The sequence below is a fragment of the Felis catus genome, chromosome F1, assembly GCF_018350175.1.
Source record: "Felis catus isolate Fca126 chromosome F1, F.catus_Fca126_mat1.0, whole genome shotgun sequence".
NCBI lineage: Eukaryota > Metazoa > Chordata > Mammalia > Carnivora > Felidae > Felis > Felis catus.
The window spans coordinates 30,784,006-30,894,778 of record NC_058384.1 but is presented as its reverse complement, the minus strand read 5'-3'; the positions used below and the strand labels follow the sequence as shown (position 1 = coordinate 30,894,778).

Sequence of the window (110,773 nt, the reverse complement as noted above, 5' to 3'; positions counted from 1 at the left end):
AGCCCAGAGGATTAAGCTCCCCTCAAGAACTTCTATTTTTGGTTCCCAATATTTCCATAATGAAACGCTAACGGGAGCAGCCAGAGGCTTCTCAAAGGACCCGGAAGCTGTACTGCCGAACTCCTGCGTTCTGGTATGGGTTCTCCAGGGGTCAGCTCTGCTCTTTGCTCTCGGGTGCAAGTCTCTTCCATGTGGGCTGATTAAAGGGTCCCAGGGCAGCGACCATACGTTCGCTTTGTTGAGCCTGGCCTCAGAGGGAATGCTGTGTGCACGTTCAGAGTGACGTGTTGGAAAGAACACTGGATCCAGGATCAGGAGGCTTGGACGCTCGCCCCACGCGCCACGTCAGCCGCTAACCAGTGGTGAGATACTTGTTACAATAATAGCTACATTTTATTCAGTATTTACTGAATTGCAACAGGAGCTTTAGGTACACGACATTGATCCTCACAACAAACCTCCCATGTTGGGATTATTATGAGTTCCATTTTACAGGTGAAGAAATCAAGGCACAGAGAGGTTGAGTAATTTTCCCAAGCTTACAGTGTGTGGCAGTCAGGACTTAGGCTCGTGTTTCTGGAGACCCAGTGGGCTACACTGAATTATGGACCTAAAAGAATCGGAAACTAGTGGCAGGGTCCGCAGAGTGGTGTTTTTAGATGTCCCCAGGTGATCGTGACGTGGAGCCATCTTCAGAATCCATAGAATCGTGCCTCACAGCAGCTCTAGCATTCAATGAGCCCAATGCCATCTACGGTCCAGGAGGTGAAGTTATGACAAGGGAGAAGCCTGGCTTAGGCTCCAATCCCCCTGCGTGGACAGCTGCCCACAAGCACAGCAGACTGATCCTCCTGCCTGCCATGCTCTCAATCTGGAAATGGAGAGCGACCGCCTTCTACAACTTTGTTCTCAGAGTGTTAAGCCTCCATACCCCTCATTCATAGATCCACCACCCATCAGTTCATCACAGCTCATCTAGAACGTTTTATACTTCTAAGTCGGTGCATTTGACAAACCCTTATTGAGACCTACTATGTGCCAGGCGCTGGGCTAGATCCTGAGTGCGGTGGTATAGGAAGCCAGCACGGCCCCGCCCTTGTGAGTTGCTACCTAGAGGAGATTGGCAATAAACACACCATGAAAACACAGAATTGCACGCTGACATGTGCTGTGCAGGAAAAGACTACACGCAGTGATGGAGAAAAACAGGGTGGCAGGGGCCCTAATTAGACACAGTGGGCTGGGATGATCTCTCTGAGGAGGTGACAGTTAAACCGAGACAGTTAAACCAGTTTTAGCTTGTACCTTCCATTGGCACCGGGGTTCCACTGTGTTTACTACGTGCTGAGCAATGTAGCACAGACCTTGCTTTTCTCTGAGCTCCTGAGCTCCTCCTCCAGGACGGTGAGGCGGCCCCTGTGATGTCTCCTCTGCCAGATGTCCCTCCGGAGATGAAGAATTTTGAGCTTCCTTTTGACAGAAGATCTCAAACCAGGGGCTGTTTGGCGGTGGGATGGAAACAGGGCGCAGGCGCTGGCAGTTGAGAATCCGAGAAGTCTCTGCCCATCAGAGCCATGAAGTTCCCCGACAGCTCTGATACCCACGGGGCAGGACTCACAACCCAGCTTGCAGGGAGGGAGCTTGTGGTCTGTGTGGATGCACACACACACACGTGTGCAAGAGGGGAGACTCCAGCTCATGGGTGTGCTGGTCTCCTCACCCCCCTTCTGCTTTGCTGGGGCTGACCCCGGGGCAATCCACTCCCGGCTTTGCCAGCGGCGGCCTTTTGGACTGTGCCAGTAGGAGGCGCTCTAGGGGGCTGGGAAGCCCGAGGGGAGGCCCGCCCCTCCCTGTTTACCTCCTGTTCCTGCCACGGCCCCTCAAGTGTTGCTTCACCCCAGCAGCAACCGAATCCAATTTGCAGTATTCCAACACTTGGGAAATTTTGTCGCCCCTCCCCTGCCCTGAGAACGTCAACACCAGCTGGCAGGCGCCCCCACCTCTGACCTCTGGGTCTCAACCCATGCAGGGATCACCCCTGTTTCTGAGTTTTAACAATTCCAAATGCTTCCCGTTGGTGCCGGGCCCTGGGCTGGCGGTGCCTCCAGCAGCTGCCACCTCCGTGACACATTTTTAGCATTCTCTGACATTAGTATCAGGTGGCCCAAACCATTTTCTGGTCTCTGGGGGATTTTGCGCCTGGGGTGGGCTCCGGGAAGAGTAAAAACAGTTTTTTGACCCCCCGCAGGTGGTTAGTAACTGATGTCCTCTGAGAAAGAAGTTTGTCCTGGGAGAGGTCAGTCTGTTCTCAGCTCCTCCCCGTGCAGACCTCAGCACCTCCGGGAGAAGGGACAGTGAGGGAAGAGGGGCCAAGCGCCATCTCCGGTCCAGCTGTCTCTGGCACACCTCACTTCACCCCACCAATGCTGAACTGCTCCTTATCCCTGGCCTGGCCCGGCCTGCCCACAGAGCGCCCCCTGGAGGTGAGGCCGCGGGCTTCTCTATGGCTCACGGTGTGCCTGTGAAGATTCTGAAGAAGGGGTGGTCGTTCTGGAACGTTCCTCCTTGAGTGTGGTATGGCCATGCCTCAAGCCCAGGCCAGAGCAGACGCTCCGGAAGATCTGCTGCACGACTAAGGCACAGGGTGGCTGCCCTGTCACCTACCCACAAGGTCACCTGCCCCTGCGGCAGCCCCACAGGACTGGCCAGCCAGCAGCCGTGCCCTGAGAAGGTGGACCACTCAGTTCCGGTGTTGGAAAATTCCAATGGATCATAGCAGCGGAGGGAGCTGAGGGCACTGAGGTGCAACTCTTGAGCTGGGTGGCCAATGCAAGCGGAACTGAGGGGGCAGCTGGGCAGAGGGGAGAGACATGACAGGAGACTCTGGGGCCTTTGGGGGAAGAACAAGGATGTGCTGCCTCAGATTCTCAAGAGTTTCTGTTTCCTTTCCCATTCGTGTCCTTCTTGCCAATAAAATCTCTTCCTGAAGTGACTTGACTCTTTGTATCCTTGCTACCAGAATAGCCCAGGATGTGGAACCTAAGGGGGAGTCTGGCAGCAAGGGAAGGAGAAAGGAAAGGAAGGGGAAGGGGAAGGGGAAGGGAAAGGGGAAGGGGAAGGGGAGGGGAGGAAGACGGGGATGGGGAGGGGGAGGGGAAGGGAAGAGGAAGGGAAGGGAAAAAAGGAACCAGCATTTACTGAAGACCTGCTATGTGACAGGCACTGCTCGGAGAGCAGCTCTGGTGGATGGGGGGTGGGCGGGGAGCAGGGGGAGGGTTGGAAGGACAGTCTCAGAAGAAGGGGTGGGTAGTGGAAGGCTAGATGACAGAACCTGCACAAAGCAGGCGGGACAGGTGGCAGGAAGCTGGGCCACCAGGCAGGACCAGCTCTCTACCCTGACATACTTTCCTGCTGTCTAGCTCTTCTGGGTTTTGGTGGTGAGGGCGGAGAGTGAGGGGAAGATACAATTTCTCAACCAAAAGCAAACAAAGAAACACTGTGCAAAACATAGCCCTGCTGACAGAGACACCGGGCCAGCTGTGTGGGTCCACACGGCTGGCATGTGTCGCAGGCTTTTGAGAGATGTGCAGATGTTCAGATGCGCCCGAAGAGTCCACCCGGTTCCAGTTCACGAAGGGTGCCCCCTACCATGGGGTGTTTCTGAAGGGACCGATATCAAAAGCCCTCGTGTCCATCCAGTTCCTTTTTGCACCTCTCCAAATCTTTCACGGCTACCGGCTCAGTTGATGTTCAAACATCTGGGACCCCCATCTCCCCAGCCATGTAAGTCTGGGGTGAAAAAATGGTCACATGAACATGCACTAACAGTCTTTCTTGGGCTTGGTGCCTCCCTCAGCCCCCATGCGGGACCTCCAGGTTTCGCCCTTGGGGTTATCCCAAGGAAGTATCATGGCTGAGCTCAGGAGCTGGGTCCTTCCTACTTCAGCTCCAGTTTTCTGAGGTGACATTTGCAGGAACTGCCTCAGTGCCTCCAAAGCTCGAGAAGGTGCAACATCAAGGGGTTGGGGGAAGGATGGGATGGGTGGAATACTGCCCATGCAGGTAGCGGCTCCCATGGGTTGAGCCAGACAGCCACATCCTGCCTCTCTGCCCAGGGCCATATGGGCAGTTCCAATACTGGTGGCCTTGGGTCCCTGGATTTCACAAGGTTCTTAGGCAAGCAGCCTTGCCTGTGGTCTCCCCGGATGCAAACCCTTAAGGGCCAGGTTAGAAGCAGAACTGAGTGACCAACACTGAGTAGTTCCCCAAGTTGTCCTTCCTCCTTTCCCCAGGAATGTGCCCTTCCTCCCCAGGAATGTGCTCACCACTCTGGGCCAAGACCATCTGCCTTTTCTCTTAGAATGAATTCTTTCTCAAAAGACACCAGTGGACTCCTGGAGTTCGAGCTCACAAGACGCATCTGAATTTCAGAGCAAATCCCACCATGCATAGGTTTTATTATCTTCATGTCATGAGTGGGGAAACGGAGGCCCTGAACATTACATGACTTGCTGAGGTCACACAGAGTCTTCAGAGCCCTAATGCCTCATCAGTCCTATGTTCCTGTCCCCACATCACGCTATATATCACCTCCCAGTTGGACAGAAGTTTGTTTCAAGATGGCCACCATGACTGTCTGAACCCAGCAGGTCTAACACGGGTACTTTGAGGAATCACTGCAATGGCTCCCACCCAGACCCTGCATTGGAATCACCTTTGGTGCTTTGAAAAACACAGATTCGGGGCGCCTGGGTGGCTCAGTCTGTTAAGCATCTGACTTCAGCTCAGGTCATGATCTCACAGTTTGTGAGTTTGAACCCTCCATTGGACTCTGTGCTGACAGCTCAAAGCCTGGAGCCTGCTTTAGATTCTGTGTCTCCCTCTCTCTCTCTGCCTCTCTCTCTCTCTCTCAAAAATAAACATTAAAAAAAATGTATATATAAAAAGAAAAACACATATGCCAGGAGATCCTGATATGCTAAATCCGGGTGAGCCCAGGCAACTATATGGTCGATTCTCATTATTCGAGGTAGTTATATTCTATAGAGTCTCTGGCAACAGTGAATTAGCAAACTCTGAACCTTTGCCCTTGGGGAAAATACAGGGTTAGGTTCTTGTGAGCCTCTGAACACAAACTTTTCATCAACTGAAACAATCGATAACCTTCTGTTTAAAGACTCTATTTGATACTTATTGCGGATCCATTAATGTTGAACTTGGCCATCAGCGCTGTAACTCAACGCCCGAACGAAGCTTGCCTAACACTGATCTTTTCTCTACAGGGCCCATCTCTCGTGCTCGGGAACACCAGACGGCCTGGCAGCGCTACCCTGGCGAAATCACCAACAAAACCACAAAAATCCAAAAAAGCACGGCACTACTCAGACTGAGAACAGGACACTTGGTTCCAGTGTGGGAGCAGACATGAGAAGGCAGAGCATCGTCTCGTGGCCTCAGCTGGGAATGTCCAGGCAGGCAACTCAGATTTTTACCACCCTGCATGTTGTTCCCAAAGGACCACAAAACAGCCCTGAGTATTGCTTTGGGGGTAACGCATTTTAGTAGGTAGATAAACTGGCAAATGAAATCCATGAATGCTGCGGATCCATTGCATGTTCAAGGCTCTGTTTGCCCAGCAACGTGCCGCGTCTTACGGCAACTGGCAGCGGGAGTTGTAAGGAGGTGGCAGAAGGTCCAGAGGACAGGCTGAGGGGTGAGCGGGCTGCTAGGGAGGGTCTGCTGAGCAGGGCAGCCGCGGTGGCTTCTGGGCGATGACTCTGCCCTTGTCTCTGCACCCGAATCACTAGAAATCCTGGATGTCCTTGCCTCTGCAAGCTGGTGGCTCAGGATTCAGAATGCGGCTTCTCTACCGAAATCCCGTTTGGTAGGCTGGTCCTCAGCCTGGGTCACAGAGGTCCACTCCATGCCTAGTTAGGTAAAGTGATGGCATCATGGGGCACAGGTCCAAGCCCTCACTGCAGCTTTCCACTCCCACCCCAGGGCTCAGGGCTTCAGGCAGTGCTGGGCGGGGGTCCCTCAAGGGTGGTCTCAGGTGGAGACTGAGGACAGGTGAGCTGGGCAGGCAGTGGGGGAGGTCTGTCTTTTGTAAGGTAGGGTGACAACCGGGGTCTATGTTTTCAGTAGGGAAGGGGCACAGGCATCTGGGGGTGGGGAAATGGAGAGGAGGTCTGTGAGGACAAGCCGGGGAAGGGACATTCTGCAGCCACAAGCCTCCCTGCACTTGCTGCCCACTGGGTCACAGACATCCTCTGAGGTCATGGGCATGGGTCCGAGGGGCCTCCAGCGGCTCAGCAGGCATTTCCAGGTGGGGGGTGTCCAGCCAGGCCTGTGTCAGACCTGAGGCCGAGGCCAAGCCTTGTGCTGCCTTGCTAGCTCTCCCCTCCGGCACAGGAGCCCGGGTGAGTTGGGACACCCTCCTCCCGCCTCGAGCTGACACCTGAACACCCCACCCCTGCCTCAGACACTCTTGTTTGCCCTTTCCCCCACCCCCTCCCAGGTCCAGCTGAAGTGGGGGTGGGTGTGGGCGGAAGGAGTAGCAGGACAAGGGACAGGGCGGGCCCCAGGAGATATAAACCATGATAAACACACAACCTTGCTTTATGTGAGAACTGCGGCTTATCTTGTGTGCATACTTCTTCTCCAAGGCACCCGTCACAGCTTTCTTAGGCTCAGGGATACCCCTGGTTTGACCCGATCCCTTGTTTGCCACAAGACGGAAAAGGGTGGAGGCCTGATCCAGTCTGTTCCAAAGCAGGTAAACAGAATTCACAGTTCAACCTTCTTCAGGAAGCTCTGAGCCCAGGGCTCAGAGGAGGACTTGGGTCCTGGCCAGGGAGCCCTGGGGAGTGGCCTCAGGTGACTAATGGCCGATGTCTGTCTGCTCTTAGGGGGATGAGCATTTCCTGGCATTGGGGAGGAATGAGGTGTGAGGGTAGAAGGCTCCAGGGCTGAGCTGGGGAAGGGGATTTGAGACCGAGCGTGTACCAGGCCTTAGAATCAGTGCCTGTCTTACCTGCGCCGGGCCTAGGAGCTCAGGGTCCTGCCCACCCTCTAGCTCACTGGGCTGCCAGCTGTGTGTGTGGGAGGGGAGATGACCCTTCTGGGAAGCTCCTGTCCTGGGGTTATTGCAGCTTCCAGAAGGACTGGGGTCGAGGGGATGAGGTTCGTGCTCAGAACCTGTGAGGAACCATGACAGGACAGCAAGCTCCTTGAACTTGTATCTCCAGAATTTTTCTTTTTTTTTTAATGTTTATTTATTTTTGAGAGAGAGAGAGAGACAGAGTGTGAGTGGGGGAGGAACAGAGAGAGAGGGAGATGCAGAGTCCAAAGCAGGCTCCAGGCTCTGAGCTGTTAGCACAGAGCCCGACACAGGCCTCAAACCCATGAACCATGAGATCATGACCTGAGCCAAAGTCAGACACTTACCCTCTCACTGTCTCTTTTTAAAGGGTTTAATGTTTATAAGCTTGAAAAAAAAAATCCTGGGGTGCCTGGCTGGCTCAGTCAATCATCCAACTCTTGGTTTTGGCTCAGGTCACGATCGGGTTTGTGGGTTCGAGCCCTGCATCAGGCTCTGCACTGACACTGCTTGGGATTCTCTCTCTCTCCCTCTCTCTCTGCCCCTCCCCAGCTTGCATGCTCTCTCTCTTTCAAAATAAATAAATAAACTTAAAAAAAAATCCTAATTGATGACTGTCTTACTTCTTTTCCTCCCTAAACGGGTCCCTTCTCTCCCTCTCCCCTTTCCTCCGTTTTTCCTTCCTCATTCAAACATTTATTTAACATTTGCTACAGACCAGGGGCTGGGGACAAGCTGGTTTCTCCCTAAACTGATGCCTTTGCTTGTGGGCCCCCTCCGGCTGCCCAGCCCCCACTGCGCCCTTCACCCACCTCGACGGAAACCACCACCTCACGGGGCAGCCGGGAGGGCGGTAGAATGTGCCCCACTCCACCCAGGTGCCATGCACAGCCTGCCGGGCATCTGGCATTCCTTTCGGCCCCTGCTGGCCCTGGCTGAGGTTTGTGACCTGCCCTGGTAGCAGGGGCCTCTTCCTGGAGGACGTCATCAGTTTGCCCCTCCTGGGCTCCGCCCCTGCCTTCATTCATAGCCCACTCACCCAGGTGCCTCACTCTGCGCAGCTGCAGGGCTCTGGGCTCCTATATGGGGCTCTCTTTGGGACTGGCTTGCACGCCTGTGTGCGCGCGCGTGTGTGTGTGTGCATGTTTGCACCTCCACACTCTCCCCATCAGCCTGGGAACTCCCCAAGGGCAGGAATTATTTTTCTTCTTCCCTCTGGACACTTGGTCTATGGTCCTGACCAACTGTCCTGATGTCCTAAGGGAAGGAACACTGGAGCCCCAGGCAGGATTTCGAGGGGAGAAGAATCAGAAAGCTGTCCCTTGCTGCTTCTTCCCTGTCCCCCCCGCCCCCAACCTCAGCCTGGCATGCGCAGGGCGGTCACCTCAAATGGGCTTTCTGGGACTCTGGCTGGCGGAGAGGGGGTGCTGAGCCAGGACAGGCAAGGCCCCCCACAAGACAGGGAGAGCCCAACCAGGAGTACTCTGGGATGGCTTTTAAACGCGGCTCCATGAGGTGAACCTAGGAGCTTTTGCAGGTGGCCCCAGGACCTGGGGCATGGGGGGGCCTCATGGGGTGGTGGAGGAGGCAGGGCCCCCCGCCCCTCGACCCTTGCATCGGTCAGTGTAGCTCCTCCATTTTTATCCGGCTGCTGTCTGCTTGCATTTGAAGAATGTGCTTCTGCAGCCTCAAAGGTTAGCAAACCTGCAGCCTACCCTAAGCCTACAGCTTTCCCCTGTTCAAATGATCCTCTAGCCCCCAGTCAGGGGTTGTGGCCCTGTGGCTGTAGGACTCCAGCCCCCAGTCCCCCACACGCTGTTGGAGAAGGCAGGCCCAGGGCTAGCCGTGTGGATGAGAATCAGATCGGGAGGGTGGGGGAGACAGGGACGGGGTGCTTCTGTGGCCCTAGGACTCAGGGGTGCTGGGATCCCAGATGAGGGGAAAAGCCCTTGCCTAGGAGTCCGAAGACATGGCTCTGCTTCTGGCTACCATTCACCAGCATGGGGCCCCAGGGACCCTAAGGAGTTGGCTCTACTTTCTTACCTGTGCAAAGGGAGGTGACACCGTCTGCCTGTACCTATGGGTTATACTGTGGAGCTCAGTGTGCTTTAAAGACTGCCAAGTTTGGGGGCACCTGGGTGGCTCAGTTGGTTGCGTGTCCAACTTTGGCTCAGGTCATGATCTCGTGGTTCGTGAGTTCAAGCCCCACATCGGGATCTGTGCTGACAGCTCAGAGCCTGGAGTCTTCTTCAAGTTCTGTCTCCCTCTCTCTCTGCTCCTCCCCCACTCATGCATGCTGTCTCTCTCTCTCTCAAAAATGAATAAACATTAAAAAATAAGTTTAAAAGCCTGTCAAGTTTTGCTGTTTATATGCAAGGTGCTGCTATGGCTATGGGCACTGTCACCAGGGGGCAATGAGGGTCAGGGCTGTCCTGGGGACTCAGAGCAGCTCCTGGGCTGGTGCTTCTGAGCTGAGCTTTACAGGAACGAGAGCGAGTCACCAGCTCAGTCGTGAGCAGGGGATCGTTTGGGAGGTCACGGCCAGAACCCCCCATCCTTGGTACTGTGTGGGCTTTTAGAGGTTTTGCCAAAAATGGAGTGGGTGTCCCTAGGCACCCTCAGAGGGCTCCAGAGCCTTTGGGGACAGCAGGGCATTTCTGTTAGGCATAACACTGGGACTTTCAGAGTCAGCCCCAGGACACAAATCTTTATTTCCACCCTTCAACAGCTAACCTAACCTGCCTGCCCCAATCCGCGTGGTACAAGACCCCACCTTCACCCCAGAGAAGCTGGGCAGGGTGTGGCCTGCCATGTCTGGACTGGTGGCTGAGTGGGGTGGGGCGGGGAGGGGGGCCGGAAGAGGGGGAGCTTGGATGGGGAGAAGCTCACATCAGTGGTGGGGTGGAGACTGCCTCCTGAGAGAGGGAAGCAAGCAGGCGGCGCCTCAGGAGTGGCTCACGGCAGGGAGAGTTGACCTGCCAAAGGACGGTGAAGTAACAGGTCTGCAGGTCCCAGGAGGGGAGCCGGCCCACCCAGAGAAAGCCTGTCAGCATTGCAAACAACCCGGGGCCAGGAGGACAGTGAGTCCCAGGCTGCACGTGCACCCAGGGCTGCCCTGACCACGGGCATCTTGGGACCATCTCTGTGTTCCAGAAGTCATTCATGCTCACAGGGAAGAACAATGCGAGTGAGAAATATACGATGAGAAGGAAGATTCTCCTCCCTCCCCACCACTGGCCTCTGGCACCTTTGAAGCCAGGCCCAATAAAACAATCCCTAACTTGGGAAGACCAAGGATGTGAATTTACATGGCCTTACACCTGTGGGTATGTCTGCATTTCTGTGTGACAGCCCCAGCTCTCAACCCCACTGCTCATGGGCAATCTGCTCCTACAGCTAGAGCACACACCAGATTCTGGAAACCGAACCTCTTCCTTGTCCCATCAGGCCTACGGCGGCCACAGCTTTGCTGTCTCTGAATGCCCAGCAGCCTTGCTGGCCCCTGACCTTGCCAACGCTTCCGTCTAGAGTCTTTTCTTGAACCCCGTCAACCTGTTTTGCATGTACCTTCTGTTCTGCCAGAACTGTCAGAGACAAGGCCGGAGCTCTGAGCCTCAGTTTCCCCATCCTTATGTTGGGAATGATAATGACATCTGACTTACCTTTGTAACGTTGGAGCTGGTGTTTTAGGACATGCTTCCCTTTGGGAGGAGCTGGGAAGGTGTACGGCCGAGGGTCACAGGGGAGACAGGCAGGAGGGGTCCCGTCAACGTTTTGCAGGCAGGGAGAGAGATTGCTCATGGGGTGCAAAGCTCATATGTATGCCGCCTAGGTCTCTACTCAGATGACCAACAGGGTGGGTGTTTGTGTCCTGGGATTAGGATGGATGGGATCACCCTGTGGTCCAGCCAGGCTGGGACAGCTCAGAATACCCACCCTCCAAGAGCCCTGCTCTTGCTGCGCTCTGAACATGATTCCCAGCCCTCCTGTACGGGGGGGGGGGGGGGTTGGTGGAAGACAGAATAATGACCCCACAGAGATGTCCCTACCCTGATCCCTGGAATCTGTGAATATGGCAAAAGGGACTTGGCAGGTGTGATTAAGTGAAGGATCTTGAGATGGGGGAGTATTCTGGATTTTCTGCATGGGCCCTAAATATAATCACAGGGTCCTTGTACAAGAGATGCAGGAGGGTCAGACAGTAACACTAGTGTCAGAAGCCGAGGTAGGAATGATAATGTGAGCCTCCGGAAGGAACTCAGACCTGCAGACACCTTGCGTTTAGCCCCGTGAGACTGATTCTGGAGATCTGGCCTCCAAAACCATAAGATGATGAACTGGCATTGTTTTAAGCCACCAAGTGATAGGTTTTTTTTTTTTTTAATATTTATTAATTTTGGGGGGAGAGTGCAAGCGGGGGAGGGGCAGAGAGAGGAGGGCAGAGGATCTGAAGCAAGCCCCGCGCTGACGACAGCGAGCCTGACGTGAGGCTCGAACTCTACGAGCTTCAAGATCACGACCTGAGCTGAGGTCGGATGCTCAACCAACTGAGCCACCCAGGTGTCCCCGTGATAGTTTTGTTACAGCAGCAACAGGAAGCTAATACACAGGGTCAGGGCCAGGCCCAGAGGGAGACAATGGTAAATGCTGGGCTCTGATCTGTTCCAGAAGCAGCTGCCCACCAGAGACCTGACTGTAACTTCACAGGGCCTCAGTGTCCTCACTTTGGTCCAGGAGGCACAAGTACTTCTTTTTCCAGGTGAAATGCTGGTACTAATCACTTTATATCTGAAGGGTCTCAAACTCCAGTGTCATCACCAGCCGCAGTAATGTTGTAACTTGCTCGAGAGAGTGGGAGGGTATGAGGCAATGGGAAATAGGGGGGCCCGTGGCAAACTGGAGAAAACACGCCTTGCTTAAAGACATCGACTTTAAGTAACAAGGAAAGCAATAAATCCAGCCAAATGCAATCTATATATAATACATCTTTGTGGCTGGTCGATGGGAGTTTCAGATCCCACATTAACCTGTGGTTCCGGCTGACCCCAAAGAGAGGTGGTCCATGGGGTAAAGAGCGGCAGTAGATGTGATGAGCGCCTCTCAGCCCTAGCTACCGCTTGGAGTTACCCCCATACCCCAACCAAGATCTCTACCACTCGTAGCCTATGTTTTATAAAAGGGGGTTTTGAGACGGAGCCAGGGGAGACCCATTGGACCTGTTGGCCAGCCAGCTCTGCCTCGCTTCCCTCATCCTTCCCAACCTGCACAAATCCCTCAAAGTCTACCCTGGGGACATTGTCCCTTCAGCTCTGGGGCATAACCTCTCTCCTTCCTCTCCAGCAAGGGAGGCCCTTGTGTGGAACAACCAAGAGGTTACCATTGTTGAGTCAAGATTTAACCAATGCAAACCATGGGTGGGCATGCTGCGGACTCAGAAAAGAGGGACGCTGTCTCAAAAGAGGAGGGGAACACAGATGTCATGGGACAGGTCGTGGGCATCGGACTCAGGCAGACATGGGTGAGTCCCACTTCATCACTTACCAGCTTTGTGACTTTGGGTAACATACTTAGCCTCTCTGAGCCTCGTTTTTTCCCATTTTTTAAAAATAATTTAAAAAATTTTAATGTTTGTTTATTTTTGAGAGCGAGCGAGCGCAGAGAGGGGCAGAGAGAGGAGGACAGAGGATCCGAAGCAGGCTCTGCGCTGACAGCAGCGAGCCTGATGCGGGGCTTGAATTCCCAAACTGTGAGATCATGACCTGAGCCGAAGCTGGATGCTCAACTGACTGAGCCACCCAGGAGCCCCGTCAGTTTTCCCACTTCTAAAATGGGAACAATACTTTACTGTATTGTTGTTGTGCAGATTAAATCAGATAATGTACACGAAAGGCAGTATCTGGCCTAGAAGAGGAGCTCTGCACACAGACTCTGGACAAGGGTGCCTTGGGTTAGAATTCTCTTTAGTGGCTGCGTGGCCTCGAGCAAGCTATTTCGTGTTTCTGTGCAGAATTTCCTCACCTGCAAAATGGGTTCACTGACGTTCTAGAGGGCTGTTGGGAGGATGTGATGGGATACCACATGTCAAGGACCTAGACCAGGCCTGGACTCCATAAAGACTCCATGAGCATGTTAATTATTTATTAGGCCCATCCTGGCGTTGGTGAGCTCATGTCTTCTGTGCCTGCTGGGCCCTGGGCTGTGTTTCTGGGATGGGGAATGGAGAAGCCAGAACTGTTCCCTGGTTTTATTCTCCCCACACCTGTCTGCCTAGTTCTTTTCTCTGGTTCCCCTAACCTGGATACTCCACCATCGTCACCTCTGCCCTATCGTCTGTGACCTCCCCAGGAAGGGGAGCAGCCCCTGGCAGCCCCAGACCGCGGGGAGCAGGGCCACTGGGCTTCGTGGTCTGTGGGGGGGAGGCGCCTGGGGCTGCCCTCTGTCTGAGAAACTCCATTCGTCACCACAGAGGACGAGCACTGAGCTGCACCCCCTCTGCTGGCCAGCACACGTGCTAGGCGGTCTGGGATGAATCACTTCCCACGCTGTGTTGTCATCCAGGCTTGAAACAGAGGCCCTGTGTGCAGCTTTTGTGTGTACGGTTTCTTTCCATTCCATGATTCAGAAAATGCCACTCACTCAGCCATGTGATCCCCTAATCTTCTGCCAAGGAACTGAGTGAGTGCAAAGGTTTGCTGGAAAACCCTTGAAGGACGGGGGAGGGCAGCTGTGTTTGCCAGAAAGTGGACTGAGCCAAGAAAGCTGCAAGTTGGAATTCATGAAACCATCATTGGGAAAAGAGCACGGGGGGGGGTGGGTGGGGGTGGGGGGGGTGGGTTAGGTATTATGAGACCAGAGTCCCGCCCACAACGGCAGCTGTTGGTGTGCAAAGGGCCCTAATGTGGTTGTGCACAGATTTCCACCTGCGCCAGCCCCAGAAAGATAATGAGATTATTTTGTCTGATTATGAAGGTCAAACTTGATCGTGCAAAAATTCCAATCAATACGGAAAAGTATAAAAAGGAAAAGACGTATCCCCTGTGTGCTATGACCAGACGCTGTTTTCATCCACTGAGACACTGTCCATGCGTCTTCAGGCCCAGAACTGCCAGCTTCTTGTCCCTTGAGCTACTGGCCGTAGCCCAGGTCTGATCCTGGCTCCTGCTCCTGTCCTGGGACACGGTGGCTCCAAACACATGGGGAGGTTTGCCAGATCTGGACCCCAGCATCTGGGTTCTAGGCCCAACTTGGCCATTAGCTTGCGGTGTGCCCTTAGGCAAATCACTCCGAGGCCCGCTTTTCTATTCAGTGAAACATGGGATAATAAGTGGACTGATTTGTTGGGAGGATGAACGGCATGAGTGGGTATGAAGACTGCAAACCCAATAATCTCTTCAAATACAAGGGAGTGCTGGCTTGATGCCCGTTCCCCCGCCGTGGCTTCGTTAACCCCAGGGCGGTGCGGAACCAGCCACCTTCTCCACAAGGTCTTCTCCAGACACCCTCACGATTGGCTCAGAGCAGGGAGGGGGCCCAGGCTGGGGCCCCCGGTCACGGCAGCACCACACCTGAACACCGGCCCGGCACGGGGGCCAGCAGTCACCCAGTTCGGAAGAATTCAAAGCCCTGTCTTGTCACCAGTTTTGAACCAAGATAACTCTCCTCCCTCACCTCCCACACAGGTGGATACCCATTCTCGCCAAGGCTGGGCTAACCCTCAGGGTCATTCCTGCTCAGAAGCACTCTCTGATTTCAGGGAACCTTTGTGAATCCCCCAATTTGTGGTATCATTTGTATGTTGTAAATGAGTTTTAGTAAAGTCCTTAGCTTGAAAAGAGGTTGTGTACTTACAGCAGGGACGGTAATGACACTATAAGGATATTAGTTTAGCTATTCAAACGACCACTTTTTTTTTTAATGGTTATTTATTTTGAAAGAGAGAGAGCGCGAGTGCATACGTGAGTGGGAGAGGGGAAGAGAGGGAGGGACAGGGAGAGAGACGATCCCAAGTAGGCTCCTTGCCATCAGTGCAGAGCCTGACTCTGGGCTCAATCCCATGAACAGTGAGATCATGAGCTAAGCTGAAATCGAGTCAGATGCTTACCCGACTGAGCCACTCAGGTGTCCCAAACTATCTCTTATATTCATCTCACTAACACACCTAAACTTGCACGTTGGGGACCATCACCTTTGCCATGTTATGGCAGAGTTAAAGAAGGCTCAGGGGCACCTGAGTGGCTCAGTCTGTTAAATGTCTGACTCTGGATCTCGGCTCAGGTCACGATCTCACGGTTTGTGAGTTCAGGTCCACATCGGACTCTGTGCTGATGGTGTGGAGCTTGCTTGGGGCTCTCTCTCTCTCTCTCTCTCCCCCTCTCTCTGTGTCCCTCCCTGCTTGTGTGTGCTGTCTCTCTCTCTCTCCCCCAAAATAAGTAAATAAATAATCTTAATTAAAAAAAAAGAAGGCTCAGGGGACACGTCTCTAAGTAGCACCATATTTCCTCGTGACCCCAGACCCCGTTTCCTGTGCCTCTGCCTCCCCGGCTTCCCTCTAGCAGAGCCAGCTCTGACTTTGTTCCTACCGGGTCTGTGCAGTCTGGAGGCAGGAAGCCCCAGGCGGATAGCGCAGCTCCTGTGGGAGAGCGAGGCCAGGCTGACCACTGTAACCAGTCATTCCTGCACCCTATCAATCGGCTCTGTGCTCACAGACCGTCCCCATGTGGATGCCGGTGACGGCAGCCCTTCAGTCACCTGGGCGAGCGTCCAACCTTTTCCCACAAAAAACAAGACCTGCCTGTTCCTGTGTCTGGGTACTGACCTCCGGTCCCCTGATCCGAGGCCCTGCTCCCACTGTCTGTCCCCTGGCCCCTCGAGGTTCCCTTAAGCCCCAGGCAGGAGACAGGCAGGGGTTCCACCCGCCCCCCACCCCCCTGTCCAAGTGCCTTCTGTCTGCGGTGAGAAGCCACAGACACACAGCGTGGGCCCTGGGCCTTGCCTAACTGGCAGGGCCCTCCCTCCAGCCCATCCTAATTCACTTGGAGCAAACAGCCATGCCTCCTGACAGGAAGCAGCAAAGCGAGGACTCGAACCCGGGTCTTCTCATGCTGCACCACACGCTACCTTGTTCAGACTGTGGCGAGGCCTGAGAATCCAGCATCCCTAAAAGCCAGCCTTGGGATGGAGGAAGTGAAGCTGGGAGGCAGGTGGTGGCCATGAGGAGGTGGGGCAGTGCAGTGATGCAGGCTTGACCGGGAGGGGCCTGTGTGGCTCTCAGCCCTACGGCCGCGCTGAGGCTGCCAGAGTGTTGTAATGATAAATAAATGTGTCGTAATAATCATAATTGCTCTGACCGTGGCAGGTAGTACATAGTGAGCACTTACTGTATGCTAAGTGTGGGGCTAAAATGCCGTACCTGTAGTACTTCGTTTTCTCCTCACGGTCACCTGCTGACATAGCTGCCATTGTCACCCTCCATTTTATAGATGAGGCGGCTGAAGGTTGCAGTGGTTCCACAACTTGCCCAAAGGCGTCGTCTCACAGGTGGAAGATGTGAGATGAGAATCCAGGCTCTCCGATCTCGTGTTCCACTCTCTCTAACTGCTGTAAAATCTGCTCCTCAAAAACAACAAAAACAAAGGTATAATCCACCCTGCCCAGAAGGTGGGTCAGGAGTATCAGGTCTGCTGAGGAAAGTTGAATGTGTTACTGATGTGTGAGTATTCATCTGGCTTCAGCACCAGGAGTCCCTGTCGCCCCAGGATCTGGGAGGCCCTCAGGGTCTTGCCAATGGTGTGGGGGCGGCGGGAGGGGCCTCCTGGAAGCAAACCAGGTCTCCTGATCCAGGGCTGGCGAACCGTGGCCAGACCACCCTCCCCTCCACACATCCCTGCATTTGTTCCTGGCATACGAGGAGGAAGTTCAGTAAATTATGCCAGGACTGGCTGGTGAGAAGCAGGGAAGAATAAATGGCAAATTCCTAAAATGGATTTTTAAAGTATGTATTGCTTTTTTAAAGTTTATTTATCCATTTTGAGAGAGAGACAGAGACAGCACAAGCGGGAGAGGGGCAGAAAGAGGTGGGGCTTGAACGCACGAACCTCAAGGTCATGACCTGAGCCACAGTCAGTTGCTCAACTGACTGAGCCACCCAGGTGTCCCTGAAGTATGTAACTGATGGTAGGATTTCAATGATAAACATCCACCAGAAAAATACGGCTTAGTTTGGCTTCAAACAAGGTATGTTAATTCAAACAATTTAATTTACTCACAGTCCTCACGGTTTACAGGTCACCTATGTGGCCTCTCTGCTCATTAGTGGAAGAGTAGACAAGCTGACTGAAAGTGACTTTCATGTGACCTTGTGCAAAACATAGGTTGTAATACCACTGTATATGAGTGTTGCAAAAGCAGACGGGGAAACATTTAGACCAGTTGCTCTATAATTTTTCTGCCTGTGATAAGAAACATATTTTATATCATAGCCAAGTGCATACACACACACACACACCCAGGTGCACCCAACTAAAAAAAATATCCCTAAAACAATTTTTAACCATATTACATGAAATGCATCTGGTATTTTTTATTTTATGCCATTTCATTTAAGTCAAATGTGATTTGAGATGCACTAATTTTTTTTTTTTTCATGATCCATAATGTGTGGCAACCCACAGTTTAAAAAACCTAGCTACCATACTGACAGCAAGAAAAAGGAACAGACTGGATACTTTGTCTGTCTTGATTCCCCCTTGGATATAAACTCCCCCAGATCAGAGGCTGTGCCCTCCCACCAGTCCAAGGGGGGACTCTGCATAATGGATCTCTGGAAAACACAGACACTGTGTGGCAAACACCGGGACTCTGAGCAGACAGGGGACTAGGTTCCAGGGGAGAAGGCAGGGGTGCCCCTCCAGAGTCAACATTTAAGTGGGATTCACTTAGCCATAGAATGATCTTCAGGGAGGGGGAAATAGGCTGAATGAGGGTGGTGAACGGGATAGAGGGCGGGTAATGGCAAAGTGCTCCCCAAAGTAGTCTTGGGCATTGCCCTGTGATCGGCACAAAGTAGGGGGGATAGCAAATCGTTCAGAATAGAGACTAGGGAGCCAGCCTTCAAATTCTGGCTGCATCACCTCATCTGTGTGACTGTGGGTGGGCCATTGCCTCTATGCCTCAATTTCCTCATCTATCAAATGAGGACATAATAATATTTAACCCTTTAGGCTGTGACGTATCAAGATGCCAGTTGATGCTAAACAAGAAGTTGGCTAACCTGCCCACACAAATCGGGCTCCACCTCTTGCTGGCGAGGGTCACTTTATATAAAGCATAAAACAGCTCATGTTATGGGGCGCCTGGGTGGCTCAGTCGTTTGAGCATCTTTTTAAAAAAATTTTTTTTAAGTGTATTTATGTATTTTGAGAGAGAGCTTGTACACCAGCAGGGGAGGGGCAGAGAGAAGGAGAGACAGAATCCCAAGCGGGCTCTGTGCCATCAGCACAGAGCCCCACGTGGGGCTCAAACTCACGAACTGTCTGCGCTTAACCGACTGCGTCACCCAGGTGCCCTTGCGCCTCCGACTCTTGATTTTGGCTCAGGTCATCATGATCTTACAGTTCGTGGGATTGAGCCCCGAGTCGGGGTCGTGCCGACAGCGTGGATCCTGCTAGGGACTCTCTCTCTGACCCTCCCCTGCTGGTGCACGCACGTGCCTGCGTGCATGTGCTCTTTCAAAATAAACAAATACTTAAAAAGAAAAACCAAAACAGCTCGTGTGAAGTGGTGCATAAGGGGTGGCAAGGGTTCCAACCCCAGAGATGCTACACAGCAACAGAGACAGCTGCTCCATGAGAGGTCAAAGGTGGGATTCAAAACACTCCCACCCAAAGTTGGAGGAGGGGAGGTTGGTCTTCGGGCTCAATAGCACTCAATAAATTAATATTAAGACCCATCATTACGTAAATCATACTTCTTTCCGGTTACCTGTTTCCTGTGCCTATCTGCACAATGCGAGGTAACTGCCTTCCAGCCCTCACCACCGCTCTCCGAGGGTGAGGACCATTGAGCCACTTCTCCCAGTTCTGGGAACAAGCTGGAACGAGCACGGGGGTGGAGTCAGTCCGCAGCAAAGGCCTCTGGGTGCACAGTTCTCAACCTCAGGGTGCATCCCGTCTTCCCACATAATCTTTGCACAGCCCAGAGTTAAAGATCCCTTGAGTGTTGTTGTATATTTCTTTTGTCTGGGTTCTCAGGCTCAAAATGTGTGGGCAGGTCGGTGGCTTTCTTCCACTCTGCATAAGTGGGAGGGAGGTGCCTGAGGACTCAGGTGTGGCTTAGTAACTCCAAAATCACACACTGTCCCTGGCACATGTCTGGAATGCACCAGTAAAGGAAAGGACGGATGAGTTTTGTTCTCCCCATCCCCAATTGCTCAGTCAGGGCACTGGCTTCTCTTGCCTGCAGGAACTCCCTCCCACCAGCCCTATCCATATTCATAGTCCACACTTTTGCTAGAAAGATCTTTTTCAAATGCAAACGTGATCCTGTTACTCTTTCTCCCTATATTACAGCCCCTGCTTAAGCCCTTGGCAGGCGTCCCACTGCTTACGGTGCATTTCAGAGTCCCTTCACCGCAGAGCCTCAGCTCAGTTCTTCAGCCTCGCCTTTCCCCACCCCTAGGAACCCTATGGCCTCACCAAACACCTTGCCTCCCCTGAATGTGCAACACAGTCTCAAACTTACACGCTTTTGTCCCTGCCATTCCCTGTCCCTTGCCTGTTGTGGCTGTGCCGGCGGGCTAGCCCCATTGTAGAGAATTGCCATGCTCCGTGGAAACACCATGTTCTCTGGGAACCTTTTCCACTCTGCAGTCCCAGGAGCAAATTCTTCAGGCTCCCACAGTTGTCTTACCTTGACTGTTCCTGCCAAGCTGCCCCAAAGGCTCTGCTGGCTTCCAGCTCTGGCCACTAGAGGGCAGTGCAGTGTAGCTGAGCGTCCGGCCTGGCAGCCCCAGGAGGCCATGAACAAGGGGCTCACCAGAGGCTGACTCTGCCCTCCCTCTTTCCTTAACACACACCAATGTTTGGGCCTTGCCACACCTCTTGGAATGTTGCACAGCCCCCCTCTCGGGCCTCCTGGCCTCTGCCACTCCCCCTTCACTCTTTTATGCACAGGGCTGCCCCAATTTCCTCCCTTAACTGTTATTTTATCACCTTTCCCTCTTCTCCACCCCACCCCACCCTTCCTCAAGAACATTCAGTAGCTCCTTGTTGTTTCCATATTAACCCCAAACATCTCACTTTTGGGTTTCTTTTGTTTATGAAAGTGTTGCCGCTTCAATAACAATGAAAAGTTAAAGAAAAATATTTCATAAGTCCATTCCTTGATTTTCTTATGTTTTACTTTCTCTTTTTCTGTGTGTGTGTGTGTGTGTGTGTGTGTGTGTGTGTGTGCACATGTGCGCACACATACGTGTATTTGTGGTTGTGGTCAGAGCATTGATACAATCTTAAATTAACAGTTTTGGCCTGTTTTGAAATTGTAGGCAATTTTTCAAGTTACCATTTGTCTTTATAATGTGACTCAATATGTCAATATGAAGGAATTTCAGCTTGGGTCTCAAGGGTATGCGGTCCAGTCCTCAGAATTTGTGTGGAATGAACTGGGGGGCTCCCAAACCTGGTTGATCACCAAAATCACAAGTGTGTCAATGGGACTTGGGAAATGCCTCAGTTCAGGCTCCCCTGGTGATTCAGATCCAGGAGGACCCGGACAGTGTCTGCATGTCAGTCAGGACTGGACAGGTTCTGCTATGGTAACAAACAACCCTCACCTCTCAGTGACTTGACATGAGGAAAGTTTCTTGTTTGCTTGCTCATTCCAAATGATCACCTTGGATTGGTTGGGAGCTCTCCTGTAACTCGTCACTCCAGGTTCCAGGCTGACAGACTGACCACCATCCGGAGTGTGTCTGACCCCTGTGATGGGGGTGGGGAGGGGGAACGTGGTGAATTACAAACTGGCTTTGCACACCAGCTCCGCCTGGAAGTGCCACTCATCCCTTCTGCTCACATTTCTTTGGCCCGTCGCGTCTACCAAGAACTATGGGGAGCTCAGCCCTGTTTCAGGTACTTGGAAGGAGAACGGGTACCCGGTGTCTATATTTTTTTGAAAGCCCTACGGTTTGGGGAAGCATGGCACCAGATAGCTCCGGAGGAAGATCCCGGTGACATGCTTTAGCACAGTCATCCCATCTCTGATCGGGTCTCACACTCGCCAGGGCCTCAAGGAAAGGGGGCGGGGAGTGTGAGGGTGAGGCCTGGTGACCGGCTGGTCTTACTTGTGAGTGCTCTTGTGCAAACAGCCTGGTTAATGAGCGGATGGGAAAGGATACTGGATGATTCAGAGAACCGACTAGAAGCCTGGCAAACCAAGTTCGGGGAAATGGGCAGGGCACACCCAAGGGAGGTCGGGCAGCCCAGTGACAGACACCCAGTGCAGGTGCTGCGGCCAGTGCCATTGACTGCTGACTCTTGACCTTACCGTCACGGCTGCACGTCACCTCCACCCACCTGCTGTCCTTTGAGGGTCAAAGCCCAGAGCATGAACATCCCAGGGGCTAAGACTGGGTCATACACAATCTAGAGGATTGTCTGGCTCCCCCCCCCCCACAATACTACACACTGGTGGGCACCCCAACTGGTAAGGGAGCTCTAATGTGGGCAGACGTTTCCCACTGAGATTCACCAATTCCCTCTTCAAAATGAACTCATCTGGAAGGCATTCAAGAGTTTACCTGATTCTCTAAGGAGCTTCTCCACTGCTTTTACACAGGGGAGTAAAGAGAGAGAGGTGTGCATTTGCTTATCATGTCTGCATTGGTTCCACAGAGGCCGCCAGTCTCCACCCAGCAGAACCAAGCTGACTGGCTGGGATGCGGTTACTCCTCTGTTCACCCCAGAAGGACGGGGCTGAGGAGCAGGAAGGCGGCTTCTTCACACACCTGCCTTCACAGAACAGACAGAACAGTCTGTCAGCGGGGGTCAAGGTTTCAGTGAAAACAAGGTGTGAAGTAACCTTCATTGGACTCGAAACGGTTGAGTAAACGGGCATTGTTGTTTGTCATAAATGTTGGCTGCTGATCAAGTTATTTTGACCCACTTTTAGCAACAGCCTTTCCTCACAGCCTGGGGCCCACACGGACACCTATGATCCAGGCACAGTTGCTGGGGGAGGAGGCCTCGGCCCTTCTTAGAACAGCTCCAGCGGTGGGAGGAGGAGAGCAAGATGGGTGTCACAAGCTTTCCCTAAAACAGTGATTTACAAACAGGACCTCCGGGGTCCTGTGTTTGTACAGGCCTGGGTAGAGAGCCACCAGTTAAAATATAGGACACTCAGTTAAATTTGAATATCAGGTAAACAAAAAAATATATATAATTTTTTTTAGTATAAGTATATCCCATGCAGTTTGGGGCTATACTTACACTCCAATTTTTTTTTTTTTTTTTTACTCTTCTGAAATTCAAACGTAACTAGATGTCCCGTATTTTTACTTGCTAAACCTGACAACTTTACCTGCATGTGCTGCTTTGCTTTTATTTGCTTTGGGGCTTAGGTTAGATTTTTTTTTTTTTTTTTAAATCGAACATCTCACTGCCAAACACATAAAAATTTTGAAAGTCATGGCTAGGTCTTCGTGGTTTTTTTTTTTTTTCCACATTGAAAATCTTAGCTACAGCGAACATTTCATTCATTCTTTCACCCCATGCACATTTTACGGAGCCCCTCTGACCACCCAGGTACTGTTGCAGACGAAGGGGCTAGAATGAGGCAAATGAGGCCGAACCACTGCCCTCCAAGAGGTCTCCTGAGTCTCTGAGGGAGACAGATAGCCAATCACACACCTCACGTGGGCAGAAGTGCAAGGTGCAGGGAGGTGGCTAACACCAGGCAGGTCTCGGCAGAACAGGGAAGCGCCAGGCAGGGCAGTAAAGGGATGCCAGCCAGGCGCTGCCGCTGGCCCTCGGGGAGGTTGATGAGCACAGAATTGGGGAAGGCACTGACTCTCCTGGACTCTCCTTTTCCTCTTACAGTTTCATCATGACTTGGTTGAGACTGATTAAATAGTAAAGCATCCACTTTGTGTGTGGTTGACTTATAAAACAATATGACACTGGCAAGACATTTCCTAGGGGCATCTTTAGGATTGAACACTGGGGTCCAGCCCAAGGTCTGCTGGTTTGGGCTAGAGAGGATATTGTCCAGAAGCTACTTTTTTTTTTAATTTTTTTTAATGTTTAGGTTTTGAGAGAGAGAGAATGAGTGGGGAGGGGCAGAGAGAGAGGGAGACATAGAATCGGAAGCAGGCTCCAGGCCCTGAGCTGTCAGCACAGAGCCCGATGTGGGGCTCGAACCCACGGACGGCGAGATCATGACCTGAGCCCAAGTCGGATGCTCAGCCAACCCAGGCGCCCCTCCAGAAGGCACCTTTAACCGTGTCCTCGAGACTCTGTCCCGACCCTTAGCAGTAACAATCGTGCGGCCGAGAGAAATTAAGAGATTCTGAAGAAAAAGACATGTTCAAAGGGCAAAAACACTCTTCACCTTATTAACTCCTAAGTAAACACGTCAGCCGGAGTGTCAGGTGAGTAAGCTAGCAGGAACCCAAGTGTGTGAAGGGCGGAGCTGTTCCCTATCGCTCAAGGAAATAGCAAGAGTAAAAGGAGAGTTCTCTTATTATGAACACTAATCGTCTGCTTTGTGTGGTTTTTTTTTTTTTTTTTTTTACCATTAGAGAAAACTATTTCCTTTCTGGAAGAGACTCTTTTCTGGGAACCGGGCCTGGTTTTCAGTGAGTGTCGCAGCCTTTCCACACGTAGCTCGGGACTGTGCACCTGAAGGTGGGTGTCACAGGGGCTGATGGCAGATGGGGGAGAAGCAGCCTGGGAGCCTGGACACTCTTGCTGGGAAGGCATGAGTTCTTCAGCATGTGACTGAGCCAGCATGGGCTCAGCAGCAGCGTGGGCTGTGGAGACGAGGCCCAGAGAGAGTGTGGTGCGAACAGCCACGCGTAGCCCGAGCATTCGTGGGCCAACCGCAGGCCTGTGGAAAGAATGTCATTTTCTCCTGCTCCCACAGGGAACTAGAAATAGAACTCTGCCCTTTGTCCCTGAGCAGCTGAAGCAACTGCCCGGCGTGGGTGTCACCGACCACAGGCCCCTTTGTTCCTCTCTCCCACACTCTCCCTCTCCATCCCTTCCTCCCTGACCTCAGCCCACAGCCCGTGGACACTGCGGGCTGCGCCCAGGCCTGCCGTCTGGCATCTGGGCAAAGGTGGTTTCTCCTGCCTGGCACCGACGGCCCGTCTGGAATGTGCCGTGCTCCCGGCTGCTAATGAAAGCGCACGACTGCTTCCTCACCGCCGTTGGCGTTGCCACCACAGCCTTCCTCAGGCGCTGACCCTGACCCGGGGCCATTCAGAAACGTACGGCTTCTTCCCAGCAGCCACCCCAGTGTCACACACAGGCGTCTGGGGTTTTCAAAACTTCACCGCCTGAGACCCACGGTAAGAGACACTGTGCCTTTTACATCGCATCCCCCGCATGTGTGAGGTAGGTTCCAGGTGATCTCCACACACGGGCCCCGTCCGTTCTTCCCGCTTCCAGGCTTTCCCAGGGTTTGGTGAGTGGGAAGGAGGGGGAGGAGTGAGGGTTAGTACTTGTTCCCCACGGAGGTCAGCTCAGGCTGGCCGGCAACTCCCCTGGCTGACGGTCACAGCTCCTGCCTGCGCCCTCTCTACATCCCTCTGCCTCCAAGTTCTGGAAGTGCCTTCCTCCTTTAAGCCTCGAGCCTAAGGCTGCTAATGAAGCCCCGGTGCCTAGACCTGGCTCTGCACTACCCCTTCTGATTTCCAAACAGCCTGCATACAACTTTGTAAATAGTCCCTCTTACTAAATGCCCTTTAAATGACCCAGTCAGAATGTGCTGTCTTTCTATTGCTGTTTTCATGTAGCGTGTGTGGGTACGTTCATGTAACACACACACGCACGGATGCAAGACTTCTGAACATTCACCTGTACTGTGATTCTGCTCTAACTGTTAAAAATGCTCATCCCACCCACTGAACTAATCCCATGACCCACTTCCGGGTTTCTATCCCCCCCTCCCCGTCTGAAAAGCACTGCTTAGGACCAGCCCGGTGGAGACAGCTCTTCTCTGGCCTCGAGGTAGCCGCTATTAGAGGTCAGCAGAGAACAGGCCATGGAGGCCATCAGATGACTGCAGAATGGGTGTCATGTGGGACTCCCCTTGGCACAGTCTAGACTCCTCTTTGGGGGACAGTTCCCTTCTGTGGTCATTACATTCCAGGCAGCGGGTTTCCACTTTGCAGGCGAGAAAACCTGAGTTGGTCAGAGGCCCGCGAGATGGCCATGTTTGGGGGTGACTCACTACAACATGAGTGTAAATACCGGTGCTGACTCAGCCACTCACAGTGAGGATACAGCCATCGAGTGGGCTGATGAACCACATTCTCCCATCAGCACCCTTTCTCTAGTGGAAATTCTGTCCGGAAAGCTGGGCTGTCACAAGGGCCTTGGCCGGCTCGGCTCCAGAGCAAGGGGGGGGGGCGGTCTCAGGAGCCTGGAGCACACCCGGGGTGGCCTGAGCACCTTCCTTCTAGGATATCTGCCTCACAGCCTCTCCTGTGTCCTCATACCCTTGCTGACCCACCCCCTCAGGCTGACCCACTGACTTTCTTGTTCTGTTCCCATCTATGTCTGCAATTGAAGCTACTTAAAAACTTTTTTTTTTCATGTTTATTTTGAGAGAGAGAGAGATAGGGACACAGACAGAGTGCAAGCAGGGGAGGGGTAGAGAGAGAGGAAGGGACAGAATCCAAAGCAGGCTCCAGGCTCTGAGCTGTCAGCACAGAGCCTGATGTGGGGCTTGAACTCAGTGAGATCATGACCTGAGCTGAAGTCAGATGCTCAACCAACTGAGCCACCCGGGTGCCCCTGAAGCTTCTTACTTTAATTTTTGGTAGCAGTGGGTGGGGGTGGCTGTGTCCCCTGTGGCCTCCCATGGCTGCTCAACAAGGAGCCAGCACGTGTGTTTTGGGGGCGGGGGCAACAGAAATTCTTCATCTGCCAGGTGGTCCAGAGATGTATGGTCGGTCGGGGTCTTGACCCCATTCTGTAAGGAACTGATGGCATAGCACCGGTTTCCCCAGTTTGGACAAAAGGAGACTGAGGCTCAGATAGGTCAGGTGACTTGGTTGAGGTCATAGCATAAGCCAGTTGCCGGGTGGCCCTAGAAGCTGTCCACGAATACACATGTGTAGTCTGAAAGGATGGAGAATGCTCCCTTCCCCATAAACTCTCACTCTCTGAAGGCAGGAGTGTGCCCTTTTCAGTAACTTCCCTCCCCACCCTGCTGGCCACTTGCAATGCCGAGGGAGGGGTGCCCTGTTATCTGCACTTGCTGACAGACACAGTCCAAGGACCAGCTTCTTGTCACAGGGAAGGCCAGTGGGAGCCTCAGACCACAGGGAAGTGACTCCATGAACACACCAGACCGTGGCCAGTGACTCAGCTGCCTGGCTGATGGACGTCAGTCCCTCACTCTGTGGCCCTTCCCTTTTCTCCCCAGAACAATAACAAATCCTGGCTCTGTGATCTGGTCACCATGGGAACTGGAAAACATTTGATGATGTGGGGCCTCTGGGACAGGTGGGCCGAGTAGGTCCAGATACAAACAACCCTTTCCTGCCCCTTCACCCCCAATCCGGGCATCTCACCTACTTGGAGCAGATCAGGTAAACAGTCAGGGGCAGTTATACCATCATCTGAATTGAATGACCTTGCCTGAACCAGGAAGTCTGGGGGGGTCACAAGTCTTTGTGCCCATGGGATCTGGCCCAAAGTCCTGTTGGGACGAAATGGGACTTCAAGCCCCCCTGTCTTCTTTGGAGACTGAGGATCACACAGTGTGCCCCCACCCTGCATGCATGGGCCCTGTCCCGGACTGTTGGGAACATGAAGAAGGGAGATACCACCCCCATGCTCAGAGAGCTCCTGGTCTGCTGGGCACGGGACACATTCCTGGACGGAGTTTAGGTCCCAAGGGACATCAGGAGTCACCAGGGAACACTGAGGAAGGGGGCTGGGAGGGGGTTTCTGGTACGGGATGGGGTCCCGTGGAATGGACCAGAACTTTCCATTTCCAACAAACCCCGGTTGAGTGTGGGGTGTACTCAGCCACTCGCGTGCGACGGGTCACGGAGGACCACTGGGGCCAGGGGACTGGATTCCTGTACAGGCTCAGCCACCTGTACCTTCTCTGCCAGCCGCTTTTCAGACCTCCCATCCTCCCCATCGCTCGTTCAAGACTCACGGGCGCCCTCTGTGTAGGGCGCTCAGCTCAGATGGCTCCACAACGACATCCCACCCTCCCTTAAGATTAAACAGGTTCACACCCAGACTCATCTCCCCCCACTCCCCACCCGACGTTGCCTCTTCCCTAAAGCGCCAACGTTATTCCGTTAGTCCAGCCATTCTCCTTATCCAGACAGCTGCCAATGTCTGATGAACCTCCTTCCACGTGAGTCTCTCCCATGGGGCCCTCCCTTTCCTCCCCCACAGCTGCCACGCCGGGCCACCTTGCACGTGACCACCGTAGCCACCTCCTAGATGTTCTCTCGGTTCCATCCGTGCTTTCTTCCCCGGTTTTTAAACCTATTCTTCAAGTATCGGTATCCCTGGGGGTCTTGGCCTCTGCCCTCATTTCCAGTATTTTCCACTTTTTGTTGGGCATCACCTCAAGCATTTCAGATCCAAAATGTCTGGGACAGGGCTCGCATCCCGCCCCCACGGACCAACTTATCGTCTTCTATTTCCTCTCTCGGTTCACGGCCCAGCCCAGCCAGAGAACCAGGGAGCCCTGCTGCTGTCCTCCGCTCCTCCCTCTTCACGGCTCCCGCCCCACTGGTGAGCAAGGCCTACTGACTGCGGCCCAGGAGTGGCTTCTGCTGGCATCGCTCTTCTTGCCTGCCAACTCCCCTGCTGCTGTTGTGGACCCGTGTGCCAACCTCCTGGCTCGTCCCTGCCTCGTGGCTTCGTCCCCTCCATCCTCCTCCATGCAGGGGTCAGAATTCACTTTCTAACACGCGGCTCTGGTTATGGGACTCCTGCTCAGAAACGCTGGATCTCCTCACTGCATGAGAGTGACATCCAGGCCCCTTCAGGAGGGCAGGTGAAAGCCTCCCAGTCTGGGCCCCAATCTTCCTTTCCAGCCTCATCTCCCAATGTGCACTCACATTCATTCTCTCTCTCTCTCTCTCTCTCTCTCTCTCTCTCTCTTTCTCACACACACACACACACACACACACACACACACACACGCACGCACACACTGGTCACACCAACCTGCTGGTCTCTGTTCCTTGCCCTTTAGTAGTGTTGCCTCCTTCTTTGCGGTGACTCCTCCGCCTGAAACCCCTTCTCTTCCCAACCCAGGGAACCTCCTCCCTCCCCAAGGCCCCAAGCCCAGCTCAAATGTCTTCCCAGCCCCACCCCACACGCCAGGTCCAGAGCAGAGTGCATCATTCCCTCCTCTGTGTGCCCACAGGACTCGAGCATTTTCCATACTGAGCAGTTCTTGCTTCTGGCCTCCTCCCCTGCCCTGCGACCAAGGTGCTGGTGCTGTCTTATTCCTCTTGGCTGCTCTGTCCCTTCTAGCTCTAGCCACGTGCTCCGGGGATGCCGCCCAAACCCAGGACCCATGCTCCCAGGCCTTCTTCCTCCTGACCTCTCCCTCCCTGGCTCTTAGCATCTGCCTCAACCTCCCCACCTCTACCCACAGTCTCCCTCACACGCTGGGACCAGCATGGCCCTGTGTCCCTCACGAAGGTCACCTGACCCTTCCGTGGGCAGGACATGGGCTCTGTAGCCTGTGCACCTGAGCTCGTGCTGCTCTCCCACGGGACCTCCTCCTTCCCTCTGCCCTTCCTCTTGCCCAGGTTTTCTGCCTGCGCATCCTTATTCGTTTTCCGAGGGGGTGCAAACCCCACACCCTGCTGGGAGCTGCCTTCAATCCTCTCAGTCAGGATTAATAACCCACACCCCTCCCCCAGTGCTGTTCCATCCTTCCGTCAGGGCTCTTAACCACGTGCTTTCTTCTCCTGACTGTGGGTCCCGGTGTCACTTATTTCCATTTCCCCATGGTGCTTTGCACCTAGTAGCTACCCCCCGCCCCCGCCCCGCCAAATGTCTATCAAAGTGTTGGATCCTGCCATTCCCTGTGCAAGGCCCCGCAGTGGCTCCCTGGGGCCTATGACAGGCTGGGACTGCAGGCACACAGGGGAGCACTGGCCTGTGTGCTCATTCTCTGATGGTGCGGTTCATGAAGCTTCTGCTGCTGCAGTGGGGCACAGAACCCTGGGGTCGGGGGAAGAGTGGTGCCCTCAGCTCTCAAGTCAGCCACCCACAAGGAAACCTCCCAGCCTCCCATGCCTGCTGGGGACCAGCAATTGCTGGAGACTTCCTCAGCTCCTTCCTCGCCAGCCCTGGGATGCTTCCTCCCCTCTCACCATCCCTTCCTTCCATCATCTCCATCATCCCCAATTCCTGGAGTTGGGCATGCAGAGACTTCTTAACTGCCCCCGCCTCCCCCTCCTGACACCCTCCTCCCTCTCTCCAATCCTATCTTCCTGCATTTAACATAGAATCTGGTTCATCCAGCCCCTCCCGTCTGGCACACGCTACAGGCAATTACTCTTGCAATTCCCCTTCCCTGGAACCCCTCCCTTCTTTTCTCCGCTGATCCACATCTGTGGTTCTGGTCTCCCCCTTCTCGCGAATTCTCTGACGCAGAACTGACTCCCTGAGCCACATTACAGTCCTGTTGCAACCAGCAAGCACCACACCATTTAATATTTAATTATTCTCCGCACTTAAAAAAAAATGCACATTTTCTTTCCCCACCTCGATTATAAACTTCTTAGGGGTGAAGCTATTTTTTTTTTTCTTGCTGGGGAAGGCAGGAGAATGTAGGCTTTCTCCAAACTCTCTTAGCTTCTTGTTTGTGCACACAATTTTCATAGGATCATCTATTAAAGTCATCTATTAGATGTCTGATAAAATCTTCCTTGGACAACCCCGAAAATATATTACAGGTTACAAGGAGGCCTCACACCATAGACTTCCTGGAATGAAAATATATGAACCAGAAGCCCAACCTCCTCCTTCTGTCTAGCTTGTTGGGAGGGCTCTCTGAAGGTCAGGACCTCCACACCATGGCAAAAACTGCAGCCCTACCACGTGGTAACCGAGGAATGACATGCATGGTATCACTGGAGCAGCGCTGTGATGCTTTCATGATCTTGACCCTGTGCCCAAGGGCGGGGATCCACTTGTTCCTCCCCTTGGCCCTACAGAGCAACTTGTCTGGAGATGGGGGGCGAGGGGGGTGTGAATCCGAGGCCCTTATGCCGTCCCACAGGCAAGCCCATGAGCACCTGGGGCCCCCGTGCCTCCTGGGAACATGCGTGGCATGACCTGGGGTCCAGGAAAGGCTCAGGGGTCAGTGCCCAGGGCTCATTTTTCTCCTTCTCTTCCTTACTTCCCTCCAGATTCTGCGCCTTCATCCCGTACACCTCACTTTACCTCTTTCCTGCCCAGCTCACTGTTCCTTCCACCCACACTTCACTTCCACTGAGCTCCCTATCCAGTCGCCCAGGCACAAACTCTCAATAATCTCTACCTGACCCACCTGGGGACTCCCTTCCCCCTTCCTCTCCCTTTCCTCCCTCTAGAAAACGACTTCCCACAGGGCACCGTGGACAGTGGCTGTGGCCCCTGGAGTTGGCAAGCACCGGGGTCTTCTGCAGCCCACTTTCCTCGGGCCACAACACGTATGGAACCACTCACCGAGCACTTACATTGTGGGCTCTGGGGAAACAAGGGGGGACGGGCCTCGGGATCTGGTGGTGAGGCAGGGGGTGTGCTAAACAGGTAGGCCAAGTGATGCGCCGTGGTGTGGAGATGTACCGCCTGCCCGGCACAGAGGGGCAGCCAGCGCTGTGGTGGGGAAGGCGGCCCAGGGGAAACAACGTCCGGGGGAAGCCTGCAGAAAGGTTGGTGGTTGGCTACAGGCTTAGGGCAACCCTGTTCTACACAGAAGCCAGATGGAAGGGAGCATCTTGGGGGAACTGCCGGCAGGTCTATTCGGCTCAGAAATGAGTGAACGAGAAGGGGAGAGATGTAAACGGGAGACTCAGGCAGCAACCCCAGTCCACAAAAGGAGACTGGACTCTGTCCAGGAGCAACGGGGAGTCGCTGAAGGGCCTCACGCAGGGACTGATGATGCTGAGTAGCTTAATGTCGAGATACTCATTTCTATACAAATAATGGGGAAAATTCAGAGGGAGGCTTGCTCCTGCCCAAGTTCACATTCAATGAGTATTCTAAAGAGGAGAGGCCTAGAGAACTGCCCCAAATCCATGGTGAGCAGGACCAAGCTGGCCCCGGGATCTGTGTCTGCACTGGGAGAAGCAAGGCATCGGGCAAAGAGGGCAGTGAGTGGAGAAGCTGAGCCTCTTTGCTTCTAACAGAAGTAGCCAACTTGATCTGACTTAAGCCGAAGGAGACACTGGCTGTGAGGATGTAGGTCCAGGGCAGGACAGCAAGAGACCTTTAAGAGGAGTCCTGATTCAGAGGCGGGGTCTTCTCGAGACCTCCCCTCCCATGCCCGCCTGCAAGTGTCTATGTCGTCTCTTCTCTCTGCAGCCCTTCCTTGGTCCCTCTGGCTGCTGGCAGGGCCTGTTTGCCTCACCGACCTGACCTGCAGGTGGTGACTGATAGGCTGGCTCCGGGTTTTAGGTCCAGGTTCTCAGGTGAGAGACTCTGTGAGCCCAGGAGTATCTGGTTGGCTGCTGTGGCCAATGGTGTCACATGTACAAATCCAGGGGCTGGGGCTCATGATGGGTGCCGGGGGTAGCTCCCAGAAAACTGTGTACCCCAAGGCTGTCAAGCTCAGTATGGCATGCTGTCCCCCCCACCTGGGTATACAGTTCTATAAAACTTTATAAGCTTAGAGGAAGAAAATATGCCGGTCTCTATAATCCAAAGGATTTTAATGACAATAGTTAATACCTTTGAGCACTTACTCTACGCTGGTTACTTTGCTAAATGATCACACGTAGTCTCTTAATTCTTGCGGCCCCGTGAGGTAGATGCTATTATTGTTTCCAATTTATAGATAAGACAATGGAAGTACAGAGAATTCTGGCTGAGCCTTCCTGTTCAGTTTGTGAGGCACAACACCTGCCTTAGAGTGCAGACGAAGAGAAAGGCTGCCTTCGTATCCAGGGGTATGCTAGTAAATGTTTAACAGCCGGCAATCTGGGGAAAAGTTCCAATTTGTAGCATTTGCTGACTTCCGAGGTGTAAATACTCACATGGCTGATTTCAAGCTACCAACTTCCCAGGGCCAGTTTGAGCCGGTTTCTGTACACACGGACTCTCACCCATTTTGGGTGACGGTCAGGGGGGGGCAATGTCCAGGAGTTACGTGGTTCAGAGCAGTGTTCTCCAAGGGTGGTCCCGGGGACCAGCCCATCAGCAACACCTGAAAACTTGAAATGCAAATTCTCTGATCCCACTCCAGGCCGAATGAATGGGAAGCCCTGGGGGTTGGGAGCAGGAGGACTCAAAGACACTCTGTGTCTTCACAGCCTCCCCCCTCCCCACCCTGCCCCCCTGCCCCGGGGCTTCTGATGCATGCTCACTCAAGTCTGTGGACTGCTGGAGCCATGGGGCCCTGGGCCCTTTTGCAAACCCAGCTTGTCCAAGTCTTGTTTTTAAAACATATTTCTTTATGTTTTTATTTATTTTTGAGAGAGAGAGAGAGAGAGAGAGAAACAGAAACAGAGTACAAGCTGGGGAGGCGCAGAGAGAGAGGGAGACACAGAATCAGAAGCAGGCTCCGGGCTCCGAGAGAGAGCCTGACATGGGGGACAGAGCCTGACAGAGCCTGACATGGGGGTCTCGAACGCATGAACCGTAAGATCATAACCTGAGCTGAAGTCAGATGCTTAACCGACTGAGCCACCCAGGCGCCCCCAGCTTGTTCAAGTCTTTATTCTGCGGTTGGAAGAATGGGGCTCATTTCCTACGCCTTGGCAGATGGGCAAACTGAGGCCAGAGAGATGAAGTTGTGCTGGAAAGTGGTGGCTGAGTGAAGTGGGTTAAGACATCACCCTGCCACCTTGGTTTGGTGGGGCAGATCTTGGCAGAGTCCCTCAGCCCTGACCCTCCGCCGGTCTGTGAAGCAATGAGTCCTAGACCCCCGGGGCGGGAAGGCTGAGCTCTGATGGCCAGAGCAGAAGGAAGGAGGGGGAATCCAGGGGCCTCTAGCACTGGTTTTTCTGAAGAGAGAGAGAAATGAGGAAAGAGGCACATAGATGCCTAAGGTTCAGTAGCACCTGGCCCTGGCCCTGGCCCTTTGAGGGGGCTCCAAATCTGCAACAAGTCCTGGGACTGAAGCAGGAGGGGCTAGACCAGCAATCTCCAGCCTCAGGTCCCAGCCAGGAAGACCTGACAAGGTTCCTGGGGCAGAGATGGGCTGGGAGCCCCAGGTCCAAGGCCCAGCAAGACGCGTCCGCTGTCTGGCTGTCTCAACAACTTCCCTCAACCCCACTCCAGATTTACTATTAACCAAAGGCAAACAAATCGAGAGCCAAGTATCCGAAATGATGCAAATACCGTGTCAGCCCCGGGAGGCCGTGCAACACCTGGGCAGTCAGCGAGGGTGTGATATCACCCGAGGAGAAGTGCTTGGCGCGGGCCGCGGGTCACGTGAGGTCGCCCGTGTGCTCCGGTCACACGGACAGAGGGGGTTCCCCACTGAGCTCGGTGTTTCTGATGGAGAACCAACACACAAACAGAAACTGTCCTGTCACGATGAGATCCGTAAGTCGCGTCAGTTTTTCTCCCCAGAGTTTTAGTCACAGAGCAAAGATTCAGGGCAGGCATTACTCAGCAGAACCAGACCCCACTGGGATGCTGGCCTGCTTTTGCTTTGGCCGGAAAGTCAGAACTCCAGTTATGCTACTTGGAGGAACAAAGTTCTGTATAAAAGGTTCCTCAAAGGCATCTGCTCTAGAATTTCTTTAGCAAAGATCCCGGACCCAACACCAGCCTTCCCCTCCCTACTGGGCCACTATGCCTCTGTGGTGTCTCCTCTGGGCTTGGCCTCGATGTCTCCCCAGTGGGAGGCAGGCTGCTGGAGCCCACACTCCTTTCTTCCAACCCAGAGTGGCCCATGTGCGGATGCTTCAGAAATTGCTGTTAGGCTGAGGGAAGATTTGAGCTTTAAGGAGACAAAGCATCCTGCTCAGCAAATGCTGAGCAAATGCCTGGTTGTAAGCTGAAAGTTGTAGGCAGCAGGGAGGTATGAGGTGTCCGGAAGGAGGGGGGCAGTGGTCCACCTCCATTCTCCTGCCCTTAATCTTCTAGGCTCTCACTCTTTGCAAAGCACCTGTTGATCACCTGGAATCCTGACACTGGGTGATGGTGTGGGCAACACATAATAAGCTGGCAGCTAGGTCACTGCCCTCAAGAGGCTTACATTCCATTTAGGAAGATAAAACTATCACAGGCTAGCACAGTAAGAAGCAATAGGGAAGAGCATGTGATTTCCCACAAACTCAGAGCACTGAAAAGCATGGATGGTCCCTGTGCTGGACACACTGCATCTGAATTCTAACCCTGCCACTAACTAGCAGCTGGGTGACCTTCGGCAAGTTGCTTAAATTCTCTGAGCCCCAGTCTACACATCTATAAAGTGGAGACAAAATTCCCAACTCCGAGGGCTGTTGTGAAAAAAAAAAAAGGTTGCAAAACAGTTGGCAAAATGCGCAGCACACAGTAGGTCCTTGATAAATTTTAACCGTCCCCTTAATTCCATTTTGGGCCAAGATGGGTTATAAAAGATGAATCTGTCCGGTTTCCAAACTTGGGAGATTAGAAGCAATGAAGTGAAAGGAGGCTTAAAAAGAACAGGGAAAACTAACACTTAAAGCCTGACAATGAGGGAATATTTAGAAAAAGTATAAAAGCAGATGACTAAACCAAATAGTGCCTGGGGACCACATAGTGTGGAAGCAGTCATCCCCACCCCACAGCCTCCAGGGCTATCATATCATAGGACAGCAGAGTCAATGATGTTCACAGTCAAACCATGTTCAATAGCCTCTAAGGAAGCCAGGGATGAGCATAATGCGTTTTAAAAACATTTTCATCCAAAATATTTAACATTTTTAAAAAAGTGCTTGACGTGTGCGGGGCTGGTAAATTTTCAGGTGTCCAGAAAAGACACGATTTCCCAGTGGTTGGATGAGCTGGCTTTTCGTATATTTGTCAGAGATTTTAGAATCATGCTGAGCACGTGATGGGGGCTTCACAGACTCCTGCTGACTGATAAATCCATGAAGTGTTGGAGTACCAGTTGCTCTGTTTTCCATTTTCAACCACTTTAGGCATTAACTGATTGAGGTCAGGGACAGGCTCCATCTTCTCTTTGAATAAGACAATAACCATCTCCAGCCTCTACTGACACCCCCACCAACCTGTCCCTCCGCCTATATTCCGGATTTTAGTTGACCGCACCATCACCTGCCAGACAACAGCAATAACTCCCTTAATGTAATTAGCAGGTAACTGCAGTCCCAGATGCTGCCTAAAGGGGGCGCTCAGCCACAGGCGCTGCATGGGCATCTTGCGTGCACTCTAACCCCGGAGCTTCCAAGTCTGAGGTGAAACCTGAGGCCCTAGGATTTCCTTGGTTTTGGGACATCCCTGTGGGAGTGGGGGATTCGAGTTCCTTTCCACTTGAGGCACACAGAAGACCCGGAGGGCAGGAAGGTAGCCCCAAGCACAGGGTACCCAGAGCTTCACTGCTGGTCACCTCGCCCAAGGCGAGAATGTTCCCAGGACACTGAGCTGCCTGGCTTGCTCCTCACATGTCCTGCCTCCACCCAGCTCTTGACTGGGTGGGGGCGGGGGTGGGGGTGGGGGTGGGGTGGGGGGGGCAGACTCTGCTGGCTGCTGTCCAGAGCAGGAGTGACTTGGTCTCCAGCAGAGACCCACTTGCTTCTCTGCCTGCTGGTCCTCCCAGCCTGGAGTGGGCCTCCCACTCTGTCCCTTGCCTTGCCTCTGGAGTCCCCCACCAAAGGTGCTCTCATCCTAGTTTTCCATTTGATTTCTGGCTTTTATTTCATGTTGATGCTTTTTTTAAAGTGTCAAACAGTTTACAGTTTAAATCTTTCTGGGAATTAGCTGTAATAAGACATCTTTATGTTCAAAAATGGCCACTTGGAGCACTCTAGGAATCTTTATTTCCTATTCCTCCCGAGCCCTGTCCAGGTCCTGGTACGGATACACGCTGTCTGGACCTTTCTTCTTTCTTTCTCTACAGAAGCTCCCTGGGGAGGTGAGCCTGGAGGGGTGAAGGGAGCACGGTAGATTCTGGAGTTTGAATCTGGATGCCATTTACTAGCTGTGTGACCCTGAGTGAGGTATTGAACAGCTTTAGGTTTCATTTGCCTTGTCTCTAAAACGGGTGCTGGAACTACTCCATCATGTGTGAGGGTAACAGGAGAGGCCTCCCTTCCCTCACTTACTTAGTGAACTGCCTGGGTGCATGGTGCATCTTATCTGATCCCCCTGGGGCCCATTTCTTCCATGAATCTTCCTTCATGAAAGTCCTGCCCCAAGTGGGGCAGAGACCACGAATTACCCACTCCAACCCTACTCCCCCCTTTTCTGTACCAACAGAATCCCAATTTCTATGTATGGGTAGCAATGTGACAAGCTAAAAAACTACATTTCCCAGACTGCTTTGCAGTTAGGATGTGCATGGATCACAGGATCAATGAGGTGTAAAGGACAGTCATTGGGAGGGGCTTCTGAGAAAGTGCTTTAAAATAGACTTGGGGTCCCTGGGTGGCTCAGTTGGTTAAGCATCCGACTTCAGCTCAGTTCACCATCTCATGGTTCATGAGTTCAAGCCCTGCATCAGGCTCTCTGCTATCAGCATGGAGCCTGCTTTGGATCCTCTGTCTCCCTATCTCTCTTCCCCTCCCCTGCTTATGCTCTTTCTCTCTCAAAAATAAACATTAAAAAATAAATAGAATAGGCTAACTCAACTGTGCTCTTCTGTCCCTTACTGTTTCCCCTTTTTCTTGCCTGAAATGTGATGTCACGTGATGTGGCCTTGTCACATGACCACACAGCAGCACTGAGGATGGTAGTCATACCCTAAGTATGGCAGAGCAAAAGGGTAGAAGGAGCCTGGGACCCTTGAAGGCACGGTCTGCCAGACCTCTGGATTATGTCGCAGTTAGTTAAGATTTCTCCTACACGAAGCTACTGGGTCCCTATGGATATGTGGGCTGACAGCCTTGCCCTCTTTTCTGAGCTCCAGTCACACACATGGTCACAACCGTATTCTGGGAGATTTGAGTCAAAAGCAAAGTAGCCTAACAATCTAGACTTTTGGGGAACAGAAAGTTTGAGATTCCCCAAGGATGTCTGCACCCACGGCTGATGAGGCCATGCACTCAAGTTCTCCATCACTTGGTACTTAGGCAAGGTTCTTACGCAAGGCAGGTGAATGCGGGTGGCAAAGCAAACGCCGTTTGCAGTTCTGTGGGATTTGTTACCTCATCGGCAGCGTGATGGGGAATGCACTCGTAGAGGCCAGCAGACCTCCAGCCCGCCTCTGAGGTTTGGGAAAACAGTCCGTTTTGTTTATACATGCATGGGTTCTAGACCATGGAGAAGTACTGAGTCCCACCTTGGGCGGTGTTCATTATTTCTTCCCATGTCCACATTCTGTATCCCCAAAGAGCTTGTTTGCAGTTGAATCTAAAGGCATTTGCTGTGCACTTTCCACATGCAAGTTTCTGTGCGAAGTGCTGGGGGGGGGGGGGGACTCAGAGATGGAAAAGACCCAGGCCTTACCCTCAGGCAGGGAGCTGACAATCTAGCTGGGGGACATAAGCATATATAATTCTCATGAGTGCAGGAGGTGTGGAAGGGCAACCACAGAAGTAAAGGGGGAGGGGGAGGTACAAAGAGGTGGAGGCCCAGAAGGGGAGCTGCATCTGAGCTGGGCTTTGGAAACCGAGTGGCATTTCAACAGGGGGTCATGTTGTGTGTATGTGTGTGTGTGTGTGTGGGGGGATCTTGCCCAGGCTGACGAAGCACAGGGTCCAGGAGACAGCAAGGTCACTGGCATGGAGTGATTTCAAAATGGTCACAGTCTAGTGAGGCTACAGTGTTGGGAGCCAGCAGCAGTGAACCTTGGGTGCTGGGCGTGGGAGATAAGGCTATGACTGAGTTTGAAAATAAAAATAATGGTGGCCAGCATGCACTGGGCATGTAATATGTGCCAGCCACCCTTTTAGGTACTTTCTGTGAATTAACCCACAATAACCCTATACGGTGAGGACCACTGTTCTTCCCATTTTGCGAGTCAGGAAACTAAGCTCTCACCAAGCAAAGGTTGGTTTGCCCAGTGGCAAACCTCTGAGAGGCGCGAAGGATTCAGCCCATTTTGGCTCCAGGGTCCTACTCTTAGTGACTAAGCTGTAGTTGGAAGGGTGGGGATGGGGATCTTAAACACCACCCTGAGGGGTGTGGTTCTGCCTGCACAGATCTGTGAAATGCACAGGCGGCCTTCAGAGTTGCACTTGTGATTTTGATGCATCCCTCTGGGGGGAGGTGGGGGGCGGTTCTGTGAGGAAGGGCTGGTGCACGGGGAGAGTCAAGGCAGAGGACCCATTAGGAGGCTGGAGTCGAAGAAACACTTGAGGGGTGGCCTGGGGCAGGGCCGAGGGGACAGCCAGGGATGGTTCTTGTGAAGTACTCAGTGCATCTGATACTGACTGCTGCTGAGAGAACACGAAGAAGACGTTTAAAGAGATGACAAGGGAGGCGGAGGAACCTGGGAGGAGAAGGGCTGTTCAGATATGATCAGACTTGTCCCCAAATATATCCTGCAGATACGCCGCCTGTACATGACATGATGTATGAGCAAGCATATTCTCTGAGCTATTTTATGTGATCACAAAGGACCAGAGCCAGCGTAAAAGTCCATCAATGGGCCACTGTTTAAATACATTATGATTTATCCATACATCAAAACGCTAAGTTTTTGTACAGCCTGTGGGTAAGCATGGTTTCCACATTTTTTTAATGTCTGGAAAAACACGAAAAATATTATTTTGTAATAGGTGAAAATTACATGAAATCCAAATTTCAGTGTCCATACACAAAATTTTGCTGGGACACAGCCACGTTTCTTCACATATGTATCATCTGTGCCTGCTTCCCCATTACGAGGGCAGCTGAGCAACGTGAAACAGGACGCGGGACCTGCAAAGCCAAACAATTTACTATCTGGTCCTGCACAGAGCAGGTCTGCTGGCCCGATGTAGACTGTCTGGAAAGCTCCGTGAGAAACGAACCACGGCAACTGCCTCTGGGGACAGATGTCCAACAGACAGAGTTGGAAAGGAGACTTCCTACAGCGCAACGTTTACACTTTTTGAATTTTGAATCCTGTGAATATTTAACTATCTTTAAGCTTAATTTGAAATGTAAGAGAAAAAGAGTGGACCCTGTTTCTCATCCTGAACTGAAGGAAGAGGAATGAGAGAGGGCAGAAATGGCAGCCGATGCCAGCTTCAGTGCCAGGTCTGGGAGAGGTCACAGGCATCCAGCCAGAAGAGGTCGCAAGGTGAGCCTGGGCTTGACCTCAGCCTTGCACTTGCTGAAAGACCCAGGACAGCTCTCCTTCCCTGTGGGGGAGGGGCCCGTGCTGCTCAGGTGCTGAGACGCCCTGCCCCAGAGGGGGCCCAGAACACGGGCCTCTGTCTCTCTGCCTGCTGGGGAGGATGGAGGGAAATGGACACATAAACCCAGACTGTGACCTCATCAGCGGTTGAGAAACAAGAAGGAGCACAGACTGGGAACGTGCAGTGGTGAGAAGGACACGAGGGGTCCGAACACTGGGTCTTCCCTAGCCACCAACTGTCTCTGTCATTCTGCCTTTGGGGCAGAGCTCCATCCCTGTTGCCAGGGGCTTGGACCAGACTGACAGTCATCCAGCTGCCACTTTCCTGCCCTCTGCCCACTAGGTACACACTATTGGGCATTCCTCAAGACTTCACAGGGGACCTGGATTGAAAATATGACAACAGGGGTGCCTGGTTGGCTCAGTCAGTTGAGCATCTGACCTGGGCTCAGGTCATGATCTTGCAGTTCGTGGGTTCGAGCCCTGCGCTGGGCTTTGTGCTGACAGCTCAGAGTCTGGAGCCTGCTTCAGATGCTGTGTCTCCCTCTCTCTCTCTGCCCCTTCTCCACTCACACTCTGTCTCTGTCTCTCTCTCAAAATAATAAACATTCAAAATTAAAAAAAAAAAAGAGAGAGAAGATGACAACAAACCAAACAATAGCCAGTCTCACCCAGATGAGACTCTAGGACATGTCTCTACATGTGGTTCTGTCACTCCATAGCTCCAAGAGCCTCACTACTTCCCCTGATATAAGCCCTTCAGGCTGAAGGGAACACCCTTCAGTCATTGGCCAACCAGTGGGGACATCACAGCCCTGAGTGATGGCCAATCTGGCAGAGCAGTGGCAGGCAGGAAGTGGCTGGAGGGGTCTATGGGCTTGGTGGAGGGCCCCTCTTGAGCAAATCCAGGCAGATGCATGAATAGCCCAAATGCTGGGAACAGCTGTAGCAACCGCATCCCCAGAGAATTTGTCCCTAGGGAAGTCCTGTGTGTGTGTGTGGGGGGGGGGGGGGGCATCATCAGTGGAGGTCTCTCCCCCTGAGCAAGGCATGTGGCTGCATGCTCCTGGCCCTCACGGTCAGAAATAGCAAGCCCAGAGGCCGGCCAGCATCCTCAGAGAGCACTGGGTGTCATGCCCATAGTTGTCCTCAGGCCCTCAAGCCTGGAACCTCTGTTCTCTGTCTTCCTGTAAGTCCCTATGCCTCATTCATGACCCAGCTCAAAACTTTCCTTTTGAACACAGGGGCCAACTTGAAGGGGTTCAAGATGACCAAATCTGAGGTAATCTCATCAACAAAATAAATAATAATCAAAATAGATTATAACATAAATTAAAGGCAAAATAAGAAATAATGGGTCTATCCGATATACACAAGTATTTGAATACATACATAAGGGAGAGGGGACAGCTCTTTCTCACAGCAAAATTCCAATGAATAGATGTTAGAAGACACAATGGAAATAGAAAGCCACCGTTTGGCAAACACTCACAATAATGATTGTTTAAAGCAGGAATCATCAGTGGAAACAAACATTCGTGGGTGAAAATGTGGTAAGAAACAGGATGTTTACATAATCTCAAAGTATTTCCCCACAAGATGCTTGTTAATTGCAAAGTGGAAAATGGTATCTTTGTGGCGGAAAAACCTAGCAGACACTGCCTTAGGCAGGTGATCAAAGTCAACATAACAAGAAACCCAACAGATTGGCCTCATGTACGTACTGCCCAATACAATGCCCTGAGAAGGGCACAGCATCACTTCTGTGGTGTTCTTGTCAAAACACACGTGCTGAGGAAACACCAGCCAAACCCAAGTTGAGGGACATTCTACAGAATAACTGGCTGGTACTCTTCAAAAGCATGAAGGTCACGAATGAGTAAGATGAAGGAACTGTCCCAGGAGCCTAAGGAAACATGACAACTAAATACTATGTGGGGTCCCTGCACTGGCTCCCAGACCCGATGAAGTACATGAGTGAGACAGCTGATGAAATCTGAAGGAGGTCTGTGGCTGATGTTGATTTCCGTCTTGAGGACTGAACTGTACGTCTGTAGGATGTCAACACTTGGGGAAACTAGGTGAAAGATATTCGGGAATTCTTTGTACTATTTTTGCAACATTTTATGTAAGTCTGAAATTATTTTGAAAAAACAAAACAAAAACCTTTCCTCTTTTGTCCAACTTCCCCAGAGTTAATTCCCTTAGCTGTGTGTAGCCGGCCACTTGGCACATGGTGTTTCTGTCATTTGCTAACATGTCTGTCTCCCTCAGGCTGTGAGTCTTAGCACAGGGACTAGGTCTCTCTAACTTGCCTTTTGGCCTCATCTTATAAATCTTATCTGGATGGAAGCTGGCTGTCAGTCTTCCTCTTCAAGAAACCCCCTTCCCCACCCCCTTCCTTTTCCCACTGTAAAAAGCACTGCTGTTCTTTTAGTGGCTCAGACTAAAATCCCAGGGGTCATCCTCGATGCCTCTCTTTCCCTCTCATCCCAGGACGGGCAAGTCTTGTTGGGGGGTTCTCCAGTAACTGGGGTTCTCCAGAGTTTATCACCACACAGACCATCCCCCACCCCTCTCCAGCGCCCTCGGCTGAGGGCACTCATTTCTCAGCAGAACATGAGCCCCATTTGCTAACCGGTCTCCACCGACCTGACCCTCAAGGGCCTTTTCCATGAAGCAGCCAAGGAGATCTTTAGAAGGGGAAAATCGCTTCACATCACTCCCTCCACTGGCTTCCCATTGCTGTTAGTGTGAAATCCAAATTCCCAGCATGTCCCATGAGGCCCTACCTGCTTTGGCCTCTGCCTTCCATCTGACCTTCCCTTGACCCTCTCTGCCCTCACTCCCCCTGCTCCAGCCACCTGGCCCTGCCATCTCTCCGTAGATATGCCAAGTCTGCTTCCATCTCTGGGGTGTGGATCTTCCACAGCTCTCCGCAGGACTGTCTCCTTCTCAATGTTCAGGCTCAGCCCAAATGTCCCATCTTCAGACATCGCCCAGTGTGTTAGCTCAAGTAATCCTGTTCTTCCCCAGACACTCTTGGTCCCTGTATCGGTTTGTCAGGGCTTGCGTAACAAAGCACCACAGATTGGGTGGCTTAAGAAACAAAGATTTATTTTCTCATAGTCCCTGAGGCTAGGAGCCCAAGATAAAGACGTCAGAGAGGCTGGATCCTTCTGAGGAGAATCTGTTCCAGGCCTCTCTCCCAGCTTCCAGCTGTTTGTGGAAATCTGGTGTTCCTTGTCGATGCATCACCCTGGTCTCTTCATCTTCACGTGGCCTTGTGCCCATGTACCTCTGTCCAGATTTCCCTTTTTTTATATGGACACCAGTCATAATGGGTGGGAGCCCACCATAATCTCATTTTAACTCGATTACCTTGATAAATAAAGCCACATTCTAGGGGACAGCACCAACATATAACTTCTTGGGGAACACAGTTCAACCTAGGGCCGTCCCACCACCCTGTTTTCTTTAGGGCCTTTGTAACCATCCTAATTATCTCATTTATTTGTGGTCATTGTCTGTGTCTCCCCAACTATAACATAATCTGTACCAGGGCAGGGATCTGCCCCAACTCCAGGGCTTGGTCCTTCTCCTGCTGCACAGAGGGACACCAGCCCCTGTTTCTACGGCTCGAATCAGGATACCTCCCTCAGGCTGCCCCAGGTGAGAGGAAAGACCTGCCCTCATTCACTTTCCACAAGCAACCAATGTGCTTGCTCTACATTCATCACTTAGCTCACTGTCCAGCCAGAGATTTGTGGCCTCCAGCCCTGGAGCCAGCCACACATCCCAGAGCCCAGAGGTACCATGCACATAGTAAATACTCAGTAAACACTTGCTGAATGAATGAAGGCCACACAGTTTGGGCGTTGACCCAGGTTTCCCGCCCTCTAGCCAGTGTGGCTCGTGGTTAAGGGCCTGGACGGTGAGGCTAGACTGCTTGGGTCTGCCACCTAAGAGGAGACCTGCGTACACTACTTATCCAGTCTTTGCCTCAGTTTCTCCAACTGTGAAATGGAGATGATTATAAAAGTACCTCCCTAGTAAGGTGTTGTATGAAATGAGATCAAATGTAGTGAACAGTGTCTGGCTAATAAGAAGTGCTCCGTGCTGACCCAGGCCTCATCCTTTAGCCTGGCCTGAGGTCTGGGAAAGTTCCCGATGGCCAAAGGCAGGTGTCTCTGGTCGGCTGGGTGCAGGGGCTCCAGGTTTCCCCTCAGCATCCATCTTCAGAATCGCCATCTACACAAGGGAGATTTTGACCATAAAAGCCTTGGCCAGGAACCGGGTTTTGGGTGGGTCTTGGAATTTCACTGCTTCTTCTGGCTGACTGAGGAGAGGAAAAAGGAGGATATAGCTCCCTGGACTCTTTCTGGACTCCTGGCGTGAGGTAGGCAGCTTCCAGTTGACTCAGCAGGCCACTTTCCTCGGAATCAGCCACTCTGATCCAAAACTGTTCATGTTGCAACAGGCTCACAGCCACCCCCGGAAAAGCTGACCCCCCACTCAACTTGCTTCCTGATTTAATAACTATATATAGCCATACTTATAGACCTTTCTATATATGTATGCACTTAGAAACCAACAAAGCTAAAAATACCCCCTCCCCACACCTCACTTCTTTGTTTTCTTTGTTCCTCGTTCTTATTTGTGGCTTATGAGACTGGAACTTGCTGTCAGCACGGAGTGGCCTCTATCTAGCCGTGGGTGGCAGGGAGATCAGAGCATACACTCGGGGAGATGGGTGTGAGGGATCCAGTCCCAGCTCTGAAGTCGTGTTCTGTGATTATCTGGGATATCCTTCCCCTCACTAGGCCTCAGTGCCCCTCAAAGTTGATCAGTGTCCCTCATCAAGGAGGCATTGATCTAAGGTGTTCTCTTCCTCTTTCATTCACTGGCTAAGTGCAACGGCATTCATGGGAAAAGGTGACACACACACGCCAGAACCTCTGATTCCTGTTCTTTCTACGTTGACCGAATATTTACGGAGCCCTTACTGTGCATCTGATAAAAATCTCTGCCCTCGGGGAACTTACTATATTCCAGTCAGAGGAGAAAAATAAACAAAATAAACAAACTATAGCCTGTTTGGTGGTAAGCGTCATGGAGGAAAATAAAGTAGAAAGGGGGGACAGAAAATGGAGGGGGGTACAACTTAAATTGAGGAGGTTAGGGAAGACCTCACTGGCAAGATGGGGTTTGCATAAGGAGGAGGAGTGAAGGTGTGCCCAGGAGGAGGGGGAGTAGGCATGCAGATACCTGGGAGCGGGGGGTGGGGGTGGGGTGGGGGTGTGGAGTGTGCCAAGCAGAGGAGATGCAAATACCAAGGCCTCAAGGTGTGGGTGCATCTACACCTGGTGTACTGGGGGGCCACTGTGGCTGGCATGGAGGGAGCAGGGAGGGAATGTGGGCCAGGACCTCAGGTGGAAGGGTAACATGGAACAGTACTATTTCTGGGATGGGGTGCCATTGGAGGGGTTTTTGCTGAGCAGGGACCTCAGCTGACTTTTATCTTCCCAGGATAGCCTGGCTTCTCAGTTAGTTTATAACAGACCACAGGGCCCAAGAGTGGAAGCAGGGAGACCAAAGAGAAGACCACTACAAACCAAACCAGGGCTGATGGTGGCTCAAAGCAGGGTGGTGGGGCGGAGATGGGAAGGAGCAGATCTGCTGATGGTTTGGGCAGGAGTCTGTGAGAAACAGAAGCCAAGAGTGACTCGAAGGTTATTGGCTTGAGCAATGATGGAATTGCCACGAACTCAAATGCACTGGGAGAACGAAAGGTCAGGAACTCAGTTTGGACCCACGCAAAGAGAGACACCCATGAGGCATCCCAGAGGGGACCCTGAGTGGGCAGTTGGATGTATGAGCCTGGAGTCCGGCAGAGAGTCTGGGCTACGGATCCACGGCTGAAAGCGGCCCACAGGTGCATGTGAGTGGTGCATAAAAGCCACAGGCCTGGGTGAGGTTCCTGCCATAGTGTGGGAGGGTCTGTGTGCTGAGCTCTGGGCACACCAACATTTAGAGATCAGGAAGAAGGTGAGAAGGAAACAGAAAGAGAACAGAGAAGAATCAGCCAGGGAGGCGTGGCTGACTCCTCTCCTGGCTTTAGTTCTTCGTCTGTAAAGGGGGGGCTGTCCAGAATCCCCTCCCACACGGATACCTGTGCTTATAAGGTGCAGAATGGAGGTGTGCCCACATCACAATGCGAAAGCCCTTTCCGGGTCTAGTCTGGGATGCACGTGGGACTCAGGCTCCTGATTGACCTCCCTGGTTTAGAAGCATCTGCAGATGGTCTAATGCTGCTGGGTCACAGGGAGGAGTGGAGTAGGGAGGTGGGCAGTCCTGTCCCAGCAAGCTCTGCCTGGGGAGAGAAGAGGGCCAGTGTCAAGGAGTTCTCACCTGGGCTGGGGTGGTAGGAGCTGGCTTTATTTAGACACTCTTTTTTCTTTCTTTTTCTTTCTTTCTTTCTTTCTTTCTTTCTTTCTTTCTTTCTTTCTTTCTTTCTTTCTTTCTTTTTTTGGTTAGCAGTTTATTTATTTAGTTTTTTTTAATTTTTTTTTTTAATTCCCCTGTGAGCAAAAAGTAGCTTAACTGTTCTCTTGTGATACAGACCAACAGGGAAAAAAGTGTTTGGGATATTAATCACGCACATGATTTGGAGCATTTTTACAGAAAAGGAGGAGGGTGGTCTCTGACATGTCTTCCTGCTATCCTCTTGGGACCTTGAAGAATAGTTTTTTGTTTTTTTTGTTTTTTTTTTTTTGCTCACTCAGAGGTAATTCCCAAGTCAGGTTCTCCCCACCCAGGGATTTCTAGATCCAACCTTGGGCAGAGCAGAACCAGCCCTGGAAGGTGCTGTGAGGCAGGCTCGATTCCAGGCCTCAGACAGTGGGGCCGCAGCCCTGCCAGGGTCCCTCCCTGATATGCTCTCAGCCAGTGCACAAATAGGTCCTCAGTGAGCCCGAGCCCACACCTGAGCCCTGCTAGGGATCTCTGGTTTTCTACTACCAATTAATCACTTTCATTGCACGCTTACTATGTTAGCATTTTATATATATTAACATATTTATCTCTTTAAAAAATTTTTAATGTTTATTTTATATTTGAGAGAAAGGGAGAGTGTGAGTGGGAGAGGGGCAGAGAGAGAGGGAGACACAGAATCCAGAGCAGGTTGCAGGCTCTGAGCTGTAGGCACACAGCCCAACTAGGGGCTTGAACGCACTAACCTCGAGATCACGACCTGAGCCGAAGTCAAACGCTTAACTGAGCCACCCAGGCGCCCCTAACATATTTATATATATAGTATATTATGTATATGTGTAAATATACATAAGTGCAACTGAATTCTTTGGATGCCACTTAGGGTGTTCTGATTCGGTTTTGCAGTATGATTGTTCCCTTTTACGAAGGAGAAAACTGAGGCGTAGAGAAATTCATTTGCTGACCTGAAGTCACTTGGGAAGCTGGAGATTTGTACCCAGTATCCTGACTCTGCAACTAATGGGCTACATCTCCTTGCCATAGGGGTGCCTTGTGCCTTTGAGATCAACTCACTTGACGGGGAAACGGAGGTCTGGAGGGGAGAAGTGCCTTGCTTCTGGTCACAGAGGGCTCTGACAGAGTTGAGAGGTTCTTTCATAGCCTGCCACCACTCATTTAATAGATGTTCTGAGTACACACCACAGACATTCTGGAGAGACAGTGGGGAAGCTTCCCAGGGCAGAGCACCCCCAGCCTGGTGCCCCTGATGCTCCGTGGCCCTGTGACGCTCATCATGGGCTAGTGGAGACAGTGCCCTGTGGCCGGGAACTGCTCTGGGGAGGCGAAAATGAGCCAGCAGGAATCCCACCCTTGAGGGGTATGAAGCCACATCCCTGAACCAATATGCCACACTGCACATCCCGTGTCCCCTACTGGGGGTCCTCCCTCTCCCTCTCCACCTGCTGGTATGCCAGGCACCTTTCAAGGCCCAGTTTGGTTCACTTGAGAGGCCGGGAAGCCTCTCTGCAGAATCCAGAACTGCTTCCTCTCCTTAGCACTTGTCTAAAGGCCTTTCTCTGTTGCGGGTACTTGACTATATTTGTGTCTATCCTCCTAGGCAGTCAGAAAGCCCCTCATGACCAGGACCCCGTCTTGCCGTGTACATGTCTTGCCGCGTCTTACTCTGCATGCCTGTCCTGGGCACCCAGGCTGATGTGCTATAATTTAACCTGTGGCATTAAGTACAAGCAGAACAGTTTCCAAGTGGGAATGACAAGAATTCAGAAGGGGTGGAAGTTCCTTGGTGAGAAAGTTAGTATCCTGCTTTGCAACACAGGGAGAGATGATGCACGTGAAAACAGGAGAGGCATTTAGGAGGAGGAATGAACTCAAAGGCACGGAGACAAATTTCGAAGAAGGGGGAAACAAGGGCCATGTGTGGGAGACGGCAAGTCTTCTGTCTGGCTGGACCCATAAAGGGAAAAAGTGGGAACTGAAGTTGGATCCAGACTGTGGAAGATATGGACTGCCAGGGTAAGGATGGAAGTTCCCTGTGGGCAACAGGAGGCCTGAGGATGTGGACAGGGGTCCCCTCCCCAGACGAGGAGCAGTGGGAGCAGGGGGCATTGCAGGGTGCTTTGCAGTTTCCAAAAGTCATTTTACCTGAACGTTTGGCTCACACAATTCTTACTGTATGTCTTCTAGATAAGATTATCATCCTTATGGAGACACTGGCTTGAAGTCACTTGCTCCAACTCACAATGCTAATAATAAGCACCAGGGCTGGGCTTGAGTCCAAAGCTGAGGGAAGGTGGATTGAATTGGTAATGGCGGTGTGACCGGGGAGGAGCAGTGATGGCAATGGGGGTGGGGCAGACTGGAGGGATGAACTCGGTAGAACTTAACCCCAAATTCAAAGGACGAGGGAGAGAAGGAGGGGACAAAGACAGGGCTGTCACCTAGAGCCTGAGTAGGGGAGGGAGGGAGGGCTGGATTCCCTTTTCCAGCCGTACTGCATTCCCCGAGTCAACCCAAGCCCTGACTCAGAGTACGGAAGAAGTTGGGGTGGGCATACCAGAAACCAGATCACAGAAACTGAAGATATCCCACAGGTCCTGCCAATATAAATCATATCAGATCATACCATATCATATCACATCACATCTTCTATATGATATGTCAGGTGAAATGGCAAAAGAAAGCTCTAGCTTTGACTTTTGGACTCAAAGGTCAGCTGTGTCCCTCCTGTCTCCACACACAGAGGCCCAGCTGGGAGCACACAGGAACATCCCTTCCTGCCAGGGCCCTTGTGGAGACATCATGAGGAAGTGTGTTTTTTGGTAGAAACTACTCTGAGTTCACTGAGTCTGTTGGCCTTTCTTCCTGAGCTCATAGCTACTACCTTCATTTCCAGCTCTTATCCCTCCCCACGTCCACTGAGTTCTGGTTCATGGCTCGTGGGCAGAGGGAGGTGGCCACTCACGGGTCTGGCTCATGACTGCTTCCCATGTGATTCTTTGCTTTTCCTTCCATCTGCCAGTAGGATGTCATTGCCTAGGGTAACGTGGAAACCACAGCCTGGTTTCCTGGATGGCAGGGTCCCTTCCCCCCAGTCAGGATCACCCGCTCTGGACAGTCAATTAGGATTTTATTATACTAAGACGCTGCAGTGTGGGAGTTTGCATGTCATCTTACCTAACAGAGCATGGAGAAGCTTTTTGAGACCCACGAGATGTTGTAGGATTGTAAAGTATTTTGTCCTGTTTCTATTTTAAAATCCAAGATTTTCTAGCCTGGGAAAGGCCATTTAGAAGGGCCAGCGGAGCCAAGCAGATGCCAGTCTGGGGTGTGTTAGGACCAAGGAAGGTCCCTCTCACAGCAGGGTCCAGTGTCCCCCTGATGTGATGCACACTGCCTCTATGAAATCAACCATCTCTCTCTTAGCACCTCTGAGCCCCTGAGCCTGGGGACCACTCAGAATAAGCCCTTCCCTCATTGTGCAGATGAGGTCACAATGAGAAAGAGACCTGCCCAAGGTCACATTCCCCTCCCCTGGTGCTGTGTGCCCACCGGCAACACTCATCATCCGCATGGCGGACAAATTACTGTGGTTATTGTTACAGTGGTGGCTCCAGATCTGGAGGCCTCCATTCCCACACCATCGTGTCATCCTTGCTCACAGTAGCTCTGAGCCTGACCATATGATCTGCTTTGGTCAATGGAACATCAGCAAATGCGATGCAGGAAAAGGCTTGCACAGCATCTGTGCGTGGGGGCTTGCTCTCTCTCTCTTGCTGCTGGGGCCGCCTCCTGTCCCCCACCACTCCTGCTATCAGGAAGTCTGTGCTACTGGAAGACAAGACTATAGGAGCAAAGACAAGTCTTCATGCTGAGTTCCTCTGGACCAGTGGTCTTTGGCCAGAGGGCAATTTTGCAACCCCCGCCCCCGCCCCCGAGAACATTTGCCAACATTTGGAGGTATTTTTAGTTGTCCTAATTGTCTGTGTGGGGGGTGCTACTGGAATCTAGTGGGTAGAGACCAAGGATGCTGTTCAACATCATCTTACAATGCACAGGACAGTGCCCACAACAAAGAATCATCCGGTTCCAAATGTCAATAGTGCTATGGTTTAGAAAGCCTGCTGTCAAGCAAACAGCCCTCAGCTGATGTCCCAGCTGGCTGCAGCCCCATTAGTGAGACCAACAGAAGAATGGCCCCACTGATAGCAGCCTAAATCACTAACCCACAGAATCGTGAGCAAAAAGATGGTGGTTGTTTTAAGTCATTAAATTTTCAGGTATATTTTGATAGAGTAGCAAAGGTGGGTACAGGACACTCAGTTAATGGTAGTCCCTTGCTGTGGATTTGGACATGGAACACAGAAGTGGCTGGGTCCTCATGAATGGATCCTGTGGATATTTACCCAGTTTGGTGCTGTTTTTCACACACACACATCCCTGTCATGGGCCAGCTGCTGTACTAAGTATTCTGTATGTACTAATTTAGTTAATTTTTGTAACAACTCCATGAGATATTGCCTCTAGTGTACAAAAGTGCAACTGAGGCTCAGAGTGATTAACTTGCCCAGTGTCACATGGTTACTAAGTAGAGCCACATTTTGGACATCTGGCCCCGAGTCCATGCCCTTGACCACCACTCCATGCTGTTTCCTGTCAGTGACTCTGTTTCTCCTGTGGCCCAGCTGCCCTCTCCCCTGCTCCTAGACTGCTGCCCATTGGGATGACTGGCTGCTGCGGCTCCCAGGTGGCCACAGATGTGTCTCGTGACATGCTACGCCTTGAAACAGGACTGTTGAAGAGGGTGAGTGTGAGCCACGGTTCCTGGGATCAGAATCCAATCTCCAAACCCAGCTCCAATATTTATTTGCGGTGGGATTTTTGAATGCTTTCCTTAACTTCTCTGAGTCTCAGTTTCCTTACTGGTAAAATGGGGCCACATCATCAGTATCCAACAATCAGTGATGTGCAGGACACAGGCCTAGACACTGATGGCACCAAGTAAACCAGCCAGGTGCATGAGGTCCCAGGAGATGTTAGCGGAGCCTCAGTTCCAGGCTGAAAGCGGCGGATGCCCAAGTCCATGACTGCGACCTTGGTCTCTCTCACTGGGCAGACCTCCAGGAAATAAAAAAGAACTTTTCTTCAGGAAATAATGAGCATCCCTGGAACTTCAGCATCTCCCACGCACTCCCTGACTGCAGTTCCATGTCTCCCAGCCTTGTACAGTGCGGTGGTTACCAGCCCAGCCCCCAGAGCTGGATGCTTGGGTTCATGTTCCAGCTGGCACCTTGGGCAGGTGCTTAACTTCACCGGGCCGCAGTTTCTCATCTGTCCGGTGGGGACGATGACTGACCTGATCTCATGAGGTCCTCGTAAGGAGGGAGTGAGTTGACAGTGAAGAGCAGCACATTTGCATGAGTAAGTGTTGCTGAAGTACCGACTTTTTTTTTTTTTCTTCCTATCATCCTTCCTTGCCAACCCTCCTGTGTTCCTCCCAAAACGGGTTCTCTGAATTCTAGAAATCCTGGCGGGCAGAGGACTGACACGTTCCCTGCTGTTATGGAATCTCTTGGGCTGAAGGTCATCTGTTTTAGGGCCATGGAACTTTCTCCTACGGCACTCACTCCCCTTGCAAGGACTCGTCACCTTGTTCTTTATGATTATTATTAATTAAAAGAACAAAGAGAATGGATGAGTGTCGTACAAAACTTGAAATATACAGATAAGCAGGAAGAAATGGAAAGCACTTCAAATCCCACCATTCAGAGAGAACTGTGGTTAACATGTTAGGGTCTCTTTCTCTCTCCAGACTTTTCCCCACTCAATATATTTGTTGAAATAAATCTGTGTACGTAGTGAGGCCAGGGGGTCAGCATACTCAGCCTCAGGCCCTCCTTCGAGGCCCCCGTGGTTGGGTAGGGCACCAGGGCCCTGTTGGTGGCTCTAGCCCAGGATCCAGGCAGGTCAGGGGCAGGACCTCTCTGCCTGATGCCAGTGTGCTCCCCACCCCCAGATGAGCCTGAAGCTGCCTTCTCCCAGCTCTGCATAGAACGCCCCATCTTCCACAGAGGTAATGTTTTGTGTGGGACAATTGTGTCAGAAGGAAGACCCTCACGCAGCCAGCAGGCCCTGGGAATGAATTGGGCCTTTACGTGAAAAGCTGCTCCCTGCACACCCCTAACTCCTGCTAACCTTCTCTGAAAGCTGACCACACCATCGCTAATAACCCAGATACTGAGCGGACGGAGTGGGGGCCTGCAGAAGGTCTGCAGCTTAATAACAGCTGGACAGTGTACTGGCAGACGTCAGGGTGACACTTTTCCAGGCTTTCTATAGACTCCTCCGAAACCTCGGGAGTGGAGTTTGCTTTCGCTCTCTACCATGGAATTTCTCAGAAATCTTAAAAACTATAATGGCCATGGGGCACCTGGGTGGCTCAGCGGGTTGAGCATCTGACTCTTGGTTTCGGCTTAGGTCATGAGCTCACAGTTTGTGGGTTCGAGCCCTGCATCGGGCTCTGTGCTGCCAGTGTAGAGCCTGTTTGGGATTCTCTCTCCCCCTCTCTCTGCCCCTCCCCTGCTCATTCTCTCTCTCTCTCAAAATAAATAAACTTAAAAAAACTATAATGGCTATCATTTATTGAGCATTTATTCTGTGCTGAGCCCTTCACAGAAATTATGTTAAATTCTCACTTCAGGTTTGCAAGGTAGATAAGGAACCTGAGGCTGAGGAAGGCCAGTGGCCTGACCCAAGTGCTGCCGTCTGTAAGAGTAGAGAGAGATTTAAACTCTGTCATTGAACTCTCAAACCCATGCTCTTGTTTCCATATAAAAATTAATATTTGGGGGACCCTGGGTGGCTCAGTTGGTTAAGCGTCTGACTCTTGATTTCAGCTCAGGTCATGATCCACGCTCGCTCGCTCGCTCTCTCTCCCTCTGCCCCTCTTTCCTGTTCACACGCTCTCTCTCGAAAAAATAAATAAATAAATAACAATAATGTTTATTTTATTCAAGTGACCTATGCCCATAGTTACAAATCAAACAGGGCTAGGGGCTGCCTGGGTGGCTCAGTCAGTTAAGCATCTGAGCTCATGATCTCATGGTTTGCGAGATCGAGCCCCACATTGGGCTCTATGCTCTCAGTGTGGAGCCTGCTTGGGCGTCTCTCTCTCCCTCTCTGCCCCTCCCCTCCCAATAAATAAATAGATTGATTAAATAAATAAATAAATAAATAAATAAATATCAAACAAGGCTAAAAGACACAGCAGAAACCAGCCCCAATCTTCTCTACTCCTCTGAGGCAACCACTTTCAACTCCGCAGCAGTATTTCTTCTGCTCTTAACTCCAGGTTTCAAAATATTCACCTAACTTCTATTTCTTATATATTATTATTATTATTATTATTATTATTATTATTACCTTTTTAAAGTACGCTCCACACCCGGTGTGGGGCCTGAACTCACGACGCCGAGATTAAGACCAACCAAGCCAGCCAGGCGCTTCTTATGTATTATTTCTGAGAACAAGTAATCCCCCACCTCTTTCCCATTTCTTAGTTTCTTCTACTTAAAGCAATTTCCTCTCATTCCTTTAGTGGATCTATGGGAGGCCCGGCGATCATTTCCCACCACTCACCTAGGGAAATGTGTCAGCCCTCCCCTTCTCCTCGAGGCCCTGGGAGCCTCTCCTCTCCAGAATGGCCCCTCCCTCTTAGCCCCGAGACTCCCCTCTGATTTTCCTTTGCTGAAGCCCCTGTTTCTGTGTGCCGTGGATTTCTCTTTCATGATGAGAATGGTTTCTGAGTCCTACATGTCTGAAAAGGTTATTCTTTCATTTTCCCTTCGCATTTGATTGATTTGGCTGAGCATAAGATTCTGGGTTGAAAATCATTTTCCCTCCGAATTTGGAAGGCATCCTTTCATTATTTTGTATCCGGTGCTTCCGGAGAGAAGTCTGATGCCCCTCTCACCCCCCCCCCCCATTCCTTTGTCTCTTAAGTGTTTTTCTTTTTCTGGGGTTTCCCAGACATTCACTTTATCCTCCGTGTTTGAAAGTTTGATACTGACGGTCTCCGGTGTGGACAGTTTTTTTGTGAATCATGCTGGGTACCTTCTCCTGAGTTTTTTAACCTTTCTTATCATATTTTAAATTTCCAAGAAATCTTTCTTCTCTGTTCCTTTTTCATAGAATTCTATTTCTGTCATATTTCCCCGAGGTTACCAATTTATAAGTTCTTTTCACAAAAAAAAAAAGGTTCTTCTGCTTGCTATAGAGTTCACCCCCTGTTTTCCCGTTTTGACCTCTTTCATTTCAAATGTCTGGTGACCCTTCATATTTAAGAGAAAGACAGGGTTATAGTCCAGCTGACTTCATAGTAGGGTGACCAGATGGCTCGAAGGCTGTTTTACTGGGACTCCTCATACAACATTTTACGAAGGTCTTTTCCTAGGAGTAGAGGGCAGGGGGTGAGGAAGAAACTCAATCTACCCGGAGAAGAATATTCCAGCTGCCTGCATGGAAGGGAAGTGACACCTAGCTGCTGGGGTTCTGGGAGCAGGCAGGGAATCTGACGGCCCATCATTTATTTATAGTTTTTAATTAATCTCCCGGTTTCCAAGCTCCTACCTCCCTGTCACTTTCCGCGGGGACCAGTGTCCTGGAGTCCAGAGCACCTTCAGTTCAGCTTCTCCGGATAACAACTTCCGGTCTCTCCTGGGGAAAAAAGAGAGTCAGCCGTGGCTTCCTGCGTCCTAGCGCTGCGCCTTGCTCCTGTCTTCTGTGGTACCCAGTGCCTTTAAAAACACCCAGGCTTCGGAGGTTCTCTGGGGCTCCTTGGCCCACATGTCATCCTGTGCCCCTCCTGCCTCCGTGTGGATTGTCACTTTCTCAGCTCTACTCCATCAGAGACCACTCCACTACCCACCTGCCCACCCAGCAAATGTTTGCAGGTCTTCCCTCCCGGGCGGTCTTCTCATTCTGGCTCAATGCCTTTGTAAGGCCGCTGTTAGTGGTCGTTTGGGGGGAAAGGGTAAGTGAAGTGGGATCTAGGAGGCTGTATCAGTTATCCATTGTTAAATAACAAATCATCCCCAAAACTATTCAAATGATAATAGTTTTGGGGCACCTGTGTGGCTCGGTTGGTTAAGCATCCGACTCTTGATTTCAGCTCGAGTCATGATCTCACAGTTCATGAGTTCGAGCCCTACATCAGACTCTGTGCTGACGGCATGGAGCCTGCTTGGGATCCTCCCTCTTCCACTCTTTTTCTCTCAAAATAAAGAAACGCACATAAAAAAAAATGATAACAGCTGGGGCGCCCGGGTGGCTCAGTCAGTTAAGTGTCTGACTTTGGCTCAGGTCATGATCTCATGGTTCCTGAGTTCCAGCCCCGCATAGGACTCTGCGCTGACAGCTCAGAGCCTGGAGCCTGCTTTGGAGTTCTGTGTCTCCTTCTCTCTCTGCCCCTCCCCTGCTCACACTCTGTCTCTCTCTCTCTCCCTCTCTGTCTCTCAAAAAAATAAACATTAAAAACATTTTTTTAATGACAATAGTTATACTGTTTTTCATGATTCTGTGGATTCATTGGGTGTTCATCTGCTGGTTTCACCTCGGCTCACTTGTGAAACTGCATTTAGCGAGTTGGTTGGGTTGGAAAACACAAGTTGGCCTTGTTCCTATGTCTGGTGGTTGGTGCTGGCTTTCGGCTGGGGTGCCTCAGTTCTCCTCCCCTGGTCCCTCACCTTCTAATAGGCTAGACTAGCTTCCTTGAGGGGTGATCTCAGGGCAATGTTCCAAAAGGCTAAAGGCCTTCATTTCTTTATCTATAAAATGTGGTTTTGTGTATAATAAATAAAGACGTGTAAAATCCATACTTAGCACAATGTGTGACACAAAGCAAGTGTTCAATAGTAAGCGATTTTTCTGGGAAAACATCACATCTCCAATTAACTTAACCACTGAAAATGGAAACTGAGGAATAAGACTAATCTAAGTCTGAGCTCCTTAAAGAAATAATCTTACAGGGCTGTCGCGAGGGTCCAAAAAATTCAAACCGATAACGGATCGAGAAGAATGCCTGACACATCGCACATGTTCATTAGTGTTTCGTGTGTGTCTCTGCTTTCTTAGGCGGAGGCACCAAGCATAGCCGGGCTCTGATAAGCAGCCACCAGCGAAGTGAGCTGGTTTGCACCTCGTCTGCGTTACGGACACTGCCAGTGTCGGCAGGTGGTCCACGTGTCCTGAGGCCCACGTGAATGCTCCAGGCCACCCTCTGGGTTCCAGTGCATCAAGAAAACCCCTCACACCACACCCAGGAGCAGGCAGAGAAGGGGCAGCCTTGTCTAGCCACTTGCAGTGACTTCTGCTCAAGGAGGTCACCTGCTATTCCCTGACAGATGCTTTCTTGTTCCACGTTGCTGCCCGCTGGAGTCAACTTCTAAGGCTAGAGCTTCTCTGCACATGGTGTTATATAGTTTTTAAGGGGAAAAAAAAATCCCAGCAGAACTGCAACGCCTCAGCTAATTCTTCCTCTCTCTGAAGTTTAATTCTAGACCATCTTCCTCCTCTGGGATTCAAAGGTCTCAGAGAGAAGAGGGTTCACCCAAACTCTTGACATATTTGCCGCAGACCTATTCCTGGGGAGGGTTGTGCAACACCCTTGGAGAGGGGTCAGAAAGCGGTCAAAAACATCCTGGGAAATTCGGTGGCAAGCAGAGATTTCTGGAGCCTGTCACGCCCCCTGTGAGGTCTCTGTAAACCCAGCACAGGCACTACCTTTCCCTAAATGGAGGGCTGTCCCTCCACCCCTCCCTTTACCCCCCCCCCCACCCCATCACTGGTCAGTGCTGACCCTCTAGTGAGGGCCTGGGGAGGTAGCCAGACCCGGGACAGCTGGGGCCAGGGTCCCCCAGTTAGCTGGTCTCTGCAGAGGGCCCCTTCCCCATGCCTCTCACCACAGGGATTCGGTGACTCACTCTGAAGAAGGCACATAAATTTCTTCCTAATAACACACTTGTCACTGAACCATTCCAACAATTTGGCATGGCAAGAGATCCGGCTCCAGGCAGCAGGGCGGGTAAGTCATATTCTGTTTATAAAGTGTTTCCCGCCGAGGGCTGGAGAGGGGCGAGGACCACCAAGCCCATGTCACACATTCCCTGCACAGCTGGAATGATTATGTCCATTTTACAGGTGAGGGACGTAGTGACTCAGCCCCTCAGGCCCCATGGGACAGACTCTGCTCCTCACCCCCAGCAGGCAGCACTGGGGAGGGGCCGTGATGGTCGAGAGCTCAGGTTTGAACCCTGGCTCTGCCACTTCTATCTGAGCCGGGCCACCTTCGACGGGTTCCTCCATCCGCCCAGCCTCCCCTTTGCTCATCTGCGATATGGGCACGAGACATAATTCGTGAGGCTTCTGTAAAGACGCAGTGAGGTACGTAAGGTAGAGAACTTTCAGCGTGGCACCAGCAGGCAGCGAGTGTTCTCAAGTGCAGCTGTTGGCATTACGGACTCCAGTCAAGTGTCACGTGCCCCCCTCTGGCTCATGACCACCCCACTGGGCTTCGGGTTGTCCCCTCCTTCGGCACTCCACCCTCTCCTGCTCTATCGTGAGTGAAAGACAGGTGGCCACTCCTATATTATATTACTTAATACTCTACTAGGATTTGAGGGAGGTGGTATTATCCACATTGACAGGGGTAGAAACTGAGGCCGGGTGAGTTTGGGTGACTTCCCCGAGACCACCACTAGGGGCGTGACAGAGCCAGGATTTGAGTTCACTCTTCCAACAGAGCAGCTCCCAGGGGAAGCCTTGCGATCAAGGACCAGCTGCACATGGGAAGTTCCCAACACAGCCGAGTATTTTTGTTCCTGCATTCTTCCCAGGCAGTTTACTCTCTGGACTCTGGACAGTTGCCAAGGAGGTGTGAACAAGAAGGCAGAAAGAGGACGTCCTTCGGAGGGTGCAATGAGGCAACAGGCCTGTCATTTACTGAGCCCTTGCTATGTGCCCTCCATGCTGTCAGCTGTATGTGTCCGTTAATTCACATACACTCCCGTGAAGCGGGCCTAGTGCAGCTCCTACCGTAGAGGGGAAAATGAGGCACAGAGTGGTCAGGTCACTTGCCCCAACCTACACCCAGGTGTCCACCTGTGCTGTTAATCTCTCCACCTGCTGCCTCCCATCAGGGTGGCACAAAGTTGGGCCACGGCACTCAGTTTTGGAAACCACATCCAGGGTGAAGGACCACCACACACGACCATGGGCACAAGGGCCAGGTCCTGAGTCCCTTCAGGCCTCTCACTAAGCATCCTCGAGTTTCTGTGTGCTGGGGGGAGAAGGGGGATCAGTGAGGGGCATCTCCGCTGCTTCCATACATGGGCGGGGGACAGAGGGGGCTTCAGCCCGGGCAGCATTCTCCTCAAAGCTACTACCTCAAAGCTACTTCTGTGAGTCTGCAATGGAGACAGACTGCATTAAACAGAAAGGCAGGCCCCGGGGGCCCACAGGGTCCTCTGCCTCTCCCCTGACGAACCTTGTCCCACCCCACCTCCCCGAGGAGGGGGGGGGCCCTCTCTCTGAGAGCGGGGGCTCCGCCTCGCCCTGCTCTGCACCTCCATCGCCCAGCACCGTGCCTAGCCCTCAGCAGGCATTTGTTGACTGGCTGACGGATGAATGGCTGGCTGACAAAAATCACTGCCAGCCCCAGTGATAAACAGAACCAGTGTGGCAGGAATTTGCTGGGTTGTTGAAGGGTGAGGGATCCAGATGGCTCCCCAGACAGCTGTGGTGTGGAGAGCCGAGGCGGGGCGGCACAGGCAGGCTGGACGGAAGGAACCACAGACTCCAATGGCACTGGTTCAAGTGGGTTGAGGGCTGGCCGCCAACCACACAGGGCAACAGGCTGGCCAACTGTGTCCTGGGCCTGTGTCGCACGGTATCAGGGCTGCTCCAGGGCGTCTGCCCTCGGCACTGCCTCCCCTGCCGTCACTGACACGCAGAGCCCTCCACGGGTAGGGGCTGGGAGGCAAGGGAAATCATCTGGACTGGCAGTCCCTAGATCAAGTTGGATCCCCCCCGCCCGGCTAGGCAGGTGACCTTGGGCCTGTCTCTCCGTCTGTGGCTTGTTCCCTCACACCTCACCATCTATACAATGGAGATGTGTCTACCCCACAGGACATGCTGTGGATGAGACAGCCCAGAACTTGAGTAGTCCTTTCCCCACCCACCCTCATCATAGCGGAAGACCCTGAGTCTGCGGAGAAGCCACATCCCTCAGGCGTCTCCTCAAGCGAGGACTTTCCACATCCGCAGCTCAGAGCCCAGGGCTTCTCCAAATTCCTCACCTCCTCCCTGCCCGCCCTCCAGCCCCAGAAGTGGGCTTCCCTGTGGAGCAGTCCCTGACACAGAAAAGGAAACAATTAGCATAATCACTAATTCAATTCTCTCCACTCTCTTCTCTGTGAAAATAATTTGCTCCTCTAACAGCCACCAGGCCAGGGAGCCGGTGAGGCTCAGGGAATTATGGAGTCTCGAGCTAATTAAGTGGAAGCCACTCTCCCCGCTCCAGGGAACCAGGCTCTGGGCTCCTGCTGCTCTGAACATATCACATTAAAGTCAAAAGCAGCCTCTGGAAAATGTGAAGAAGGCATGGACGGATGTGAATGACAAAGATGATCCAACAGAGGGTTGGAAAATGAGGCGGATGTGAGATTAAAGGTTAAGGCAATTGAAGTCTTTAGCCCAGAGGGGGAAGAAATGAGAGGCAGGCAGCCTTACCACCCCTTCCTGGGTTGTAGAAAGAATATTCCCCTTGGTTCTTTCCCTCCTCCAGCCTGTGTTCTCTGGTCCTCACTCCCTTTACCACACTCATCTTGGTGTTCTATTTACTTGTCAGTTCACTTTGACCTTTACTGAGCCCCTACTCTGTGCCAGATAGCTTGTCAGGTTCTGGAGATGAGAAGACAGAGTCTCTGCTTTGCAGGTCAGGTGGGAGAAATGGATCCATACCACCTGTGCTGTGGGACCCCAACCACCCGTACTACGGGACGGGGAGTGGGAGGGGGAGGGCTAGAGGGCTGTGGGGCCTGTCTCAGACCTCAGAGGTAGGAAGGACCAAGGCCAGGTGCTATGGGAGCTCAGGGGAGAAGTGGCCACTCAGCCCTGTCCTGGCTTCAGGAATGGCTTCCTGCAGGAGATGATGCCCAAATGGAATCTTGAAGGATGAATCAGTGAACCAGGTGAGGCAAAGGGGGGAAGGGTATCATGGGCAGCAGAAGCAGCCGGGCAAAGGCCCAGGACATAAAATGCAGAGTGTACACAGGCAATGACAAACGGTTGGACTTTACCGAAGCAAAAAGTAGAGACTGATAATGGTCGGACCCATGGCCAGAGTGCCAGCCAGGGCCCAGATCCCAAGGCCCTGAATCCTGTGGGAATGTGGCTTTATCCAGAAGCAGCACTACTCAGAGTGTTTGGAATAGCACAGGGTACGTGCAGTATCGATAGATATCCCTCCAACCCAAATAAAAGGTGCTTCTTTGTCAAATACGTTGCACGATGTTGAGTTAAACCAGTGGCTCTCAACCGAAGGCACCTTTGCAAAAGGGGACATATGGCAATGTGTGCCGATGGTTTCAGCTGTCTTAATTCAAGGTGGGGGCGCGACTGGCATCTTGTGGGCGGAGGCCTGGGATGCCGCTCATCATCCTACAGTGCATGGGACAGCCCCTACAAAAACCTCTGCCCCACCCCCACCCAGGGTTTCCACAGCCTGTAAACAGGCCCCGCCGGGTCATCCTCTCTGCACTGTCGTGGTCTGTTGGCTGGCTGGTCTGCCCACTGCACTGTATGGGTCTGAATGTCTGCATAGCCAGTATTTTGGGGAGGGAGGAGGAGAACACCTGGGAGAAGAGGGTGTTTTAGGGTTGGGTGGAGAGGGTGGCTGTGGGTGGAGCCTGGCTCATGGGGGCTACCCATGGTGGCGGGGTTGGTGGGTGATTTTAGGGGGTCCTTCCATCCCAGCAGCTCTAACTGACAGCTGCTGGGGGTGTGGGAATCAGACGCAGCCCTGAGGAGCTGGCCAGATCAGAGTCAGGGATGTGTTCTGTGCTGGGCACAAGGGGGGCACTCGAATGAGCATGCCCTATGGCCGGGTTTTCCTTCCCTGTTTTATTTTTCTCCCTAGCTCCTTTTAGCCTGTTTTTCAGTTTATTTGCCTGTCTCTTCTCCTCACTCCCTTCCCCACCTCAGAATGTTGGCCGCATAAAGCAGGGTGTTTTGTCTTTATTGTTCATTGCTTTATTCCCAGGATCTAGAACAGTGCCTGGCACACAGTATGTGCTCAATTAAAATGTGCAGAAGCAATGAATGTCTGAATGCACCCTCCCCCCCCGCCCCCCCCCCAGCTATACAACTCAGAGTGCCTGAGTGCTGACACCCGTCTACCACATGTGATTCCTCCCCTTCTGCAGCAGCAGGAAACGGGGGAAGTCCCAGGGAGCCTACCTCCTAAACCATGAGGAATCTGCTCATTGTTTATGATTTTAATTCCAAAACTGCTTTGGGGGAAGACGTGGGGGCTTCACACGCACACCCTAGATATTTCCCGAAAAATCTGGAATTATGGACTAACCATTAGCTGAGGGAGGACAGAGCAGGCCAGGATGATGCAAAAGCCCAAGCAAGCTGGCAGCCAAATGAAGTTATAGCCAGTTGACAGGACAATGGCATGAACAAAGGCCTCACTGCCTCCTGGATCGGTTGCCAAGCATTGTGACACAGGGCTAATCGCATCTGAGCGCACCGTGCAGCACAGGAGTGGCCTCGGGGCTGGCAGGGCTCCAGTCACTGCCACCTTGCCTGAAGAAGCCCATTCATCACAGTGCGGGGCCAACAGGGTGCACCCTAATTACACACAGGGAGCGAGGACCAAAGTGGGGAGAGCAAGTGCCTACTGGTCCCCTTGGAAACGAATGCAAGAAAATAAAAAGCCATGGGTGGAAGTAGATGTTCGAGTCTAGCCAGGGTTGCCGGGGAATTCCGTGTCCATGGGGGGCTGTTTGCCTCCAAGGCTGTGGCCCTGGGGGCTTTGGTTAAGCTCGGGCTCACGTCCTCGTCTGTGGGCAAAGATTTTAGAAACCTGGGCTCAAATCCCGGCGAGCCCTCCAAACTGGGGTTTCAGGCTGCAGTGGCCAGAAACCTGGTGCGCATTTTGAGCTCTGTGGCTCCAGGCAAGTCCATCCATAAGGGGTGTGGATGCACAGAGAGGATTTATCTGCTCTGCTAACCTAACAGGTTGATTGGGAAAATTAAAACCATGGGGCCAAAGGAAAGGCCTAGGGAATCATAAGGCCTGGAGTCCAGGAAGGCGTGGAGGGACGCAGCCATGTTCCCCACCTGCCCCAGGGAGGGGAATGTGCCTAGCAGACAACAGCCAACCCCTTGAGGGTGACCTTTAGCTACCTGTGGAAACCAACTGGCTTTTTCATGGCACACCCGTCATCTGCAGGGGAGATGCCTTTTCAGAGCTCGGGGTGGTTCTTAGAATTGCATTTAAGGCTCCTTGATGGACAACGTGGTGGAGGCCCGTAGGCACACAGTTCATTCGGGTTATTCTGAATGATTACTTTAGGCAGATAAGTTTATAATCAGCTCATAATCACATGGCATTTTCCATTTTGTAAAGTTCATACAAATTTAATCTTAAACTAGCACCAGAAGATTGGCATTGTTATGATTATCTTACAAAGCATAATTTTAAAGGATCAGAGAGGGTGGGTGAATTTCCTAAAGGCCACACAGCCAGTTTGTATCAGAGACAGGCTTTGAGTCCAGGCTTCTGGTGGCAGGTTAGTTTGGTGCCCGCCGTATAGACACAACTGTCTTTCCTTCCGGAGTGTCCTCTTCTCCTTCTTTTTCAGGATCTTTCATTTGGGGCCCACTTTTGCTGTTTGCATTGCTTAACCACCTTCCCTGACAAATCCAAGCAGAACACTCTTTCTGAAGGGGACAGTCTGGAACACAGAATTCTCCCTGGGAAAAGCTGAGCCTGGGCAACTTTCTGAGCAGGTGCTATTCCACGGGGGTACTGAGCATGCCAGGGCACCTTACCTCATGTGCACCACACTGCCCTGAGGACTGCAGGCACAACTATTCCAACAGCTACAGTCGCTGAGAAGATGGCAACAGTAGGTCTCCCAGGCACGAGATGACGGACACTCTTTCTCCTTAAAATAACTCCAGTGCATCTACTCCCCTGTGGAGAGCTCGTGTCTGGGTTTTGGAACACTGGGAATAAAACAGACAGAAGGGAACTTTAGTTTACAATAAAAATTACTGTGCTGTCTGGTTTTTAAATGACATTTCACATATTACCAACCATGCTCACATTGTTACCACACGTAATCCTTACAATAGCCCTGTGAGTGGAGTTATAACCCTTGGAGGTATTATAATTCCCATTTTAAAGACTGAGGACACCGAGGCTTAAAGGGGCATAGATTACTTGTCCAAAGTCACAGGGCTGATAAATGGTACAGATGGACCAAAGGCCTGGTTCTTCTGCCCACAAGTTCAGGGCTTTACACAGATGGCAACATTTTTTTTTACTTTCCATGGGTGAGAAGTTCATTAACAGTAAATTCAAAGGTTGATTAGAGCTAGGCACTTCTAATGGGGATCCCTTTAAATTCCTTGTAATATTATTACTTACCTCTTCTCCAAGAATCATAAAATCAGGCTAATGATACCTAATCAACACCCGTCACAGACCCACGATCCGGTTTCTTAGCAGGTGTTATATGGGGACAGAAGGCCATGGATTAAGAAACTCATCAGTCATTGCTTGAGGTTTGGTGCGTGGGCGCTGCCTGGGATTCTGCCTTTAGAGATTTCAGCCCGGCTAGTGTTACTTCAACAAGTATTCACAGAGCGGCACCAGGTTTCTTGCCTGGATGCCCACAAAACTGAGGATAAATGTGTATCACAGTCTGTCTTTGAGGAGTTTACAATTTGGTAGGAAGGTGAGATTTGTTATGAAATTTTGAATGGCAACGTACAAACCAGAATGGAATTAAATGTGCATCTGTCTGATATGTAGTCTGAGAAGGCTTCATGAGGGAAGTAGGGCTTGAGTGGGTCTCAAGAATAGGTAGGACTTGGAAGGGGAAGAGGAGGAAGGTTTTCCATTCTGGCTGAGGATAAAGTACCAACAGCAGATGGGGTGTGGGGGATGCACGGCTCCTAGCACTCTGGCCACTGTGCACACGTCACCTGAGTCATGGGAGAGCCAGGTTTCAATCTCTGAGCCTTTGTACCTGCCATTTCCTCTTCTGAAAAGACCCTTTCTCCCTTCTTTCTTGTTCCTGTCTCTTATGCCCCATCTACCTGTTAACACTGGTCAGTTCAACCTCCCTTCTGTTATGAGACCACCTCCAGCCCCCTTGCAATGCTTTGCCTTCCTTTTCATGGCCCTGACCATGTGGCATGATAATGTGTTTGTAAGTCTGTGATGCTTGAGAACAAGGATTCCCTTCTCTGACTAATTTTTGCATGGCCATTTATTGAACAAATACAAATGAAAGATGGAAATGCAGATCGAATGAGTGAATCTGCAAGAAGAATCCTGCTACGGGACCATACGGGCTGACACCCAGAACCAGTGGGACCCTGGGCCATTGCATGTATGATGTCTAATAAGTCTGAATTAATGATTCTTCACTGAATGAATGGTTGCTAGATTGACTGAGTTTTATATATACATCATGATGAAAATCCACTATCACTATTCAGATAACCTGGTTGATGTTTTTGTTTTGACCTTATTTCCTTAAAGTCCAAGAGGCTAAGACCTGAAGGATTAGTAGGCTTATATCCAGGGAAGGGTCAAAGCAGGCAGAGCCCCCAGGCAGTGGCCGGAGGGAAGGGAGACTGAGGGCCGAGCTCAGAATTTAGCAACAGCCAGCAGGTGACAGGCAGAGCCTGGAAAGGCAAGAGAGGGGCTGGAGAAGTGAGCAGGAGCCAGACTAGGAAGGGAATCCAACTCATTCCTGAGGACAATGGGGCGCAATTAGACCTTTAAGCAGGGCGTGTTATAGGATTATTAGTTTTTCTTTTTTTTTTTTCTTTTTTAAAAGACAGAGAGAGAAGAGAGAGCGTGTGCATGCCTACAGCAGGGGAGGGGCAGAGAGAGAGAGAGAGAGAGAGAGAGAGAGAGAGAGAGAGAGAAAGAGAGAACCAGAATCCAAAGCAGGCTCCAGGCTCCAGTCTCTGAGCTGTCAGCACAGAGCCTGATGTGGAGCTTGAACCCATGAACTGCAAGATCGTGACCTGAGCCAAAGTCAGCCGCTCAACCGACTGAGCCACCCAGGCGCCACCTAGTTTTTGTTTTAAAAAAAAGAGGACCCCGACTGAAATGGAGAGAGTGCACCAAGGCAGAGCAAGACTTAGGACCCAGAAGACTGGATTTCAGGATGCTACAGCGACCTGTGAGCTGAGGAGGCTGTACTGGGGGTTGGCTGTGGGGATGGAGAATAGCAGACGGGTTTGTGAGCTGGACAAGCGACAGCCTGGCCTGGCAGGGGGCAAGGGGTGCTGGTGACGCAGGTACAGGATGAGAATGCTAAGGAATGTGGCTCAGGAAGCCAGGTGGATCCCAGCTGAGATGAGGGACTCTGGAGGAAAGGTACAGTTGGGCTGTGAGCGATGAAAGAATGCGTTATTTCCAGAATTTGTCTATACAAAGGCTTTGCTCTCAGTCTAAATTGTACGCTATAGAGAGACGTAGCTATAAGGAGATATTGATATATTATGCTTTCTCAATTAACATATACTTTCCTGTGTTATTACAGATGCTTCCTAAACATTATTTTTAATGAGGAACAAACTGTGAATAAATAAGCAAACCGTCAGGGAAAGTGAGTCTTGAGGGTTTCCCGTGTTATACAGATGCAAGCACAGGCCAGCAGCCCAACCAACAGACCTTCCAGGACGGCCTGTTCTCCCCACAGTGAGTGACACAAAGGACACAAAGAGAGCCGACAGTTACACCCAGAAGGCCCTGGGAGGCTCTGCACCAGCCAGGGCGAAGTCTCCGTCACAGGCACATAGCCTGCAAAAGGTACAAGGGACCCAGAGAGCAGTCTTGGGCTCAGCAGATGAGGGGGAGATCCAGGACACGCAAGTCTGAAGAAAACATCTGGAGGAAGCTCAGAGGAGAAAATGAGACTGTGTCTTTGAGGGCACTTTGTAATCTCAGAAGCTGAATACAGGTTTAAGGGGCTATCATTCATTATTACTCACATTCAGAATCACCAGTTCAAAACCGACGGAAGCTTTCCTAATGTTCATCTATAAAGCAGCAGGGGTACAAAGGAGACTTTTCGCTACACTTCCCTTTTACATCTTTCGACTCATTCAACAGTAATTTTAAAAATTACATCTATGCAAACCAATTTTGTCTGTTTATTAACAGTAGTGATGGAGAAAACAAGTCAGGTCAGGAGAAACAAGTCAGGATTTTTCGACTTGTCCAGAAAGAAGTCATATAAAGAAAGGTAAGGGCTGCATCTCACAGTGGCTTTATTCATTTGAAAAGCATAATGCCCATTCTGAGAATAACATTAAATAATCACATGCTGAGTTAAGACAAAATGAGCCACAATAGCTTTAGGGGAGAAGGGTGTGGCATTAATGTACAGGACTTATATTCCAGTTGGGCTAACCCTCTTGGTGCCTCAGTTTGTTGACCTGTAGAATGGGTATAACAAAACCTACCATGAAGAATCATTATGAGACTCAACTAGGATAACTTCTGTGAAGGCAGCTAGAACCAATGACCTGCAACTCTATCCATGTCTGTTCATCGAATCTTAGAAATAACAATTTTGCCTGATTATTTTTTATTACATAGTAAGTTGTTTCTGGAAATAAGCAGTGTAGGGCTAGGATGGGGTGACCAACCCTAGGTGAGGGTTCAGGTTTGCCCATGACTGTTCCTGTTTTATATCAAAATCCTATAACTCAGAAAATCCCTCAGTCCTGAGCAAACCAAGAGGTTGGCCAACCTAGCAATAATGTTATCAATGATGCCATCCAGAACCAAGTTATAGGGGCACATGGGTGGCTCAGTCGGTTAAGCGTCCGACTTCAGCTCAGGTCATGGTCTCATGGTTCCTGAGTTCCAGCCCCATGTCAGGCTCTGTGCTGATAGCTCAGAGCCTGGAGCCACCTTTGGATTCTGTGTCTCCCTCTCTCTCTGCCCTTCCCTTACTCGCACTGTCTCTCTCTCTCTCTCTCTCTCTCTCTCTCTCTCTCTCTCTCTCTCAAAAATAAATAAACCTTAAAAAATTTTAAAAAGAAGAACCAAGTTACATTCTTTCTTTCTTGTTTTGGTTTTTTTTAACTTGGCCCTTCTGACTGTTGCTTATTGCCTCATGGTTGCAAGATGGCTATTGCAGTTCCAGTCATCATGTCTGCATTCCAGGTAAGAAGGAAAGGGAATTGGCAAAATGGTCAAAGGCTCCTCTTAGAGAGGTCTGCCTTATTCTGGAAAGAAAGCTTTCCTCAAAGACTTGCACTTATACTTCATCGGCGAGCACTGTTTCACAAGGCCACTTCCATCTGTGAGAGTAGCTGGGAAAACTGAGTACAGTTGACCTTTGAACAATGTGGGGATCAGGGGCACAAAGTCCCTGTGCAGTGGAAAATCCATGTATAACTGTGATACCCTAAAAACCTCACCTCTACTGTTGACGAGAAGGCTTATCATTAACATAAACAGTAAATCAATATGCATTTTTCAACGTTTATTTTTTTGGGGACAGAGAGAGACAGAGCATGAACGGGGGAGGGGCAGAGAGAGAGGGAGACACAGAATCTGAAGCAGGCTCCAGGCTCTGAGCCATCAGCCCAGAGCCTGACGCGGGGCTCGAACTCATGGACCCCGAGATCGTGACCTGGCTGAAGTCGGACGCTTAACCGACTGCGCCACCCAGGCGCCCCACAATATGCATTTTTTAAAGTTTATTTATTTATCTTGACAGAGACAGAGAGAGTGTGAGTGCAGGAGGGGCAGAGAGACAGGGAGAGAGAGAATCTGGCAGTGCAGAGTCCGATATGGGGCTTGAACTCATGAAACCGAGAGATCACGAGCTGAGCCGAAACCAAGAGTCAGACCCTTAACCGACTGAGCCACCCAGGCACCCCAATCAATATGCATCGTATAGGTTATATTATTACATACTCTATTAATAAAGCAAGCTAGAGAAAAGAAAATGTTACGAAGAAAATCATAAGAGAAAAAACTCTTACGGCACCGTATTGTAAAAATCCGTGCACCGGTGGACTCATGCAATTCAAGCCTATATTGTTCAAGGTTCAACTGTATTAAGTTTCCAATCTCCCCCCAAAAGAGAAGGTCAGGAGAAGAAATCATAAAACCCTCTGGGTGGGCAATCCATAGTGTCCGCTACAACCCCCTTTATTACACCCAGCCAGTGCTGGGCACCTGCTATATAGACATTGTGCTCAGATCCGCAAAGGGCGGAAAGACGAGTGACGCAGGGCCCTCACGCCAAGTAAGCTCATGGTCTGGCACAGCCTGACATAAGACAAGGGGGGATGTGTCAGAAGGCAGCCCTGACAGAGCGGGAAGCGTGTTGGCAAATCTGGCCCAAGATGCAGGGGGGCATGACAAGGCTGGTGGATTAGCCAGGCAACAATGAACATGATGTATTTTCCAAGTGAGGATAAACCCCAAAGTATGAGGGCAGGACTTGGCAGCAAGAAAGCTCCAAAGAGAAGAACCAGTGGGTGTGAGAAAAAGGAATGTGTGTGTAGGGTAAGCGCCTCTTATCTCTGAAGATGACTTGGCTTCGGAGGCCTCTGGTTATTGCTATGGCTTTAGGGAGCCATTTTGAAAAGTGTGTGCATGGCAGTTCTGGGTGACCTTGGGGCACAACCCACCAGAGCTGTAAGAACTCCTCGTGGAGACAGGTCACCTCAGGTAAACGAGATTCTAAACCCACCCTTGAGGAAGAGAAAGCCAAACTTATGTATCCTCTGTCTGGGGATCCTGTTGGGTACCCAAGCCCTCACCTTACCTTTGCTTCCTACCCTTTTGGTCTCTGAAGCCAGCCCCCTCCTCACTTCCCAGCCTCTCTGCTTCCCCAGCTCAGTTGTTCAATCCACCCCCAGGCCGGCCTGGCCAGCCCCTGACCCAGACAGTGCAGGGGTGGAGGTCCCAGTTGCCAACAAGGGCTGATGCCCGATGCCAGAGACCTGCCTAGGTTTCTAGGCGAGTGGCGGCATGTCTGATCTTGCTTGGGTAGGGTGTTGGCCCAGACCACAGTATGGCTCCTGCCTTCATCCGCTCTCAGGCTGCCGCTGAGCCACTGGAGCAGATCTGTAACTGTCCTTCGCAAGCCCTGCATTATTTCACGGAAGCAGCAGAAAACCCCACAAGGTGGAGAGAGTTATCCCCGGGTAGCCCAGGAGGAAATAAGCCTGGGGAAGTTAGGTGAACTGCCCTAGATTACCAGGCTGTTGAGTGGGAGAGGCGGGATTCAAAGCTGGGTTGGATTTGAAGGCCTCTGCTTTTATCGCTGTTCCTCACCCATTTCTTGATGCACAGCTAAGCTCTCTCTCCCCAGTCCCCCTGTCTGCAAGCTTCTCTTTGCCCAGACCCCTGGCCCTGATGGCATCCTCTCATGGAGGGTCTTGGTTGCCAGAGCCTGTGAGGAAGCTTCATTTATTACGCCACTCAACAAATATTTACTGAGTTTCCCCTATTTGCCAGGCACTGTGCTGGATTGCTATGTTATTTTCTGGCTGCCTGAATTTGCCCACAGCTGGGCCCACTGACTTTGAAGCAACCCAGGGCTTGCTCTGTCCTCGGGGCACCAGGCAGAGCTTATGGCCAGCTCCAACTAGTCCCAGTGGCACAACTGGACCCCGCTCCCGTCTCCCCTGTGCGTTGATGGCCCACTCTGGCTTTGCTTCTTGCGTTTCTTGCCAGACCTGTCTGCAGTCTGGGCTTGGCATGGTTACCTCTGAGGCTGTTCCAGTAATGACAACTCAGCTAATCACTGCTGTCCTCAAAGTAAGGTGTTTGGAAGATGGCAAAGGGTTCAAACAGCCATCAGATCCATCTGATTCTTGGTAAACAATATGGTGAAAGTGGAGACTACAAGGGAACATATTTTGGAGGGATGAGCTGCCAATAATCACTTTCCTCGTTGGATGGAGGGTCCTAGAGGGGTGCTCTAGAGGCACAAGAAACTGAGACTTGGAGGGGTAAAAGGGTAAAACCCCAGTTTACTCAATGTTATTGTATTTCTTCTCTTCATAAAAGTAACACACAGTCATTGTGGAAAATTGGAAAGCACTAAAAAGTATAAAGAGGGGCACCTGGGTGGCTCAGTCAGTTGGGCGTCCAACTCTTGACTTCAGCTCAGGTCATGATCTCATGGTGGTGGGATCAGGCCCCGAGGTGGGCTCCATGTGAGCAAGGAGTCTGCTTGGGATTCTCTCCCTTTCTTTCTTTCTCTCTCTCTCCCTTCCCCACTTGCACACATGTGCATGTTCTCTCTCTCTCTCTCTCTCTCTCTCTCTCTCTCTCTCTCAAAATAAATAAACGTTGTTTTAAAAAGTATAAGGAAAAAAATAAAAACATTCTGTGATACCATTACCCAGAAATGGTAACCACTGTTAACATTTTGTGTGTTTACTTCTAGGTTTTTGTCTATGCATATATGTGGATTTATTCTGTACATACTAATCTGTATTGAACTTTTATCACGTAACATTATATTGATATCCCTCTTGACCAATGAAAATGCTATTTTCAGTGGCTGCAGAGCATTCCATTACATGGCTGTGCTCTAATTTATTTGGGTTGTTACCTCCCCAGCCCCCTGTTGCCCCATATAAGCAATATGGAGATGAACATCTTTGTACCTAAATATTTGTGCATACATCTGACTTCTTCCTTGGGCTGAATTCTGAGGGACACAGTGTGACAAACCATGTTGGCATGGTCTGTCTGTCTGCCCAAAAAGGAAGAATGAGGGTGACAGTAGTCACCACCAGGCTTTCTGAACTCTGAGGATATCCAAAGGGGGAGTTGCTGAAGCAGAGAGCACCCCAAAGCTTCACTTCTCTTACAGGCTTTCTTTGAAGGACCCCTGCTTTATTAGAACTCTCTAGCTCAGCAATCTGCTGAAACCAGCTCAAATAGACAATAGAAATGGAGACAAGAATGTCAGGCAGGAACCCAGCCCGTCCTCAGAGAGGGCCTGGGAAGGAGGACTGCCATGCAGCCTTCCCCCCCCCTTCTCCTCCCCCCATTGTTTCCCATGGGCCACTGGGTCTCCAACTTGAGAGAGCACCAGAATCACCTCCAGGCTTATTAAAGCACCAAGTGCTGGGAAGCCCATCCCCACGTGTCTGACTGAGGACGTCTGGGGCGGGACTGAGCATCTGTGTTTCTAATACATTCCCAGGTGAGGCTGACGCTGCTGGTCCAAGGACAAGGCTTTGAGAGCCAATGCTAGAATACAGCATGGAGGTTGGTGGCAGGGCAGACACCCTCCAAAGGTGCCGCCACATCCTGGTGTCTGAGTGAATCCTGCCCTCTCACTGTGACCCTGCCTGGTGGCACCAAAGTAAGGATGTTACCACCTCCATCAGAAGAAGACGCTCCCTGCCAAGGGAAGTAGGCCCAACAGGGGAATGAGGTCACTAAGGCCTTTTTTCTGGGAAATGCCTCGGTCAGAGCCCAGGCAATTCTTTCACAGCCTAACGTCCTTTCCTCCTGCCTGACAGCTGGATGTGGAGCAGTGGTTAAGGACCTGTCTCAGACCACTTACTCCACAGGGCTCCCTGTCTCAGACCACTTACTCCACAGGGCTCCTCTGGGCCGGGTACCCATCAAGGAGGGCTTGCTGGGAAAGTCTCAGTGACCCCTTGCAGGATATGGCCACCAGTAAGGAAGAGCCCTTCCCTGGGTCCTGGTCGCTTGAAGCTTCACCACACAGTGACTCCAGGAGGCAGCCAACGGCGGGGAACTTATCATCTGCTGTGAAGCTATCGAGGAGCCTGGTAAAAACAGCAACATGACTTCGTGAGAGGTCCTGTAAGACTATTAAAGAAGGACTGACATTTACTGCTCTCCTACTTGTACCAGGAACAAAGTGTCTTACGTTGAGTGTCTGACTTGATCTTCCCTACAAACCTATGAGTGTACTGTTATCCCCATGGTACCAATGAAGAACTAAGGCACAAAGGCTAGGTTGCTGGTTCAAGCTCACTCAAGCTCTTTTTTGTTCTTCATGTTTATTATTTAGAGAGAGAGAGAGCGCGCGCACGCAAGCAGGTGAAGGGTAGAAAGAGAGGGAGACACAGAATCCGAAGCAGGCTCCAGACTCTGAGCGCAGAGCCCAATGCGAGGCTCGAACTCACAAACCATGAGATGGTGCCTTGTGCCGAAGTCGGATGCCAACCGACTGAGCCACCCAGGTGCCCCAAACTCACTCAAGCTCTTAACCACCACTTTATACTGCTCTGGGGAGAAGCCAGAAAACTGAAAAAGGGCAGAGGGAAGGGAATGAACACATACATGTTTCTACTCAATCATCATATCAACACTCTGTGGAGGGGAGTATTATTCCCATTTTATAGGTAAGGAAACTGAGACTTAGTAAAAGAAGCTCCCCAAGGTCACACAGCTGGTGACTGCTGCCCCAGCCATGGAGCCCAGGCTTGTCAGCCCCCCAAGCCCATCTCCCCCACCACATCTACCATTGCCTTCCCAGGAGTGATGAATTGTGACTGGGGAAATGGGCAGGCCTCAGCATAGGTGGCACCGCTCAGGTGTGGTTTATTTAATGAGAGATAGATGGGAGAGCTATCAGCATGCATGAACAAACACACAGGGGTCATGTGAAAGTGCATGGCCCATCTGTCGATAGAGGAATGGCACATGATGGCATATTCTTTTAACAGAATTCTAACCGGACAATAAAAAATTCCTATCTGAATATTTTGACATGCACAGTGATTACAAAATTAGTACACATTAAATACTCAGGACATAAAACCATTTACTATTACTATTTATGATTCTAATTTAGTGTGCGTATGTGTATGTATGAAGATATAGATATAGATGCAGATATAAATATATATAGGTATATTATATATGTAACAGCCTGGAAGAAAATACACCATCTAGTTAAGTGGACTTTCCACGACAGTAGGCATAGGAGTTATTTTTCTTTTTTTACTTTTCTTTCTGTATTTCCCAAACACAATAATCTTGTGTCACTTTTACAACCATGAAGAGAAATCCTGTTTGTTTACAAAGATGCAAGGACATAGCTTCTTTCCTGACACCATCAGCAGGGAAAAGATGAAATCCCTTATCCTGTCCTGACCCTCTTCCTCTCCTGCCTTCCTGCTTCACAAGTTGGCTTTCCAAGACCTTTCATTCGTGAGTTCTTGGTGTTTAAATACCTGTTGAAAAGTAATTTTTGTGAGGGTGGGAGGGATGGCGTTCAATGGGATCTTCTTCGAGACCTCAGGGAGGACTCTAGATTAGCCACGCCTGGAACACACACACGGAGGCCCTGGCCTGCTCAGAGCTTCCTCACCTAGACAGGCCGATGTGGGCTTTCCCCTGGAATCCTCAGCGGACTTCTGAGCACATAACCTTTAAGGCTCATTTTGTTCTACCTCCTTCTGCCCTTAAATGGTGGCCTGTATAGAAAGCAAACCCTCAAACTCAAGTTGAAGGTTCTATGATCTTTAAAAGCTTTTAAAAACCAAGCCAACCTGGGGGCACCCAGGTGGCTCAGTCAGTGAAGCGCCCAACTTTGGTTCAGGTCATGATCTCACAATTTGTGAGTTTGAGCCCTGCATCAGGCTCTCTGCTATCAGCACAGAGCCCACTTCATTTTGTTCTACCTCCTTCTGCCCTTAAATGGTGGCCTGTATAGAAAGCAAACCCTCAAACTCAAGTTGAAGGTTCTATGATCTTTAAAAGCTTTTAAAAACCAAGCCAACCTGGGGGCACCCAGGTGGCTCAGTCAGTGAAGCGCCCAACTTTGGTTCAGGTCATGATCTCACAATTTGTGAGTTCGAGCCCTGCATCAGGCTCTCTGCTATCAGCACAGAGCCCACTTCAGATCTGCTGTGCCTCCCCTGCTTACTCTTGCTCTCAAAAATGAGTAAATGTTAAAAAAAAAATGGCTTAAAAAACCAAACCAACCTGGAACTTGGTATAAATAACGATAAAATTGACTCTATATTTCTTTATTTTTATGATTCCAGTGTCATAAATCTCCATTTGTCTTTAGAGGATTTTGACACAGAGGCTAAAGTGTTATAAAAAAAACAAACAAACAAACACAAATTCTGGAGCTGAGTAAAAAAGAACTCAGATACAATAAATGGCCACCAAAGATTGAAACTAAAAAGCAGCTTCAATTTAAAAACTAGTTCTTAAACTGACTTAAAAAAAGAATTCAAAAATCCCCTCCTCCCCACACCTAGATTTGAAAAGAAACTTTCCTCCTCCCCCCTACACAGTATCTTTAAAGGTCTTGGGTTCCATTTTCAAACTAAGTTCTATATTTTTAAGGGTGACACATACCAAGTAACTAGAAACTGGCCTTGGCTTGGGCACCTCCCAGTTCTCATAAACATACAATCACTACTAGCTCCTTTCAGGACGATGAATCCTATTGATTGGCTCAGATCAGTCTGTGACCCAGCGGTGATATTAGACACTGGCTATAAAACATCTCCTTATGAATTTTTCATTGGCGTGAGTGTCTGGAGAGCTGGGCAGCCCCGCGCCCTCACTCTCCCTCCTTGCCCTCCCTCCTCCTCTCTGTGTCTCAGGGCTGATGATGCCACTCTGCGGGGCCACGTTATTGGATCAGAGCGATTAGCTTTACAGTCTGAGTTTCTGAGTCGAATCCAATTTCTTTTTCAGGTACAGCGGGCTTTCGAGTAGTCATGTGCTTTTCGTTTTGCGATGGCATCACAGGATTACTAGCAGATGCAGTAAACTGAAGTCATTTCCCATTAACTGTGTCCCATTCCCCACCATCCTAAGACAACGGGTCACTTTGCACCTGCATTCCCGAGCATTCTTGCGGACAAAGAGTGTTCTAACAGCTCAAGTAAAAGCTGACAAAGAGGCAAACTCCTGAGAAGCGCTGTGTCAGGCACTTTCAAAACTACCTTAGCTCATGATCCTCCTAACAACCCTGAGGGAGGAGGAACATTATTCCCCCCTTTTACACTGCTGGAAAGTGAGTGTCTGAGAAATTCAGTGGTCTCTCAGAATTTGTGTTGTAATTTATCAAGCTCACACTAAAGGAGCTGGTAGGGTGAAGCCCCAAGACTCCAGACTCGATCGGGTGGCCAGAGCTAACCCAAGAGTCACCTTCTTTGGAGAGAACAGGGAAAACTTTACTCAGAGTAAACCCGTCCCCTGCTACACCCCCATGGGTTCTTATATTCTAGATCTGGACTGCAGGAAAAATTCAAGTTCTCATGTTTAGAAATAGAGTTTTGTTCCTATTAACATCTGTATCCAGGTGAAACTGAGTGAAAGTAAACTTCCAGCCCCAATTTGGGGGAGAAAATAAATAACACAAGGTCAGTAGGGTCAGCAGTGGTTGGAGTAGGGGACAGGGTTGAAGGATTAACTGTGAGCATCGATGAGCCTTCTCTCTCATGTGTGGACTTCTCTCTGGCCCTGCTTCCTTGGTAAAACACGGAGACCCTTGGAGAAACCATTAACACGCGGTTGAGCGAGAGCTCTGAGTCCCTGTACCACGGTTGACTATTGCCAAATATTTTGTTGTACACATCAAGGAGGAAAGAAAAAGGTAAAGGAATCAGGAAGTGCCACGTTGTAAAGGAAAGTCAGAACTCCTGCTGGTTTCAGGGTGTGTTAAGGGAATCTAGACTGTACTCAGGAATGGTGGCCAGACTTAACAAAGTATATCGTTCATCTCATTCACAGCAGCCCGCACACCCCAGCCATGAGCCTATAGGTGCTAAAGCAATGACACCAAAAGAAATCTTTCTTTGTATCCATCTTCGTGTGCTTATTACCACAGCACAACTGCACCATGTGTTCTTCATTCTTTGATACAAAGATTAAGTAAGATTAAGAAGAGACACAAACACACACCTCATGGGTCCCTTCTCGAGAGACCAGTTGAGATGAGTATATTGAGATGCCTAAGACTATGTTGTTTTTGCTCCTGGACATTAGGCCCTTTTTCCTATAGCTAACCCGTGATTTTAACACTAAAAGTCCCAAATAACCCCCGAGAAATTCCAAAAGTCAGTTACCGAGGGCAGATTGAATAGAAGAGTCATGTTGCAGACTCTTCAAAACTCCCTGAACTGGAACCTTTTTGGGGATGATCATGATGTTCTAAACAGCTGCTGTTGGCACATCTATTTCATGGATATTAAAGACTTGGATGACAGGATTGCCACTCTTCACTGAGAATCTCGTGCCAATTCCACAGTTTCCAAGCCCCCAGGACCTACCTGAAATTTGTAGTTCTTGGTAAATTGTTAATCAAAGAAGATGTACAAAGTCTTACATTTAACTCAAGGACAGCCATTCTGGAATATCATTGGTGAAAGGAACTCCCATCTGCCCTCTGACTTACTGCTGAGATCTACAGTCCTCTCCCAGTGGACATCTTCTCTGCTTCCTGTTGTTTTATCCTGAGGAAATATAGTCCTTGGTAGAACACCATAGAGTCACTGCCTTACAACCATGCTCTCCTAAAGCTTTGAAGGTTCTCATCTCCCTGTGTTTTAGACTATCTTTTAGTGGACTAAACAGCTAATAGTAACCACCCCCCCCCCCTTCCCCAAGAGAGTTCTCTAGTTAAACCAAGTGGTATTAAGAATAAAGTACAACCAAATTCTTTGAGACTATAACCAAGATGATGGAGGCTAAATGGCAGGAGAGGATCTTGGAGTCACATGAGTCCTTCAAGGGGCAAAGTCCTGGTCTCATGACAATGATGACAGGGCATCTGGGGAGGATGTTTGCATCTGCCTTGAAATTTATGGGTGGAAGAGTGGGTTGATTCTGATGACTAGGGTGAACTCTTCCTTCCTCCTCTTCCAAAAAGGTGAGTGGTAAAGCATTCCCTGGTCTAGATGTGGATCCTCACATGAATATCATAGATTGTGAGCATTTATTTGTTTTCTATTTGGGTGGAAAATGTCTCTCCTAACTAGTGGTCATGGTGATCATGACACAGAAGTTACATTTCTGCTTCCAGCTCAGAGAAATGGTGGGAGAGAAACAAACAAACAAAACAACAAACAGAAGAACATCTTTTCATTTAAGCTGTAAGGAGGGGTTGCCTCTTCATGTTACCAAATAGCTTTCAGGATCACTTTTGTAATCTCATTCACCCCTAAGACCTCCACATCCACCATGGTCAGAAGGGGATTTCACTGGCTTACAGGAAGGCAGTCCTCATGCGTGTGTTTCCCAGGTGTGTCCCAGAGGCTGGAAGCTGCCTTCTCTTCCCCACTCTAATTAAAGTCAACCTTCAAATTCAATTTAGGAACACCCTGCCTGCTGTTCCAGCCCCTCATTATTCCAGCTTTGAAGCCATCAGTTGACTCATCCCACCATTAAGTGGAGACCATGCACAGCCCCCAGATTCATCCTTTTTTTAAAAAAATTTTTAAACGTTTTTATTTGTTATTGAGAGACAGAGAGACAGAGAGTGAGCAGGGGAGGGGCAGAGAGAGAGGGAGACACAGAATCCAAAGCAGGCTCCAGGCTCTGAGCTGTCAAACACAGAGCCCGACGCAGGGCTCAAACTCACAAACCACAAGATCATGACCTAAGCCAAAGTTGGTCGTTCAACCGACTGAGCCACTCAGGTACACCCCCCCCCCCCGCCCCAGATTCATCCTTTAACCAGATTCCAGCGCTTAGCACAGAACAGGGGTCCATGATGTCATTGAACCAAGTTAATTACTCCTGGCTCCTCTCATTGTGTGGTTCCTTGCAGGTTCATATGTAGTTTCTCCTGACCTGTTGTCTCTTGCCATCCCTTGTATTTACATGTCTTTATCTTCTTCCACAGAATCCAGTCCATGCTGCTGCTCTAGGAGGTTATCAGCAACTATCTGTTGACCGGCCAATGGCAATGGAATATACAATGGGATGCTGTGTAACAGACAGATCTTAAACTGGACTGGTGTGTAGTCTGAAAATTTGGAGCAAGTTATCCAGTTAATGGTGGAGCACCTACAAAGAAACTAGTCAAACACCTCTATCTTTTCTCTGTCCTCCCTCCTGTTCCCAGCAAATTTGAGAGAGGACTCTGTCCAACTCCCTTCACTGCATAGCTTGTCCACTTAAATTTGATTTCCCACATTCCCTCTGCACAGATGCACACATTCTGAAATTCTCACACTAACATCCAGACGTTAATAGTTTTTCTTGAATTCTGTCCTCACTAATCCTCATGAATTTGATGCAGCTGCTAACTACCTTCCTGAAAAATCTCCTTCCTCCTTTGGAGTGACTGGAATATAGTTTGCCTCCCATCTCTAACTTATTTCTGTCTCCTTCCTTGGCTCCTCTTGTGCCTCACTTAAAACAGTGTGTCCTAAGATGTGTCCTCAACCGGGGTGCCTGGGTGGCTCAGTTGGTTAAGTGTCCAGCTTTGGCTCAGGTCATGATCTCACAGCTCGTGGGTTTGAGCCCCACGTCTGGCTCTGGGCTGACAGCTCAGAGCTTGGAGCCTGCTTCGGATTCTGGGTCTCCCCCTCTCTCTGCCCCTCCTCCACTCACACTCTGTCTCTCTCTCTCTCTCTCTCTCTCTCTCTCTCTCTCTCTCTCAAAAACAAACATTAAAAAAATTAAGGGGCGCCTGGGTGGCTCAACTGGTTGAGCATCTGACTTCGGCTCAGGTCATGACCTCACGGCTCTGAATAACTGTCCACTCCTTCATTTCTCTCAATCCTGTATCTAGTGAGGTAACATTCATTGAGGTGACATATCTAATGAGGCGGCATTAACCGAATGCCTACCGACCCAGACTCTGGGGATGTAGTATAGAAAAAATAAAGAGGGATGAGAGGAGAGGGAGAGGGAGATCTTATCCCAGAGAACTTATTATGAGGGGAGGACAGAAAATTATTCATTCATTCAGTGAATGTTTCTTGAATATCTACGAAAAGCCAGGCACTGTTCTGGGTGCAAAGCCCTTCAATCCCACCTCTGCAGTCTCTCAAGTCTTTTCCAGTTGAGTTGAGGTCTGGTTAGAATTTCCAGATCAGGGGTGCCTGGGTGGTTCATTCGGTTAAGTGTTCTACTTCAGCTCACGTCATGATCTCACGGTTTGTGATTTCAAGCCCTTCATCAGTCTCTGTGCTGACAGCGTGGAGCCCGCTTGGGGATTCTCTCTCTCTCTCTCTCTCTCTCTCTCTCTCTCTCTCTCTCTCTCTCTCTCTCTCCCCCTCCCTCCCTCTCTCTCTCAAGATAAATAAATAAACCTAAAAAGGAATTTCCAGATCAATATGTTTTTAAATGGGAAGAATGGGCTTGTCGCCTTTAGTATTTTAATTTTTCCACTAGTAATTATCATGTTAGCTGTTGGTTTAAAATAGATATATTTTTTTAAAATTTTTTTTTCAACGTTTATTTATTTTGGAGACAGAGAGAGACAGAGCATGAACGGGGGAGGGGCAGAGAGAGAGGGAGACACAGAATCGGAAACAGGCTCCAGGCTCTGACCCATCAGCCCAGAGCCTGACGCGGGGCTCGAACTCACGGACCGCGAGATCGTAACCTGGCTGAAGTCGGACGCTTAACCGACTGCGCCCCCCAGGCGCCCCTAAAATAGATATTTTAAAGAAGTATTTGTTTATCCTAAATTGTTATGTCTGACTTTTTCCTTTTCTATTAGAACTTATTTCCCTATCTTCTAAAGCTTATTAACAGACCCTCCAACCTCAGTCTCCTCTGTGTTTCACCTCAGCCCAGAGGCCACTGTCAGAAAAATATTCCTGCAGCAGAGCTCTCAAGTTCACTTCCTTGTTTTGAAATGTTTGAGGGCTCAGCAAATATAATCTAAACTCTTCATTCAGGAATTCAAGACACCCCCATCCTGTGACCTGAGCTCGCTCTAATCTCTCCTTCTGGTCTTACCAGTTCCCTTTAATGTACACCTGTCTTCCATCAGATAGGTCTACTCAGTGTTCACAAACATATCCCATACTTTCTTGTCTTACCCAAAGTTGTGCCTTCCACGTGGAATGCCATCTGGTCTATCTCTATTCTCTCAAATTCTTTTCTTCTTTTTCAAGTTTCAGCTCACTTGCTTTACCATTATAATGCCGTATGCCTTATTCTCCCTAAAAGCTTGCCAAGATGTTAAAGACTGAGTTCTAATCACATTTGTGACAAGTCTACCCATCGCCTCACATACAACTCGCAGAGGCTTTCTCATTACAGATGCTTCCTAAGTATTTACTAAATAAACGTTACCACAAACGATTTTCTAATGGTTTCACAATGACTTCTTTCCATCATAATTATAAAGCCTTCAAGAGCACAGACCATGTTTCCTCCTTTCCCTTTGTTTTCTGCATGCTTCTTGTACAGAACTATACACAGATGACAAGTATAAATGTTAGCAGAATGAACAAGGGAGAAGTTACGCTTTATCACAGAAAAACACAGTGTTATGTTAAAATCTGCAGTCCTGTTCTACAGTCTAAGATTAATGCCGTCTTCAGATACTAGGAAAAGAAAAACAAAACCGTGGCTGGTATATTAACATCTGTAACATTCGTTAGCTATTTTCTTCTTTGCGTTTCCTACAGAACTATTGCTTCTCTGTAAGAAATCTATCACTACTTATGTGCTTATTTTGTAACTCTACTTCCCTGAACTTCACTATTCGTCCTTTAAAAAATTATCTTAAGTTTTCCTGGTAGATAATCATTATTTGTAAAGATAATTTTGCCTCTAAAATATTCTATCCTTTCTTTCTTTTTCTTATCTTATTGCATTAGCTAGAATTTCCAGATCAATATTCTTAAAGTGGAAAGGATAGGCCTCTTGCTTTTAGTGTTTTCTTTTCTTATGAAAAATGATTTTTTCATTTAAATTAGATATTTGTTTTAAGAAGTATTTGTGTATCCTAAATCACTCTGTCTAACCTTTCCTTTTTATATTAAAATTTTATTTGTGCTCTTATCTGATTCTCTTTTAGACGGAGCTAAGACAGTGAAGCCAGATAACTTAAATCATGAGTCATTTGGCCTATTGCTATTGACAAAATGATCAAGAGAATTAGTGAATATTGATTAGCCTTTGTACCATTTAGACATGAACTTTCTGGGATAAAGTTGACAAAATATGGAAATACAGGTGAATTCTTCCATCCTTTTGTTCATTCATGCAAAGAACGTTTATTAAGTGCTGCTGTGCGCCAGACATTCTAGTGCTGGGCTGTGGGAACAAACAAGACAAAGTCCCTGTTCTCATGGGGCTTTCACTCTAGAGAAGGCAAACAATAAGTTAGCAAATAAGGGAGCAAGATGTTTTCAGATAGTCGTAAGTGCTATAAAGATAATAAACTAAGGTAAAGTATTAGAGAGTGATTGATAGGACGGGTTACTCCAGTCAACGTGGTCAGAGAAGGCTTCTACAAGAAATGATATTTGAACAGAGACCGAAACGACAAGAAGCAATTATGTGATGATGATGGGGAAACAACTGTGGGTAGAAGAAATGGCAAATGCAAAGGCCCTGGGGTGACAATGGTCTTGGCATTTCGCAAGAACAAAGAGCAGTGGAAGGAGAACAATAGGATATGGGTTTAGTTTGGTGGGAGGACTAGATGATGGTGAAAAACCTAGATTACATGTACTCATGGAAACCATTCTTAAGGATGAGGATACTAATACATTTGCTAAGATGAAATATTTATACTTAGAGGACTTATAATGCAAATTATAAATATTTCTAGAATCCACTCAAATCTCAAATCGGAAATAGGCCTAAATAAGGCAAACAAGCTTTCTCCTACATTCTCTGCGTTCTATCCCACATCAGCACCCTCATTTACTTGTGTTTTATCACCCTGACTGGCAACAAAGATCTCAGGATGACAGCATGCATTCCTGGGAGCAAAATTTTCTTACACAATAGATTGTCAGCCACTATCTTGGCGTTTTAGGCAATTCAGAGAAACATATCGTCCTAACCAGTTAGCCATGGCCTTTACAAAGCCGAAGAATCACATCATCGGGACTCAGCTGCAGCCTTCATGGTAAGTTAAATAGAACCACATGACTTAGTTCCTTTCTTTGTACTCTTATTTGGAGAGAAGAACCAGCAAACGAAACACTTTCGATCCCTACTAAAATTATCCAAAAATAAAGTATGTAACAAATGGGTCTGCATGACTCAGGGTGGTCACTCTCCATATGTCTTGATTTAGACTCTGGGGCTATTTTTGATTTGTCATAGTGGCTGGCTGTTGTGGTCTCGGACCAGGCCCAGTACACTGGTCAAAGCAGTGCTTTGTCACAGCACAGAAGCTTGTGGCAAAAAACCTGGCAACTTTCTGTCCCTTTGTGAGAGAAGAACACTGTACCCCAGTTGTGGCTAGATCCTGTTGCAATGGCCTAGGACTAATCAAGCCATTGTTATGTTGTCGTTTTAAATTTTCATATGATGATCATGTTTTTGGAAAAAACAGCTCCCCAGTGAGATCCTTGGGGTGGCTTTCATGGTCATGACAACCAGGAAGAAGCAGGGGCAGGTTCCTTACCAGGAGGAACATCACCAGTTGGTCATCACACTGCAGGCAAACCACATGCTCAGCACAGGGCCTGGAGTAGAGGAACCCCTCAATAAGAGTCACCTGGTTATTTCGGTATTTTATACTTATCTGGCCCCCAAAACGATTTTTTGGAAATCTCTGAAGCAGCTCTCAAAGATTAGTGCAAGAATTGGGCCGTGTCTTTGATCACTGGTCTCCAGAAAAATGAGAAATAACTTAAACATTTAGAAAACACACACACACACACACACACACACACACGCATATGAGACAGCCTGTCATTTATCACTTATTGTTAATTGCCTTTACACTGATATTTTTGTTCTTCCTAGTAGGTTTTTCTTAAAGTTCACATGGTATTTCTTTCAGTAAAGAATGATGTTAGTCTACGGTAATAGTTGTTGTTTTAAATGTCCTTACTTGGCAAAATTAGAATGTTGATCTCCCCATTTTCTTTTGGAAATTCAATGAGCTCTAAACCTTAAATCTGGGACTCTAGATGTTTATAGCCTCTCTGGCCTTTCTGGTCCCCACTATAGAATTTGGGATGAATAAATGCACACTCAGTAGCCTCTTTATCAATTTACATCCTTCCTCTATATAATGTCTTGTAATTAAAAGGTGGTGACCTCAGAGGTAGGGAAGGGTATGGTAAAAATTTAGGAAAGACACTGGTTATTAATATTAATACCACTAATACTTATATTAGTATTGCAGAGGGGCGGAAAATAAAGCTAAATAAATAAAATGCAAATTTTCAGTGTGATAAGAATGTAAGATCAGGTTTCCCAATCAGCATATACAACCTGTGAATGATTTGTTTTGCAATATGAACACATTTTAAATATTCTTTTCTTCTTTTTTTTTTATGTTTATTCATTTTTGAGAAAGAGAGAGACACCAAACACAAGCAGGGGAGGGACAGAGAGAGAAAGAGACACAGAATCCAAAGAAGGTTCTAGGCTCTGAGCGTTCAGCACAGAGCCTGATGCGGGGCTCGAACTCACGAACTGCGAGATCATGACCTGAGCCAAAGATGGACACTTAACTGACTGAGCCACCCAGGTACCCCAATATGAACACATTTTAAATATTAAATGCTTCTGTACCTTCAATGTTTGCTGTTCCTGGTTTGCAAATATAAATGGTGCTCTAGACATTCCTTTCAAGAAATATTCAGTATCACATGGAAAATTTACATTTTCTATAATTAAATCAGTCTAAATCATTGCTTAGATTATGTTTCATGATGCAGCTTATAAATAAGAATGTAAAATAACTAATTGGCTTTTTTTACCCTAGCAGAACATCCTGGCTCGAGTACAGGTCTCTGAGATGCAGGTCTTTTGTTCAGCTAAGTCACTGACTTACTGTATCATGTTAGGAAAATTGCTTAAGCTGACTCTATTCTATTTTCTTATAAATTTGAGACAGTAAAATTTGTAACTGATGACCCATGATCAAAGATGTTGATGAAACAGGCATGACAAGCAATGGCCTTATCTACATGTGTATTTGAAGGTCTTGTAACTGCCACGCTATATCCATAATAAATAAGTACGAGTATCAGGAAAGAATAAAAATTTGGTTTAATAAGTTTGTAATGACATTAATAACAGCTGCCATGTAGCCAGCATGAATTAGGTACCAGGCATTTATGCTAAATGCTTTAGCAACATCGTCTGGTTTACCCTTTTAAGAAGACACTGTTGCTACCAACTCACATTCAGTTCAGGAAATTGGGGCTTTTGGAGATAATTCCCCATGAGTAACAAATACCAGGCAGCGGAGGCCTCTCGGGAGACAGGGAGAGTACTGACTCCCTTAGAATTTCTGTGCATGCTGACTGGGCCACATATGCTAGTGGCTATTTACTTCTCTCCCCAGTACCTAATAAGGTAATATTTTCCTTTTTATTTCTCTAGTTCCTTATATAAAGAATTCTTAATTTCCCTTCGTCTTTTGTCATTTGACTTTCATTTCCTGTTTTGGGTTTTCTGCTTCTAACACCGTGAGCCTCCAGTGCTGCCTGGCCTCATTCCTCTTCTTGGTGCACTTGACCTAAGTTCCAGTTTGGGTGCCTTTTCCTTCGTGTTTCAGTTCCTCACACAGTCTGTGTTAAGCAAGTGAAGTTACCTTTTATGGTTTCCATCTTCTTTTTTTCACTGAAGGTTTTCTAGTTTTCCTATATTCTTTGGCTATGCCTACCGTGTCTTACAGGGGTTTCCTTGGGAGCCCTCTAAACTTCAAAAAGAGTTTTCTGATTTATATGCTGCAATGTTTTAAAATATTTTATTGAGAAGGACTATAAATGCCTATAGGTTTTGTTTTTGTCTGGTTTTGTTTTTATACAGAAAGGATAAACAGTGACAGAAAAAAGGATGGCAGGATTTGAATGCCATTCACTGAGGTGCAGAGAGAGAGAGAGAGAGAGAGAGAGAGAGAGAGAGAACTTGATGGCCTCCACTTATGGCCTTCTGGTTTGGAAATTCTGGATTATTTTCTATGATTTCAATACCTAGAATAATAGAACTCAGAAAGAGAAATTATCATCACAACATCAGATATTTTGTGAGGTAAATTTTGTTTTGTTTTGTTTGTAAATGAGGACAGTATTCTCTCCAGTGTGCTTTTGATTCTTACTGTTGGGAGTCCACATTCTGAATGGTTTGGTGACCTGACCATGACAGCACAGTATATGGAAACAAATTGGGAGCAGGAGAGACCTTCGTCTCATCCTGGATTTACTAGTAACTAGATGTGTAACCTTAGGTGAGTTGTCTATCTCCTCTGAGTCTATTTCTTTACTAGTACAAGGAGTTGAAATGATCAGGTGACCTACCACTAAGGTCTTTTCCTACTTTACTATTCTCGGTACAAGGCATTTGTTCCCTTTTCTGTAAAAAGGTAGACAATTACTGAAAGAAGGTTTTCTGGGGTAAGGAAAACCATCAATGACTCCAGCTTTTCCACAGTTAGATCTTGGTAAATAATATTTTCTTCCTTTATTTTTTACATTTGTTTATTTTGAGATGGGGAGGGGTAAGAAGAGAGGGAGGGAGGGAGAGAGGGAGGGAGGGAGGGAGAGGGAGAGGGAGAGGGAGAGGGAGAGGGAGAGGGAGAGGGAGAGGGAGAGGGAGAGGGAGAGGGGGAGAGAGAGAGAGAGAGAGAGAGAGAGAGAGAGAGAGAGAATCCCAAGCAGGCTCTGCACTGTCAGCACAGAGCCTGACATGGGCCTTGAACTCATGAACTGTGAGATCATGGCCTGAGTTGAAATCAAGAGTCAGACACTTAACCCATTGAGCCACCAGACACCCCTAAATAATACTTTCAAGTTTTCCACATATATGTGTACCACCCATTTTCTAGAGAATGTAAAATCTATTATAATATCCCCTTATGATTGTGATTGTATGTGAAGCAAATACCTTGTTTAGAAATTATCTGAAGTAGAAAGCAATGCATTTTTGGCTTGGGATTGTTTTTGGTTTTTCTCACTAAATAGCAGTTTTACAGCTTAACCTGAAACATGCCAAAAGTCTGCCTGCCTTTGAAAGCACATACAACTCAAAAATAGCTTTTGTGGCCTAACAGATTAAATAGACATAAAGCGAAACATTCAGAAGAAACTAAGGGCCCTAGGAAAATTTTTCTGACTCCAGCATTTAGAAAGCTAGTATTGTTTTCTAGAAGGTATAACTGAGGAAGAAGACCTGAGAGCCTATATTTCTAGAACACGGAGGCTTCTCGGGATTTTAAAATTGGGAAGGGTCTTGATGATCATGTCTTTACCTTCTACTCAGCATAGGCATGCCTTGCAACATTCTTGCCATTTGGTCAACCATCCTCAGCTTTTTTTTTTTTTTTTTAATTTTTTTTTTCAACGTTTATTTATTTTTGGGACAGAGAGAGACAGAGCATGAACGGGGGAGGGGCAGAGAGAGAGGGAGACACAGAATCGGAAACAGGCTCTCGGAAACAGGCTCCAGGCTCTGAGCCATCAGCCCAGAGCCTGACGCGGGGCTCGAACTCACAGACCGCGAGATCGTGACCTGGCTGAAGTCGGACGCTTAACCGACTGCGCCACCCAGGCGCCCCCACCCTCAGCTTTGACATATCCTGTAACACACAGCTTACTACCTCATACTACAGATCACTCCCCTGAAAGACAGCCTTACTCACTGACAAGTTCTTCTGTAAATAACCCTTGAGCTAGGTTTGATGGAAGCCACTCTTAGCTACGAATTGTAGCATACACGTATTCTTTGTTGTCTGCCTGCCTCCTCATACTCGTGGGGTCTAGAGGACAGGCAGGGGACCACTTGCCAAATGTCTAAATATGTAAAAGTTATAAATCAAGCTAGCAAACCGTTGAGTAAAGAGAGTCTACACATCTACCTTGACAAAAACACCTTCATAACACCTGTTACGGACTGAATTGTGTCGTCTTCCCTCACATTCATACGTTGAGGCCCTAACCCCCAATGTGAGTATATTTGGAGACAGGACCTTTAAAGAATTAAAGTTAAATGAAGTCAAAAGGGTAGGGCCCTAACGTGAAAGGACTGGTGTCCTTCTAAGAGGAAGAGACACCAGAGATCGCTCTTTCCGCAGGTGCATAGAGAAAAGGCCACACGAGGACACAGGGAGAAGCTAGATGTATGCAAGTCAGGAAGAGAAGACTCACCAGAAAGCAAACAACCTTGTGGCACCTGGATCTTGGACTTCCGGCCTCCAGAACGGTGAGAAGATAAATGTCTGCTGTTTAAGCCACCCAGGCTGTGGCAGCCCAAGCTGATTAATACAACACCCAACCTGAACAACAGGTGAAAGTTGTGGTGTTTATATGAGCAAAACAGGGAAGACATCAAAATTTCCTTATTATCTGATAAGTCTGGATGTTCTGTTGATGAGCTGTATTGGATGAGTAATAAAATAAAGACATACATAATTCATAAATGCTATATAATTGCTTTCATTTTAGTCAAATCACTTGATATGTTGTTATAGTCAAGATTTTCACATAATTTGCATTCTATTGGACCTGAATTGTGTTAGTCACTGAAGCAGATGTTTAGGGTTATAGGCGGTTCCATGTCAGTGTTGAGCACCAGATTCTAAGACAGAGGTACTCATGTGCTCATTAGTACAGTGTGTGTGTGTGTGTGTCTGTGTGTGTGTGTGTGTGTGTGTGTGTGTGTGTATTTGCAGGGCCCTCTGAAGCCCGGCATCCAGGGCAGAAGCCTCTCTTGCCTGGGACTAAGGGTGGGATGCCATTTTATTTAAACCCAAACCTGTAAGCATCACAGAGCACGTTTTTCAGCCAACTCTATATTTGGATGAGTATCTTTGAGTTTTAGAGTTGTCCTAGGACATGAGTACCATGTAGAGTTTCAGACATTTTTCTTCTACTTTGCATTTTATTCAAATGCAAAACACACTTTCTACACCAAAGCAAGGAAGAATAAAGAAGTGAATAAATCTTACACTGTGCAACCACAACTAAATCCTGTGAGTGCATCGAACCGCACACACAAGTCTTTATCTCACCACACATCATCTATCCCTGAGCTGCATTTGCCAAAAAGCTGGAAGTTAGATTCCAACAGCAGAAGACAGACAATTAGGATCTCCCCTCTAACCCTCCAAACAAACAAACAAACAAACAAACAAAAACAACCAAATAAAAACGAAACAAAACCCGAAAAATAAGCTTATGCGTTTGTCTGTACTTAGGCCAACTATATTTTCTTCTACTTTAATATCATTTTCTTCACATGAAGAAAACAACAAAAGTAAGTTGTACAACTAACATTGATTCTCTTGACTCTTCAAAGTCTCTTATTTCCTTTCTCCTAAAGGGGACGGATATAAGAACTAGGTTCATACTTGCTCTTCATTACAAAAAAAAAAAAAAAAAAAGTGCAAAAGGATATAAAATGAAAGTAAAAATATTTTTCTTTTACTCTGTTTTTAACCCCTACTAACATTTACCAGAATTCACCACTGTTAACACTTTCTTGTGGAATTTTGCTGAATTTTTCTAGGCATGTACAGGATCTAACTTTAAAAAAATTAGTGAGTGGTGGGGGGTGTGCCAAGTGGCTTGGTTGGGCATCCGACTCTTGGTTTTGGCTGAGTTTGTGGGTTTGAGCCCCACGTAGGGCTCTGTGCCGGTGGGGCTGAGCCAGTTTGGGATTCTCTCTCTCCCCAGCCCTCCCTTGCTTGCACATGTGTGCTCTCTCTTTCCAAGGTAAATAAACAGAGGCGCCTGGGTGGCTCAGTCCATTCAGCATCTGACTTCAGCTCAGGTCATGATCTCACAGTTCGTGGGTTCAAGCCCCGCATGGGGCTCTGTGCTGATAGCTCAGAGCCTGGAGCCTGCTTTGGATTCTGTGTCTCCCTCTCTCTGTCCCTTCCCCGTTCATGCTCTGACTCTCTCTGTCTCAAAAGTAAATAAAACATTAAAAAGAATTTTTTAAAAAGTAAATAAATAAACACTGAAACAAAAACAAAAACAGCAACAACAAAACTTAATGGGATTATGCCATAAATGCTCATCTGTATTTTACCTTTTTTTTTTCAACATTACAATTAATCCTGAAGATATTTCCATTTTATCACACATAAAGAGCTTATCTCCTAAAGCTCTTTAAAAACTAAAAGAGGTAATTATCATTATCATTAACACCAGATCTAGGGTATATTAGGCTCTCAAAAAATGTTAGTTTCCTTCCTCTCTTTCATATAGAAAAGAATCACACAAATTTGTGATTTGATCATGGAGGATTCTATCGTGTAAATACAGATGTAGGTGTGGAAAGTCACAGAATTACAGAAATTAGAGCAACGGCTCTTACAGATGACTTGATTTACGTGGTAGAGACTGTACCCAAACCAAGTCCTTGCTTTCAGCCAACATAACAGTGATGGAGAATAAGCTCTTTTGTTTGAAAGAGACTAGCTTGTTTTTCTCCTAAACATGCGATGATCCAAGGAAGCCGCCTAAAATGAGGTTAGGCAATCTATCACATGACCCAAAGTCACCCAGCTCAGACTCCCATCTGAAAAGTGGAAATTCTGAAAGACTCATGTTTACATCACAACGATGTAGTGAAGGCACAATACAGCAATGCAAAAAAAAGGCTAAGGCTTAAGTTTTGGCAATTCAAGTACTCTGTTACGTAAAAGTCATTTAAAGCACAGAATCATAGAAGTGGAAGGAATCTTAAAGGTCACTGAACCCCTTCATCTGCAGATAAAGAAACAAACAGGGGCCCAGGGACCAGACTAGGTCTCCCAGATAGAGACGCACCAGTAGTAAAATCCAGGTCTCCCAAGTCAGTGCTTGGGTTGGACTACGGGCCCCTCTTCCCATAGAATGTTTATTTCCAGTGGCCTGATATTTGCTCATCCTATGCCAAGTTCTAAACATGATTTTATGTCTCTCTTTTCCCTCTACTAATTGAAATTGTAAATCTAATGCAAGGGGATCATGTGTCTTTACTTGAGGAAAATGTTTAGCGGACACCTGAACTATGTAAAGACACTTCCTTTATGAAAAGTGTGGGAAAGTTATGACTGTCCCTCAAATCGCTCTGATCGTAGGGTACAAAGATGGAAGAGAAGGTGGGTGTGGAAAGGCAGGTATCTCACTGAAACATTCATATTACACACACACACACACACACACACACACACACACACACACACACACTAAGGACACCAAGCCCACCAAGCACATAGACAAAAGCAGACCATGCCCATTCGAGGGTATGAAACAGAGACTGCAGGAGAAGGAATAAGAGAGGCTTATTTGACTCATTCCAAAATACTAGTAGGATCTATGCTTTCAACAAAAAATTTAAATGTACATTATTGTTGACTATAGGTACAATATTACACAGCAGATCCCTATAGCTTATTCATCTTGCTTAACAAACTTTATGCTTGTTGGTTAGTAAATCCCCATTTCCCCTTCTCGCCAATCCCTGACAACCACCATTCCACTCTTTGATTCTATGAACTTGACAATTTTATATACATCATATTAGTGGAATCATGCAGTATTTGTATTTCTGTAACTGACTTATTTCACTTAGCATAATGTTCTCAAGATTCATCCATGTTATCACATATTGCAGAATTACCTTCTTTAAGCTGAATAGTATTCCCTTGTATGTATATACATTTTCTTTATCCATTCATCTGTTGATAGACAAGTTTTGGCTCTTTCTATATCTGAGCTATTGTGAATAGTGTTTCAATGAACATAGGGGTGCTAATATTTCTTCCAGATCCTGATTTCAATTCTTTTGGATACTCAGAAGTGGGATTGCTGGGTCATATGGTACTTCTGGGAATTTTTTGAGGAACCTCCATAGTTTTCCAAAGCAACTGCACCATTTCACATTCCCACCAAAAGTCTGCAAAGGTTCCAATTTCTCCATAGTCTCATCAACACTTGTCTTTTGTTTTGTGATAATAGCCATTCTGAAAGGTGTGAGGTGATACCTCATTGCGAGTTTCATTTGTTGTTCTTTAATGATTAGTGACATTGAGCATTTTTTCACATACTTATTGGCTATTTTTATGTCTTCTTTGGAGAAATGTCTATTCCAGTCCTTAACATATTTTCTTATCAGATTATTAGGTTGTTGTTGGTTTGTTTTTATTATTGAGTTTTATGAGTTCCTCATATATTGTATTAGGATTCCCCAGAGAAACAGTACCAATAGTACATTTACATGTATATTTATACAAGGAGTAACTTATTATAGGAATTGGCTCACATGGTTATAGAGGCTAAGAAGTCCTACAACCTGCCGTCTGCAATCTGGAGAATGAGTGAAGCCGGTGGTATAATTTGGTATGAGTCCAAGTACCTGAGAACCAGGGGGGCTGATGGTAAGGACTAAAGGCTCAAGGGCCAAGAAGCATGAGCTCTGATGTGCAAGGGCAGGAGAAAATAGATGTCACAGCTCAAGAAGAGAGAGGATTCACCATTCCTCCACATTTTTACTCTGTTCAGGCCCTCCGTGGATTGGATGATGCCTGCCCACTTTGGTGAAGGTGGATCTTCTTTACTCAGTCTACTGATTCAAATACTGAGTTCTTCCAGAAACACCTTCACAAACACACCCAGAAATAATGTCTTACCAGATAATCTGGGCATCTGGCTGACATATAAATCAACCTTTTCATACATTCTGAAGATTAGCCTCTTATCAGATATGTGGTTTGCAAATATTTTCTCCCATTCCATAGGCTGTCTTTTCATTCTGTTGATTGTTTTCTTTGCTGTACAGACACTTTTAATTTCATGTAGTCCCACTTACTTATTTTTGTTTTTGATGTCAGTGCTTTTACTGTCATTCATTGCCAAGGCCAATGTGATGAAACTGTTCCCTTCTTTTTTCTTCTAGGTGTTTTACGGTTTGGGGTTTTATTTTTAAGTAATCCATTTTGAGTGGATTTTTGTGTATGGTGTAAGAAAAGGGTCCAATTTCATTCTTTTGCATATGGATACCCAGTTCTCCCAGCACCAGTTGTTAAAGACACTATCCTTTCCCTGCTGTGTATTCTTGGCACCCTTGTCAAAAGACCGATTCTCTGTATATACATGGATTTCTTTCCATGCTGCTGGATTCAGCTTGCCAGTATTTTGTCTATATTCATTAGGAGTCTTGGCATGTAGTTTCCTTTTCTGGTGGTATCTTCATCTGGCTTTGGTATCAGGGTAATGCTGACTTCATAAAGTGAAGTATTCCTTAATCTTCAGGAAGATTTTTGGAAGAGTTTGAGGAATTCTTCTCAATTAATTCTTTAAACATTATAGACTTCATCAGTGAAACCATCTCATCCCGGGCTTTTGTTAGGAGGTTTTAGATTACTGATTCAATCCCCATACTAGTTATAAGTCTGTTCAGACTGTCCACTTCTTCAAACTACATTTTTAAAAAAATTTATTCATTTATTTTGGGAGAAATATGCACACAAGAGGGGCAGAAAGAGAGGGAGAGAGAGAGAGAATCCAAAGCAGGCTCCGCACTGCCAGTGCAGAGCCCAATGTGGGGCTCGAACCCACGAACTGTGAGATCATGACCTGAGCCAAAACCAAGTTGGACACTTAACCAACTGAGCCACCCAGGTGCCCCCAAACTACATTCTTCATGATGTAGTTTTTTTTTTTTTTAATTTTTTTTTCAACGTTTATTTATTTTTGGGACAGAGAGAGACAGAGCATGAACGGGGGAGGGGCAGAGAGAGAGGGAGACACAGAATCAGAAACAAGCTCCAGGCTCCGAGCCATCAGCCCAGAGCCCGACGCGGGGCTCGAACTCACGGACCGCGAGATCGTGACCTGGCTGAAGTCGGACGCTTAACCGACTGCGCCACCCAGGCGCCCCATTCATGATGTAGTTTGATTGGCTGCCTGTTTCTATGAATTCATGCATGTGTTCTAGGTTATCCAGTTTTTTGGTATATAATTGTTCATAGTAGTCTCTTATGATCCTTTTTATTTTGATGGCATCAGTTGTAATGTCCTTTCTTTCATTTCTGATTTTGTGTGAGGCTTCCTTCTTTTCCTTAATCTGATTCATCAATTTTGTTTATCTTTTCAAACAACCAACTCTTAGTTTCATGGATCTTGTTCTTATCTTCTACTTTCTAAGGTTTGTACTTCTGCTCAAATCTTTGATATTTATGCTAACTTTGGGCTTAGTCTGTTCTTCTTTTTCTAGCTCCCTGAAGTGTGAGGTTAGATTGCTTATTTGATATCTTTCTTCTTTTTTAATTTTGTCACTATCAACTCCCCTTTTAGTGCTTTTGCCGGACCCTGTAAGTTTTGGTATGTTGTGTTTTCATTTTGTTTGTTCTAAGGTATTCCTAATTTCCTTCTTGATTTCTTCCTTGGCCCAGCAGTTATTCAAGACTGTGTTGTTCAATTTGTACATATTCATGAATTTTCTTCCAGTTTCCTTCTGCTATTGACTTCCAGTTTCATTCCATTATGGTCAGAAAAGATACTTGATATGATTTTAATCTTCTTTATTTGCTAAGACTTGTTTTGTGACCTAATGTGTGATCTACATTGAAGAAGAATCTGCATGCACATGAGCAGGTGTATGCTGCTTTGGGTGCAATATTCTGTATATGTCTGTTAGGTCCATTTGGTCAGTAGTGTTGTTTAAGTCCTCTGTTTCCTTATTGACTTTCTATCTGGATGGTTTATCCATTATTGAAAGTAGGATATCAAAGAATCCTATTTTACTGTATTGTGATTTATTTCTCCCTTCACTTCTGTCAATGTTTGTTTTATATATTTATGTGCTCTGATATTGGGCGCATATATAACTGTTCTTTCTAGCGCTTGATCCTTCAATCATTAATGATGGCCTTCGTCTCACGACATTTTTAAAATTTAAAGTCTATTTTTTCTAACATATGTATAGCTACCCCTTCACTTTTATCATTTACATGGAATATCTTTTTCTTCTCTCTACTTTCAGCCTATGTGTGTCCTTAAATCTGAAGTGAGTTTCTTGTAGACCCAACAGTATACTCTTTTTTTTTTTAAATCCATTCAGCCACTCTATGCCTTTTGATGGGGAATTCAATCCATCTGCATTTAATCATTGATAGGGAAGACTTTATTATTACCTTTTGTTAGTTGTTTCTATTACTCTTTTACTTCTTTTGTCTATTTTTCCTCTGTTTTCCTTTGTAGGTGGCAATACATATTGCATTGGTATGCCTTAATTCTTTTTTCTTTTTCTTTTGTGTAACTGCTATAGAAATTGTGTGTGTGTGTGTGTGTGTGTGTGTGTGTGTGTGTGTGTGTGTCAACCTTGGAGCGTACATAAACTATTTTATAGTTATAAGTCTATTTCTTTAAGATTTTATTTTTAAGTAATCTTCTATACCTCATGTGAGGCTCAAACTTGTGACCTCAAGATCAAGAATTGCATGCTCTTCCAACTGAGCCAGCCAGGTACCCCCGTAACAGTCTGTTTTAAGCTGATAAACTTAAGTTTGGTTATGTATAAAAACTCTATACTTCAACTTCTCCTCCAACACTTTATGTTATTATTGTCACAATTTACATGCATTCATATTGTATACCTTTTAACATATTTTTTAGTTATATTTATTTTTAATACTTTTCTCTTTTAGCTTTTATACTAGAATTAAAATTGACTATTACGGTAATACACTATTACGGTAATACAGTATCCTGTATTTGTCTATGTATTTACCTTTACCACAGTTTCATGTTTTCTTATGCTATTATGTTGTTATTTAGCACCCTTTCATTTCAACATGAAGAATTCTCCTTAGCATGTCTTGTAAGGCAGGTCTAATGGTGATGAACTCTGAGCTTTCATCTGTTTGGGAAAGTCTGTTTCTCCATATTTTATGATGGATAATTTTGCTGAGTACAGTATTCTTGGTTGGATTTTTTTTTTTCCTTGCAGCACTTTGAATATGTCATTCCACTTCCGTCAGGTCTGCAGGTTGCTGTTGAAAACTTCACTGATAGTCTTATGGGGGGGTTCTCTTGTACACACCAAGCTGCTTTTATCTTGTTGCTTTCAAAATTCTTTGTCTTTGACAATTTGTGTCTCAGTGTGGATTTCTTTGTGGTCACCTTAGTTAGTGTGTTGGGGGCTTCTTGGATCTGGATGTTCATTTCCTCCCCCAGGTTTGTTCAGACATTATTTCTTTGAATAAGCTTTCTGGTCCTTTCTCCCTCTCTTCCCCTCTGGGACTTTCATTATACATATATTACTCTGTTTGATGATGCCTCATAAATCCCTTAACTTTTCTTCACTCTCTTTCATTCTTTTTCATTTTGCTCTTTTGACTGAATTACTTCCAATGATTTGTTCTCGAGTTCACACACTCTTTCTTCTGCTTGATTTAGTCTGCTGTTAAACCCTTCTAGTGAATTTTTCAGTTCAGCAATTGTGTTCTTCAGCTCCATGATATCTGTCAGGTACTTTTTAATATTTTCTACATCTTTGTTGAAATTCCCACTTTGTTCATGCACTTTTCTCTTGATCTCAGTAAGCATCTATGACAGTTATTTTGAAGTCTCTGCCAGGTAAATCCTATACTTCCATTTCATTAGGGTCAGTTTCTAGAAATTAATATTGCTTCCTTGTTTGGAACACCTTTGCCTGATTCTTCATTTTCCTTGTCTGTGTTGGTGTCTGCACATTGGACAAAGCAGGCACCTGCACCTGTGTGCATGGACTGACCTCATACAAGAGAAGACTCCCACTGTCAGCCCTGCCAAAGGTTTGGGGGACTCTATCAACTCTTTCTCTCTACAGGGAGAAGTAGGAAGCATGGGTTTTGTCTGCTCACTCTGTGCTAAGCCAGGGGTGGCGACACAGTTGCATCTATCAGTCCAAACCGCAGTCTCCTTTCTCCCTGAGGTGGCTAGACAGCACCAGACCCATCAGGGCTCCAAGACTGACATCTGTTCACTCCATGCTTAGAAGGAGGGAAGATCCATAACATCTATCAGCCCAAGCTGCTATTTCCATTCTCTCTCAGGTGGCTAGATTCTGCTAGCCCATTAGAGTTCTAAGACTTAAAAGATAGAAACCAGTCCTCTGGGAGCCCCCTGGGAAATGCTGGGGTGCTGAATGCACGAACCAATCTCTCCATCCCTAGGAGAAATGGGGAATTAGGGGTTCTCTTCCTGATTATATAGCACTGTGCTGGGAACAGGGACTCTGGTGAAAAGGGATCCTGAATCTCCCTACTGGCTTTGCTGAGTCTGATTTCATATTCACTTAGGGTGCAAGAGCCTTTCAATTAGTTTCTGGATTTTACATAATGTGAATTTGTTCATGAATTGTTGCTGAATTGGTGTGTTTGTGAGAGAAGCAGGATCCAGGGCTTCCTATTTTGCCATCTTGCTAACATCACTCCTGAAAATCCTTGTTGTACAGATTTTTCTAAAGTCAAAATAATTTGCCTAAATTTGGAAAAAAATTTTTGACAAACAAAAAAACCCTCTTTGACATCTGTGGTATTTTCTCACTTACAAAACTGATTTCTAAATTTATGACAGTTTTATTTATACAAATACATCATTCAGTATTTCAGAGATCGTTGTTTATAAATCATATCAAGTTTGAGAAAAGTATTTTTCTCATTTTAGAAAGAGCCAAAAATTAACAACAGTCATAAAAAATAAAAGAAACAGATATATTTTAATAGCAATGACAAATGTTGATTTGGGAAGAAATATTATTTCACTGAATCGTTACTACATGGTAATTTACTTCAGGTCAGAATAAAAATGTCACCATGGATTCTACTGAGCTACCACAGCATTTTCTAGTCTTCAATTTCAAGCATTTTAGACTCTCTTAGAGACAACAGAAATTCTACCATAGTAATAACTGACCTGTAAGTGGCAGGAGTGTAGTTTATTATTTTGAAATATAATAAACTTCCCAGAGAAGAGCAGATAATAATACTGCACAAATAGACGTCAACTTTTAAGGTTTCAAATTTTAGGATATCAGAGAGATTTAGTTATTTTTGTGTAAATAAACATATTCTGCTAGACACAAAAGAGATTAATAGCAAAAAATGTTTATCTTTCTAAAGGTTAGTTCAAAAGCTATTTTAAAAATATACTTATAATGCTTGTTAAATAACCAGTGAACTATAGGTTTAATAATGGCAAACACTCAATGAGTTATACAAATTATACTTGATTTTCCATGAATAATTATTATTCATGGAAAATATATCAGATGAAAGCATAGGGGCTGAATTTTTCAAAACCAGTGACTGTACAGGTGGCACAGCAAATTCTCATTAGTGGTTAGGGGAATATGTGACACAACTGAAAATTCTAGTTAGTTGTCCAAACTTTATAGATTCTAACTAAATACCATCTTAATTATTAATATAAGCTTGGTTATAGGAAATAAGTGCTTATGAAAGACTGCTTGAGGGACACAGTATCCCGAATGCTACCTGTTGAAGGAACAGGGCAATCAGAAAGTTGTCTGTCTAGACTATATTCAGAGCTAAATTAATGGAAGAGCCAGAAAATCCAGCCTAAAGGTACTAAAACATTATTGGAAATGTAATGCATTAGAGAAAAACTGCATTCATCAAACAAAATTCTCTCAGAAATTAAGTAAGGACCCCTGGGTGGCTCAGTTGGTTAAGCATCTGACCTTGATTTGGCTCAGGTCATGATCTCAGGGTGTGTGGATTCCAGCCCCACATCAGGCTGTGTGCTGTGTGGAGCATGCTTGGGATTATCTCTCTCATTCTCTCTGTCACAAAATAATAAAAATAAACTTAAAAAAAAAGAAATTAAGACAGGAAAGCATACTCTGATGAGCCATTTGGGGTAGGGCACAAGACCCCAAATGAACATGCCACAAAACTGCCTTTTAATGAGGACAAGTGCAGTTAGAAGAACTTGTTTTGGGGATGCCTAGGTGGCTCAGTCAAGGTTAAGCATCTGACTTCGGCTCAAATCATGATCTTGTAGTTTGTGGGTTTGAGCCCCATGCTGGGCTCTGTGCTGAGAGCTCAGAGCCTGGAGCCTGCTTCAGACTGTGTCTCCCTCTCTCTCTGCTCCTCCCCCACTCAGGCTCTGTCTCTCTCTCAAAAATAAATAAGCATTAAAAAACTTTTTTAAACAAAGATAACTTGTTTTGCTTCAACGGGGCTAATGTGGGGAAAGAGCTAAATTGTTTAGGATAACAGACTAACCTACCAACCTCCTTCTAGCCTCCCATGAAGTTTAATGGGATGTCAATTAATAATATCCATGGGGGGCCTAGGTGGCTCAGTCAGTTGACCATCGGACTCTTGGTTTCGGCTGTCATGATCCCAGGGTCATGGGATAGAGTCCCACACTGGGCTCTGCACTGAGCACGGAGTGTCTTTAAGACTCTCTCTCTCTCTCTCACTCTGCCCCTCCCTCTCTCTCTAAAATAAAAATAAATAAATAATAAATAATAATATCCTGACCAATCACAAGCCCTTGGTCCACCTTGGAGAGCGCTATTTAGTCCTTACAGAATTGCCTTTACTTACTAATGCTTTGGGGCCATAAGGTACACTGGAAGAAACAGTCACATGAAACACATGTGGGGATACAATTAAGAGCAAAGGATCCTTTTTATAAGATCCACAATAGGTCTTTCAGGAAACAACCACTTTGTTTTTATCGTAAGGACATTAGGCAACTTGCAAGTGGGTATATTTTCCCTTTTGCTTTGGATGCTAGGAGACTTAAGGACCAGATTTGTTATCCCGTTCTTGAAACTGCACAGGTTCAGAGTATGTGTTCTTCTTCCTCTTACTTCTTAGCTCCTAATTTCTTAACTAATTTTTTCTTTCACCTGTACTCCTTCAATTCTTTATTTCAATCTTCCACATTAGGAATATTTCAGAAAGTTACCTTTATTCCTTTGCGACACTAGTTGGAATCCCTGGTTCCAGCATCTCACGCCTTCCTCTTGGTTTCTTCCCTCATTTTGACAGAGCACCCCCTCAGCTTCCTGAGACAGAGGCAAATGAGAAGGTTTTTTTTTTTTTTTGAGATCTTGCTTATTTGAAATCGTCCTTATTCTACCCTCGCCCTTGACACTTGGAGCACAGAAAAGTCTTTTTTTTTTCTGTGCTCTTTGGGGATAAAAAAAAGTAGTATTCTGTTTCATAATGTTCATAATGTAGCTGCTCTAATACCATTGCATTGATCAAATTATTTAACAACTTTAGGAAATCAGAGCAAATAACTGAACCACTGTTTCCTGATCATTAACATATAATATATACAAATTAACACTGCATAAGAGGAAACTTTGGGGTTCTCGCTGTATTTTTTTCAAAATATTTAGATAGCTATTTTTTCCGTTGCTTATATAACTTCCTTACTCCTTTCTCTTTTTTAGTACAGATGCCACGAACCAAGCTAGCTTATATGGGATAATATTACTAACTCTGTTTTTGGTGCCATGCTCTGTTTGTTCTTTCATTCATCATTAGTTCGGTCGGTATCTCTCCCCTTGTCAATTTCCCCATCTTGTTTCCTTTCTCTTCACCATTGCCACTCTTATTTCTTTTCTCTGAGAAAAATCCACCAAATCAAAATGTGTAATTAACGGAAACACAAGTTGGGAGAGTAATTATTCCTCTTGAGCCCACAGGTCAGATCCAGCCACCTACATCTTCGTTCTAAAACCGAATTCTCTCCTCTGTCTTAGATAGCAGTGTTCTGGGATTTAAAATACGTTCTTTAAGATTTCAACTCAAAAGAATTGGGCTATGAGCAAGACACTGCCAAGTGCTTTAATCTGAAATCCTCCTGATAGCAGCTCTGATAGGACATGCATTTTACTTTTTTTACTGTGATCTTATAGGTAGGCAAACGGATGCTCATAGAAATTTATTTGCCTGAAGTTTTACAGCTAAATAAATGATAAGGTCGGTATTCAAATGTAGGTCCACATGAAAAGATGCCCAGCATCACTAAGAATCAGGGAAATTCAAATCAAAACCACAATGAGACACCACCTTATGCCTGTCAGAATAGCTAATATCAAAAGGACAAGAAATAACAAGTGTTGGCAAGGATGTGGAGAAAAGGGAACCCTCATGCACTACTGGTGAGAATGTAAATTGTTTCAACCACTATGGAAAACAGTATGAAGATTCCTCAAAAAAATAAAAACAGAAATACCATAAAATTCAGTAATTCTACTAGATATTTACCCAAAGAAAATGAAACTACTAAGTTGAAAAGATATGTGCATCCCTATGTTTATTACAGCATTATTTATAATAGCCAAGTTATGGAAGCAACCTAAATTCTTACTGATAGATGAATGGATAAAGATGTTGTATGTATACATACGCACACACATGTGCACACACACACAGAAATATTACTCAGGTATAAAAAAGAATGAGATCTTGACAATTGCGATAACATAGATAGAACTAGAGGGTATTATGGTAAATGAAATAAGACAGAGAAAGACAAATACCGTATGATTGCACTTGTATGTAGTATCTAAAAACCAAAATAAATGAACAAGCAAGCAGGCAGAAAAACAAACAAAAAAACCCTAGAAACAGACTCCTACATACAGAGAAAAAAACAGGTGGTTGCCAGAACGGCGGGTGTTGAGGAGGGGGAAGGCAAAATAAATGAAGGAAATTAAGAGATAAACATTTCCAGTTATAAAATAAGTAAGTCAAGGGGATGAAAAGTACAGCATAGGGAATGCAGTCAATAACGTTGTTATAACGTTATGTGGTGACAGATGGTAACTACAGTTATGGTGGTGAGCATAGGATAGCGTATAGAATTGTTAACTCACTAGTGAGTTGCAGAGATGAAACTAATGTAATATTGGATGTCAAGTATACTTCAATTAAAAATAGGATGAAAGAGGGGCACCTGGGTGGCTCAGTCGGTTGAGTGTCCCACTTCGGCTCAGGTCATGATCTCACAGTTCGTGGGTTTGAGCCCCCTGTCAGGCTCTCTGCTGACAGCTAGGAGCCTGGACCCTGCTTTGGATTCTGTCTCCCTCTCTCTCTGCCCCTCCCCCACTCACAGTTTGTCTCTCTCTCTTCTCTCTCTCTCTCAAAACTAAGTAAACATAAAAAAATTCCTTAAAAAATTTTAAAAAAGGATGAAATTTAGATCCAACTCTAAAACCTAGGTTTTTAACTGACTTTTAAGTTTTAACCTAGCATTATCAATACTCAATGTTTATTTGAGAAAATCCAAGTCATTCTCCAATCCCTTCTCTGCTCAGCTTGAAACAACTTAAAAGTTCTTTCATTCAACAATATTAGGCTTCTTCTGTATGGAAGACATGGTAATAAACAATGAAGATGACATAGTCCTTGCCCTTAACTTATTTCAGAAGGACAGGAAGAGTATTCTATTTTTAATATTCACTGAAAAGACGAAAATACAAGCTAGCAAAAGAAAATGCTTTAAGGACTTAGTTATACCAAGATATTTGAAATGGACATACGGCGAAGAAAGGTAAACATACATCATGAAGTGGGAAAAAACAATAAAATCAGAGGCGCCTGGGTGGCTCAGTCGGTTGAGCATCCAACTTCAGCTCAGGTCATGATCTCACAGTTCATGGGTTTGAGCCCTGTATTGGGCTCTGTGCTGACATCTCAGAGCCTAGAGCCTGGAGCCTGCTTCGGATTCTGTGTCTCCCTCTCTCTCTGCCCCTCCCCTGCTCACACTCTGTCTCTCTCTCTCAAAAATAAATAAACATTTAAAAAAATTTTTAAATCAATCTTTCACTTCGTTTTAACACTTCTACCCAATAACTTTTGAGTAATATATTAAAAAACTGAGGTTTGTTTCAATTACATTTGCTTTCCCACTAAAGTTATAATCTAGTTTACAACAACAATGGTCCAAGGCTAGTGTATCAGGCATGTTTTTAAATGTCTTATTTCATTAATTTTATTTAAAATTTTATTGTCAGGATAAGAGATTAACTAAAAGGGGCACAAGTGAACTTTCTGGGGTGGTAGAAATGTTCTCTCTTGATTGTGGAAATACTTATATAGCTGTGTGTGTCAGAATTCATAGAATTTTACACCTAAAAGAATGAATTTTACTGCATGTAAATTACCTCAGCAAACCTGATTTTAAAAAAACAAGCATGAAACCTTAACTACCCAGCTAAAAATAAAATAAAATTTAAAATATAGTTTACAATTTAGGTATAAAACAAATCTTATTTACAGGAGTGAAGCCAATCTAGTAATTTTTTGTATTTATTTATAACACTAATAACCTAATTGGATATTAATCAATATGATAATATCAACATTTAAAATAGGATATAAGAAAAATGTTACGAGATTTTTTTTAAGGATTTGGATTGCAAAACCTTTATCATAACCATAATGTCACTAAGACAATATATATTTTTAAAATCTCAAAATAATCTAAGTCTGTTAAAAATTTCAATGATTTAAACTTCCAGAATATCACCGTAAATGCTGCTTACTGAATATGCTAGAAATTCTACATCTAATAGATTCTTTGTTAAGCACAAAGAATCACCAGCTAGCTTTATTACTTGATAGATTCTACTGTGTCCTAAAACTAATTGTAGCTCAGCTTCTAAAAAAATGCAAAGACAGGATTGTTTTCAACAAACCTGGGTTTAGAAAGACAACAACAACACTATTAAAAACACAGGATGGGGTAATTAAGTGATGTCTCCTCTTTATTAAGGTTTCAATAGATGAAAATGCACCCAAGAAACCATTTACAAAAGACCCAGCCTCATAATTGTTTTACAGACCAAAGTCACTTGCCTACCTTTGGAATGTAGCCTGTAAAAACAGTACCAAATTACAAATCAAACTTCTCAACTTAGATTTTTAGGATCCCTACTTTAATACTCTGTTTTTATTCTATCAGATAATCCAAGTCAGTTTAAATTAAGAGGACTAACGTAATTCCCAGCCCTGCAAACCCTGGAATAAACGTACTGTGTAACAGAAGTTTTTCATTTTGATTCAATGCATATAATTGTGGCAGATGTCATTTATCAACCAAAAAATATGCACTTGATTTTTTTCTAATATGGGAGGCAAGTGTCTTTTAATTTGCGGCTGTAATAAAAATGCCTTTTATGTGAGTTGTGCTTGGTAAATTAACTTCTAGAAGAATGAAAAATATCTTCAGTGATAACTTAGTATCTGTAACTTCTGTTAACAACTGTCCTCTCCCAATACCATCTCAACATTTTTGGTTTTATTTAAAAAAAAATTTTTTTTTAACGTTTATTTATTTTTGAGACAGAGAGAGACAGAGCATGAACGGGGGAGGGGCAGAGAGAGAGGGAGACACAGAATCGGAAGCAGGCTCCAGGCTCCGGGCCATCAGCCCAGAGCCCGACGCGGGGCTCGAACTCACGGACCGCGAGACCGTGACCCGGGTGAAGTCGGATGCTTAACTGACTGAGCCACCCAGGCACCCCAACATTTTTGGTTTTAAAAGCTAGACAGCCTCAACCATATCTTTTGACTATCAATAAAATCTGATTTTGTCCATCTCTAGTGTTCTCTAATGTTTTTAACTTTAATAATATGTAACAAAAAAAAAAAACAAATAAAAATTCAAAGTATTACTTCGCTGAGAATGGCCACGTTCTGGATTTTAAAGGACAACTAATTTGCTAAGAACAAATGCTCTGAGGCTGTTCGTGAAAAAATGAAGAATGAAGTGGTTATTAGGACATCTATGATATCTATAGAAGGTGCCCTAGGATGTAACAGAATAGCGCCAACTAGGTAAAAAAAAAGAAAAAAAATTAAGATGACAGTGACAATGATAGCAGGAATGAGTCAAGAGTAAGCAATAGCAAGTTTAGTCAGTAGAGAGAAGGGAAGGTCATGGGCTCACTGGCTTGGTGCCCTTCAAAGAGGACATGAAGGGAACTGAACAAGGAATCAGGTAGGATGTGCTTGTGTGGAGGGAATCAGTTCAAAGTGTTAAGTGAATACAAAATCAGAAAGCTTGGAATATAATTAGAAAGCTGGAATGGCTTTGTTGTATGTTGTATGTGCTATTGGGGAAGGGGATCCTGAGCTTGGTTACTGGCATTTAAACACCTGCCCTAATTAGGTGTGTTCATCACGTGTGAGTGGAATGAACTGTGACAGACATTCCTTCCAGACGAGGAGGGGAAGGCAGGCCCAGGGTTAAAGCTACTTTGTGAATCTTAGAGTAGGAGGAAGACACTGTGACTAACATTAAGAGCATGAGCTTTGGAAATCAAATAGATCTGGATGATGGTTAACAAATTTATTAAATTGGGCCACAGGGTGGTCAGATGTTTGGTCGAACATTATTCTGGGTGCTTCTGCGAGAGTGTTTTTGGATGAGATTAATATTTACATTGGTAGACTAAGTAAAGTAGTTGCCCTCCATAACATTGGTGGGCCTCATACAGTCAGTTGAAGGCCTGAGAAAAACAAAAAGGCTGACCCTCTCCCCAGTAAGAGGGAATTCTTCCTTCCTGAAGGCGTTGGAACATCAGCTTTTTCCTGCCTTTGACCTGGAATGGAACCATTATCACTGGCTCTGCTGGGTTTCCATCTTGCCAAGTCACCCTGCAGATCTTTGGACTTGCCAACCTTTGTACTCATGTGAGCCAATTCTTTATAATAAATCTCTGAGATTATACACACACACACACACACACACACACACACACACACACACACACACAGATTAACTGAAATAATTCCATAAAGCATCGAGCACAGGGCACATAGTGCTCAACAAATGGAAGTTATTTCTATTATTATGATTATGATTACGATTATTATTATAGAAAGCTCTATTTTGAGAAAAAAAATCCAGGTCAAACAGTGCCTAAAAATGGTGAGGAGGGTGGTGTGAAAAGAAGTAGGAATTGTCAAAACTGAATGTAGCCAATAGCAAAGTGTCCCTTGGTCTTTTCTTCTAGCTTTCTTTCTTCTGTTTTCATGAAAGTTACTTTCTGCCTTTCATCACACTTGTGTAACTCCTTGTGTGGGAAAATTTAGCTGAACCGCTTTCTAAAACCCTAATTAAAACCTTGTTAAAAATCTTCCACATACACATTACTCTCTCTTGACTTAATGAAACAATGGATATTAAAATGTAGCCCTTCTGGGGAGCCTGGGTGGCTCAGCTGGTTAAGTGGCAGACTTCGGCCCACGTCATGATCTGTCAGGATAGGCACGAAGTTATCATTGCACAGAAATAAATCTATTTCAATGTAAGACATTCCCATTTAGCAACCAGTCTGAACTATCCACAGAAGAGAGATTCTGAAATTCCTAATTTTTTTTTTTTTTTTTTAAATGAAGACTAGTCAACTCCCCTGTGACAAGGACCTAACTAATGTCAAGTGTGTGGATTACAGTTATGGCCCGAGAGCAGGACAAAGTTCTACAATCCCCAATCTAAAGGTACACCCATCACTTAGATCCCAACTAATTTAGGGTTTTATTTTCTTTGGCTCCTTTCTCATGGGTGATGGGAGTGGTGGGAGTGGGGGGTGAGTTAGGGTGGGCTTAGAAAAGAAGGAAACCGTGTTCCCTACAGCAACTATATATGTTTGCAGCTCAATCCCCTCAGCTATACAAAAAAAAAAAAAAAAAAAAAAATCCCTTAGCAAAATGTGCAATCTACTTTGGGAAACCCACATTTATTCAATGAAACAAAATACTCTGAAAATACGTTAACAGTGCTCTAGATGCCAAAGATACAAAGGCACCAGCCCGTAGAACCAAGAGCTTAGTCTAGTGGGAGAAACAAACACTTAAGCAAACAATCACAATATAGCGAACAATAAGTAACAGATGTAGTAGTTCAAAGAGAGCAGGTACACCTTGGGGGCAGGGAAGACTTTACAGAAACGCGAACAGGCCGCCTACAGGATGCAGGTGGCCTGTTCCAAGCGTAAGTCTTTTTAAAAGCAAAAACTCAATTTCCGGACTGAAAATCTTAATTTCTGAATGTGACAACTTTTATGTTAAGGTCCCTACACATTACATATACACAGAACAATAGCCTACACAAAGGGAAATTAGCTCAGTTTGAGAACGTGATTCATCATCATTCACACCTGCTCCCCTTAAGTCCCTCCCCAAACAGGCATTACATTGAGGAAAATGTTGTAGCAACTGTACAATAGTAGGACAAAGAGTCTTCTGCGGCTATATGAACAATACGAAACAGTAAGCCTACTTCTGGATGGATCTGTTAGATCCCACACTGTCCGCCCTTTTTCAGCTGTGTTAAGATGGACACCGAAGGCGAACAAAGCCCTCAACACTTGCAGTTTCCATACGTATATCTGAAAATCTCCACCTTTACACGTTTGGAGTTAGGGGTTTCTGTCATTCATTCAGGTCTCATCATCAACAAAGTTACCTTGATTCCACAATTTCTAAGACAAGAACATACGAAAAACTCAAGGTAATGGCCTTCGAAAACTTGAAATAATAAATTTTTAACGGCCCACCCGTTAGAAAACGTTCCATTTATCACATGACTTTCTCAGTTGGCCATTATATTTAACACTTCTGTAGTATCTGACACTCCATCTAACAAGGTCAAAAGCTTCATGAACATTGTTTTAGAAGCTGCCTACGGAGACAAACCCTGTGAAACCCGAGGATGCCACACCAACAACGGAATGCAGGTCACTGTGACGTGGCCCACCGCTCTGCAAAGTCAAAATCGCAGTTCACTTTACGCTGACAGAGCATCTTTCCACGACTTTTCCCTCCCCCCCACGAGAACGGCGGGTGTCGGTTTCCCAAGGTGTCTGGGGCTACTTTCTTTAAAACGAGGATTTAATGTTTCCTGAAGGTCACCTTGGTACGCCCCTGGCTCATGCCCCCCGGCTCCTCTGGACGGGAGCCTGCGGTTTTGTGGCATCAGCTCTGGCTCCTCATCCGGTGACCTTCAGGCCCCTGTGGCTGGGCTGACCCTAGGACGGCCACAGCCCCTCACACCACGTAGGGCACAGTCCCTCCCACCGCCAAGCCGAATTCGGAAGGGGGTGTCCCGGGAAGACCCCCCCCCACAAGCGCTGATGGTGACGCCGGCCATGCCCGGGGGGGCCCCCCCGAGTTCGGAAACGCTGAGCGATGGCCCCACATGGCCACTGAGAACTGGGCCCCGACGGCTCGGGCCCCACGCCTGTTCGGACCTCAGCCCACACCGCACCCTGGGAGAACTTTCCAGAACCCTGGACTCTCCGGGAAGTCCCGAGTCGCCGAACAGACTGAAACGGGGGCTCGTTCACTGAGCGCCTGCTCGGAGGCTGGGCGAGCGCGGGGCCGGGCTTGCACGCGGGAGACCCTCGGAGCGCTGCGCCGCGGGGGCGCCCGCGCTCCACCCTCCGGCCGGACCCTCGGTTTCCAGGACGCCCTCCGGGAGGGGCGAGCAGGGACGGAGAGAGCCGCCCCCCCAGCCCACCTAGTCCCCTCGGCCGCTTTTACCTCGCCCGACCCCACCGAAACCGCCGAGCTAAACTTAGAAACCGGCGCGGCGCGCGCTCACGTGCGCTCCGCCGCGGGCGGGGGGCGCGGCCCGGGTGAGTCACGGCCCCGCCCCCACTCGCCGAGGACGCGGTGACGTCAGCCGTTTCCCCGAAGGGTGACGTCAGCGCGCCTCGCGGAGGCCGCGAGGCTCCCGTAGAACGTTCACTGAGTTTCGATGCCTTAAAGGGACCAGGCGTCGGATCGTGAAAGATCTGGGGCGATGACTCCACTCACCCAACCGTGGGGTCAGAGCCCATCTTCTAGCCCTTTGCGCTGAGAAGTGTTGGCTGTTGAGATGGTGATGAAAAAAAAGGAGTGCAACTGAGCCTCGTTAAAGCTGCTGGAAGCCCCAGAACCTCCTCCTGGAAGCCCTCCTTGATTAGTCAGAATCTGATCTTGACCCAAAGGTCAGGGAGTTTTCCGTGGCCCTCGACTCCCAACCCTTTCACTTACAATCCCTCCTCATAGTCTTCTATGCCTGCTGGCAGAGAAAAGCTGTGGTTTGAGTGTTTATTTAATAATCCATCAGTTGGGCCAGGTTGGCCCATTTATCACTGTTTTCGACTGCGTCCAAACCTTTGTTGGTCACGTGGCCTGTAACATGTTATTTACCTCTGGGTGTGAAATTGGTGGACCGATCTCCAAACCGTCCTCCGACGCTACTGTTGCTGTAGAAGCTTCTGGGACAAGAACCCTGTACAGCAGTTGGTCATTCAACACTATCACAGCCTCCCAGGGAGGTTTGCTATGCTGAGGTTTCCCATGAGGCAGGTATTTTCATTATCCTCCTTGGCCCCCTCCTTCAATCCTCATACCTCCTCTCCGAGGTAGGGGCTATTGTCCCCATTCTGACATTGAGGAGGAAGGAAGTGGAGGCAGGGCAAGAGTCAGTATGTTTCACAGCTGAAGAATGGCAAGCTGGAAACCATTCCCAGGTCGCTTGGACCCCCAAGTCCATGTTTTTGGTGATAAAGGTGAGGTGTGAAATACGTCTTATTTTGTATGTTAAGTCCCCCAGAACCACTTTCCCCTCATAACGCAAGCCCAGCGCCTCTGAACGAGTAACCCGCTGCATGCCAGAAGGTCCCCAGAGGAGGCCAGGCCCCAAGGCTAAGGCAGTGAGGAGGCACTCACGCTCAGGTGCTCATCCTGCCCTCGCAGGACCCCGAGGGCGAGTGCCCCCTTGAGGGTTGCCCCCAAAGCACCTCACTCACCGCACTCTAGTCCCAGCCCTACCAGGCCTACCCTTGACTCTGTGAGTCCTCTCCTGAAACTAGACAGCCCATCCAGCTTAATCAAAGCGTCCTCGCCTGGCACGCCCAGTGCAGAAGAAATACCTCGTTTCTCCTCCCACGATCCCCTCCCTAGAAAGCAACAGAAAATTTCCTACGAGAACGAAACGTTGTGCCCAAAACAAATTAGAGACGGCAGCTTCTCAAAGTTTGGAGCAAAACGATGGTGCCTGTGTCCTGGAGATAGAGGCAAGTGGGGGAGCTGGGGTCGCTGTTATCTCCTGACAATCACTGCCGGTCCTTGGTGAGTCCCTACTCACACCCACATCTTCAGAGTTCACGCACCAGGTCTAGCAGAAGCACCCTCCTCCCTGCTGCTCGCTCTCCGAGCTGACCCCTCTTCCCTGGCACCCAGTCTCCAGCCACCACAAAGCTCTTCTCTGTGTGTCCCCTGCTCCTGTCCTCTGTGTCATCCTGCTGGAGTCCCTGTCCACTGCTCTCTTTCTGTTTTGCCAGGTTTTCTGGAGCCTGTGACCAAACACCTTGTGTGTGCTTTCACCGCAGCCTCAGCAGGAGATGGAGGAAACCATGGGCAGCCTTAGGTAGAGGGGGGTAGGGGTTTATGGAGGCAGTGGCTTCTTCCTCTGTGGGGCTGGACACACAGACATGGAAGCTTAGAGCGGCAGGGGACCTTCAGGCCAACCAGTTCAGCCCTTGTTCTAGAACTAAGGCAACTAAGGTCCAGGTGAGGTGACCTACTCGGGCTTGCATGGCCTGTCAGGTAGAGGGTCCTAGTCAGCTGACCTGTCTGTACCTACTGCTCTTCCCGTGGCTCACAGCTCTGTTACAAGTCTCCATTGGGACGATGGGTGTTAAGCTGCATGATAAACCATGACATGTCACATATGTGATGGAAGGGAATACAAATGAAGTAAATATAGAGATGAAATCAGAGGGGAGAATTGGAGAACACAGTTCCTGAGGATCCCTGGCTATTCCCTCCTTCCTTTCCTTGTCTCCCTCATCCAACCTCAAGATAGACGAGGGGGGTTATTCCTCCTCAAACCTAGGCACCATTTCCCAATGGAATGACCTGATGAGTTGGA

The 110,773-nt window shown here is 48.0% G+C and overlaps 1 long non-coding RNA gene across 8 annotated transcripts; it reads right to left on the bottom strand.

Moving 5' to 3' along the window:
• Positions 1-368: 368 nt before the first annotated feature.
• LOC123382781 lies at positions 369-107,757 on the bottom strand. Of its 8 annotated transcripts, XR_006591695.1 has the most exons (9): positions 107,318-107,757; positions 99,794-99,893; positions 63,581-63,757; positions 55,091-55,177; positions 20,928-21,072; positions 19,079-19,187; positions 16,509-16,711; positions 6,613-6,761; positions 4,863-5,927 (listed from the first exon to the last, which is right to left on the bottom strand). It is a non-coding gene; the product is annotated as an uncharacterized LOC123382781 (long non-coding RNA). The 8 variants fall into 8 exon arrangements; XR_006591698.1 differs by lacking the exons at positions 4,863-5,927; positions 6,613-6,761 and adding an exon at positions 369-3,051; XR_006591697.1 differs by lacking the exon at positions 6,613-6,761.
• Between the last annotated feature and the right edge of the window lie 3,016 nt (positions 107,758-110,773).